Source organism: Pipra filicauda, unplaced genomic scaffold (genome assembly GCF_003945595.2).
Source record: "Pipra filicauda isolate LSUMZ 115617 unplaced genomic scaffold, ASM394559v2 scaffold1_size10287979_pilon, whole genome shotgun sequence".
Classification (NCBI taxonomy): Eukaryota; Metazoa; Chordata; class Aves; order Passeriformes; family Pipridae; genus Pipra; species Pipra filicauda.
In genome coordinates, this window is record NW_024104310.1 from 2,745,308 (window position 1) to 2,889,486 (window position 144,179).

General features: G+C 39.0%; 2 protein-coding genes and 3 long non-coding RNA genes across 11 annotated transcripts; 3 read left to right on the top strand and 2 right to left on the bottom strand.

The window, feature by feature from the left end:
• The first annotated feature begins 7,136 nt into the window (after positions 1-7,136).
• Positions 7,137-71,926, top strand: EPC1 (enhancer of polycomb homolog 1). 6 transcript variants are annotated; one of them, XM_027717414.2, is made up of 17 exons: positions 7,137-7,241; positions 7,972-8,075; positions 48,770-48,929; positions 50,546-50,691; positions 50,777-50,983; positions 51,380-51,528; positions 52,880-53,036; positions 54,355-54,531; positions 54,642-54,731; positions 54,817-54,965; positions 56,127-56,479; positions 62,080-62,163; positions 68,051-68,169; positions 68,251-68,337; positions 68,977-69,118; positions 69,234-69,600; positions 70,586-70,902. In XM_027717414.2, the coding sequence occupies exons 3-17, from the start codon at positions 48,830-48,832 to the stop codon at positions 70,656-70,658; spliced, it is 2,400 nt and encodes a 799-aa protein (XP_027573215.1). In that variant the 5' UTR covers positions 7,137-7,241; positions 7,972-8,075; positions 48,770-48,829; the 3' UTR covers positions 70,659-70,902. The 6 variants fall into 6 exon arrangements, with proteins under 6 accessions (XP_027573215.1, XP_027573211.1, XP_039236587.1 ...); XM_027717410.2 differs by lacking the exons at positions 7,137-7,241; positions 7,972-8,075 and adding an exon at positions 23,047-23,484 and having other exon boundaries at positions 70,586-71,926; XM_027717412.2 differs by lacking the exons at positions 7,137-7,241; positions 7,972-8,075; positions 68,251-68,337 and adding an exon at positions 23,049-23,484.
• A 19,229-nt stretch (positions 71,927-91,155) lies between these two features.
• On the top strand, positions 91,156-92,623 carry LOC120323133. Of its 2 annotated transcripts, none has more exons than XR_005563318.1 (3): positions 91,156-91,218; positions 91,592-91,862; positions 92,503-92,623. It is a non-coding gene; the product is annotated as an uncharacterized LOC120323133 (long non-coding RNA). The 2 variants fall into 2 exon arrangements; XR_005563319.1 differs by having other exon boundaries at positions 92,506-92,623.
• Positions 92,624-101,688: 9,065 nt separating this feature from the next.
• Positions 101,689-104,376, bottom strand: LOC113986022. Its single transcript, XR_003540037.2, has 3 exons — positions 104,165-104,376; positions 103,028-103,143; positions 101,689-102,212 (listed from the first exon to the last, which is right to left on the bottom strand). It is a non-coding gene; the product is annotated as an uncharacterized LOC113986022 (long non-coding RNA).
• Positions 104,377-105,274: 898 nt separating this feature from the next.
• LOC113986021 lies at positions 105,275-108,531 on the bottom strand. The gene is made up of 2 exons (XR_003540036.2): positions 107,978-108,531; positions 105,275-107,885 (listed from the first exon to the last, which is right to left on the bottom strand). It is a non-coding gene; the product is annotated as an uncharacterized LOC113986021 (long non-coding RNA).
• Positions 108,532-108,682: 151 nt separating this feature from the next.
• KIF5B (kinesin family member 5B) lies at positions 108,683-143,438 on the top strand. Its single transcript, XM_027717350.2, has 26 exons — positions 108,683-109,020; positions 117,397-117,484; positions 119,027-119,100; positions 119,569-119,673; positions 120,068-120,116; positions 120,439-120,494; positions 120,614-120,701; positions 122,180-122,304; positions 123,821-123,925; positions 124,318-124,463; positions 126,251-126,399; positions 127,744-127,937; positions 128,552-128,620; positions 129,709-129,915; positions 131,246-131,389; positions 132,036-132,224; positions 133,088-133,205; positions 133,544-133,605; positions 133,717-133,826; positions 134,008-134,109; positions 135,426-135,486; positions 135,596-135,667; positions 135,837-135,941; positions 136,459-136,675; positions 138,422-138,551; positions 140,875-143,438. Exons 1-26 carry the CDS (start codon positions 108,895-108,897, stop codon positions 140,879-140,881), a joined length of 2,898 nt encoding a protein of 965 aa, XP_027573151.1. The 5' UTR covers positions 108,683-108,894; the 3' UTR covers positions 140,882-143,438.
• The last annotated feature ends 741 nt before the right edge of the window (positions 143,439-144,179 follow it).

Below are 144,179 nucleotides of genomic sequence, written 5' to 3' on the forward strand. Positions count from 1 at the left end.
CATTTCTATAAGGTTTAATGATCTATATTAGAAGTGCAGCTCATCGCTTGTAGATGTGCCACTGGGAAACATTTGCATTAAGAGCTTTGTGTAGCAGCCTTGGCCCTGGATGCTGTGTGTATTCTCCATCTTTGCTCAGACCAAAAGGGCTCTGGCAATGCTTTGTGGAAATTTACTGTGTAAATACCGTATTGTGATCCAGTTGGCAATATGTATATTAGATCTAGCCTGTAGGATGTTTCCTTTCGGTCTGATATTTTTTCTTTCTGGTAAATACAGAACATTTTTTTGACAGAAGAAAAGGCTCTTCCTGCCCCTTGCTAAGGGATGCTGCTACCGTTGGTCCCTGAGAGTTGAAGGAGCAGGGTAAGGAGCACATTTCTGACTGTACATAAGCAGCACAGGAGTAAATGTTACTGTTGTGTCTGCAGCACATTTAGGGAGGGCAAAATTGTGACCAGTGTAACATGAGATACACAAGACACTACATGAAAAGGCTGCATCCCAGCAGCACGGTATGTTCACTAATGTGTACTTTCTCTTGCTGAATGATTGCATTTCTAATCAACTAGCAAATTAAGTTTGGTCAACAATTAAGTTTTTTCTAACATTAATAAAAAGACTAATCATAAACACATTGTTTAAACTTAAAAATAGGGAAACTGCCAATAAATATATACTGTAAGTCAGAATCTTTAGAGAATCAACAAGGATCTTAAAAATCAAAGAATATTTGATCAGCAAAATTAAGGACACAAGAAGGAATTTAAGATTAATTAGGTTAAAAATAGGTCGCAAGTATTGTATTTGTCCCCTAGTGATTTGAAATATTACAGCTGATAATAATAATGCAGAAGAGCAGACCTGTCAGATAGGCAATTTCATATTTGAGAATATGATGGATGCTCTAATAATACCAGAGGGTGTATTGGAACTACTTTGTTTTCTAACAGCAATTAATAATGGTCTGAGAAAACAGCCACTCTATTCTAGTATCTTAAAATAATTAATGTGTTATCATTTGCATCCTGAAGTTTCAGATAAGATGACCAATTAATGCCTTGAGCCTGCCGACCAGAGTTTATGTTGCTTGATTCTAGTTCCTCAGTGAAAGGTGCACAGTGAAATAGATTTATCTATAAAAAGGCTAAACTTAATGAAAAACTAGGAAGATAAATTAAAGCTTTTATGACTGCAGTTCATAGTCTTGCTGAATCTGGAATTGTAAAGAACTTTGGTTCAGACATATCAGACCTACATATCCTCAAATCTGTATGCAAATGTAGGCTTTTCTTAAGTTCCCCTTGATATCCTCTTCCTATGCTTATCAAGCTTTTGCTGATTAAACTTTAATTCCATTCAGTATGTCACCAGCATCAGAACATTTCAGAGAAGAAAACCGACTTGTCACAGCACTGCCTTTGCCACACAGATGGTGCATTTGTTTGCAGCAGCAGTAGAAGTGAACAGCAAGGGTGACTCTGAGCAGTTCTGAGATGTTTTCAACAGTGGCCCTTTATTCTAAATGACAAATGCGAATTCAGAAAAAAACAGATAAAATCTGCTGAACACATAAACCAGTCAACAGGCAAGTCAGCGGAACACAGATGGACTGCAGCCATTTTTTACCTTATCTGAATCCATGGCGTTTCAGCTGAAATTTCCTATGTATAATAAATCAGATGGGAAAATGGCCTCCAATACTAGCTCATCTAATAAAATCCATAAGAGACCCCCTTAATTATCAGCAGATGAAAGTATGAGAAAACAACAGAATGTATTTAGTAAAGTAGAAGCACCGATTGCACGATCCCTTGTTTTGGCACAGCACATTGTAAACGATTCAGCAGCAGTAGCAACAGGTGTATCTTACAATCAGGAACTATGCTCACACAAGAACCATTGTGGGCCTAGAAGAGGAACGCAGGCAAGTGAAAAAGATGCTTTAGCAGTTACTTGTGCTTGCAAACATACCTGTGAGTATTTCTTCATGGTCAATTTTAATACATGGATGAGGATCCAGTGCTCGGATTTAAAGGCACTGAATAACCTTCCACCTGAGATTCCAAGACCTGGACCAAAGCTGGCGTGTTTCTCTTTCGAGTATCAGCACATGATGCGGACAGCACGCAGAACAGGCCCAGTCAAGTAGTTGCCTAAGTTAAAAGACAAGTTTCACTGTGGGCTTTTCTTTTTTTTCCAGACTTTTTTCTGACTTTATTCTGAAATAACACCCAGTATTTCTTCATCAGCTTTAACCAAACAAACATATACAACTAAAAGATCAGATTTTTTTTAATCCGTCTGTACCAACACGGTGGGGCTAAAGTTTTCTTTTAATAAGTATATGACCATATTGGACTTTTCATGAGGATACAGATTTAATTCTGAAAGGACAGCACATTTTGAGTCTTACAACCATTCAACAGAAGATACTTTCCAAAACTGAAGAAGATTGTTAATGCATTAAAAGACGTAGGTTATGAGCTGATCAGTCTGTGCAGGGGATCTGAGTAAGTACTTTCGTCTAGACCATCATACAAAGAGACAACAGAAATAAGGGAAGGGGGAAAAAGTTATCCTCTAAGATGTGTGGCATACCTTGGCTGCCAACAGCAACAGATGTTTTGGAGGCTTATTTCTGGTTTTTATTTACAAAAGACTCACAACTTCCATACATTTTTGTAACAAATTGTTTTTTCCCCTATATTGACTTAGTTCTTTTTCCACAGCTTTTGTCACTGAAAATCATCCCCAAACCACCAGAACTGTCACTGGCAGGACTTCTGAGGTGAAAAGGGTAACTTAACTGTAACTTAAATCTACTTGGCCTAGTCATAAATTATTTGAAGATGGGGTTGCACCACAAGGAAACAAAGTCAGCAGGACAACTTCAGTGCCTGAAGCAAAGAAAAACACTGTTTAAAGCAAGATTAATGAGAAAAGGAATCCTTACTGATGCTCACGGTGCTGCAGACTTTGAGTGAGAGGACAATAGTGGTGAATGGGTTATTGGTAAAAGGCAACTTAGATCAGCTTATTGAGGTGGGCCCAAGCAGAGCAGCAGGGATATCAGTGCTCGGGCAAAAGTTAAATCCTGAGAGCAATGCTGAGTCCTACTGAGAGAAGCAGTGAGAAGATATGACCAAAAAGAGGTTACTGCAAACAATACAGAAATTAAAGGGATGGTATGCTGAACAGGGGTACCTGTAATGGTAATACAGCAAGAAAGCAAATGAGATTTTGAGATATACTTAAAAAATACAGGGAGTTGCTTTACTTTAGTATGTGACAAGTAGTGAAACTGCTGTTGGCATATTTTGCCTATTTCTGATATCCATGGTACGTGGAGAACAAAGATTGCTGATAAACTGGAGAAGCACTACAATCGCATAACACCCCTAACAAATAATAACATTTTGTGAGTCTTATATACTCAAACAAAACCAGGACTTGGACAGAGAGACGGAAATAAGAGGTTTAAGAAGTTACAAAATCTGTGATTTAAAGTTAAATTTCAAATAATCACTGTAATAATTTAGTGAAGATTTTGTGGATTTTTTTTACTACTATACGTTTTCAGTCCAGACTGCATGCTTTTAAAAATATTTGACCTGGGTCAAACAAGAATTAAGCTAGAGAAGTCTGTGTCCTCCTTTATAGTACAGTCAGGCATCAATGATCTATTGTTATATTATAATTTATGAATTTTCCAAATTACAGGAAATCATTCTTTTTGATTCTTCAATAGAAATCATGCAGCTATGTGAACATTATCTATTGAATAAAAATGCAAACTATTTATGCATTTGGTGATCTTTCAACCAAAAAGCGTTCAATGCCATTTTAATGCAAGAAAACAAATTATCATTTACATATGAGTTGTAAAAGCACTTTGATATCCTTCAGCTCTTGCTATCTACCTAATGATTTACTGACTTAACAGGACTGGTAATTCACTTTCTAAAGACATCAAGAAAACATTGTCAAAAGAAGATCAGTGTAATTTTTTTATTACAAGTGTAGAGGCAGAGAGTTACTTGGAAAATATGGCAATAGAGTTATATCTTTACAGGCAAGAAAAAGATTAATGAAAATGAAAGATAAAGGATGATAAAAGCAATTATAATGCAAGCTAAATGTAAAAAGTGGTTTCACTAATTTCAGTAAGAAGCTGTTATTTGAATGTTATCAGGTTTAGCCACTTTTTTTTGTATTAGTCTAAATCCTAAAATATAGCTCATTTGTTTCCTTGTTCCTATACAGATATTCTATTTCCCTGTTTTTGAACAAAGTCTCAAGACAGACATTCACACCAAACATTGGATAAATCTTCTAAAAAAAAAAAAAGAGTACAGAATGGATGATGGTGCTCTTTGGCATTACTCTGAACTGTAAGAAATTTGGGGAATTTTGACATCAAGTCAAGTGAGGGTTATTCTTAAAGTATGAGAACATATTGTTCGGCTTTCCTTGGAACACTTATTCAGCTTTTAAAAAAAAGTCACAATGTGTATTTCAATCCCAATCTCAATTCTTAACATTTACCATTTGATATACACTATTTTCAGTTAAAACTGATCAAATATTACCGTGGTTTAAACAGTTACCATACATCAGCTTATCTACAGAACTAGCAAGCCTCAAATCTGAAGGACGTTTCATTCAGTTTAGTTTAGCCTGCAACAAAAGAATCCAGTCAAATTCTTTCACATTTGCCACACCACAATAATTCCACAAGCGTTCACCAAGGCTTAGCTCATCTGAGGTTATTTACTGTGCAGTGTTTAGTCCCAAGGTATAGCATGGTCAGCCAACATACTTAAGATCCTTGTAGTGAATACAAAGGTACCTAAGGTATTTTGTGCGAAAAAGAACTTGAAAATATGTGCCTGCTGTTGCTGTAATGCCACTACAGAACGTGGAAAATGAAGAAAAAAGTCTTTAAAAACCTACAGCAACATATTAATGCCCTGAGAGGGCTATGAACTATGAGACCATATTCTTCCAAAGCATGGTTTGCTCTCCTGGATGTAGCTGTGCCCTAAAGTGGAGCCCTTTCTGCCTCCTCCTCCAAATATCGGAGGGTTCTGGCACACCTGTGCTAGCGTAAGACACACAGTAAGCCGTGGAATACTGCAGGTAGATGAAGGTTTCTCCAAAACCAGGTGATAGGAGGAGGAACTTTCCCAGTGTGTGTGGTTATTCTGACCCCAATTTTCCTGTGTGCTTATCCACTCACATTAACAACTTTGAGGCGACGCTTTAGTAATAAGGTGTTCATATAATAAACACTACCACCAGGAGTAGTCCTTATGAATTCACTAAATGCAAGTTAGGACGGAGGTGCAGATACTCTACACGTACCCCCCAAAGTCATGGTTAAGAACAACACTTTTAAAAAGCATGCTACATCTCTTTAGGCCCACATAATGTGAACTACTGTCCGCTTTTTTTTCCTAGGGCTTGTTAACTGCTAGCAGGCCTGCTTATGATCTTTCTACCATGCCTTTTGGATCCTTTCATTGCCTCTCTTGTATCAAACATGAGCTTTGCATCTGTATTTTCAATGCTCTCAATAGCCTACTTCCTCCTTATCTATTTTCTGTCACTACAAAAAAAAAAATTAATGACAATTTGATTAGGCTTCTGTAGTTCACCTGCTGCTTTTTCAAATATCTTTGTGCTTTCTTCCATGCTGTCCTTCTTGCTGGAGTTTTCTTTCAACAGCCACAAAACCGATTAATTTTTTTCATCAAATCCAACCTTATGTCTTCTTTGCCATGAAGTACACACAGAAACAAGAGTTCTGCTGATGGTGTGTCACAAACTGTGCCTTACTGGCTGATCAATACAGTCTCATTGTTTCCCTCATCTGTCTGTAGCCATCTGCTGTCTTTTGTCTTACACTTTTGAGCTCTTCAGGGCAGGAATTATCTTTTTGCCCTATATTTCTATACAATATATCACCATAATCATAGTCCAGGATTAAGGTTGCTAGATAACATGATAATACAAATAAATTATAACAATGGCAAAATTTGCCATTCAAAGTTCTTCGCAGTTTTTTTTTTTTAATCTAAGTCTTAGAAATATGAGGTGGTTCAGCAAAAACATCACCAATTTCACTGTTTTTTCAGCGGCTCTGAAAAAGGTTTAAACAGCAGTAGATGGGAATATTATTTCTTTTAATATGGGGCTAGATCAGGCTCAGCAGGTCTGACAGCCTGTCTCCTTTGTAACTCCTCCTAAAGGCAGGAAAAGGACTCTCACGGGAAATGAATCAGGCCCTTCGGAGCCCATGAGGCAGCAGCCAAGAGGAGCTGTGCTATTGCCTGGCAAGACTGGTGGATCAGATAGAGGACCACATATCAACATTTTTGTCATAACCTCTAACATAAATACGCTATATTTTCCTGTTTATTTTCATTTTAAGGTAAACATCAAAAAAGTTAAAGGTATGAAACAGGGTCATAATAAGAGAAAACCCAAGATAATTTCCACAGAAATCATGGTTAAGGCAGACTACAGTGAACCACAGATGCAAAATTATAAATATTACAAATTGTGTATTTATTTGCAAGAGGCCTAAATTTCAGTTACCGCTGAGAATCCTCACTCCAGGGGCCTCTCTGTGCCTACATGCTCACTTATGAGACTGTGATATGTTGGGGGGGGGGTAATTTTATCTTGTGCTGAACAGCGAAGGTGTTAGAATTTACCCGTGTTTTCAGAGCCCAGCTACAGCAGTGACTACCTGACTCAGCTCGCAAACTAGAGCCACAGCATCAAATTTCCCAACCCACTTAATTTGAAAGCCTGCCAAGATAGGTGAAAGACCTTATAAATATGTAAAGCAGGAAGTTCAAATTACACAGTGATGTAAATTCCCAGTGATTGATGCCCTTTTAAAAACAATAAAAATCCTCGAGAAAGTACAATGTTGGTAAATGTGCTTCCCTCCCGCTGCTGTCTGACGGTACCGTGAGGAGTTTGGCTGATGTATTGTACTTTTCGTGCGGATTTTATTTTGGATTTCTACCACTTCCTGGAGGCCAGGGGGAGGCACAGTGGGAGGAACCAAAAAACTCGGTGCCACAGCCATTTTGTTTGTGGGCAGCATGGTAGAATTCTGTCAGTCAGTATAAGGAGGGGTTTTTAAAACAGTATTTATGGAAAAACTATTCCTGCCGTAACGGATGTATCTGTTGAATTTAGTGTTAATTTAGTTCTTTCACAAGGTAGGTATTTATAATTGTACGTAAATTGAGTATTTGTTGGGATTCCAGCCTCCCCACTTTCCAGGAATCATGGATTTTGTTCCAGGCATGACTGGCTCTTTCGGATGCTGCGAGGCTGCCGGAGTGCGGCGGGCGGGGGTGCGGGGGTGCCGCGGGGGGGGCCGAGGGATGCGCCGGGCGGCACAAACTTGCTGCGGGGTTCGGAGTGGGGGCGGGGGCGGGGGGAGGGACGGAGGGAAAACGACGAAGTCTCGGAATTATTTTCTCCAGCTGTCTTTCTTTATTAATTCTCAAGAGGCGGCTGCTCTCTCTCTCTCTTCGAGGGGGAGGATGAGGCGGGGGGTTGCGCGGGGAGAGCCGTAGTTTTGCAGTGTCACCGAAAACCAGCGCTAGACTTTGGTCCTGTGTGTTCCAGAGGCGGGTGTAAAATGGCACACTGCATTTTTCCAGGCGGCGGCGGAGGGGGGGGAGCGGGCGGGGGCTCCGCTGCCCGCGGAGCCCATCGAGGCGCCGCCGGCCCCGGCAAAGTTGTGACCCCGGAGGCACCGGGTCCCCCGCCCCGGCTGCGGCCGCCGCCGGCATCGCCCGCCGACCCTCGGGAAGCCGCCTCCTTCCTCACCCGGCGATCCTGGCGGGGTGACGGGGAGGGGAAGAAAAAAAAAAAGAGAGAGAAGAAAAAAAAAAAAAAGAAAGAAAAGTCTCACTTTCTGCGTTTGCGAAATATTTTAAGGATGTTCGGGGAGCCCTTTGCAGCATGGAGATGGCTGGTTGTAGGAGAGCGAGTATGCAGTCCATATTGTTACAGCCCTTTTGCAAGGGCTGCCTTCTCCCAAGGTAAGTTTGTGGTTTTAACCAAAAATATTCGTTTCTGCGGGTTTTTGGCTTGTGCTGGTGCTGGGGGGGGGGGTTTCGTTGTGTTGATGAACAAAACGTAGCCTTGTATTTTTCATAGCTTTGATCTCGTGTATCCCACCCAACGGTGTCTCCTTAATAGCGACAATTACTGAAGTCGGTTTTTTTTCCTCTTTAAAATTTTATACACGCGAAGCTTAACAACAATTTAACTTCAGTTTAAGAGTATAAGAACTTAAATATTTTCCAGATGGACTTGGTTTGGTTTTGGGTTTTTTTGGGGTTCCAGCTTTTTGTTGGGGGGGGGGGGGCGGGGAATTCTTTACCGAGTAATAAACGGATCCGGGACCAAATATGTGACTGTCTTTATAAATATAATGCAGCTCTCGTGTGTAAGGAAGAACATTATGTTGCTACAGTATGGTCTGGTGGTGGCTAAAAGAGTTTACAATGCCATTTGTGATGGCTCTTGATGGATTACTTTGGTCTAAAGTAGGAGGGAAAACTGCCCTTGGTATGGTGAAGGTGGAGATGGACATAACAGGGTTTATATTAAGTTGTGTCTCTTACTAAACAGTGACCTTTTTATTTACAAATTAGCGCTCTTCTGGTAATTAGCTTAAAGCATTAGTTATATAAAGGTTCTTATTTCCCCACACTTCATTTAGATGTCTTGGTGTGGGGTTGTTTGCTCTTTTTTGGCGGTGTGTGTGAGTGGTTTGTTTGTTTGTTCTTTTTCCTCCAAGAAGGTACATTTGGGAGACATTTTGTAATTTTTGGCATTTTTCTAGGCTCTTTCCTTTTTTTTTCCTTTTCTTTTTTTTTTTTGTCACCCGGTGGGAGATCTTTTTTGTTTTGCATTGCTCTGTGCTGGTGGCGCTGTGGGGCTCCGAAACAATTCGTGTCCCTGGCTCTAAAGGGGGAGGGGGCTGGAGGGGGGGGGAGAAAGGTGGGGCACGTTTTAATCTATTGTATCTTTTTATTTTCTCTGTATCAAAAGTAACCTCCGATTAGTTAGGAAGACGATGAAATTGTATCTCTGGAAAATTGTAGTGTCGCATGAACTATGGCCCGGCACAGGCATGACCTCACCCTTTCGCTGGTTTGTGTAATGAAGCTGATGCTTAATTTTTTTTTTTTTTCAATCCTGTACGTAGAGTCGTTTTCCTCAGTGATGAGATTTTCGGCCCCACCCCCAAAATGATTTTACAGTGGCTGCAGATGAAAGGGTTTTAAGTGATTTTTTTTGCAGCCAATATGGAAGGCTTTGGCACACACTTATTGTGCAACTAGTCCATTGTTTGCTCGTTGTGAAGTTAAAGGTTCCGTTCACCGGTGGTTAATCAAGCCCAGAGGTCTCCCTTGCTCCTGTGCTTGCATATGCAAATCTGCTCTTGAGGTCTGTAGGAGTTTGGATTGTGTTTGAAGGTGGGATTGTAAAGAAGGGAAAACCTAAGGTAGTCCTTCGGATTGAAAGAGGATTCACCTGAGGTGGGTGGGTTTTTTCTTTCCTATTGCTAAGTGGAGCATGCGTTTTACATGTATTTATAAATAGATATATGTTAATGTGTGTTGTTTTCTTTCATCAGAACCTACAGATCACCCCGGTTCTAAGTGCAAAAGGATTAGGAAGCTTTCTGCTAACATCCATATTAGGTGTAAGAAAACAGAAGTGATTAATGTTCTAAGATGGGTGGGAAGACATAGTCAAGCCTATGATCAGAGCATATATTGGAAACTCAACAGGTTCAGGAATAAATTTAACATTAAATTTAACACATTTTTAAGTAATCCATGTGCCTGTTATTTTTGAGTGATAAAAGCTGACAATTTTTGGGGCTTTTGCATCTATTTTACATTTCAGTATCTTCATTATTTTAAAAGAATAAATTTGACAAATAACAGACAGTTCGAAACAGTCTCTAAACTTCTCATGAATGTTTAAATCTTCAAAAATGCATTTAGATTTTTAAAGAAAGTTTGCTCATAAAAATAATTAGTTTTATGGAAACTGACATATCTTATGCAGATCCCTGCAATGGTTTCTTACTTGTTATCTTTCTTTAAAGGAAGATAAATTTTACTTTTGTCTTAGGTAAAATACATCTTGCAACCTTCTTCCAGTAACTAACATCTATATCAGTCAGCTTTTATCATCTGCTCTATCAGACAATATCTGCTTTTATGGTTTCTTGGCTGGAGCAGAAAGTCCTGGTGGCCTGTGACAGTGCAACGTGACCATCACATCTTCGGTGTCCTCGCACAAATCTTAGGTCTTGAGGACAAGTATCAAGATATGAACTCTTCAAAAGTGTGGATTTTGGCCATCTTCCATCTCTGAGACCTGATCACTAGGTCAAAGGTTGGCATTTTGGGCATGGTTTATTCCAATGGAAGTAGTGCTAGTTGTTGTTGAATCTATGAGGATAATTATCAATCTTAGAGAATCACTGGTTTATTTAATTCTGATACAACTTTTCTTTTTTTACATCATGTAGACCAATGTTCAGTTTGCTCATCCATGGACAACAGTACTGAGCAAATGATAAACTGAGGTACTTACTGAAGGTAATTTCATGCTTCTGCTCCTCTTGTCATCCTGGACCATGAAAGTGATGATTTCTTGTGACTGCAGCCTGTGCATGTAGGCCATGAATGAATTGCTGCTCAGAGTCAGTTCTAGCTCAGTGATGTCAGCAAGAACATGAATGCTGACTAGCAACTTGCTTCACACTTGCTCTTCTTTCTCCCCTTTAGTTGGGGCTACTCTTAACTTTGGTTATGGTTTTGCAACTTTGAAGCTGCATCTGATCGAAGTGTCTGTTCTCACTCCTATCAAGAAGTCACAAGGTGAGAAGAGTGAAGTGCCGATCTTTTGCAATTCGGCAGTTTCCTCACATCTCTCCTCCTTCCTTTTTGAGCCATTGTTGAATAAGAAATAGTTCCCAGCAGATATGTTGCCAATAAGATTAAATTGATTAAGATTTTGTATCCTCTCAAAGCTAAATAGCAACTCATTTACCTCCTGCATCTTCTGCAGAAATGCCTGGAAGAGTCATTACTGAGGGATGGCTCTGTATTTATTGTGTGATTTCCCCACCCTGCTCCTTCTGAAATGTGGAATGCCAGGACCTAAAGCAGAAGAACTTTTACTTTTTTTTTTTTCTATGGGTTTCTTAATTTTCTCCCTTATATATCTCTCCCTTTCAAAGATGGCAAAAGTAAAGTATTTTTCTCCTAATACCATTTTCCTTTTATCCAGAAACTCTATATAGACTCCAGACCCCTTTCAAAGATATTTGGCTCTCTTGGCTTAAAACTAATTGAAATACAGCATCCTACTGTAAACCAATCTTTTCCAAGAGCTTAACTCAACCTGACCGACCGAAATGTTCTTTGTGCCTTCATGACATTCCTCTTACCAATATTACTAGTGTTATGTACTCAGCTAACAGTCACAGTAGAAACAGTCACAATCTAAAACAGTCACAGCAGAGCAGATGTGTAGATCTGAGGCAGATATAAACAGCTTCCAAAGTTAAATGATAATAATGTGAAGACAGTTCCCCAGAAGCGTGCTGGTGGTGTAGAAGAGCACTGTTTGGGACTCAGTTCACTCATAGATCGTTGTGTTCTCTGGTTTCCTATGCTGATTACACACCCTGGTGCCTGGGACTCCTGTCTGTTCCCTTTTGAGGGTTCTAAAGTATTCATTGTCTTTGATTCAACAGGGTTTCAGGGGAGGGGGAGGTTATCTTTACATTTGACACCTTATGACATAGTCTTGTTTCTCACCTTTCTTACTTCATGACTTTGCTAGCTGTAGTTCTCCACATCAAACTTGTCAGTGTCAATTTATAGCAATGAATAATTATTTTAAAACTTACGTCAACTATCACCTGTTTCACACCTGTGAACAAAGGACAATATATTACGTGCCTGCTTCATACTCTCATCTTCTAGGAAGTTAGGTCCCTCCACACCTCTTCCAGAGTGATATTTGTATGACTTGCCAGTGTTATGAAATAATGTGCTCTACCTCCTATATGCCAGAGGAACTGCTATGACTAGCACATCCATCCACCTTTTAGCATTCTTCATATTTTTCCTCTCTTATCAAATAGCTCAAGAAGTTAATTCATGTTGTAGTGAAGAGACAATCCTAGATTTTAAATGCTTTAGTAAATATACAGGGTGGGGAATGTCAGTGCTTTGAAACAGAATTTCTGTCTTGCTGTTGTGAGCAACAGAATATGTCTTGGGACACATGTGACCATGTACCAATGGCTTCAGGTCCCATGGGCTCTTTAAACTCTTTGCTAAGTCACATTTCCAGTATATCATGTTACCACTGGACTGTCCAGGAGCAAGATAATACCAGTACTACAAATTTCCTTAATAGGAAAGTTTGTTCATCAATTCTCTACTGATAATAGCCAGAGTCTAAAATTGGTGGTGAGAAGAGTGCTTAGAAAGTGAGTATGTTTGCTAAAAATTATTCTTTCTGCTTATCTCCCAGTATAAACAACAGAGAGATGGAAACTGCCAAATAACAAGTGAGTCCCAGTCTAAACTAGTTGTGTGGGGAGTTGGGATGCTGTTCTGAAGCTCCTGGATGGTACATGCTCAGAGCCATACAATACTATACAACAGAAAACAACAGTTACAGATGCAATGTGTATTGTTTTGAGTACCATTAAAAACAGCAAGAGCTCTAAACGTAGTCCATGGGAATTCAGACTTGGAGCAGATGATTGAAAATGGTGGGACACTGACTTAACACCCTCTGTTGAAGACAACCTGGATCACTTTTGCTGGGGAAAGGAAAAAGGAGGAGTTAGTTTTTACAATGCTTTGAGCACTGGGATTCCCAGAGGAAAAGGGAAAGGAGAGAGCTGGATCTCATCCCTGCTTCCAAGACTGCCTCATGGATTTTACTCAGTAATGTTTAAATGTAAAATGTAAGAAGCCTGAGGAACAGTGAGCAGACTTGCTCCTCCCAGAACAGTCTTTTTTTTTGGTCAGGTTCCATTTTGGATTAATCTGGGACCTGTGCTTACAGTGCATGGTTAGATGTGTATGCAATGGGCCTGTGTTCAGGTGGTGTTAACTCCCACTTCACTGCATTAACAGTCAGCTGTGCTGCTGAGTGGATTGGAATCCCTGTATCATAAACACTTCATGTAGAACCTCTTTCACCTGCCTTTAGATGAGCATTGTTAAAACTGTAATTGTAGCCATTGAAAAGAACCAGGTCAAGTAAATCACAGCTTTAAAAAAACAACAAAAGGACACCAACCAATTAAACAACAAAAGAACCAAAAAACTAAATTTTGGATTTCTGCAGTGATATAAATCTTATTTTAAAATTCACTGAGTATCCTGATCAAGTGTCCATCTTCCTCTTATGACTAGTTCAGATGTCAATGTCCTCATCTAATCAGATAAATCACATGCCCCTGAGTTTGCTAATACTGACCTGTGCATCATTTAGGTGATGAAAAATTAGCTCTTAATCCTCACTTCTCTTCAGAGCTTTAAGAAACTTGCTAAATGGAAGCAAGACCTCCCTGGCTTCACAAGGGTGTGTGTCTTGGATATTCACTAACATAAGTAAGAGTGAGCTTTCCCTGTTTGTTCAAACAGGCTAAAAAACCAGGTGGCTCAGATCTGGGCCTTTCGGCATTACAGGCATCCCTTAGGTCCTGTATCTGTTTACTAAAGAATCTTGGTGCTGCCATAACCTGATGACTAAAAGGATAACTTCTTGAAAGGGTCCTTTTATCTGACAGATTTTCATCTGTGATGCCAGGCATAGACAGGGCATGTTACCTGGATATATTTGTTCAGAGTTTTTTCCTCAGGAAGGCTTAACATTTAATTAAAAGTGCTCTGCATTCCAACATTTTAGTTATTTCTTATGGTCTCAAAGATATCCATACAATACAGAATATCTTGATGTCTTTAGACAATGCAACTGTATATTCACAATTCAGTAAAAGTGCCACAATCAGCATTTTTAAAGAAGAAGACATGCTGGATAACAGCTGGAAAAAATACATCTAATGACTCCGCATATACACATTCTGTTTAGCCCATATCCATTTATAATCACATAATGAATGAAGATTCTGTAAGAAAGTATTCTGGTTTCTTTTGTAATCTCTGGATGTATTTCCAAACTAAAAATTGGATATTGCAGGAATCTGTGGGATGAAAGCTCTAGTCAAGCAGACTTCCAGATGAGCTACTTTAATGTGAGAAACTGTTTTCCTTCCCATCTTACATGCTCTCCCTTTTTTTTTTTTTTTTTTTTTTTTTTTTTTTTTTTTTTTTTTTTAATTAGGTCATATCCTTTTGTGTTCTTGAGTTGCTTATAAATCAGATGAAGTTCAGTGGACCTGGCACTTGTGACCAGTACCAGGCTTGTGCACAGAGCCCTGTGTCAATGACAGGGCTCTGTCACCTTCTCTTGCTCAGACAGGCAGAATGTGGAACGGCTGTAAAACTGACACACTGCTCAATAAGAGAGTGAGAGTGGAGTGTCTTTATCAGGCAGGGGCGAGGGGCTGGAAGTCTTACCTGCTTCTACTCTTAAGTGATTTGAGAAAACCACTTTCCATTTGGCTGTGTTTCTCAGGTTGCCCTTACGGAAGATTTGGGGATTTCACTGGGTGGGGTGAGAAGAAAATGCCAATTATATCACAGCAGCCTTGGTTTCCCACCTGCATTATGACAGAGAAAATAACCTAATGTGATGTCTCTATTTTTCTTCTCAGGGTGACTTCAAGTTTTCGTCTAAACAAAAACACTTTTCCTCTCAACATCTGCCCAACTCCCACAAGTTTTTTGCATTCTCTAAATGTTCAAAAACCTCAGAAAATATATTTTCTTCAGATTAACCCTATCAGAGTTTTACATATTTTATGCCTCCGATGCTATCATTTAAATATATATATACATCAGAAGAGTCTTATCAGATTTGTGTTCAGATCTAGCCTCCTCTGCTGGATATTTATAGTCAAACTCAATTCATTAGGGTTTTTTTCACTAATACAGCATTATTAATTTATGCTTTCTGAAGTGCATATATAAATGTTTGGTTATAAATATTATCATGATTAGTTTGTATCCTAGAAGTCAAACAATATCTCTAGAACATTCACTTATGCTTAATTTAGAAGTATAAATCAAACTACACTGTGTAAAAAAAAAAAAACCAAACGCTTCTAAAATTGAAAGAATATTTGTGTTCTTGCAAACTTTTGAAATCCAAAAGCTGAGTTATTTGTATTTTTTTCATTTCTTTGGAGAAATGTATTTACCTTAAGTAAAGATGGTATAGCCTGTATTAGGTATTTAATGACACAACTGTATTAATTTGATCTGAAATTCAGAGTTCACTCATGCTAGGTATGTAGGGAGGTCTCACTAACATTAAAAAAAAAAAATCTAAACATATGCCTTGGGAAATGCCTCTTTATTCCAAGATGCAAGTATACTTTCCTGCACCAAGAGACTTCTGAAGCCTGGCTGATTCCTGTTTAGGTATAAGTCAGTGTTTTCCACAGTTGTCTGAGGCAAGCAGATACACTACTTTCATTCTGATTCAGGAACTGCAATTTAAAACGATTGGCTTTATATAGTAACGTTATTTAACAGTTATTTAACATCAGCAACGTAGTTCTGAAGTTCTGAAAATACTTGATCATACTAACCAGAAGCTCTGGAGCACTTGAAATGATTTTTCATAGACTGACTTGGAAGACAGGATTTCTGTCTTGGGAGTGTAAGGTAAAAAATTAGGACATTAGAGCATATGTCTTTCCCTGAATTGAATTTGCTGTGTATTTGCATTTACATAGGGCAGTGCAACTAACAGCATAGAAGTAAACTTTCTAAAGTCATGCTAAGGCATGTAGCTTGTCCCCAGTTTACCCCTTTATCCAGGGTTGGGGTGTGAGCACTGTGGCAGCTTAAAGTTTATTTAGTGGTGTGGTGTGTGTTTGTGGTGGGGTTTTTTTGTTTTTAACTTAGCGGTCAATTGAAAGACTCAGGACAGTCTTCAACCTGTGTACAACTACGATTTCTGTACTTCTGTTTTCCTTTTTTAGCCTTTCACCTTATCCTATGCAGAATATCAAAGTAATCTATCCTTAGCTCTTGAATTAGAGTTGTGTTCACAAGAGAAAGTGGGGCTTTTTTTTTTTTTTTGGTTGTGGGTTTGCTTGCTTTTTTGTTTTGTTTGTTTGCTTAGTTGTGAGGTTTTTTGCAAGAAAAGCATAAGGTTTTTTGCCCTTCTGTCGGCTTTTCTACTGGAAATAATACAGAATCATATGACTAAATTCACTTGACTCAGAAATCATTCATGTATTATAATCTGATATTTGCAGAAGTCCATACCTAAGTAAGAGGTGTCTAGCCAGTCTGTCCAGCTCAAATTGTGTTTACCTAATAAATTGTGATTTTAATATTATTATTGTTTTGTATGTCAGAACACAAAATGTTTTGGATTAAGATTTAAAAAAAAAAAAAAAAACAGAGCATAAAGTCAGACACTTTTGGATTTTTTTTTTGGTCCCCTTTGTCTTACTACTTAATCCTAAAAGATTATTTTGTGAAATGAGTTGCTGGTGAAAATGACTAAATTAAGAATTCAAGGTGTGTCTAGCACAGTATTTTAGAGGGATTACACATTTTAACATAAAACCGTAAAGGAGAAACTCATAAATCACTTTTAACCCTTGCAATTCTTAGGATAACTTTTCTGAATCCGTTAAAATTTAAACAGGGAAAAATAAATTTCAATACAGAAGAGTCTCTGCATAATTTGTGTCATTACCACTGCTGTATCTAAGAGAATAACTGCTTCCACTGTAATGTGTTTTCCCTAGACACATAAGAACTTGAATCTCTGGAACAAGCCATATGAAGGAAGCTCATTCCTTTCTGACAGTACAAAACAACCTCCCTCAAACCCTCTGTGCTTTCAGATACATTTTAGGCAAGAGAATGGTAAAATGGGCTCTGTCTGTCCAGGTGATGATGTTGGGACAAATGTTGAGTTCTGTAAAATAATAATCCTAAGTCATTCATTCCTCTTGCACTTTCTGGTCCTCCTATATAGGCAAGTGCCTCCACTATCTCTAAGAGCTTAGCTATAGTTGGAAAAGTAGGAATCTGGCTATAGCTTTTGCTCTCTTTACTTCGTGTCTTCTCTGTAAGAGAATTGCTGGCTAGTGATTTTCCTTCTCTTTTAGATATGGCTCAGTGGCATATCCAAAAAGTTGAGGTTCAGCTTAGTTTCCCTGAGGATGCTGGACTTGACTTTTGAGTATGTATAACTGAAGAGACATCCCCAGAGAAGATTACACCATTAAATTGGCATCTAGATCCTTTCACTTGTGGAAAAAAACATTGCCTGTTATATATATACTTGAAATTATAACACCCCACCCATACACAGTGATATGTAATCAGTCTGAAAGCAAATAAGAACTCCTTCATTTATAGCCTAGTTCAGGCACTAGTCTTGTAGGCAAAAGTTTTAAAATATAGCATATGACAGTTTTACTATTTTGGGTGAGTATTAAATTGCATATATAGTTGTATCATTTTCAAATCCTTTTTGCACAGCTTTTATTGTTCAGACTGTTGTATTCTGCAGCTTTCACAAACTAGATCACATGAAGAAAGAGGGCAGTGGCCGTAAACTGCAGATAGTGGAGACATATAAATTCCAACACGGATCTTTCTGGGTGGCTTTTCTTCTGCTATGTGCAGTTAGGCTTTTGTCAGAGTTGTTAATGTATCTGATGGCATTCCCACCTGGTACTCAGGGCAGCTCCATAAGCAGTGGTGCCGATACCAGTGAGGGGGCAGTGCAGCTACAGAGGAGAAAGAGCGGGTGGCAGAGCAGGGAGAGGGACCAGTGTCTTAAACCAACATTGTTACCAAAGGCAGCACAGCACAAAGTGAGAGCCTGAGAAATGACAGAACTACTGTTCATTTCAGCCTGTCTTGGTTCTGTTGACATTACCTGCTGCAAAATACTGTTGCCTTGTGATTTCCTGTGTGTAGTTTTAAAATGTGAAACCCATTGATCACATGGCAATTCCTTATCCAGTTTTAGGTACAGTCACTTGTGACAAAGCATTAAAACTTTGGACTGTGTTGCAAGAAGGCCGACTTCAGTGCCTCTGTTCTGAATGCTGAGGATACAGCTGGTTCTGTAATGCTGCACTACTGGTCATTTCTAGTAAGATACTGCTCATGAGAATAGCAGTTGTTGGGCTTGTAGTGGAAAAGTTACATGCTCATTTTTAGCACGAGCTTCTTGTCTTACCAGGCTGTTGTATCTCCAAATTTAATTTTTTTTTTTTTGGCAGTTTTGGAATCTAAAGGATTATGCTTACTTACATTCTGTTGAATAGTAACAGGAACACGATATTAAATGCAGTAGTATCTCATCTCTTGGTATTCTGCAGCGTAAACTGAAAGTGCCTACAAAAAATAAAAGGTAACTGAAAGATTTGACCATGCAGTACATGTACCAGAAACAAAAATTTAATTTGTTTAACATATATATAATCTCCCTTCATTAAGTCAAGAATTGAGGAAGAGATTTACTTGGTCACTACTTCAAATTATGATTCAGAGAACTCCAAATAAGCTTTGTACCTACTGCATCTCAACCATGAACACCTGAAATAACTAAATGAATATATTGTACCATTCTTTTGAGATACCAAAGCTGTGAAACACTAAATTATGTTTCAAAAAAGTCGCAGAGGTTATCACAAAGTCATTCTACACCAGTTTTGTAGTGTGGTGTCTGAACTGTTTATGTGTGACAGTTCCATTATCTCTTTTAACACAGACAGTTGACACAAGTAAATAAGGTGAAATTCACTGTGCGTTACATTATGGTTGAAATCTTCCAGCTATTAAGATAATTTCTGTATGCATCTACTTACTATTGTAATGTGACATTTTATAAAATAATGAGGAACCTCTAGTGTCATATTTGCCTACATTTATCTCATTTAAATTCAAACTCCAAGTATGAGATGATTTAAAAGAATATAGCTATCTAGTGTCGTAAAACATATACAAGAAAGGTAGCTGAGAAGTAAATTTGAACAGTAGCATCACCACCAAATGTAGAACAGGAATATACATGAAAAATCCATTAAAGCTTATCCAGATATGGTAATTTCAGAATGTGCCTTTTTTAATACTTGAGTATTGAATGTGTGTGCGTGGAGATATCAGTGACGTTTTTCTTATCAGTTCAGAATAGTTAGCATTTATGGAGATAAAAAAAACCCAGATCAACAAAATTTATGTATAGATAAATGATGAGTTAGTAGAAGGGTATGAAGTAGTCAGAATGACAAAAATTAAAAATTGCAAGTATTTATGAATATGAAAGTCAGTGTATAGTTTAGCATAATACAAAATACAAATAAATTGTAATACAAAAAAGGAGAATAAAAATGTTTTAAAAAAATTTTTTTAGATGTTGAACAACTGTCTCCTAGAATTTTATATCCTTATAATATGAAATTGCTTGATTCCAGAAAGCACCAAAAATGATATGGGATTTAACCTGCATGGACTTTATGTGCAGCTCTTTTGTGATGATGATTGGTGTTAAAATGTGAGACAATATTAAACTCATGTTCAAAAAACTACAATTCATGCTTAAATAAATGACTGGAAGTCTTTCTTTAACTCAGATAGGCCTTAAGCTGCAAAACTAAATAAATACTAAAATTTGTAAAAACTTGTCAAATGGTACAGAAAACCTGCAAACCAAAATAGCAAGTTAAGTTTTTGGGCATCACGAACACGAGTTAGATGAGAGGAAAAGAGACCTCTGTCTGTAGCTGCATGGAGCAAGTTGTTGTAAATTTGCCCCTAATGCTCAGTCTGAATTTAGGACTTCTGAATGTATATTTAAATGGTTATATTTACCAGCTACATAGCTGATATATAAAGTGCTTTCATTTAGTTCTTTCAATTGGTTTCATATCATAAAAAATGAAGTCATAAAGAAATGCCCCAAATGTTAAAGATCTAATTTCAGCAGTTTGCAAAAAAAAAAAAACAAAACCCACCAAAACAAAACACAAACAACCAAAAACCAACAAAAAACGCCAAAACACACACACACACACAAAAAAACCTCCCAAAATGAAAAAACATAAAACCATCAGTTCAAAATGTTATATTCATTATATTTCAGTTACTTTACCTTACAGTTAAATTGTTAAAATAGATAACACAGCACTTTGGTTCACCAAATTAGTTTACGCTTACTGATCTTTTACTGACAGCCTGCAAAGAGTATTTTGGTCATTATGCAAAACATACCAATTCTACATTAACTGCTGTCATAGTGCAGCACTGATGTCTACAGATGTAATGTGTTCATTTTGGTAAAAGCTACAAAATGGAAAAAGCTAAATACTCCTGAATATTGTAACTGAAAGGAAAGTAAAATGGAAACATCAGTCTGTTTATGTTCTATGCCTTTTCCTGTCACCACCTTTTACAGAACAGACATTATGGCTGATGTTGCATTGTTTTCAAATATCACACTTTTCATCTTACTAGCAATTGAATTTAGTTAATTTTGAGGACTAATCATCTTCTGGTACAAAATATTTAAACACAATCTATTTTATTAGCAAAACATTAAAAGCTGATGAGTCCAAGAGTTTCAGGCCAACACTCCTTCTTAATGCATACTGTCCTCTTTGTATCCAAATGTTATTGTCTGTTCTGCTTGCTCTGCACTTTTCTCAAGCCTGTGGCAGGGTTAGAAATGCAAAGGTCACTTAAGGATAAGTTTGTACTTGATTATTCTTTCTTTACAGTTCAGGGTATTTCCAATACTTTGCTTTTAATTATGTTCATTATGTATTGTTTTCCTTTCATCAGCAAAAGTGAAGAGTTATGTTTAATGGCCTTATTTTTTGCTTAGCTGCCAGGTGTTTCATTTTCATTTAATGTTTCAAGTCAAAGTCAATCTATGATGGCATATTGCTTTGAGGTGTTTTATTTTTTTTGTCTGCTAATTGGATAAACTAAATTATTTAGTATTTCCGGGAAAACTGTAGATGTTTTATGGGAAATTTATTTTAAGATTACATTTTCTAGTTAGTGTGCGTTTTAAGCTTTAAAGTTAGAGTATAAAGTGATATAATGTTTAAATATTTGGTTCTGATGTAACTACTGACATACAAATGAATACAATGATATTCCTTAGTTCATGCCACTCTCTTTAAAAAAAAAACCAAAACCAACAACAAACAAAACCCAAACCTTCCTAAAAAAACCAAGTCTCATTCTCCTTAGCAGCTGTCTTCCACTGCATTACCCATTTGCAAAACAGAGAGAATTTCTGGTCCCAGAGAGGTTATGAAGCCAAGCTGCTTGCAAGTTAAACAGTTTGGGAGACCTGCACGGAAGACACATGCAAATAGTTGGCTTGAAACTGCTGCTAACAACTGCATGTAGTAATATTTCATCCAGTGTCTAGTAGTTGCTCAAGGTTCAGGATGGTATTATTATTATTATTATTAAAGAGGTGATGAGATTAAAAAATGGCTTTTGTTTCTATTACAGAGATCAGATTTCCAAAATTGCTAAGCAAACTTAGGTTTCCCTAAATTTTTTTTGTTATATCTATGTCCTATTTCTTAAAGTTCTATTTCCCAGGAGTAGTATGGGATAAAGAACAAGTTCTGTCTACCAATTCTCATATATCAGTACAAAACTACAGTATGTTGCTTTAAAAGTGGAGGGGCACTTGAATTCAATCAAAACACAACTTTCTCACATTTTAAAATGGAAATAAGCATAACTTCAAGAAGGTGGGGTTTACTTTAGAACTGGAATTATCTAGTGCAAGAACATAACATAGATGAGCAGGTGGATTGTTCCTTAACTCGGCGGCTCCAGCCCCGGCCTGGCGGGAGCGGAGTTTGACGTTCCCGGGGCTGCGCTGGGATGCCCTGGGGCGGCACGTGCAGGCAGCGCTTGGACCAGGGAGACTCTGCCTTCCTATCCCCTGCATATCGCCGGGTAACGCATCAATTTAATCGACTCACTGGGATGTAAACGAGCTTCCCTAATGAGACATGCTCAGATGAGTTCTACCCTTTGCCTAGGGTGAGCTCGCTTGAGCGGGTCACTGGTAATAAATGCACGCAAGGGTTAAACCAGTTCGCGTGTCTGCGCTGCGCTACCGGACCAAGTTTCTGAAAGCCTCAAAGAAAAGCGTTGGGGATGCGGTTGTGGGGGCGCCCGGTTCTTACGGTTCTTCCTCGTTTTCGGGGAGCTGCTCGTGTTTCTCTTACATGTAGCGCGAATGCGAACTCGGTTCGGCGGTGGGGGGACGGAGCGAGCCCGGGTGCGGGTGAGGGGCCGCGGGTGCGGGGCCGGTCCCTGGGGCGGGGGCGCTCCCCGGGCGGCCCCGCGCTCGGATCCCGCCTCAGCGCGACCGGGTCGGGGCGAGTTCAGCGCCCGGCGCCGCTGTCCTGCGGTCCGGCCCCCGAGCGGCCGGAAAGGTCGAGGTCGGCAATTCCCCGCCTCTCTCGCCCAGGTTTCCCGGAGCTGTCAGGGTCAGGCGCGGCTGTCGGGGACGCTGCCCCCAGTGTGGAGGATTTGGGGCCGCCCAAACCTCCTCGCCGCGGCAGGAGCGGAGCGCGGCTCCCCGGCACGGCTCGGCGAGCGGAGCGGTGCCGCACGCTGATTAAAGCCCCGCTTTACTCCCGGCTGCGCCCCCGATCCCGTTGCCCCGCTGCCGCTCCGATCCCCGCCGCGTTCCTGCTCCCGTTCCGGCCGCTCGGAGCCCGCCGCGCTCCCGCGCCGCCGTGCCCGCGCGGCGCGCGCTCCCCCCGGGCGGCGCCGTGCCCGCGCCTTGCGCGATGCAGTGTGGGAATGGCTGTGGCGCTGGGGTTGGCTGAAAGAGGCGGCCAGTCGAGGTTTAATGTCCGCCATGTTGGCCGTGGCGTATTGAGCGGAACCGGAGCGGCGGAGGAGCGGAGCCAGCGCCCAGCCCAGCCGCGCCAGCCGGCGCCGCCGGGCCCCGTGTCGGAGTGCGCCCCGCCCCGCCGGGGGAGCCCCGGTCCCTCCATGAGATCGCTCGGCGGGGTCCGGCTCTCAGCTCGGAGCGCTCTTGCTGTCGCCCCCCCCTTCCCAGCCGGAGCCGCCATCGCCGCCTAACATGAGCAAACTGTCGTTCCGGGCCCGGGCGCTGGACGCGTCCAAGCCGCTGCCCGTCTTCCGCTGCGAGGACCTGCCTGACTTGGCCGAATATGCCTCCATTAACCGGGCCGTGCCGCAGATGCCCACGGGCATGGAGAAGGAAGAGGAGTCGGTACGTGAGACCCCCCCCCCCTCGGCCGGGTCCCACCATCCCCCCCGCACCCGGGCCCCCACCTTCGCCTCTGCGCAAGCACAAAATGGCCGCCATCTTCTCCCCACTCTCCCCGCCCGCCGGGAGGGGGGGGGACACCCTGGGCGGGAAGGCGCCGATCCCGGGGGCCCCTCACCGCGTCCTCCCCCGGGGCTCCCTCACAGCCCCCTCGCCCGCCACGCGCGACCCGCGGCCGCCGGCGGCCCCTCGGCGGGGGCCCGAAAGGCACAAAGGGGGTCACGTGACCGCGCGGGGCGGCCGCCATTTTGTGTGTCGGTCCCTGGGCCGGGCCTGGTGCGGCAGCCGCGAGGCGCAGACGGGGCCCGGCGGCGGCGCCGTGCCCGCGCGGCCCCGCCGGGGGGCGCTGCCGAGCCGGACGGGGCCGCGGGGGGCGCGCGGCGGCGGGAGCGCGCGCGGGCCCGGCCGGCCTCAGGGGAGCGGGACCTTCCTCCCCTGCCCAGAGATGGGGAGCGGATGGGGTTCCGCTTGGGTTTACTTGAAAACCCTAGAAGCACCTTCAGACGTACTTAGAGGTCTGTAAGGTGTAAGTAAAATTGTGATGGTTCCTCCGAAAGTCGGTTCTGAAGCACGACTGAGAGTGAGGAAATCCGTGTTGGGAGGCTAAAAGTCTGTCGTTTCCCGCTCGATTTTGCTGTCTCAGTGGAGGGTGAAACTTAAACCTTTTTGAACTTCGGGATCGTTTAATCATTTGCTCAGCACTTTCCAAGATAGGTGAAACAATCACTAGCTGTTACTGCTGAAGATAAAACACTCGGTAGCGGTTGTTGTTGAAGACCCCGGCTCTGAAGTGTGTTGTTACTTTCAGTGTTTATAAATCTTTAGTTATTTCCTTAGTATAATCAGTTTTCCCCGTCTGTGTATTAAGCACAGCAAATAGGGGAGAACTGTAGAAATAGTTACATAAGCAGGTTTTGAAATTTGGTGCTAAGAACAAAGGTGATAGTTTCATAGTCCTGAGTTTTTCTAGTTGTCTGACTTTCCTTGTCTGTTAAAGGTGGCAGCTCTGAAGTTTCTGTTTGAGTTACCTTTATTTTAAGAGAGGTATCATCTTTAAGTGGAGTTTTCTGTCTGTGGCAGTACTACTGTAAGTTAACTGAGTCTGAGTTTTTGTGAAATGTCTTCAGGCAGAGTGATTTCTAGAGAGTAATACTCTTCATGCTGTTGTCCATTCAGTAACTGCTCTCTGAGGCTTTTTGAACATAATTCAGTATTTCCAAGTCTTGTGCAAGTCATAAGTTGCTTTAAACATCCACTAAAATGTACATTGTGAAGTGTGGTGATTTTGTTTTTTGTGTTTTCGTATTTGTTTTTAATTGGTAGGTTGGTGTTTTTTATGGTTTTGTTTTGATGGTGTTTATTTTTGTAGAGGTGCTCAAAACTTTAGCATTGTATCCATTGAGGAATAGGTAGCAGTGCTTAGAATGCTTGTATTTCTTTTTGACACAATAGATATGTTCTGAATTGAAACCCGAAGATTCTGAATATAAGAGAAAGCACCCTTAGTTTCCTCTTGTACCAGAATTTTAAGTTTTGTTGTTTGCTGTGATGCTTGCTGAGTTTATTTCTCAGTTCAAGTGAGCGAGTGGGCATTTATTTATGTAGAAATGTCAGATTGCTGTCTTTTACTGCTTGCCTGGCAGTTACAAGTTTTCAGACTAGAAAATTACATGGGCTGTCTGTATAGTCTCCCTAAACCTAGAGAGATATGTCCTAGCTAAGGAAAAGTAGTAATGGGAAAGGGAAAGATATTAAACATTATTATAAGGTTTGTTTTTGTGGTTAATGCGATGCTTTTGTTTCCTAAATCTAGCTTCGAGGGTTAAATTTCAGAGCAGTAGGCGTAAGTAGACACTTTCCTTAGTTAAAGTTTGCTCATGCCTGTATTTGAATATGCACACAAGCACACACCCCCAAGAGAAATTAGTTTGCCATCAGTAGACACGGGTGTCTTTCTGAATCCCTTTCGAATCTTATGTGAAATAGTTGATATTAAACTCTTCCTCCTTCGTGTTTCTGCAAACTTGCTAAATTTCCTTCCTTCCCTCTTGTTGCCCTAAAAAGCTTTCTCTTCAGTTTTATGTTGGTGTTGACAAAAGAGAGACACAATTTTATGACTTAAGTCACGGCAAACCTCACAGGTTTAATACTCTTGTGTTCTGTTTCCCAAACTTTATGCCATGCAGGATTTAGGAAGGTTAGTAGTTGTTTGTGTTATGTAGCAGCTGAAAACCTGAGTTGGAGGATTTTTTTTCCTAATACGAAAATGATAGATGTTTTGTATTACAAACAGATGGCAAAGTATCCGTAAGAGTCTGGAGGAGAGGGCGGCTTCCACTAGTGTGAACAAGCATTTATAACTTTTTATAAATAGAATTCTAGCAGTGCTTTGAGTTTTGCATAAATGTAATTTTAAATGAACACATATTTGGAGCTAAGAGCTCTCCTCTTGACTAAATAACTTTCCCTAGGGAAAAATGCAATCAAAGAGATTTAATATTCAAGCATCAAGTCACAAGATATTTAAATGACTAATTACTGTTTTGATGCACAAAAAAGAATCTTATTTTGCTTCCCTTTCATCTTATCTTTCTCCCATCCTGTTCCTACAAAGAATAAATAGGGAGAATAGCGCATCTTCACTGTTACAATTGAAAACTTCAGTTGAGCGGTGATGTTCTGTAAGAGTCTTCTGAAGGAAAAACAATGTTGCTAAGTTGACTTGAGTTCTGAAATACCCAGCTGATACGAGGGATATAATAACTCTTAAAGAAGTGACAACTAAGGGCCTTAAAGTGATTAACAAGTAGACTGTGCTTTGCTTCAACCATGGCTTCAGGTAATGATTTTGTGTGGAGGTAGAAGACTAGTAAAAAGCTCTTTGGCAACACACACAGTGGTACTGGAAGTTACCGTCTGATCCTGTGTTCTTACAGTTGGTTTAGCTCTCAGGTTTTTGAGGTAAACACGTTTGTGGCTGTTGCTAAGTCTGTTGCTAAATCTAAGAAACTAAAAAGTATCAGGAGACATATGCATGTCAAAAAACCCAAATCCTTCAAAATGTAATGACATTTGTTATGTAACACTGAACATCTCCTGTATTGTCTAAAAATCCTGGTTTTGAGCAAAACGCATCTTAAAAGCTGTAATTTTGAGAACCAGACAATAGACCGCTGTTAATAGTAATTTAATGCTAGGAAGTCAATTTAATTGATAACTGCCTGAATAAACAAGTAGGTGGATTGGATTTGTTTATCCTTTATAAAGGACTTTTTAAAAGGTGTTAATCTGTGTAGCCTGTGGTTTTCTGTTTTTGAGGGGGATGTTGCTTTTTCTTTAACTGGAAATTCAGATTCTAGACTGAAAGGAGAACAGCTGGAAAAGCAGAGCAGAGGTAAATTTAGTTAAGTGGGATAAAAACTGAAAAAATAAGACAGTCTGAAGCTTTTTGAATGTGCTCATTAACTTATGTTTTGGATACAAAGTGTGCATAGGCATCCTAGATTTGACGGCCTCCAACCAAACTAAGGGAAACTACGTTTGTTTTCCTTGCATCCTTTTGAAAGGAAAGGAGATAAGACACACTCTGCATCCTCAGCCTCTAGATTTGTATACAAAGAAATAAAAATGTAGGAGAGGGTTGAGACTTCGTAGATAAGTAAAAATGGAAAATAACTGAATATAGTTGGGTGGGTTTTTTGTTGGGGCTTTTTTTTCAGGTTTTGTTTTTTTTTTAAGAGAGTTAAAGGAACAAAGCCATTTGTTTGAAGCACCTCATGTCAGCATTATAAGGCATATTTAAAATGTTGGGAAGTTAGAACTTCTCAGTTGAAGCAGTGCCTCAGCAAAGGTTAGTGTGTGAGCAGAGATACTTTTAATTAAGTCCCATAGTATGTATCAGAGGTATTAATTATCTAATAGGAAAATATGTCTGTGTTGATGACATTTCCACAGTTATGTGGGTATGGGAATTATCATGACTTTGAGGAGTTTTTTGGTTTTTTCTAGAGTGAGTTTGTTATCCTGATGTAGATGCCGATGGTACCATGGTCTGCTAAGGTTTTGGATGTTAGTTTGGGTTTTTGTCTTGTGCATGTTCAAGTTTGTATAGGTTAGATGCATTTTTCCCCTCGGGTAAACTTTTTAAAATCCCATTGTCTCTGACCTTGGTGTTGAGGCAGGGGAGAGAGTCCTGTCGTTTTATTGAATTATTCTTAACTCCCTCTTCTGACTAAGATCCTGGTCTGATGGTGAATCGTTGCCCTCACCTTAACACTGAAGTGGCTGCTTGCTTGTCCTATTACATTTCTGCCAGAGTGATTTCAGAGTTTAAAATTCGAGCTTACTTTCTATTTTTAGGTAGTGTTGCTGGTCACAGAAAGAAGGATTAAGCACCCAAAGTTCAAAATTATAATTGCACAGAATGAATCTGTTCATTCAGTTCTTACTGTTTTTCTTTGTAAATGTGTCATGGTGTAACTGGCAGGTTGCACAGCAGGTGGAATTAAGTCTATCTGTGTAATTATCGTCTGGTTACTGTCATACTCTGTTACCTGGTGTTTGAGCAAACCCTTGAAATAGTTTAAACTGTGCTTTTGATCTCTTTAAATCTGCAGTTGTATTATCTTCCCTGCCCTGCCTTTGGGGATGCTTAAGAAAAACGTACTTGATAAAATTTCATTATTAGACATAATTTTTTTCCCCCTTCAGTATGACCTGTCAATATTTCCTAATGCTATAGAAAATCTGGTGAAGATAAGCTAATGTTCGTTCAAATGCTTCAGAAGACTTTAAACACATTCTCTAATAGGATGTGTCTTAATTTAGTGAAGCACTACTTGGTAAATTTTCATTTACCCAGTTTGGGCAGCCTCAAGGATCACATCTCTCCATAGAACTGCCTTGGGCACTGCTGCCAGAGATCCCTTCCAAGCAATATCTGCCCAGAAAAATATGCCTTTCTCCTCCCAAATCCATATTGGAGGTGTTGGCAGGCTACCATATCCAGGTTCTCTTGCTGCTGAAACAGCTGCTTTTAACCCATCAAGGGAAAAAGCTGGTAAGAAATGTACAAAAAGGCACCCATGTTACCATCTAAGCTCTGATGAATTTAAAAATGTATAAAATGTGTAGCTGAGGTGTAGCGAGTCAGTGTATGAACAGTCTTAACTTACATATGAAAATTTAACTAAAGGTTCTATAGGTTTTTTTTATTACATTCTTGCCAGCATAAGAAACTGCATTCTGTGAGTGCTTCCATAAAAGTGTGTGTTTCTAATTCAACAACTGTGTATGTGGTGTCTTAAATACTCTTAAAATAACCACTCCCTTGCTGATGCATGATTCACAGTTATTGGGTATTCTGGAATCTTGTAGGGGCAATCGGAATCACATGAATGTAAAATCATAGCAGGGACTGTAACTGAATCAGTAGTTTCAAGTCTGGATTTTATTTTTTTTCTTTTATGTAGTATCAGAAAACTCGCTATGAAGTTTTTTGCTTACTAACAGAAGAGAATCTTTGCCCCCTTCCCCAATTGTAGTAGTCCTGAAATCCTACAATAGAGCAACTGAATTCCTTTAGTGGTCTCTTCTTAGAAGTCAACAACTGAAACACTAAAATATTTTGAAGCAAATGGGGAGAGTAGAGACACCCCTTTTCACATATTCTTTGATTCAGGAGTCCTATAAACTGGAAGAGTATTGCTTCCTGTCTGTGTCGTGTCCCCCTTTGTCCAGCTTTTCTGCTCACTCATAGCAGGAAGCATTAATTTTATATACCAGTCTAATCTTTTTTTTTTGTGCTCAACTTTAAATACACTTCACTTGTAGATTAGATTTCCAAGAACCTACGTGTTTGATAATTTGATAGGTGGGGAACAGGGAAACAAGGGCTTGTTGCTATTTTGTCTAAAGCAACAGTCTACAGACACCTCAGTTCATAATTGGAAGAGATTTTTCTGTGAGCTGATATAATGACCTGAACTTTACCTTTTAGTATGGTGTTGAGCTTAGTTGCTTACCTCAGATATCCCTGTGGGGAAAATACTTAGAGAATTTTGAGAGAAAAAGTGTGACAGCTTATGACGACTGGGGCCAAATTGCAAGTGTAAGAAAACTCTCATACCATGTCAAAATATTCAAGTGATGAAAAGTGTTTGCTTCATTTTCCCTTTCTCTCTCTCTGTGCCCAGGTCCCAACTATTTAGTGATAGTGACAGCTTCCTGGATATTCCATCTTCAGTTACACTAAAGCTTTCTGTTCTGCTCTCTTTAGTGTTGGAAGTTACTCTGTGCACACGAACATTCATGCAAGTTAGGAAATCTGGCTGATGGGAAGGAGTAGCTTCTGTGGTGAACAATTTATGCACCACCTTCAGCTACCTGAAGAAGTTGTTAATTCTGTGATGTGAAACCCACCTGTGCCAGCAGTGTTTTCCTTTAAAGTGAGAGGGATGATGGTGGCACAGAATTCTGTTACAGATCAGTGCCATTTATTTGAGGCTGGAATGAGATTGCCTGTTCCAGTTAGAAATCAGAAGCAGCAAAATCTGCTGGTTCATCTGGGAACAAGAAGTATAGATTATGCCTTTGGGATTTGACAATGTCCTAGAAGATAGCAGTTCTGTGTAGAAGTTTAGGAATTATGATAGATGTCCTGTTGTTATGCTGTAGAGAAGGTGGGCACTAATTTGTGAGCAGGGGACTGCTATTAAAGTGGTTTGATAAGGTGATGTTAGTGTTCTGTACATGCTGTCAGTTGACCATGTAATAGTGATGAAGATCTGTACACCATGCTCTAAAGTAATGCTGAAACTACTGAAGCTCTCAGAAAATAGCAGGAGTTGGTTAGCTATGTCAGAGGCTTCTCCAGGAGGTTCAAATTCTGTTTTGAAATTGTGGAGGATATGAATTAGCAAACTTTAGTTTGTTTATTGTCTATAACATTTAATATTGAAAGAGATTTTTCTATTTGAAAGCAGAATAATTAGGACACTTTAAGTAATCTTAGTGGCATGAAACTGTGTCAGGGAATGTTTAAGCTGACTAGCAAAGAGAGTGGTTGGGCACTGGAACAGGGTCCCCACAGAAGTGGTCACAGCTCCAAGCCTGTCTTGAGTTAAGGAAGCCTTTGGACAACGCTCTCAGGCACATGGTGTGATTCTTGGGGTTGTCCTGTGCAGAGCTACTAGTTGGACTTGCTGATCCCTTCCAACTCAGAACATTCTGTGATTCTGTTCTCTAAGTTATAATGTATACAGCAGCAATTTATTCCATCAAAGAAAGCTATATGTGGACTGCTCTTAAGGAATCATTTGAGCATACATACTCAAATTATTTTTGTCCTGTTCTTGACTTCCCAATAATTGCACATGGGGAAGATATGGAACAGCAGTGGCTTTCTGCATAGCAGAGTTCACTGGAGACCAATTGTCCATGTTCAGACTTGAGGTGAAAAAGATTAGACTTACTTAGTACTCATTTACTTAAAAATCTGTCTCAAATTGTTTACACTAAGCTGGGGAAAGGGGGAAAGACACCCACAAATACAACTTTGTTAGCAGTATTCTTAATAGCACAAGAAGTAATGGAACTGGCAGGGGTTTGGAGTTGAAGCAGAGGAGCTGTAAGTCATTTTAGAGCCAGACTTGTATGGAAAGGCTTTACCTCCTGGGAATTTTCACAGCTGGTCTTAAGGAGGATCCCCATAAAGTTGTCTTCCTGACTGCTTTGCAGCTTTGATATATAATGTATTTCAGCAAATGATTGGGTATTAATTGTATGCAGAAGAATATTAGTAACATTATTAATGGGAAGGGGCAATAGTTCATAACCTTACTGTTCAAGAATCATGGTGATATGTCCTTGGTTTTCTTCCAATTTTAATAGCTAACATTCTGTATTTATTCCAGTAAGGTTTTAGTTGTTCGTAGGAACCTGACTAATATTAATTTGTCTCAGGTAGGAAAAATGTGCATCGTAGCAAGCCCTTAAATCTGCCAATGCTTTCGCTAAGTAGACCACTTTGATTGTAGCTCACCACAGGTGATTGTGCCCTGATTATATGATCATATCCCTCAAAAATACATATGCAGTTATTTATCAATTTGTAGAGAGTATTTGGTCTGAGTTTTGAATACCTGTAAGTTAATACATTATTTTTTCAAGTTTTTGTTTTAAAGGAACAAGTACCTGTATATGTGCAGGAATCTACTCTGCTAGAGCAGAACATTCCAATTTGCAGGCCATATAGGTATATGTAATAAGTTACTTGTTCTTTTTACACATTGCACTTGTAAGAGGGAAAACCAGCTTTAATGTCAAGGAACACATCAAATGGCATCAGGCAGAAAATGCTGGCTGCTGCTCTTGTGTCTGTGTATATACTCTTCCTGTTTAGTGAGTACGCTCTGCTCTCCCTTCCACCAGTCCATGTGTATTTCTGTGTATTTAGCTTTATGTGCTGTTCTGGGAGGATCTTTCCGGTTAATCAGATATGTGAAGGTGAATTGAATGAATTGAGGATGCAATAAAACTTTGAAAACTTTCTGGTCTGTCATTTTCTTCAAGCACAGGTAGGTAGCTCGAGTGAGAGAGGAAACGATCCTCTTAAAGCTTAAGTACCACTCTTAAAGATTTGTTTCCTTTATATTTAATCAGGAATTACAAAATTATTGCTTTTTGAATTGGAAGCTTTCAAGAGGGTGTTGTTGGAAAGGATTGCTTTCCAATATCCGTTTGAGTTCATACCTTTATATCAATTTCAAGACTTCAAGGTTGTTCCAAGTCATAAATAGAAATCAGTTAGAGATCTTGAAGCCTTCCTGGAACACTTACAAAGCTTACATTCGAGGAGAGAGATTTGTAGTAAAGGCTACCCTATGCACACATTTAATGCTACTGTCTGTTTTTTGTTATGATTTGAAGCACTGTAGTGTTCAGGATTTTCATTGGTCAGATGTTCAATGCAAAGCGTGACTGCTGGGAAGGTGTTAGCATGCAAAGAGGAATTCTGCATCGGCTTTTTTTTTTTTTCCCCAGATTTCCCTTTTCAAAACTCAAGGATTTTGTGTCAGGCTGTGTTGTTATGAAAGTGTAATGATTGTGCATTAATGATGCAGAACTTCTTTAGGAAGGTGAAGAAGGGTGCATGTTGCTTTTCTAAACTCTTGATCTGCAGTTAGGCTCACTGAAAATGCTTTTCTTGGCATAGGCGTGGAAGCACTTTATATGACTTGATTTTTTTTTTTTTAACTCTTTTTTCTATTATCATTCCTCATGTTAATCTGTCTACATAGTATGGAACATATTTCCTTCCAGGCGTTTTGCAGGATTTAATTATTTGAAATGTCCCATTTTTGCGTGTTTCTAAATTCTCTAATTTTGTTCTTCTTCTTAAGTTTCTTTGATCACTGGTGATAAAATTGGATTCCTGACTTCCCTTGTGCTTTTATGTTTTTCCTTGAGAAATGCAGCTTTTAAATGCGTGGTAAAGTCTCCACCCCTCCACCCCCAGTTCTGTATTAGTATTTCAGCAGGATATGTCCTGTGTGCCTTTTTGATATTTGATTTTTCTCATTACTTAAAATACAAGAAAGAGAATTCTGAAAAGAGTGGCAGAAAATGGTTTCAGGGAGAAGATTGTGCAGTGTTGTGATATGACAAGATTGACAATTCACTAACCTAGATATGATACATCTCATAAAAGAGCTGAATTTAAGACAACAGGGGGGTTTTATTGGGAAGTTTAGGAGTAAGGCTACAGGTAAGAGCCAGCATGGGTTTGGGTCCTGCGGAATGTTTTGTGTTTTGTACGGACTCCTTTAAGCAGGTTACTTGTACAAAAGTGTTGCAGCATTTGGATACTTAGGGATGCATTTATGCACTCTAGTGTGTTTCTCGACGAGTTTTTTTTTTACTGTCATGTTTTCTTTGCCAAACATGATGACCTTGTTTGCCCTTCTCTTGCTATTTATCTTGTCTAGTTAGAAGAAAGTTGTTATTAATATTAGTGCACTTGCTCTGTTTTCTGATGATGATGCTGTGGTCTCAAAGTAGGCCAAATAGTAAATGAGACTGCTCAAATATTAGGATTAAAGGTAGTTTAATACTCACAGTCCCTCTTGGGGACTAACTTCATAGTTAGAACTTTAGGTCAATAGGCAAGACTTTATTTTCTTAGTGTATGTGTGAGGGGAAGGAACTTGAGCTACCAAACCTGGAGGAAAACAGGTTCCCTTTTTTTGTCAGTAATATAAGGTGTATTTTGTGAGAAGGAAATGTGAGTGGGAAATCTGTGAAAGATGCGTATTTACAAAGCACTTCTGCCTAACAAATCCTTAACAGGGCTGTAGGATAAGAGTGATTAACAGAACTTTGTTGCATGCTCATGCTTTCAACCTTCCTCTGAAAGAGAGGTATTTCCTCTGAGGTATTTTATCCTGCATAGGTGTTTAGAAATGAGCTTAATGGTAGCTAAATATTGAAAACAAATTTTACATGTCTTGGACTGGAACCAAAAGCAGTGAGGTTTGTTGTAGTTAAACCCTTACATCCGGCCTGTTTTTCCATGGCATCTGTACTTCACTACAGAAGGACCTTGTGCTGGTAGATGGTAGTTGTGAAATGTTTTCTTTGAGGGCTTCAGGTGGTTGGAACATGGGCTACAGAATGTCCTAGAAATAAAGACAAAACTTAGCATTAAGTACTGGAAGAAAGTACTGGTGAGTAAAGAGAAGCTCTAAAGGGCTTCAATTACGTTTCTATTGCTGAGGAAAGAAACATCTACTAGCTATAATTTTTTAAGTGTTGATGACATGGGTATGTTGTGGAACAAGTCCCATCAGAAAGTAACAGTTTTGTTATTGTATGGCAGGATAGCATGAAGTTCCAAAGACATCCAGAAGCAATTCATTGATATTTCTATTGGTAAACAAGAGCCTATAAAAAACTCAAACTTATGAAACCAAGTCCTCAATCTCTTCATTAGTGATTCATTTCAGCCAGTAAAAAAGGTCCGGGTGCGTGATTTAGTAACCTGATTATTTTTAAATGCTGAATTCAGAGGTTTGCTTAACTCAGTAATTGGAAAAATTAAAGTAGTGAGGTATATGAAATTTAAATTGTAATTTCCCTGGTATAATTTTCTGGAAAATGATAGTTTGAATGTTTTCCAGTGTTAATGTTCTCATGAATATTATTGTCCTGTCTCTCAGTAGAGGAAGTTTGACCTCTTACTTGACCGGTACTCTAGAGAACACTGTATAAGAAGCGGTTTTTTAGTTAATAGAGAGAAGGGGAAGATTTAGCAATAATTTTGCTGTAGAGTGTCTTAGCCCAGATTGTTTTGCACTGTGGTCAGGTGTGTATGTAGAGTTCCCTCCCAGGTGTGTATGTAGAGTTTATACTGGCTGGATGTTTGTTTTGGTTTTGTGGTTTATTCCCACCATTAACAGGGAGAGTGAGCGTGCACAGTTAGGCTGTGATGTAATTTCTCATCAGATGATCGTAGGGCTAAGTGCTGGCTGAGAAGTTAACTCTGGGTTGTTTCAATTCTTTGCTCTTTCACACTTGTTAAATATGAATCATGTATGCACATTACCTGAGAATGTTAGGGTTTGTTGCTGAGAGTTTGAAGGAAGTAAGACCAGCACTTTAGCAGATGGCACTCTGTACAGGTGGATCTGGAATTTGAGGTCCTGAGCCAGCTTTTGGCAACAGTATCATGACGAGGGATGGAGAGAACATCATGTTACTTTGGCTTGCAGTTACTGTAAGCCAAATCAAGCCATTAAATGTGGTAAGTGGTATAAGTGGTAGTTGGTAATTTAATAGTATAATACCTTAGGGAGCTCTGAATTCTGCTCTCCAAGAATGTATGCAGTGTCAAGTTGATATTTTTCAAGATGCAATGTGCTAATAATCTTTTATGAATATGCTTGTTAATGGTAGTGTAGCCAGAAGAGTCCTTGCACAGAAGGGACTTATGAATTAATGAAAAGTACAAATATCTGAAAGCCTCTGGTAGTTTACATGGCTCTGGGTGGTGAGAGGGACAGGTGGAATGTCTGGCATAAGAGGATGCTTTCTGAAGTCCTGTAAATGTGAATTGCTGCTGATAGTTGGGCTGTATCCTTGGACTCAGTATTTGAGAAAGGCACAAAGCAGTCTCTGAAATGTCTGTTGCACTTAATATATTTATATATGTTACGTAGACACATGAAATCATGGATATTCATACCCCTGTAACTTTATTCCCCTGTAACTGGGAATTGCCCATTAAGAATCAGTAGCCGTGTGCAACTGCACATGTGGAAAAGCATCAGGTCTGTGTTGTGACCAGCAGGATGGGGCTCAGCTGACTCTCCTTGGATGTGACATTCAGTAGTCCTGTTTTGTCCCAGTCAAACACTTAACTCTGACTGTGTGCATAGAGAGAATAACAATGGAACTTAAAATACCCTGAGCTTACAAACATTAAGGAAATACTTGTTCTTGTAGGGAACATTTCCCATTCACCCCTGTTCTTCTGTTCTTCCTTCTTTCCTCCCCTCTTCCATATGACTTTACTGTCTTTGTTGCTCAGTGTTTGCACCAGTCTTAAAAGCAGGTTTGGTCATAATTGCACGTAGAAGGTCATGAATTTGAAATGCTAGGTCTATCTTGTGTTTTTAAAGGCAATTTAAGTAAACCTGAAGATTACAAGTCACCATAAATAGCTGAGCTATGAAGAGTAATGATTTGGTGTTTGACTGGTAGTTTATCCTTCAAAACATATTTTTACTGATCAGGAAACTTTTAAATTGGTACATTGTCTAAGCTTTTCAGCCTAATACAGGCTTCTACTCTAAGTAGCATCCTTATTCATGCAGATGTAGCAATGTTCATTCTAAGCCGAGGAAAGTGTCTAAACATGTAGATTTACCACCTTAAGACTTATATGAGTAGCAGGAAATACATAGATAACCTCACCACAGTGGTGCAATCTTTGGAAAATCTATTTTAGGTTATTCAGTATTGCACCTGTCACTGTCACTATTGAAGAAGCACTTTTCCACCTTTGTGGCATCAGACCTGAAACTCTGATCTGTTGGTGGTGTGAATGCAGAAGCTAGGAGTGTTTACATGAAAAGCATTGGTAGGTTTTACTTGCATTTTCATGAATGTACTTTGACAAAATTTAGTTGACTAGAGCAATTGTAAGTAATTGCTAAGCAGGTTTCTTCTTTACCAGATGCCTTATGTAGTGTAACTCTTGAGTATGTCTCTTCTAGCATTTGTACTTGCGGGGTGTTACTTTAGTTTTCCCAAATGTCTCGTCAGTTCTCTTGGTATCTTGCTGTCTTAGTACATGAAAAAGCTCCTTTTACTAAGAGTTACGAACTCCAGTACTTTTTTTCTTTTTTTTTTTCTTTGACAAAAGTTGTAACTTGGGGGAATATGAGATGGGAACTTTGATACCATTGGCACTGCACTGACAGTTATTCAAGGACAGGGTCAGGTATACTCTGCCATCCTCTGCGTGCGTGTGCAGGTCATGTTTCTGCTCATCGCTGTATAACACAATGGAAATAAATTGTTATACAGAAGAATAAAGTGCTTAAATTTTGGGAGTCCCTGAAATTGTGCTTGTTTAGCAGACTAGCTAATAGCTATGGCTTTGATGCACTGAATGCTTTTTCTGCAGACTTGGAAGTGGTTAATGTGAAGAAGTTTTTTTGTTTGTTCATTTTTGAAATCAGATAAGCTTGATAGTTTAAGACAGTGCTCTGGAAGCTTCTTTAGTGTGTGATTTTTATTTTTTTTTTTTTAACTCAACTGTAACATATGGGCTTTCTATGAGGAATGCACATGTAGCTTCCTAAAAGGTGCTTAGACTGTTTAGGTTGTTATGGCAAACTTATTTTTTGTTGTCTGATGTGAGATGCTGAGCCTCAACTCGCGAATGAATGAACTTTAGGCGAATGTTGATACGTGGTTTTCTTTTTAATAGTTTTGATATTTTTCTGTTCCCACATAACTTGAATATTGTATAATGTTCTGTATAAGTATCAAGTTCTGTTAGTTTTTTTAAGGGAATGACTGCTTGAGGTAATGAAACTATACTTTACAGAAGAAGTAGTTAAACCTGACAAGATGTTGTAAATGAAGCCATCTTAGGGGAAGGTACAGCTGGTTTAGTTCTGTGTGTTATAGACGCTGTGTAAACCCCATTCACTCACTGATTTATCTTTTTTTATTATTATTTTTGGTTGGGGGGAAAGGCAAATGAAAACAATAAAGTTGCATATGTGTTGAGTGTCTCTCAAGCCTCTTTAACATTAAAGTTGCATAGTTTGGACTGGCCTACAAAGTTTGTAGAGGAAAGAAATTATTGGACTACTAAACATAAAGACTTCTGCTCCCAGTTTCTGATATACTGTGGTTCATAGAGAACTGCTGTGCAAGTATGGTTGTATTTTTTGTGCTTTCTTACTGTCCTCAGTAGGGATGCCCGTGGGCTCCTTTTTGAGATGATGTTAGGCAAAATGTACGCTTGTCTTGCAGTTAGTGTCCAAAAATGTTTCTGCATTCTTTGAGGAGTTTGGTTACTAGTAATGCCTGGCATTTAGGGTAGCCCAGTCAATCACATTGGGCATTTGTTTATTTAAAGTCCTTGAGTAGTTGCGCAATTTGGTGTTCAGAGATCCAGTGGTCAAGCTCTAGTTAATGTTGAGTTTTGGAGTCTTACTGCAAATTCTGAGGGAAAAAGCAGTAGATCTAGGTAATGTTTTCAAGATCTGTTTTTAATACTTTAAAAAAAGCCTCCAAACCAGCTAAATCCTGTTCTTGGGCTTGTTTTCTTCAGAAGTGTTGATCATATGTAGATCGGGGAAGCTGTTGATCTCTGCAGTTTGTGCAGTGTGGCCTGTGAAAGGGAATGGGTTTGAGCCTTTGGTAGACTAATCCTGGGAGATAGAGGTGCTGCTCAGACTGTGTGTTATTGGCTTTGTTCCTTTTCCCTTTGCCTAGTGTTTTTTGTTGCCTTACCTCTCTTGATTGTGTACTGCTGTCAAGTTGATTAATGGATCCAGATTGAGATGTATCTTACCTGCAAAGAAAGAGGGTTGGTTTACTGAGGATCATTTGAAAACCTGGTCTGAGGAACAAGCCCTATGGAAGGAGTGAGAGACTTACTATTCTTCCATAGTTGATACAAAAAAATTGAGAGAAATGTAAAAAATAATTCACTGAAGTTGGCTTCTTTTTAATTCTGCTATCAAAATTTATAGATTTATAATTTTTAGATATAATTTTTAGATTTATAATTTAGCCTTTAATTTCACCTGGTGTTGTGTATAGTGTCTTATGATGATTTGTAAGTGGAATAGTTGAGACTCCTGTCTGTTGGAACACACAACCCTGTGTGCATCTGCATATTAGTATTGTTCAGAAGAGAGTGAAAAAGAATAGAAATTTGTTAGCTGCAGAGTCGGGCTACCACGTTGCTTGTTAGTCAAGTGACACTGCTTTTTTATCAGTGCTAAATACTGTTCACAGTAGTATCAAGTCCCTGTAACTAATAAAAACGCTGGAATCCAAGTGTAATCTTTTGCCATCCAAAATTACTTGAGTTACAAAGTATTGCTAATGCACAGTACTGTTTTAATCAAGCAGCAAGATATCACTGCATCTATCTTTTAATTTGGGAACTTGATACAGTTTTATTATGAGTCAGCTAATGAAGTTATTTTGAAGTTCTACTTCCATATTCCACATACAAGGGAGAAATAATTTTGCTGTAAAGACTTACTTGGGCTCTCCTAAATGGCTTTATAGTTGAAAACTGATAAGGAAAGGCTGAATTCTAAGAGCTGTTCTCGTTCAGTTGTAGTCTGTATCCTGAAAGCTGTATTCTTGTAAACTGTGTAAAATTTTACTTCACTTTGTGTTAGTCTGATTTCATTGTGGAGGTCATGCCCTGGACTGCCTACATAATACATTAAAAGCATCTTAATATGTTCTTTAGAATCCTTATTTAGGGGGAAATTGTTAAATTATTAGACTGCATTCTGTTTACTGTAGATAACTGAAACAGTTTTCATGCATTGAAGTCTCACAGATGACAATACAGCTGGAATAGCAGGCTGAGGTAAGGAAGGGGCACTGGGACAGGTTTGCAGTGAAGTCTGATGCAGCAAAGGTAGTGAGACAGGCTGAGCTGGTTTAACTGTGTTGGTAATGAGATGAGGCAGTTCCAGTGTTCTCCTAGAGTGTGTCCTGGTCTTTGCATTACCTGTTCATGAACTGATTTAGTTCACAGCAGGAAGAGTCACCCAAGAGTAACTCCCCTTGGGGCTGCCTAGGCTGAGGAGTTCCATGAGAGCCAAAGTGATTACAGAGGAGAGATGGGCAATCTTTGTGGCCATTATAAACACTGAGGAGATGGTTTAGATCCTTCTAGTTTTGATCTTAAATGATGGTTTCCAAACTAAACATTTCAAACTTTTACTGAGTCCTGTGATTCTGAATAAATGTTGTGCAGTGGCAATTGGGCAGGCAGACAAAGCTTTTTAGGTAGTCTGAACAGGACCTGAGTGTAGAAAGACAGAGGTGCTAAATTATGTTTGTGAACTATTCTGCGTAATTAATGTATGTGTTAAATACTAGAGTTTTTCTGATTCCTAGGGTTCCTAGGTTGGATACATTATCTTCTGGCATGTCTTAAGCTGGTCTCATTCATTTCTTTGTCTCTGCCTGTTATGTAAAACATGAAACTGATTTCAGTCTTCTGATAACAGGATAAGCAAATCACTCTCCATTTCTCCTGGTGCTGTCATGGTCTCGGGTACTAATGTTAGATTCTGGGTCAAATGCCCTGTGTGTCCTCCACCTGTCCTCCACCATTCACCAAACAAGGCTGGCAGGTGAAAATTCCATAGAAGTTGTAATTTGCTGATGGAAGTCCGTAAATATAGAAGAAAGATTTTTTTTTTTTTCTTTTCCAGGAAGAGGACAGACTCCTTGTGTACTCTTAGAAGTGTCTGATGTGAGCATGGGGAAAATAGTCTACTACTACAATGCTCAAAACAGTGTGGCTGACCCCATTTCTAACCAGTGTTCCAGATAAAAAGTCTAATAATTAGTGAGGGTTTTTTGATACTTTGTTAATTACAAAACTATGCATTTTTAAAAGTAAATTAGATCACATTTTCACCGAGCAATTGCTGTTTAATCCTGTGTAGCTATTTTAAGTTGGCATTTGTAGCAGAGTTTTAATTATTATAGTGATTACAGTGGAATCCTTCTTAATTGACTACTCATGAGACCGACATCAGTTGATTAACAGAACCAACCTCCATAGTTTTCCTCCACGTTTGGAATATGAAGGGATAGTTTTAGGGTCTGCTGTAAAAACAAGGAAACATGTTTCTCTACTGTGTAGCATGATTCAGGCACTGAGAGGTCTTGGCAGCTTCCGAAGGGAAGATCTACAGCCATGTGGTTTGGGTGAACCTTCAGGCAGCTTCACTTGATACAAGAAGGTGTTCACCCTGTGTCCATATATACTAATAAGGATGGCTACAATTGTTTGTGGGCCAGATGAAGAGCAAGGAAGTGATCTGCTGTCTTCTTCAGGACCCGTCATAGGGAAGAGAGTAAGGAATGCTGCTTTGTTGACCCACCATCTCTGTCCTGTTTGGATCATGCGTGCTTCTTATGACCAGATTTAAACAATTGCTACCACATTATATGATATGCATGTACTCGAGTTCCAGAGGGTTGAAGCTGCATTTATGCTTATCAACAAAACTATTGCCTTGCCATTATCAAAGGCCAAATCTATAAGCTGGTATTCAGGAGTTGGGTTCTGTGTCTCAGTCAAGGATCAGTGTAACTTGGGGATTTATTTTGTGCTAGAATACCAGTTGAAGACTTCTGTGCTTTGCAAGGCAGAATCAGACTGCCTTCATTAGTATGACTTCAGTCAGGGCAACTTTTCAGTGGCAGTTTGGAAACAAATGCTGTAACAAACTTGTCAGAATGTCTTTGTTGTTCGCATGTGTGACTGGATGTGCATGTGAGGCAGGAAAAGCAACAGTGTGGTATGTTTCTGTGATAAGTGCTTCTGTAACAACCTGGGAATCTGCTATTCAGGAACAACTGAAGGTTTTTGCTTTCAGTCATACTGGAAGACACTAGAGCCACTCTGCCCTAAAAAGAAGAGTAATGCAAAGGAAGTATCTCTGAACAGTTTACACTGATCTATGATGGGCTTCTGTGTTCTGGCTGTGTATTCTGTACCTTTGCTTCAGCATTGCTGGTGCTTCCCTGTCCCTAGGTGAGCCCTTTTGATTGGGATGGCAGGTAACTGCCCCTGGAGAGTCCCACAGAAACATTTCCAGTGCCTGAATTGATTCTAGGAAGGGAGAAGGAATTTTGTGAAGGAGAAATAAGGGATGGCATTAAAAAACCCCAACAAAACAACAAAAAACCCCCTTCCTTGTTCTGCATGTAATTCTCTGAAGTTGCTATCCATGCTCTTCCTAATCTTGGATATAAATAGTGTTTGATAAGTTACAGGACAGCTAAGATCTGATGATAGAAGGAGAAAGTGAAGAGCGTGAGCCAGTTTGGTTGTTTTATTCCTTTCTGTCTTCTCTGTGCACAGATTTGTTGGATTGAATCTGGGGACAGATTTTCTCTAGTGTAACTTGACCATCACTCTTGCAAGAGGCCATCTTCCCTGATCATACAGGCTACTGAGATCCTCATATGGCTGAGAGACAGGATATGTATCCTGTAGGTCACTGAGCCAAAGAAAGGTGGAGGTTGGGAAGTGATTTCTGTGCAGTGGGTCACAGAAGTACTGCAGGAGTCCCTTCTGTATGTTATGGAGTGAGTTAGTCTGAAAGGTCTTGATCTGCAACAGGGTCTCATAGCAGCTTGGCTTTATAAAGTCTAGAATCAGGTTGCTCTTGCACTGTTTCACCGCCTCTGGGTGACATAAATAACAACTTCTGATTTTTCCAGTTTCTAAAGTTTTCTTATTTCATCTTATAGAGTAATGTGTTTGTGCTTCAGATGAGCTGCAGTTTTGTTGGATTCTTCATGTTTAGTTTTTTTTTCCCAAAGATTCAGATCATAAGCTGCTAAAAGGTAAAATGTGTATTAAAAAAGACAGATGTGTGTTTGTATACTTGTATGTCCTTGATTGTGTGTCAACTGTGATCTGTTTTAGCGTAGCCATTGTGAACCTACTGCTTCTTGCTAACTACCTGTTGAAACTGGTGTCCCTTTTAAACTGTGAGGTGGTAGCCTTGGAAAGCAGTTCTGTCGGGCAGGGGGTGTATGTGAGAGGAATTGCCCTGGTCATACTGATGTAGATCAGCAGTTCTGCAGAGACCAGTAGATGGACAGTTTTACTTGGTTCCCAGTAATGACACAATCAATTGCAGTGTACTTTTGTATAGTTTTTGTATTTCAGAGGCAAAGATGGGATTCTGACGTGCACAGATTTGAACTCAGTAGTGTACTTTTTATAGATACCACTATCTTTAAAAACTCTTTCTACTTGTGGTGTGCGGCTTCCTCCACCACCCCACCTTTTGCTTCCCCCAGCAAAGACACTACTGCCTTGCTTAGGGTAGGCTTGGAGTATTGGGAGACTTTCTGCTCTGTTCTACACACTGGACTTGATAGCTGGCTGTTTGGGTCATTTGCATAAGCAAATGTGCCTTAAATGATTACTTCTAAGAGCTCTGAAGTAATTGGAGAAACTATTTGAGGAAGGAAGCAATCAAATTACAAAACAGCGAATTGCTTCTTGAGGATGCACCCATTGCAACTGCAGTAACATTTTTTCAGTTGTCTTTCAAAAATGATAATATACGTTCTGTCCTTTTGGTTTGTTCAACTGTAATGACAGGGTTATGTCACTTAGTCTTTTAAGGCCTTGTACTGTGGTTATCTTACTTTGCATATGTTCTCCTGGGTGTGCTGCAGAGTAGATACTTTGTCAAAGAAACCTCTGTGCTCTGTATGTGCCAGTTTTCTTTCAGAAACTGTAACTAACTAACAATCCCACAGTCACATTGCCAAAAACTTACCAAGTGTTACCAAAATGTGAAAGAACGCAAATAACTGCTTGTTTTCAGTTGCTATGCTTCTGCTTTTTTCTGCTTGCAGGCAGGAGCCTACTGGTAGTCAGGTTGAACCACAATTACAGTATCTTTTCTTTTTTACGCTAATTGTTGTAATTCAGGTTTTTTTAATGTAGTGTTCCAGAAGTGCAACAAGCTTGCAAGTACTAAACTTGTTACCAAGAATAATACCTATATCCTTGCATTATCATTTGAGAGAGATCCTGCTGCCCCTCAATGCAGAACTGACCAGAAGTTCCAATTCCTTCAGGCTGTAATGAGAACTGCTCTGCTCTGTTCTGCTTTCCCGTGTGCTTTTGTTGCTGCCAACTTGCTTTAAATTGTCCTTTCACTCTTTGATGTTTTGGAATGTGTTTGGTGATACTGGTGTACAGTAAGAATGGACACAAGGGACAAACTTGCTATCCTAAAATTGAATAGAAAAGAAGACTCCAGAATGACTGATGGTATCAATACATATCTTTGCTTAGGAAATGTCTCGGTATGTCATGCTTTGCTACATTCTGGGTAGTCAGAAGGGTGACTGTTTCAGTGGGCTTTTCCTATAGGCTCTTGGGTTAGAGGAAAACTTCTAAAGGACAAAGGTGGTTGTCAAGCTTTTGTTTGTTTAAACAACTAGCAGTGTAATCTGGTAAGTGTTGGTATTTTAACTGTCTAGATAATTTTCTGGACAGGAATATAGTGTGATGAATAAGGTGCAGTTCATAGAATTGCAGAATATCTAGGGTTGGAAGGGGCCCACATGGATCATTGAGTCCGACTCCTGGCCCTGCACAGGACATACCCAAGAATCCCACCACTTGTCTGAGAGCATTGTCCAAACGCTTCTTGAACTTGGACAAGCTTGGTGCTGTGACCACTTCTCTGGGGAGGCTGTTCCAGTGCCCAACCACCCTCTGGGTGAAGAACCTTTTCCTAATATCCAACCTAGGCCTCCCCTGACACAGCTTCATGCTGTTATCTCAGGTCCTGTCACTGGTCACCAGAGAAAACAAATCAGTGCCTGTCCCTCAGTTCACGTTTCTGGCTGAGTGTTGCAAAAATGATGAAGCTGCTCCTTTCCTGAGACATCATCTGTCTCTGGCTGACTTCTCCCACTGCATCCCTTTGCTGGGATTGTCAGACCACATGATGAGCCAGGATAGGTAGCTAAACCTGATGGACAACTTAACTTGGGGGCTGGGAAGAGTGAGCGGGTTTTTAGGATTTTCTTGATGAACTCATTGAAGAGCTTTAAACACAAAGTTGGCTGACCATTAGTGCAGTCTAAAGGGAATGAAGTTTGAGGAACAGTATCGTTGTTCTGAAAGGACTTGATCAAATTACATCACAGAACAAACGACTCCTGAAGCTGCAATTCCGATAGCATTTTATGTCAGGCAGAGAGAGCAACTGAAGATTAAAGGTTTTCTGGATATAAGCCTAACTAATAGATTGAAGACAGTTAAACGTGAAAGCAGAAGGCAGTTTCAGCGGGGATAAACTACCTTCAATAAGTACATGTTGTGAAACAGGATATGTATGAAAAATCCAAGGGAAGCAAGTTGGGATAGAAAGGGAAGAAACTGTGAAGCTGCTGTGACATTAATCAGTTCAGGCTGAGTTTTTTGTAAGATAAATGCAGCTATGTCAATGTTGTTTCAATAAGGATACATTAACAAAGAAATCTGAGTACACTGAAAGTGGAAACTGATAAATAGGAACAACTAATATGTGAACAATTAATATTTACATGAAAAGTTTGTCTTGAAAGAGGGAACAAGGTGAGACCTATCTAGCAATGAATGTGCAGAATAAGATGAGAAAACTCTGTAAATATTTGTACTAAGAGGAAACTTTCTTGATTTTATTTGATACTAAAATGGTCGAAATATTTCATGCATCTTAGTGGGTTTTTTTTGTCCTTGGTGTTCATTTTAAAAAGATTTCTTTAATTTAGTGAAGCAGCTAAGCCAGTTTAATGGCTAAGCCAGTTTAATGGCTAACTGCTGCCAAAGGGAGTTGTCTTTCTTCTCAGTTTCCCTACTGCTTTCCACACACACACACCCTGGCACTTCAGGGATCCACTCTGTCAGAAGACTAATTGTTTCTAATTGTTATCAGGGGAAATTGCAGGAGAGAGATGGCTTTTTGTGGATTTGATTCCCTAAGCTGTCGTCATAGATTCAATCTGACAGAAAGCTGTGGTAGTATGGAGAATGACAGCGAGGGTTACAAGACTGAACCTTGTGTCAGATGAGTTTCCTTCTAACATGACAAATTACAACATTTGAGCTTGACTGACCCAGCTGAAATTCATCCCAGGAATTTAAAGAAATAGTCTGAAATAATTTTGCAGCTATTTGAGAACTTCAGAGGAGCAGATGATGTTTCAGAGAAGAGGAAAAGGCACTGCAACTGGGCTTCTTAACAAAAAAATCCACCCGAAAACATGACATCCGTTCAAAAAAATCCTGACCCAAAACCTCGTAACAGTCCATAGACTGTTGAAAAGGTAGAAACTAGAGAGTTACAGCAAGTTATCCTAACTGTGGTTCCTGGAGGAATATGGGTAGTTTAAATTATTTGGCTCGAATGATCACCTGGAAGACAATAATTTCTATAAACAGCTAATAGATTTTCAAGAACAAGCCCCAGTTAATCCAGTCAAACTTGTTTCTGTAGCAGGGCACGGAACATAATGGATAGTTGCATAAAAAAGGCTTTTTGATACTGCTCTGTTATGCAGTGAACAGAAACAGTTGTATAGTGGAAATATATCTGATCAGAAAACCGTATCTAGAAATAGACGGACAAATAAATGAAAATATTTGTTGAATTTCCTAGGATTTCAGTCTTCAAAACGCCTGTTGGTGTGTTCAGGAGTGTCTGGACTACAGTATCTACATAGTAAATAGAGATAACATGAAGGGCAGCAAGAAGGTTTGATTAGGATTTGAATTCAAAGCTCATTCTGACAAATTGAGGAAACCACCGCATTTTTCAGTGGAAAGCTATGGACTCAGATGAATGAGGTGTTGTTTTGGGTGGGAGTTACCAGCTGTACAGTCACAGTGGAGAATGAGTGCAGAATACAAACTGTAAGCTGTAGTAGGGTTGTTAACTGTAGATATTTAACATACTTTCTTGTTAAAAATTAGTGTTTCCAGAGTTAACAATTGCACCTGATTACCAGGAGAGAGAGAGATATGCTGAGCCACCAGCTGAGATACTGTAGTTGGGGCCAAAGTTAATGTTTCTGATTTGTCCAAATGAGTGAGAACCTGGTACGTGGAGGTGTAAGGAGAGGTTGCCTTTTCTGTTTCCTTTCTTCTGTTTAGTGAAGTGTCTCTTGAATTGAAACCATGATGTGTGCTTCTGTTTCAAGAATATTGTTAAAAGTTTTGTAAGTACTTGTTACTGAAACCTGTTAGTAAATAAGTATAGGCTGTGTCCATGTCCATATCAGAGGTGGATCAGAGAAATTGAAATCTTTAGTGTCTGGCTCCCTTTCCTTCCCTGAAATAAAGCATTTTTTGTGATTAGAAACACAGATTGGGGTGGATACACCAGGAACCCTTGATACTGTTATAAAAACAGTAAGCCTTTGCTGTTATTCAAAAGCCATTGACTATTACTCTGTATTTGACCTAGAATCCTACTGTGCTATATGAAGATAAATTCCTTAATTCCCTGTTCTGCAAGAGTTGTAGCTGTGGGGACAACTGAAGAGTTATTACAGTTTACACAAATTTGAGGTGTCTGAGAGCAGTGCCTCCCTAAGAGGTAGAAAAGAAATTACTTTGTCCATACTGCCGTGCCTCCTAGATGACATACGTGTATAAACTTTACAACTGCTGGAAGATCAAAATCATTGCCGTGAGTTTTACTTGCAACTGTGTGCTATGTCTTCCTCTCACAATTGGTCTCCTTTTGTGAAGAAGCCTTTTAACCAGGGGGCAGATAGAAAAGAAATCTCTGCAATTTGTTTGTAGATAAATCTTGTGAATTCTTTCAGCAGAATTAAACCTTGGAACACATTTGGGTTCCAGGCTGCAACAACTCTGGAGTTTACAAAAAAGCCTATTTTATAATTTTCTTGATTACTTATCTTTTAAAGTTTAGACAGAAGATCTTAATTGCCTTTATTATACTAGAGGAATTAAATTGAAGTCAGACAAGTAAAGATGCAATAAGATCATGTGGATGAACACTGATATGTTTTGCTTCAATGTTAAAACCAACTATCCCTGCTACCCTTTTGCTGCAGTTGCTGTTTTTAGGTATTTCAGTGATCTGGTTTATAGCATCTCATTGAGAGTTGTATTGGCACAACAACTACTTCTGCACTGGTCTACTGAGCACAGTAAAGAAACAGTATAGAAATTTAAGAAACTAGCACTGATGCTAGGGAAAAAAATAGCATGTTATGTTGTCAGTAAACCAGTTACAAACATGCACGTGTTTTGCTGTGTGGCGTTTTGCCATTAACTCTGCATGAACTCTGCAGATATTACTTACTGTCTTGAGAGAACTACAGCAAGAATGGGTTGCATTTTTGCTTTATTTGATGGATTAGGAGGAGGAGCAGGAGGATAATGGGAAGCATTACAATAAATGAGAACATCTTCAGGAATCATTCAGTGGGTAAAAGTAATTGCTGTTCATAGGCGATGATGGCAGGCCTCCTTTCTGGTTTTCTGTTATCGCTGGCAATAGATGGCCAAGGCAAATACAGAATAATACCGGAGTCAATATCTGTCTGCAGCTACTTGTTATAATCTGTGTGTCTAATCAATCCTAAGTGTCTCTCCAGATACGTTTAATCGCGGCCTCGTGTGGCTCGCTGTGCCAGCAGCGGGTCTTGGCTGGCGAGTTGAGAAGCTGAAGTGGGGGGTGTGTGAGGGGAGAGCGCCACCTGCTGGGAAACCCTCCGGCGGGGGGAGCGCACTTTGGGTCAGGAGTGCGACCACCCATTCCTCAGGTCAGGGCTCGGGGGTTTGCAATGAGAGCATTTGCAAAGGAATAGCCTTCTTTCAACTCTAGCAAGTCTTCAGTTATGGAAATATTTTCTCGGGTTTTCATCTTGTCTTTTTTGTTTGTAGGAACATCATCTCCAACGGGCTATCTCAGCACAACAAGTCTATGGAGAGAAGAGGGATAACATGGTTATACCGGTTCCAGAAGCAGAAAGTAATATTGCATACTATGAATCTATATATCCTGGAGAATTTAAAATGCCAAAGCAGCTGATTCACATACAGCGTAAGTAAAGGAACTCGTTCTTTGTACATTGAGAGCTTTATTTTGCCAGACATTACTGCTAAATGTCTGCTGAACTCCCACTAAGACATGACTTCTGAGAATTATTTTTTTCCAACATGCTGAAAAATGCATACTACTTGCTGAAGAAGTATATTTAGTTCTTGGTCAGTAGTAACAGTTTGCAGGGAAATTTAGATATTTTTTTTTTTAGCAAGGACACAAATCTACTTGAAGAGGAAAATATATAATACATAGTTAAGAAACAGAGTACCTGTCCCAGAAGGATATTCAAGATAAAATGGCAGTAAGAGTGGATTGGCAAGCCAAGCAGAAATGGTAGTAGCAGTGGTAGTATTTGCCTGTGCCTGGATGGAAGTATTCTACATCTAAAAATAGGTGGGTTTTGGCATCGCTGATGACTTGCAAATTTGTTGGGATTTTGTTTTTGTTAGAAGATAGCAGCTGTTCTGTGCTGTGTAAAAAGATCTCATGCCTAATTAACTTTGGTTAAATGCTAGACTTCTATATCAGTCAGTCTCAATAATGTCTTGAAGTATTGGAAACGTAGAATAGTTTGGGTTAGAAGGGACCTTTTAAAAATCATCTAGTCCAACACCTTGGCAATGAGCAGGGACATCTTCAACTAGGTCAGGTTGCTCAGAGCCCCGTCCAACCTGACCTTGAATGTTTCCAGGAATGAGACATCCACCACTTTTCTGGGCCACCTGTTCCAGTGTTTCAACACTCTCACTGTAAAAAATTATCTTCCTACTAGCAGTCTTGCATGTTGATATTAAGGTTATACTTTTCATTCTTCTTTTCTTTGTTTAGGCTAGATAAGGAAAAGCTTCTTTATCTAGCAGGTCTAGCAGCTGGAACTGTGATTTTTCAGCTGCATTGTATTCTACCTCTTTATTTATTAGAAGCAAGGTATGTGTTTTCAGGTGTGCACTTGAGAAGAAATTTGTCTCTTACTACTTAAAACAACTTGAGTGAGGCATGAGAACTAGGGAGATCTTGTTTTGAATGCAGAGTGCTGCGTTTTCATAGGGTATTGTGTAAAACAAACAGTTGTTTGCATTCTGCAAAACACTGCTTGTATTTGATGATGCCTTGCTACGTAGGGTAGACCATGCTGGGCCAGTTTAGTCTGACTCATCTATATCACAAAAATCATTGATGAGAGTATGTGTAAGATCATTGTAATACAATCTGCGTATAATTTCCCATGTGTGTGTTTGGGCTGTAGTCTTAACTGTTGATCATATAAGACATAAAACTAGAGAATACTCAGCAGCATTCAAAATATTCACCAATCTAAAAATTTCTTACAGAAAAGAATGAGGCAGAAAGCTGCTAGCTGGTTTGACCACTAGTAAGTTTACATTGAATAACAAAACCATAATCAAATAGATGGCAACTTTTATGTCTGATTTTTAAGTGTAATTTTTTTCCAAGATAAAAATAGATGTAACTTGAAAGTAGTATTACTGCAACATTCAAACAAATGATTTTGGTTTCGTCTCCAGAAGAGTGTGCTGCGTATTCTGAACGTTGCTATTAGAACAAAACATTTCTGTAGTAAAACTAACTTTAACTTTCACTGTATCATTTAGCTTTTAGTTTGGATGCTGAGCAGCCGGATTATGACTTGGATTCTGAAGATGAGATCTTTGTGAACAAGTTGAAGAAAAGAATGGACATCTCTCCTTTGCAGTTTGAGGAGATGATAGACAGACTAGAAAAAGGCAGCGGTCAGCAGGTACAATGGTACTTTGAATAAAGAATTTGAAATACACACTCTGTATGTTACTGTGTGAAAGTGACATGCTGGGTTTTACATTTAGCCAGTCAGCCTGCAGGAGGCCAAGCTGTTGCTGAAGGAAGACGATGAATTGATCAGAGAAGTGTATGAGTACTGGATTAAAAAGAGGAAAAACTGTCGAGGTCCCTCTCTTATCCCAGCAGTGAAACAAGAGAAACGAGATGGTTCCAGCACAAATGACCCTTATGTTGCTTTTAGAAGACGAACAGAAAAGATGCAGACACGAAAAGTACGTATATCAGAGCCTCTCTCAGCTGTTCTTTCTTTTCCTTCTCCTTTTCCCCCTTTCAAAAAGTAGATTATGTAAAGAAACAGTTCTGCTGTGTTGTATGAAACAGTAAAAATTGGCATGTTCTCTTTTCTAATTTGCAGGGGTGAAAAGCAAAACTACCTTAGAACAGCTATTAAATGAAAGTTTATATTAATTTTTTCACTAAATCTACCATTAAACCTACTTATTGTATTAGTAAGCTGTAGCTCATTGATAACATGCACATGCTTCTCCTTGGTTTGGCATATGACTTGTCTTTTTTTTGATATATGTAAATATTTAGAACTTACAGTGGTTCAGATTACTTAATTTAAATGATGAGGGGAAACACATATACTCTGTGTGTATCTGCAGAATCGGAAAAATGATGAAGCTTCTTACGAGAAGATGCTTAAGCTGCGTCGAGATCTCAGTCGTGCAGTGACCATCCTGGAGATGATAAAGAGAAGAGAAAAAAGCAAGAGAGAATTGCTGCATTTAACACTGGAAATTATGGAAAAGAGGTAATGTTCATTGAAAAGTTGCTGCAGAAAGCTTTGGAAGCTGCTTTATATTCTGATTGCTTCAAATATTTAAACAGTGGGAGATTTTTAAAATAAGTATTTAGACATGCGTTTACAGGATAACATAGTTTCGTATATGGCTATGGAGAGCAAAATATAAGGCTAGGAAGTTGCTTATTGTGGCAAGGTGATCGTCAAACTGAGCTACATTGTTTCATTAGATGTGTACATATTTTCAAGTGTGTTTATCTATTCTGTATGTTATACCAGAGGAGAGATCATAGTTTCAGGAGAAAATGCATGTTAAATGCATAGATTAAGGAAATACCAGCTATTTCTAAGGCCATTTTCAAACATTACCATTCTTTGACTTCATGATCATGATTCTTTGCTAAAAAAGCTTGATCAAACACCCTCTTGAAGAAAAGAGATAATCATTTCATACAGTGTGAAATGTGTGAGTCATCTCCAAGTTGTGCTTCTTTTGACATCCTGTTGGTCAGCTGTGCTGAGGGCCAAATGCTCAGTTGTCACTTTCCTAATTGGCTGAGATTTACAGTTGCAATGTGGAGCTGTTCTTTAAGTTCATACTTAGAATCTGAGTAGACTTCCCTAGCTCAAGTATCCATGTTTGAAAGCAAATGTTCTGAGTCAGTATCTTAAAACTCTAGAACTAACTTTTTAGTCTGGATTCTTAGGGAGGCAAGCTGAATTTTTCTACTAGGGCACTTTTTTTAAGCACTGAGCATTTTAAGCAGAACCAGAGAGGGGGGAAATCTTGAAGGTTTTCACAGTAGCTTTCTCATAAAATAAGCTGTTGAATAGAGGGAAGACACTAATACCTCCCTCAGAGTGAAGAACTGCACTTCAACCCAGCATTTGTCACAGGATTTGAAATGTAATATGTTTCATGGGTCTACTTGTTGTGAAAATATTCCCTAACACAAAAGGGGAAGGATTAATGCATAAGGCACTCTGCCTCACTGTTTAAAACCTTTCAAGTGATAAATGTATGGGTTTTAAATGGCAGCAGTCCCCAAGGGAGGGGGGAGGGTAACCCTCTCCTGTTCTTTCCTTCTAGTTTCTGCTTCTTTCCTTTATAGTATTGTGCTTTGGAGATGCTTTACAGAGTAGTTATCATTTTTTATTTGTCAGCATTAGCCATTGCAATGAATTTTCTATGTTATTAGTCAGTACCCTTTTCTGTAATAATACTTTCTGTACTTCTTGCTGATGTCCTGGATGTCCCTTTACCCCAAACTCCAAGTATTAGTTTGTGTTTCTCCATGTTTCTCAATTTTTTTACCAGATGTACATTGTAAGCACTCCAACAAATGTTTTCTGATTTCAGGTATAATTTGGGTGACTACAGTGGAGAGATCATGTCTGAAGTCATGGCGCAGCGGCAGCCACTTAAACCTACCTATGCTATTCCCATCATTCCTGTGACTAACAGCAGTTCTTTTAAACACCAAGAAGCTATGGAACTGAAAGAATATAAAGTCAAAGTGAGTAATGTCAGTAACTGAGTTACTGTTTGGCTATAAAGTACGCAAGGTACAGCATTTTAGGATAGGAGAGGGGAGGCTTTATGAAACTAGCAAAGCTGCAAGTGAAATAAAGTGCTTTGTTCTGTTGGAGTTATGAGGATAACATACAGACTCCCTGTACTTCTTAAGGCAGAAATAAAGTCTAGACAAACTACAGACAAAAGGACACGTGCAATTGTGTTCTCATTCAGGGGGATAGAAACATTTTTCTCTAATACTGCCCCTAAAGTTAGGATATCCTGAACAAAACTGTATTTATTACCTAGATGTTGTACAAAGATGGAATTACTGATGTAAAATCCATATATTGTTCTAAATTATGTAGCTATTTTAATCCAGAGGGTTGGTTTTTGTTTTGTTTTTAAGATAGGATCTACTGGTATTCCCAGCATGCTGTATATCTTTGTCTGGTTTTGTATTTAAGTAAAGTATCAAAGAACCTTATTTGATTTAGACAGCTGACCAGCACTGCTTTTCCTGCAGGCTTTAATTTTGTGTCATACAAAGCATGACTACAGTGCAAACAGCTGAGCATGTTAAATAGGTCAGGTAACACAGGAGAAATGCTGAGGTATAATTTGAATTTTAAACCAAGACTCCTTGTGAGTGAAGAGTATCCAGAGGCTGTTCTGAAACTAACAGTGTGTTTTGAATCAGTGAATTCTTCCACTGATAGTAGAGCAATGTAGTTGTGATTGCTGGCGTGTACTTGCCTCTCAGTGATGTTGGGTCAGTGCAGTGTCTCACAGCTTGAAAGAAATCTGGTTCTTGGAGACTTGGGAAAGGCACTTAAACTTTGCTTTGCATAGTATGGGGAAACGTGTTTAATTTTTAGAGTCATTTGTGAGATTATAGATATCTTTGAGAAGTCTAACTTCTATTTTTGCCTTTAAAACATTGTTTGGTACTTAATAATTCCCTAATGCTGCATAAGTGGCTATTAAGTCAAAATGCTAGAAAATGAAAAAGGTGCCTCATGGAGATCATCATATGTATTTTCGTCTGCTTCTCCAAAGTAGTTCTGTCACCTTAACTGCTAGTGAGTTATCCAGCACAGATTGAGCAAACAGTGCATGATTCCACCTTGTTTCTTAAATGTTTCCATTACTGAAAACAAAATCCAGATACTCTTGAAATGACTGCATGTTTTACTATCAAGATGGTGGAGAGATGAGTTCACATTTTAGCTTGCTTACACAGGAGTTTTCTTAAACTCCTGTTTTAATGTAATTTTCATCTGTGTGTAATTTTACACTGCTTTTTATTTTTCTTGCAGCAAGATAAGCCTGATGTTATTAGACCCAAAAGAAAGTATGAGAAGAAGCCAAAAGTCTTACCTTCGTCCGCTGCTGCTACTCCTCAACAGACAAGTCCTGCTGCACTGCCAGTCTTTAATGCTAAAGATTTGAATCAGTATGATTTTCCTAGCTCAGATGAAGAACCTCTCTCCCAGGTAGGACCTCTAGAGTTTTGTACTGCTCTTGGGGAAAGAACAGAAATAAAACTCATGAATTTGCTAATATCTCTCCTCATATACCCTACCTCCCCATCCCCTCTTTAAAGGTTTTGTCTGGTTCTTCGGAGGCTGAGGAAGAGAATGATCCCGATGGTCCTTTTGCCTTCCGTAGGAAAGCAGGCTGTCAGTACTATGCTGTAAGTGGAATTTCCTTATGTATTATAAGACAGAGTGTCACTGTTGGAAAACATTTTGTGTCTAACTGTTTAAAATTATTTCAAGCCTCATTTAGACCAACCTGGCAACTGGCCGTGGAGTAGCCCTAAAGAGGGAAGATTAGGAGACGTGCGTTACAGATACTGCTTAACCACCCTCACCGTTCCCCAGAGGTGTATTGGGTTTGCACGACGACGGGTTGGCCGTGGTGGAAGGTGAGTGCTATGGAATTGTTGTTGCTTTTAAAAATAAAATTTAAAAAAAAAAATCAGACATAAAGAGCAGCAAAGTTAAAAAAAAAAACCCAAACTGAAAAACCTCAGAATTTCGAGCACCACAGAGAGATTGACTTTTTTAATATTTATGTTTGATCCTAGTTTCCTTAGCTGGTTAATGTCTCAATTTTTTATTTTGTGCTAATAGAAACTGCTTTAGTACTGTTTTCTTAAGTAGTTCTGGGGTTTTTTATTACTTGGACTCCCAAGTTCTGAGGTGAAAATACTTGTATATTTTCAGTTGTGATAGGTGGTTTGTATTTAAATTATTTGCATAGCTGTCTTCAAATAGTAGCACTTAAAGATAGCAAAAATTATATTTGACAGAAAATGCTTTTCTGAATTTAGACCATATTTGGTGATTTTTGGGAGGGATGCTTAAAACTGACGATAACTTAAATTTCAAACATTGTCAAAAATATCAAAGAATTTAGTGACTTATTTCAGGCATTTTGCTGCTAAGAATATTTATCAAAAACATTTTATACATTGTTTGCTGTATAAATGCTCTTTCTTAAATATTGTGTTATGTCTTTAAGAAAATAGTACATTGGGATTAAATTTTGATTAAAAGTAAGAATGTGATTTGCTTTTCAGATTTGTGCTTAGCGTCTCTTCACATACTAGTAAGCTAATCAGGAAAATTGGAATGAGAGCTGAAGGCTCTTACTGGAGTTTTTGCAAGGGGATTTGGGATTTAGTGTGTGACATCCGTACTGCATTAGGATGGTTGTAGTATATATGGGAGTAAGGTTTTTGAAGAAGTTACTTCAGGAGAGTATTTCAGTCATTTTTTAATTAGTTAAGCGATGTTATTGTCTAGGTGTTTTTTAATTACATGTTGTTGCAGTCTTAATATGTACATGATGTTGTACCTCCCAGCTCTTGAAACAGTAAAAGCTAAAATATACCTAAATATAATATTTACTGTAAAATAATAGGTAGTCATGCATTGGGGGGGAGCGTGTGTTTGCTTGTTCTAGAAGAGCTTTGTGTAGCTCCTTCTATCCCTTTGTCATCCCCAAACACACATGTCAAACTGGTGACTTCCTTCGTGTTTTCTTGCCACTGTGTAATTCTGCATTGTTGTCCTGGTTTTAGGGTGCTGCTGGACAGAGCGCATTCGGACTACGATAATGCATTTCATCACCTGGATTTGGAAAGGTTTTCCTCATCACAACACTCTTCAATCAGTCAATTTGCCAATACCTCAGAAACAAATACCTCGGACAAATCTTTCTCAAAAGACCTCAGTCAGATACTAGTCAATATCAAATCATGTAGATGGCGGCATTTTAGGCCTCGGACACCATCCCTACATGACAGTGACAATGATGAACTCTCCTGTAGGAAATTATACAGGGGTTTAAATCGAACAGGCACAGCACAACCCGGGACCCAGACATGCAGTACCTCTACACAAAGTAAAAGTAGCAGTGGTTCAGCACATATTGGTATGTTTAATTTAACAAACTTGCTTCCAGAAGTTTTAAACTTGATTCAGAAAATCCAGAATATCATTAGGTCATCCATACTTTACATCGTGGTCTGTTTTGGTGGTAACAGCCCATCTTCGTGTGTATCTCTTTATTTGCTACATGGAATGTTTGTTTGCATTTATTGCTAGCAGTAGAGTACTGCATCTGAGATTTATACAAGTGCTACAGTGGTATGTAATTACAGGTTTAGAAATACAAAGCTTTAAAACCAATATTGTGTAGGGTTTCAGTTGACTGAGGATTTGGATTTTTAAAATTAAAAACATGTTAATTGAAATGTTGATGTAAATACTACATTCCAAATTTTTTTTAATACAAAGTGTGGTGGTGATGGGAATTGTTTAGTTAAAATGTGTGCATTTAAAATCCCAGCATGCTATGAATTCTTAATTGAACTTAAATGAACTTAAATGCCATTTCCCATCCAAAAAGTACCCAGCCCACTCTCACTGATGCATCTGCTCATGCTTAGCAAAACTCTTGGACTAATCACCTCTACGTCTTGTCAGCAAGTGGCAGACTACATCTTACAGAACCCAATTACAGATTTGAGGACCTGACTGAAAAAACTTGATGTGATGGTGTTTTTTAATTGGAACACTGTTGGAAAGCATCACTCTTTTTGTAGGGCTCTTCATATTGGAAGACTGGCATTTACAGTGTTAGAATGGGACTTAAATAACTCATGAATTTTGATGAGTCAGTACCATAAATGTCATCTTTTTATAGTAGGTTAAAGTGACATAGTTTTTTTTATAAAGAAATAACTTTAAAAGTTCACCTTTGTAAGGAGTTTTGTAAGGAGTCTCTAGAATCATGTTTTCCATACCATTTTGAATTATGGCTTTGGAAATCCATCAGAATACCTGGATAATGTAGGAGTGCAGTGGGGAGAGATGCATATACCTAATAAAATAATCAAATTGTGAGGTGTTTTGGTGGTTTGCTCAAAATCTGATATCCTGGTATCAGATGACTTTAATCCTCCTGTTTGCCAATATGTTTTGTACCTTTTCTCCCTGTACCACGTTTTGGGTTTTTTAACCTGAAAATTCTTTCTGCTTGCATTTGTAGAGTTAGAGAGCGCCTTTGTTCTGCTGCTTTATTTCATGCTTCCTCTCCATGCTGTCCTAGATTAGGTCCTTGCCCCTATCCCCCTTTCTTTCCTCTTTTATGATAATTCTTACTGGAAATGTACAAAGGCTACAAGTGATGGTTCTTCTGTTTTGTGATAGAAATGTGGCTTTTGGTTAAATTCTGCCCTTCAAGTGGTTCAAATAAGTAAAGCAAGTCCAGAACTGAATGAGAGCATCATCTGGATGATGACCAGTCTGAACTATGATAAAATGGTAGCCAGGTTATGAGTGTGAAAACAAAACTATTGGGTACTGAATAGATTATAAATGCAGTTTAAAGTATTAATGGCAATACTTTGCATCTGAAAATTGTGTAGATTTGAAAAATTGACTGATTGAGTTTAAAGCTTATATAATTGTGTGTGTGTATAAATAAACACACACACCCTTTTAGAGTCTTTTTTCCTGAAATAGATGGTTAGGATGTTTATCTACATCATTTAGGAATTAAATGCTATTATTATTTATGGTGATGAGTTCCATACCAGAGTTTGTGTGGCTGCATCTTGAAGCCCCTGGGGAATTAATACATGTGTGTAAGTACTTGGTATATAACACTAATTTGTGCTTGGAATTCTGTACAGATGGCTTATATCCATGTAAAATATGTAAGTTAGTATTCCAAGCTTTTCAGAATCTAAATGTTAGAGTTTAGTTTCATATTTTTGTTAGGGTTTGATACAGGAATTAAATATTCAATAAAAAATGTATCTGTCTGAATTAATAGATACACTTTTAAATCAGTTACCACAGTCTTCGGATAGTCACTTATTATTAGTATAGCTGGGCAGTTGTATCTGTATATTTATCATCTTAGTTGGAATTCTTGTGGCATTGGAGGTGTATAGAAGTTTGTGTCTATGTGATGTACTGCTGATTGTCGGTGTAGGGGTTCGAAAGGAGCACAGAGTCTAATTCTCGGTGCCAGTCTGGTTTTTAGTGGATTTTTTTTCTGTTTTTTAAAGGATTCTTTGAGATAGGTTGTCTGCACAGATCACAGGCTGTTTTTATGTCTCATGTGAGTCTGACTTCTTCAATGGTGCCAGTCAGTTGCAGCTGCTGAGTTGTCTTCTTACTTTCTGTAGCAAATACTGTAGAGGACATCAGGTATCTAACAGCTGTACTAAAGTTTTTCTAATAGTTACTACTACAGATTAACAACCCTGTACAGTGTACCTGTTACTTTTTCTTCATTGTTTTTAAAGATGGGAGTTTGTTGTGGGCATAGATTTTTTTTTTTAGGTTTCTTCCTCTTTACCTTTTAGGTTTTTGAATTGGCTGTTGGTCTTTCTACCAGAAAACACTTATTAATACCTTTTTTTTTTTTTTAAATCTTTTTGCTGCTACTCTGAGTTGTGGTCAAACCATATTGCTTGCCTTTAAGATGAAGCTCATCCTAGGATTCTGTAGTGACCAGCAGAGGTGGTCATGTTGCCATGTTTATTGTGTACCATCACATGAGTTTTGTCTGTTTCCATACTAAAGTGTAGATAAGTCTTGGACTTTTTCTGCCTTGAATGATGCAGACACGCTGCTGACATGGAACAATTGCTATGGAAAACCTTGCTTCTCAGGTCTGTTATACATGGCCAGCAGGGGCATGAAGTAGAGATTGTATCTCAGGTCCTCCGTTAAGCAGAGGACGTGTTCTAGAAGCTGTGCTGTGACATACCATTCTCTGGCTACAGGAAGCATTACTGTTCATCCTGAAGATCAGGGAGAAGTTTCCCCAAAGAACCGGGCATTTTTTAAACATTTTGAAGTGCCTTTGACCCTGAAGGAAATGCAAGTTATTCTGGTCCTGGCTTTCAGAATGCTCAGCATCAAAGATGTGTGGAAGATGTTGCATTGAGATTTTGTGTATAAACTGAGAAGGGATGCCTTAAAAAAAAGAAATCCCTTACAAAGTTACTTGAACACTTGCTGTGTGCTGAAGGCTAAACTTTGGCACCAGGATCAAGTGGCCAAGAAAAGTAGCATCACTTTGGAAGAGGGTGATTCCTTTTCATCTTGCTGAAGAATTATGGAAAACTATCCTTTGCCCTCTTGCAAAAAGACCTGATTCAGAGATCTTCACACATGTTATACAGAACACCACTAAAAAGCAGGCAAGAGCATTAAATCAAGATTATTGTGGAGAATTAACTTGTTTGGGGAGCTACTAACTGTGAACAAAATGCAGCAAAATTACTTCAGAAAATGAGCCTGTATTGCTGACAGTCTCAAGTTTCTGAATCAAAATCTTCAGAGATGGAGCTTGTAACTCTGGAGTGTACAATAGGCATAAGGTTTCATCTGAAGTGTTTCTGTCCCTTGTTAGATTGATCTGATTCTGCTGGGCAAATAGTAGTCTTTGAACTGCATCATATTATGGACAGACTGCTTTCTGCTGGAGACTTGTTAAATATGTTGCATTTGGACTTTGGAATGCTTGCATCTAGTAACAAAAGTTAGAGACTCTTAAGAGTCCTAAGACTGCACAGCATGTATCTTTCTGTTCCAGCCTTGTCTTTAGGAAGCAGAGCAGAGATACCCATCACTAGTGAAAGACTGGAGCACTGGTTCCCAGGCTCTACAGTAAGAGCAGGCAACAGTCTTGCATTCTGTTGTTTTCTGCCTTCGTCACCCAGAAGCTGGATCACTTTGAAAACAGTCTGAAAGCTGGCAAGGCTGAAGAGGCTGGCAGTTAACTGCTCACTGAATTTGTAACTTGCCCTTTGAGAAAAAGCCTTACTGAACATTGTTAGAGTTCTGATGTTTGTGATTGTAGATCTTACTGTATGAAAAGCTGCAGGAATACTGAACATAGTTAAATAATCCAACATAATTTACTTCGCATTTTCTTGTAAACCAGATATTTAGATGATGTGATGCAAGTTGTGCTTTACTATTCAGTAACTGTACTGTCCCAGTACACTTGCATGCTCTTTTTTGCATCTCTTAATCTCTTTTTAAAAGCAGTTTAGCACATTTGGGGGTCTAACAGGATAGTGAACTGTACTTCCATTTCCCAAATAAGGTAACGCTGGTTAAAGCATCTGTGCTTGTTCAGCCTGGAGAAGAGAAGGCTTTGGGGTGACCTAGTTGGGACCTTCCAGTACCTGAAAGGAGCTTACAAGAAAGATGGGGAGGGACTTTTTACAAGAGCATGTAGTGACAGGACAAGGGGAAGTGGATTCAAACTGGAAGAGAATAGGTTTAGATTTGATATTAGGAAGAAATTCTTAACTGTCTGGGTGGTGAAACACTGGAACAGGTTGCCCAGAGAAGTTGCTCCATCCCTGGAAGTGTTCAAGGCCAGGTTAGATGAGGTCTTTGAACAACCTGGTGTAGTGAAAGGTGTCCTTGCCTGTGGCAGGGAGGTTGGAACTAGATGAGCTTTAAGGTCCTTTCTGATCCAAACCATTCTATGATTCTATACTGTTATTTCATGTTCTTATTAAGGATACCTGATGCCTGATTTTAGGCAACCCTTTCCCAGAAAGAAGCAGGAGGAAGCTCCTCGATCCTTGTGGCAATTCCTTGCAGCAGAGTAGAAGAGCTTGTCCTGCCTTTTCATGGTTTTCATACCACCACTGGCTGTGTTCAGATCTTTTTATTTAACCTTTGTATCTGTAACAGTCTCAACATTGCTATCTGTGTTACTCTTTTCCCATTTTTGAAAAACTTCTTTCACATTACAGGATAAACTTGGTCATGAAAAGTACTGGAATTTGTAATGGTTATTTTCAATCGTCATTGGAATTTAACAGTCTTGGCCTTGGCCCATCTGTGGCTGAGCTGTTGGTGTCCTGGTTGAAGAAGCAATGGCCTTGAGATGTTTTAACAGATGTTTAGAGCCCACTCTAAGCTTAGTTGAAGGAGGAAATATTAAAAGGAAAAGCTTCTTTAATCTGGGAAATGTGACTGAGGATGGGATAAGAGCCATACCAAAACACTTGAGCATTTCTGGAGACTTCAAGACTTCGTAGTTGTATTAGGTTTTCTTATTCAGCTTCAGCTCAGTTGGAGTAAAACTTTGCTCCAAAGTGATGGATCTCTGAGCTTGCAGAAACTTTGCATTCTGTGCAAGGATCACCACATTTATAACTGGCCTGAGACGGTGTGGTGGAAACTCATATTAAGAATGATGGGCAGACAAATATAAATGCACAGCAAACTTTTCTAGCTTTCATTCAATGGCTAGTAAAAATCCTTATTAATTATTTTCTGTCTGTCTTCTGCTACCAAGTAGGGAGTGCATATATAGACCTTATATCTAGTTCATAATTTCTAGAGTTCTGATTGTAGGAATTTCACACTTCTGTTGGGCTGAAATAAAAGGCTGTTGTAGTAATAATCAAGGGCGTAATGATTCATGTTCTCATAGTGTCTAATAATGCCATATTTAAGTAAAACCAATCTTGAACTTCTTTTCAGAAAGTGAAACAACTTTGGGCCTGGTGCATCAAATACTAAATCACACTGATGGCTCTAAGTCTCTCCAATCTTCTGAATTCACTGGTGAGAACTTGCTATATAGTAGAAAATCTTTAACCAGGCAATGTAACCCAGATGACATCTCTCATGAGAGAGAGATTTAAAAATGTGATGTTCTGGATTACTTAGCATTGTGATTGATGTTTGCTTTGCATTCACTTTGGCATTAGTAACCACTAATTGTTCTCTTACACAGCAGGGATGTGATGCTCTCATGTGCTTCCCTTAAGAAAACATTGTAACATAATATATCATCTTTCCACACACTTTGGCAATTCTGTAGTTTATGGAATTTCTCAGTTGAAAGCTTTAGTTAGGGGATCTTTCTTCTGTTACCTGATCAAAACTGCCTCTTTAATTGTCATCCACTGAAAGGATCAGGGAATCTAGTACTGTAAATGGATTGTAGAGAGGTTCTTTGAATCCAGTATAGTATTAAGGCCTCAGTTTTCCCACTGAAATAACATTTCCACTCATGAGAACAGATACTTAACAATGTTATGAAACAACTTCTAAGTGGTTTTAAGTTACTGTAATTTAAATAGCTAATTCTTTAGATGCTAAACAGGACTGAAACTTTTGCTGAAAGGTTTAATTAAGCTGTTTGAATCTCTCAGTATTACATTTTTAAAACTTTTTACTAAAAAAAATAAAAAGAAATTATTACCTGGATAGGTCATGGTGTTCACTCCACGAAGTTTGCTCAGTTTGCCTGGCAAATCTAGCGAGCATCTTCCATTCAGGAAATGAAAGGGAATGCTAGTAGAGGGAAGGGGAGTTTACACATGCATTTTCTGCTTTCCAGGATATGCTCCCCGTTCTTTTAGGAAGCTGGTTATTGTGGTCAGTTTTTTGTAAGTCTGTATTTTCTACTGAAGGTAAACAGAGTAACAACTGGTGGGTGAGTCACCTCACGGTAAAACTTGCAGGAGGAGTTGTGAGGGGAGACTGTGGCTGTTTATCCTACAAAGACCAATCTCACACAAATGCAGCAGTCAGCCCCGCCGTCCTCCCTGGTTTTGGCCACATTTGGGAACGACTTGAGTTTTCAGAGAAGCCAAATGTAAGCTACAGCACTGTAAGGCTGGTACATGTTAAATACTGTGGTAAAACCAGTTAGCACTGTTAGCATAGTTTTATATTGCGGTATAAAACTGCTGCAAACTGTGGATCTTTGAGCTCAAAGTCCATTGACAGTATCACTGTTACTCTGTGCTCCAGAAAACACCTGTTGAGTATCAGCACCCCAGAGAACTTGGGTGATACATAAACAGAATCATCCAATTGAAAGTTGATATTCAGTGGTTTAATTTGAGGGGAAAAAAATGGACATGTAATCATCCAGGGTTTACAAATGCTCATAAAAATGATTGAAGGAAAACACGTTCATAGTACAGTGTGCAATAATTCAGTTCTTAATAAAACAGGATTTGTAGCTGTCACAAAGGAAATACTGGGCAATCATTTATCCTGTCAGTCAGTATCAGTCACGTACGATGTTTCTTTCCTTGTACTCGTAGCTGAAAATTCCTGAAGTTTTTTCTTCTACCTCCCATTGCTTTTTGCAGTCTGTAAGCTAGAAACCATTTCCTTGCTGCCAAAGTATAGCACTAATACAGTTGCACATTAGGTGTGTGTTTGTTGTCCCAAGCTGTTAAGAGAATAACAGCATAACACAATGTACTGACTTAAAATCTGAGGGTTGTCTCAACTGAAATGTGACAACTTGATACAGTATGCTGCAAGAAAACAAGAAGCATTTGTGTAGCCAAGTCTCTTGGTAAAGTTTGAGCTACCCATCTGCTGATAACCAGCTTGAGATGTGAATAACTCCAGGTAGAATTGGGCCTTAAAGGTTTCTCATGTTTAAGGTTAGAAAAGGAGTTGAACTAGGTTAAGAGTCTGGTGACTTGCATAAATTACTGCAAGTGCCTTGGAAAGTATGTAGAGGTTTTGTATAGAAGTGCAGCTGTTAGCTGTGAAAGTTGAGATACTCTGAAATTATAATGTTCTTATTTATTGTGTATTGGTAGTGGTGGTTGAGATTTCCACCTTCACCTCTCACTGTATAGTGATTCTGTGTAGTGAATGAAACTGGATGTTTCGTCACTGTTGCATTCAGTAAATTGCAAACTATTAAATAGTCATTACTGTGTGATGGAACCAGGACCACTGAGGTCCCAGCATGCTGTTTGAGGAGAGTCTGTATGCACTGCACTCTGGGGCTGCTGAAGCAAGACTGTTTTAAAATCTCATGTGTTGTCTTTAACTAGTGAATGTTTTGTCTTGTCCATGTTTTAAACTTCAAGCTGTTGTTCAGTTGTCTGTTGCTTTATGAATGTTTTTAAAGTCTTAAATGCCTCCAGTAATGTCAGGAATATGTAACTTTGTTTGGTGTTGTGTAGCAATACTCTTCTGAGTTACCAAAAATGTGGTTCCTTTTTCAGTGTTCAGGAAAGGTCTGGGCTTGCTGCTTGCCTGCTGGTTTTTTCCCAGGCAGATAAAGACCTGTGTTTGACACAAAAGAGAATGACAGTCGTTTTTACTTCTTCTACATGTACCATTTCCCCAGTTCCAGTCACAATTGTGTGCCACAGGAAATGAGTATGGAAGGTTAAATAGACAAAAGTACTTCCTTGTAAAGTACATACCTTTTTTTTTTTTTTTTTTTTTTGCGTGGGAACAATAGTTTTCAGAAGCAACTTAGATCTCACAATTCATGTGCTTATTTCTTCAATTGAAGTGTAATGTAGACTCTACCCTGAGAGCAGGAGGGGAAGAAACCCAGTGGTGGTGTTAGCAAAGTACATGGTGGCTTCTAACAGAAGATGAACAGAGTATGATGTCCTAGCTTGCAGTCTTGGGAAGAAATTTTGATTTGGGTAGTTCTCAGTAGTATTGCTTTCAATTAAACCTTCAATGTAGTGTTTCTTTAACATGGAGAGGGAAGAGCTGGCTTATATAATTACAATCTATAACCTCTTGTACATGAGCATATCTGTGTATCCTGTGGAATGGGAAAGGAATACCAATCAGATTATTTTAGGAGGCTGTAGCTTGCAGCAGTCCTTTATGAGCAGTGTTGTGTTTCTAACCTGGATGCAATTGATTCAGAATTCACAGTGGATCTCTGATAGTGTTGTAAATAGTATTTTGAAATGTCTGGTAGACTTCTACCTTCAGTAAGGGAAACAGCAAAAATGTTGCTGAATATTTAACCTAAATTGAAAAAATGCCCGAAATGTTCTTGAGTGTATTTTCCAGGCAGTATTTTTAAGTGGAAGAGAAGCAGTTGGAATATAGATGAGAGTGGTAGTCATAGTGGGGTTCTTCTGTCACTTGTTTCCTTTGACAGCTGTGTAACTGTTTGGTAGTGGTGGGAGATGTACAGCTGCAAGGGTCACAGAGTGCCTGGAGGGAGATTCGCTGATGTACAATTGGAAACATACAGTTTTTCTAAATGGCACTTCCGGAAAGAAGGGGGAGCACTTACAGCTGATCTTTAGCGTAGTCTGTCCCGAACAAACACAGACTGTGTAAGCTTCATTTGTTGTTCTTCCAAGAGAAAACAGTATTGTGGAGGTGGTTAAACCAACACAGGTGACTGCTTACCTCAACTCTGTTTTATGGTTAGAATCTTAAATATACTTAGGACTTGAAAACTGAAATGAACTATTAGTAAATTTTACTTAAATAGGCAAAAGTGAGATGATTACGATGGTGGAAATTCTAATCATAATTCAGTCAAAGATGGTGGTATAATGTACTCTTTTTGCCCATTTTCCTCTTTATCGTTCTGTGCGTTGTCTTTATTTACATCAATTATGCAATCTATTCCTAAGCTTTGTATATACTAAACATTATATTATGTGTCATACTACAGAATAAAATGCCTTGTTCTTAGAATTGTACAATATGCTGAGTTGGAAGGGACCCACTGGGATCATCAAGTCTTAACTCCTGGCCCTGCACAGGACACCCCAAGAATCACACAATAAATAAATAAATGGAACCTTCAATATCATTGGCACTATGTTGGCTAAACCATATTGATTCTAAATTTCAGGGTTTAAAAAAACAATAAATCACTACTAATGGATCAATAGAAATGACATATCTCTCAGTAACAGGACAATATATCCATTTTTCTCACTCTGCTACTGCTGGTCAGCTTTCTACGTGCTAATCTTTGTGTGCTAAAGCTTTCTCACCCTAACTTGTGTTTGGTGACAGTTTAAAAAAAATCTAAAGAACTTATAAATCTTAACTCTATATAAATTAAACAGTCAAATCCTTGAGTATTTGGTCTATGAATTCTAGTTTGTTTGGTTTTGGTTTTTTTAGTAAGGACATTTATGAGCAGTGTTACTACTACTAAGCTATTCTCCTAAGAATAGTTTAAAACATTGCTGTGAGATTTAGCTGTACCAGTATTGGGAAGGAATTTGTCATTTATGACTATATAAGTAAGTGCTACATCCTTACTTGCTGAAGGATGTTACTTACAAAAAAAAAATAACATGACTGTAGCAACTGAATCAAAATCTGTCACTTCAAGTGTTCAGACAGCAAAGTGCTGGTAATAATTTTAATGCCACTTCTAGTGCATACTAGGAGTATTTTGAACAAATTTTACACCAGAAAAGGACAAATACAATGGGAAAATGCATGCTCAGTAGTGTTTGGTCTGATGTTTCCAAATATTAGTTCTTGTTTGGGTTAGCCATTTATACTGATTTGTTGGTCAAGTTTATATGTAAGGTATAATTGGTCTTCAGAATCCTGTTGTATCCAGAAGTAGGACATTATTATAGTTTTGATAGAAATGTATTTTTTCAGGTAAGCAAGCCTGAAGGAGTAGATTAACAAAAAATTCTTAAAATTTGCAATTTGTGAACAGGATTTAAGTGTGATAGTGATTTGTTGCCAAACAGTAGTGAACTTCCCCAAAAGTGTGACTTCCACTGCATTCTTGAAGTATGAATGCCATTTACAGCACTTACTTGGGAGCATTTATACAGTCTGAGTATAAAATGGAAGGGAAAATCTGAAGGACATATCCTTTGCAAGGGCATTCACACTCCAGCCTTGATTCAGTTTGTAAATTGAAAACTGAGACTTCATTTTGTTTTGGAAATGTAAATTAAAAAAAAAAATTTAACACTGAAGTTAGTTAATGAACTGGTGACTCTGCTGCACCACTGGGCATCTCCTTGTCAATCTGTACAAGTAACACTTTATCAGTTTTATACTTGTGGGTTAACTGGACAAAATTCTGCTTGACTGAGTCACCTTTCTAAGATTTTTAGAGAGAAGGGTGTAGTTTCGTGAAATTTGTTATTGATGGAATTGCTTGTCCACGTGTGGTTACAAACAACAAAAATACAGTACTGCGATAGCCAGCCCAGTTGTGAGTGTGCCCAGCTTAGTGTTTTCAGCTGAAACATAGATCTTAATTGTAGCCCCTCCCTGCCTGCAGAGTGCTGTCAGTGAGGGCTGCGTTGCAATTACCCAACTGGGCGTATAAACCTACTCCACAAATAATGCAGATACTGTAGTTTCACAAAGTGAAAACAATGATGCCATTTCTACCTCTTCTTTCTTTTTAATCTGTTATAACTTTTTGGTGGGTTTGATGGTGTTTTGGTTCCATTCTCCCCCTCCCTTTTCAATATCTTGAGCTGAATTCAGTTATTACACTATAAAAAACAGTTATTAAAAGAGAAGGTTTAGCTTGAACAAAAAATTTCTAGGAGAGTGTCAGCTTTTTGACATAAAGGTGCATAAGTCTCTTAGGAACTTGCTGTGGTAGGTTTTTGGGGGTTTCTTTAGGTTTATAAAATAGATGTGTTTATATACACAACACCTACATATTTTGATATAGTATTTTCTCGTTTTATATTTTGTTCAGCATTTACAGCCGAACAATACCAGCAACATCAACAGCAACTGGCACTAATGCAGAAACAGCAGCTTGCACAAATTCATCAACAGCAAGCAAATAGTAATTCCTCTGCCAACACATCACAGGTGAGGGATTTGTCTGTGCTATGATTTATCCCTCATTGTTTCCCACCAGGGTTCATCTCTAATTGTCAACTGTTGCCATAGAACCTTGAAACTAACCAACAGGAAAGTGGCTTTCGCCTGAATCTACATCATAGCCATTCTGTAAAGTGTTTAGAAGGGACACTGCAGGTGAGTGTGGCAGGCGTTGCCTCTGCTCCCTCTTAACAAAAAAAAAGATGGGTCAGTCAATTAATGAAATTTTCAAAGCCTTAGCAATATGAATTGCAGAAATCTCCAGCCATGTCGTTATCCTCTTGTCAGTGGGGGATTTTAAGAGCAGAATTTCAGTTAATTAAACCTGACTCCTGAATATGTCCTCCATACAACTGTGAAAGTGTCTTAACATTCATAAACATGTAGTGCTTGCAGTGGTGCCAGACACATGAAAAGGTTCAGAAGTTGTTTGCAGTCTGAACCTCCAAGTCTCTGAGTTGGGTTTGGAATTTCATGAGAACAGATTGATCTGTGAAACAGTATTGTTACATAGAACTTTGGAAATAAGTTTCGTTGTATTTTGAATAGTTCTCGGGAAATTCTTCTGCGTTGTTTTAATGGAGCTAAAAGTGCATGGGAAAAAACCCTACAGTTCAGATTTTAACTAGTTGTACCAAATGCTGACAACTTGCTCTGAGAGTGACTGGTCCACGGTTCTGATTTACATATATCAATTTTTTGTTGTACTAGTTTTTGTACTAGCTTTAAAATGGGGAGAGTACTGACTTTCTGGAACCCTCAATCACATATATATGCCACCATTGTTCTTTCTAGGGTTTTGTTTCCAAGACACTGGATTCTGTTAGTGCTCAATTTGCTGCTTCAGCTTTGGTTACATCAGAACAGCTGATGGGATTGAAAATGAAGGATGATGTGGTGCTTGGAATTGGGGTGAATGGCATTCTTCAAGCCTCAGGTATGCAGCTGTTTGACAGATTGCATCTTGATTTTTACAGTGAAGACGTGACTATGTGGAACTGAGTGATCTTCTGAAAAATGAGCTTACTGATTTATTTTTTTTTCTGTTGCAGGAGTGTACAAGGGCTTACACCTCAGTAGTACTACACCTACAGCACTTGTCCATACAAGCTCATCATCAACAGCAGGTTCAGCCTTGTTGCAGCCTTCAAATATAACACAGACTTCAAGTTCCCACAGTGCACTGAGTCACCAAGTAACTGCTGCCAATTCTGCAACAACTCAGGTTCTGATTGGGAACAACATTCGATTAACTGTACCCTCATCAGTTGCCACTGTAAACTCTATTACCACGCTCAATGCACGGCATATACCTAGGACTTTAAGTGCTGTTCCATCATCTGCCTTAAAGCTGGCTGCAGCCACAAATTGTCAGGTGCCCAAGGTTCCAGCTTCGTCCTCTGTGGATGCAGTACCAAGGTAGGGGGATTATATCTGCTTATGTTTTCCTGGTCTTTATTTTGCGTGGTAAATACATTATGGCAAATAACAGTTGTATTAGATCCAGCTGGCTTAAATTAATGTTGTGTATAGTGGTGGTCAAAGAGGGATACTTGGGGAGAAATCCAAGAATAGACAGACTTTAGCACTGATAAGTTTTCCAGGCTGTTGTGCTAGTCACCAGCTGAAAAATAAACGTTACTTCAAAGAGGAATTTATGATCTGTTAGTACTGTGGCACATAATATTCTCTGCTGTTGAGTTCAGCTTCTGGCTCTTATATTCAATGTGAAGGCTGAACTATTCTGAAGTTTAATGTGTGTTTCTTCTTTAAAAGTAAGTCTGCCAGGAATGAACACAGGGTATAGTTGGTCCAACTGCGTTCAAAGATATTCCTGTGGTTTGAACACTGCAGAAGACTTCAGAGGATGTATTATATTTTTTTGTATCTCAAAATTTGAGAAAAGTGTCACATTCTTTAGGTATAAGAAGCATTTTTGTTTCTAAATTTCTGTTTTTAATTTCTGTTCTCATTGTTATTTTAAGATATTTGGCTAAAAGATTAATTAAAAGAGGTTAAACAAAAGTCAGTTCGTTGTTTCCTTAGGTGATTCCAGATTTTGGAACTTGTGACTTCATTAGAAACTTTTTTTATTGTGCTTTTTATATTATTTCATCACAACTTTTCATCTTTAGGACATCTTTTTTATTTCCTACATGACATGGTGGTTTATGGGGAGGTTTTACAGCATGGTGAGTGTTCACAGTAGTCATTGCTGGGAGTTAAGGACACAGCAAATAGGGAAGTATAAGAAATACACTCATCTTGTCTAGGCCTCTTCGTGTTCCCATGTAGACCTTTACTACATTTTAACAGCTCTCCAGTACTGAAGGGCAGTTGTCTTTTGAATAGTTTTTGCTGTCTTTTTCCAGTCTTGTTAATTCTTTTATTATCATTTCAACAGGGAAAACCATGAAACGGAGAAGCCAGCACTGAACAATATAGCGGACAATACAGTAGCAATGGAGGTGACGTAGTTTCCGTAGGAGTGGGACTGCAGCCTTGGGAACTTGTTTAGGTGCTATGCATCAGTAGCATTTCGAATGCAAGGGATGATGGAATGCCGCACATTGCGTTTCCATGGCAGCTGTGGGGACTTGACAGCAATGCACATCTCTCATGCTTTGGTTTTTCTTTTCTTACTATTAATAGGAAAGAATCAACATCTGTAAATTAACAATACAGCAATTATCTGTACAGTACTGCATATTTGTAATACCCTTGTATATATGTTACTTGAATACAAAACTGTTCATTTGTGATGCTTTGCACTTGGGGTGGGGGGAGGGAGGGAAACAACCTGCAACAAAGTAAGAGTGTGAGATGTGAGATTGTATAGAGATGAAAAAGTGTCATCACATCATGTGCATGGTGCGGAACCTGCTGTTTTATCTATTTATTGTGCCGTGTTTACAGTTTTTTGTACACTGTACCTTCATTGGTTCCTGTGCTGTAGTAAATGTGTTAGGTAGCTGTGGACTCCTTGGTATTTTGTAAATGGTATAACATAACTTGGTTCCCCTCTGGGTCCCTGAGTTTTCTGTGTATCATGTGAAAAATGGTGACATACATACAGAATTTTTTTAAAAAGGCATCAGTTTAAAAATGGGGAATGTACTGTTAATGGGGATCTTCCTGTTTGAGTATCGTGAGATAAGTAACAAGCTAATAATGAAGTCTGAATTTTCCCATCCTGGCTTGTCCACAGGCATGTGGACAGTTTCTGGTACTTAAAGCACTAAGGTTATGTTGCTGCTCCCCTCGTTAGTCCCATTTCCTTGCACACCAAAAAGTGTTAGTATGCAAATGGAGTCCTTACAACTGGAGTTTTTATGTTGTCTTGCCCTTTTTGAAGACATTGTATTTTTTTATTGTATTACTGTTTTTAAGACTTCATTCTTTACTTGTTCTTAAGAAAAAGGATATAAGGGAGAAGAATGCAGTAATTGCTGTACGTGTATCATCATTCCAGTTTCTAAAACAGCCAGCTTTTTTCCTTTTAAGATTCTCCAGAAGGCTGCAAGGCCAGAACCACAACTATCGGGTGCCTTCCTTTGGAAATATTTGACCTCTCTTCTGTGAAGAGAATGGTACTTAACAGACTACTATTAGTGCTTTGTCAGTACCGAAGTCTGAATGCCCACTCCAATGGCATACATTATCCTTAAGGTTTTTAATCCCACCTGGAAAAATTGTGACAGAACTCTCACAAAATAAACCCAGGGCATTACATGTTGACAAAAAACTGTGGTTGTGGTTTTTTTAATTTCAAATTCTATAATTGTTCTTGCTTTTTCCTAAGGATTTGATCTTTTGGGGTAGCCATCCCTAGAATTTCAAGAGGAAGTAATGGTTATGTGATGGCAAGTGTCAAGGCTTTTACCTATGATAACACTAAAGACAGTAAAAAAATACTTACTTTTCTTGATACTTTTGTAGAAACTGTCAGAGTTGTTAGGAGGGTGTTATGCAAGTGGAGAGACAGCTACTGGTTTGATTTTTTCCCATTTATCTCTTCACAAATGGAAATGTGATTTCCACAGTACAAGGAAATGTCTTTTCTGTACATGCATGTCCTACCTGCTACAGAAAAGTGGAAATTTTCTGATAAAGAGCATCTCATCCTCCTGATTCAGCTTACATGTCCTGACAAAAATGAGATTGCAGTTTCATGGAACTATTATTCCATAATAGCTGTTTGACAGGTTTGATACTGAGTGTCAAGCAGTAAGGGACAGTGTCTAGATGTTTGTGCCGTTGTCCTGCCTCATCCCAAAGAACTTACTTCAGCCTTTCTGATCTAACTCTTTTTCATGTGGTGTTCAGTCAGTGTAAGGGTCCACATCTGCTGTGGCCTGTTGTAACAAAGGGCTGCTAGTCCACTGCCTCTGTAATGGATATGGAATGCTCCAAGTAAGTGCCTCATCTTCTACAGCAGATGAACATATGGGAGAAGAGAGTGAGGGATAGATTAATTGTGTCTTCTTGGTTTCAAGCAAAAAACCTGTTATAAGTCATACTAAAGCTTGATCCAAAAAGGGTTTAGGAGAAGGTTGTTAGTCCTAGACCACCACTACTACTTAGCTTTCTCAGGGGTTAAAGGCCCAAATTAAGACCTAGAACAGAAGCCTTGCCATATCTGTTTAGAAATTGATTGCTTGCAGTTGCTTTTATTTCCTTACAGCCCTTTTGTTATATCAGAAAATGAGAGGCATTTTTCCCTCTTGTCTCTTCCCTGTAAAACAGAAGGAGCAGTTGCTGTTGTTCATAGTGGGACCATGCAGCTAAAGGAAGCGAAGTTACACAGGAGAGAACTCTTCCTTGAAGGAAGTATGAGGTGAAGGACAGTGCCACTGAGTTCCAGATTACTAGTCTTACCTAGTGATTAGTTGCTGTTATCTTTGGAAAATTCAGGTTAAGAATGTGGCTGTAGTCTTAGTGACTCTTTATTGCATTGCTGAAAAGAAAATAAATAAAATAATAGAAGTAAAAGAAGTCTCTAAATCTAGGAAAACTGGACTGTCACATAGCAAAAACACTACAGCCATAAAAAACCATGAACTAATAAATAATGGTGGCTGAAATGTGAAATGTGCATGAAAATGTCATGACTGGATAAACTGGACTGTTCTAAATTTGAGAGTTTTCTGAAGGCTTAACCTGTGAGGTGCCACCAGGTGGAGGTAAACAAATGGTAGAGTGAACAACTGGAGAAGTGGATTTCAGAAGTACAGGTTCTCCACAGGGTATGGCCTAATACAGGATTATCAGTCCATACAGAAACCCCACAAAATACCAGTAACAGAGGGTGAAAGATTGCTGCTTCAGGAAAAGGGTGATGGGAGCAGGCAGCCAAAACTGCAAATACACTTTTCCCTTGCTTGAGAGGAGTAAGTCCAAACTGATGAAAATGGTGCAGATTAAAATTGTGTACTTTTGGAATACTGCTGGTTACATTTTCACTGAGTATTTTATGTTAACATTGTTTGCATACGTGGCTCACTATGGGAGGTGGTTAGAACTTTACCTTTTTTTAACATGAATGTGTCCTGGGGAGCGAGTGTGCCAGGCCTACTGGCATTTGACTAGGACTAACACATCTACTGCATGTTTTATAGGAGAAGGTAGTCAAAGCAAGAGTGCTAGGATTTTTTCTTTCTTTTTTTCCAAAGGTTCCTAATATATAAATAAATCCACAAGGGGAAGAAAGGGAGAGTTAGAATCTATTTGTTAGGGAAGTAATTTACAGGAACTAATTTCTGTACCAGTAATGGGAGAAAGCCTGGACTGAGTGAGGGAGCGCGGACTGCGCTGCGTTGATCCGCATGAGAAGGACGAGGCAGGGAACAGGAACCAGCCCGCAGTGGCTCTGTGAGGTTGCTCTGTGCACTGCCACAGATAAAGCAAGTTATTTTAGAGTAAGTACTAAGCCTAAGTAATCTACGGGAATGAGGCTCTAGGATAAGAGTGTCCTAAGCAATTAGTGAGCGAGGCCTGTTGGTGCTGATCCAGGTCACGCAATTCAGTTCTGTAAGAAAATGAACTCCCAGGTAGTCCTGCTGCTGGAGGTACAGCGGTGAGGCAGGTGGAGAGCAGCTCTGTGTTAGCCTGTTGGTGTGGTGCAGCTGGAACAAGAGCTGTTCCAAGGGTCAGTGGGAAGGGGAAGGAAAGGTTTGCTCCTGGCACAAATGATGCTGAGCTGGGTGCTGAGCTCTGTGTCTGTGGCGTTCCCAGTGACAGCAGCCGGGTGAGCCCGGGCATGTGCTCACCATTAGGTGGTGGTCTAGAACAACAGGGAAAAAAACTGCAGGTTGAGATTTTCAGAGCGGCACTACAAACTCAGCTGCAACTCTTCAGCGTAATGAGGGCTATTTTTTCGATGGAGATTACTGAGAGGATATATTTTACCTTTAACTGTTTGTCTTCCCCCTCTTGTGGCACGTGCCACATCCTCGTGTGCACCATCTCTTGACACATGCAACAGCAAAACCTCCCACATCCTAAATTCTGTCAAAACTTTATAGTCTCCTTTCTTGTCCTGTTTTAACACATCTGCTGAAAGAATTATGCCCTGAAGACACTGAAGGACAGAGGTATGTGTTTTCCCAGTGTAGAGAGCTCTGCCAGGTCTGGAATTACTGCAGTGGTCTGGGACACAGGGAGCGATTTCCATTTCGGTTCATAAATTGCCTGTTAACCTGAATCTAGATATTGGCTAGAACTGGTGTTTAGGAACTGGAAGTAGTGGACAAGTTGGGAAGAAGCTAAAAATCACAGAAGTGATGCTTTGATGAAACTACCAAAGCACTATGTTGCTGATTTAAAACTAGTTTTATACACTTTTTTTTTATCTGTTTCATAGCATGAACATTTTCAAATGTTTGAATACAGAAGTCATCCCTCACAGTCATATAGCACTGATCCTGTGCCTTTCTGCCTATGGTGACAGCAAGTAGTCTCCAATCTTAATGGAGCCTGATTATAGCCACTTTTTTTAAAGGCATATCTTCAAATCTAGCCCAAGTGCAGATGAAAATGGTGTTTTCCATACTGTTTTGGAACCATGATTGCATAGGTATTTGAGGGATGTAGTTGCTTACCTTGCTGTTGTCAAGCCTGTGCTATCAGTAGCTAAAGAGCACTGTTAGTGTTACACAACATGCAGGCTGTTACTGATTTTCTGCTAATGAGATGCAATTAAAAGGAGTAGAGAAACATTCTTTTTCTCTGGATTCCGCTGTGATTTACATTTTCCTAGTGTCTGTTCAAACAATTCAGTCCTATTCAGTGCTAACAAGCCTCTGCTGATCGCAGTGCTGAGCAGTAAACATGAATTATTTCAGTACCATTCAGCCAAAGATGATGCTTAGTCTGTCAGGTGTTAATTTTAAATCCCCATCTCACTTTTTTAGACCCCTGCTGTAAAAGCAGCTATGGGCTACAGCTCATGGTTTTTATGGCAGAGTTGTCAGTGCTGTGACCAACATTTTTTGGGTTCTGTAGAAGACGGGTTTGATGAGAGATGTGAGGCGTTGACAACAATCCTTTCATTAACACTGTCTCAGGTCTTCAGGGATTATCAACCACTGGCACTGATACAGATAAAATCCTTTTCACTACAGTCTGTAGACTTCCTTTCCTTTCATTTGTGATTTTTGGTGCATTACCAGTGTAAATCAGTCTGTAGCTGTCAGTAATACTTGTCTGGTTGATATTCTCATGATGGTTTGAAGCTGGAACTGAAGCGAGGCAGACAGACCAATTATTAAGAGCAAACGTCATCCATCTGCCGATGCTGTGGCATAAAGCTGCTGTTCACTTCTCTTGTTTCTGGGAGATGCTATTTACAAGGATGTCCCAATAAGAATTTTTTCTTAAGGTACTTTAATTTCCTATGTCATATGTTTGTTGTAAATATGCTTGCAAAAAAAACAAAGCCATATTAATGCAAAATTTTATTAAAGTATCAAAACCCAAAATCCTTTTGGAAGGGCTAGACCCAAAACTAACAAAGCAGATTTTACCTGCAGCAGCTCACAGTAAGGAAAGGAGTAGATTAAAAGCCTTAAGTTAACACAGAACAAAAATATAGATCAGGTACCATGGTACAGAAAATCAATAATGTATTGAGATTCTGGCATCCCTTCCAGCAATAACCTGGAACTAACCTGATGCTCAGCCACTGTTCCTCTGAGTACTTTCTGCTTTTGGGTACCTGCTCAGCCAACAATTGCACTTCCTCAAGACAATAGTCGCCTTCAGCATCAGAGACATGGTGGAGGGGCAGCACTAACAATAGGTCCAAATAATACAAAATAAACTTCTGATGGCATAAGTGTTAGATAATGTTCCCATTTTCTTACTGCTTCCCAGGGAGCTACAGACTAATCCTGCTTCAGCAACGTGATCCTCTGCCCAATTTGCCTGCCAGGCCAGCAGGCAGACTGCCTTCAGGTTCCTGAAAAGCCCCAGCACAGTCTGTACTGAGTGTTGTGGTTTAACCCAGTCAGGCAGCTCAGCCCCACGCAGCCACTCACTCAATCACCCCCAGTGTTGGGATGGGGGAGAGAATTGAAAAAGTAAAAGTGAGAAAACTTGTGGATCAAGATAAAACATGATTTAACAGGTAAAGCAAAAGCTGTGCACACAAGCAAAGCAAAACAAAGAATTCATGGGCCGGCAGGTGTTGAGCCGTCTCCAGGACAGCAGGGCTCCATCACATGTGACTGTGGCTTGGAAAGACAAATGCCATCACTCCAAATGTCTCCCCTTCCTCCTTCTTCCTTCAGCTTTATGTATGAAGCATGACATCATATGATCTGGAATATCCCTTGGGTTGGGTGGGGTCAGTTGTCCTGGCTGTGTCCCCTCCCAGCTCCTTGTGCACCCCCAGCCTCATCGCTGGCAGGACGGTACGAGAAGCAGAAAAGGCCTTCACACTGTAAGTGCTGCTCAGCAGTGACAAAAACATCCCTTGTTCTCAACACCCTTTTCAGCACAAACCCAGAACACAGCCCTATACCCGATACTGGAAGAAGAAAATTAACTCTATCCCAGCCAAAACCAGCACACTCAGACTGTCCAAAATTTCTGTATGCCCTTGAATAATCCATTTGTTCCCCTCAGGAGTAATATGAATAGTGTGTATTGGATTACTCACAGTCAACTTTAGTCAAGTTTTAAGATAAAGCCGATAGTTGCTTAGAATCGTAGGCTTGAAAAATGGAACTAATGATGACCACAGAAGGCAGCAGCATGCATCATTGGAAGTCTATTTACAGCTCCTTGGGGGCTTTGTGTGTCTTGGCTAAGCTGGCATCATGAGCCAGTCCCACAGAAACCATCCCTGTACAGATTTGGCCTGAAATCTAAACTGGCTCTGTTTCTAAGCCTGACTGCTGGTGTTCCTCAGAACAGCCACCATGGACAGGATAGGCCTTCTCCCTTCTCACCTCCCTGCCCTTGCACTGAGACATCACTAGGTAAAACAGGTGCCTTTGGGTTTTCCCTCCTGCCTGTTGCATGTTATTTCTTAAAGCAATCATGCTCTTGATTTCAGCTTAATTTGTAGCTGGGAGGAGCTTGTATACAGCTCTATAGCTTGGCTGGCTGAACTGAATGAGGCAAGAAGAGTCAGAAAGTCTAACAAGACAGCTAAAATCTCTCCTCTGCATGGGTGTCAGGAAAGAGTTGTGAGCTCACAGTCCACAACAAACCAATTTTTGGAAAGATTTCACTCTGTGCAATCCAAACACACCATCCATCGCAGATTCCTGCCAAACCACAGTGGCAGGTACACGTCAGGAACAGCCACAGGGGTCTGACAGTGCCAAATGGCCAGCCTGGGTTGTGTTTGCAGTGATGGGACATGTGTTGTAATGGAGATATGCACTCATTTTCTGTCAGATTATTCATGAGTAACAGCCTTAATGTGCTTCTTTCACCGGTTGCCCATGGGCTCTGTGACAGGATTTGGCACTGGTTCGGTTGGTGCCAGAGCAAGCAGCACTCCAGTGGCATGCACAGTGCAGCAGGTCCTGGTGCCCAGACAGGACCAGAGGCACAAACTGAAGCATGGGAGGATCCCTGTGAACATCAGGAAACACTTTTTCGCTGCCAGGGTGACAGAGCACTGGCACAGAGTCTATTCTTATTTTATGAAGTCAGCAGCTGTACTGATTCCCAGCATACTAACACGCATAACTGAGCAGGATTTCATTTTGGATGGGTTCCAGTCCAAGTGCTGATTACCTTTCAAAAACCAGTAATTCAGTCACATGCTACTATTTATTAAGGCTTGAACATCTTCTAACTGTTGGTGAATCCAGGGCACTTTGTGGATAAGTTATTTCTTGTTAGTATTTCCCTCATGAGGGGAGGTGGGCGGGCAGACACTGATCTCTTCTCTGTGGTGACCCGGGACAGGACGCAAAGGAATGGCCTAAAGTTGTGTCAGGTTTAGGTTGGATATTAGAAAAAGGTTCTTCACCCAGAGGGTGGTTGGGCACTGGAACAAGCTCCCCAGGGAAGTGGTCACAGCAGCAAGCTTGACAGAGTTCAAGAAGCTGACAGTTGGATGATACTCTCGGACACATGGTGTGATTCTTGGGGATGGTCCTGTGCAGTGCGAGAAGTTGGACTCAATGATCCCTGTGGGTCCCTTCCAACTCAGCATAGTCTGTGATTCTGTGGAGACACAAACTGGCTGCTATTTGTCAAAGGAACAAACCCACATCCCTGGGGAAGGGATTTTACTGCATTTGAATTCACTAAAAACTGAAGCCAGGAGCAGCTTTCAGAAGCAAGAACTGATTTGTGGAAGGACCAGAGCTCCCTGGCCTTGGCCTGGGAGCTCTTGTTGGTCATGGAGACAAGGAGGGACAAACTGTGCTAGATTACAGCTCCCTGTTAACGCTGGGACTCACCTTTCAAATCACATCACTTCATGTTGGAATATCTCTGCATACAGAGGCCAAGGAACCATGGTTACTTTTGGAGAGTGTGCACACAACCTGGCTGACAGAGGTTCTTCTGAAGGCATCTCTCTTGCAGCAGTGTCCTTCCCTCTGATCCATGGAGCTTGCCACGGCCAGTTATGTTGTTTATAAACAAACAAAACAGGCATCTGTCGCCCTTTCTCCACTTTTTAATATTGTGACTGCTCTGTGCAGAACATACAGTTTGCATAAAGTAAAGAACTGGATTGAAGTGAATGAAAGCTGTGAGTGGCAGGCAGGATCTTCTGAGGTTCTGCTGAAAGTGTCACAAGATTTCACTTTGTAGTGCTAGATTAGTTCCTCACCTCTGCTGCATTTTCTCTCTCAGTGAGATGAATGCAGCAGTATTGCTCATGTGAGAAAAATAACTGATGTTAAAACCTGGAAACTGGTGTTGAAACTTAGAAAGTGCTCCAGGTTTCAAGTACTAAAGATCTTACTGATTTCACTATGTGGGTACACAGTAATGAAATCGGTTTTGATTTGCAAGATTGAATTACACTGTAAAAGTAGTGTAGTAGTGAGATAGAAGATACTTTAATTGGACCCACCCTCCCAGGAACACCAAACCCTTGGCTGTCTTTGGCAGCTGTCATCCCACTGTGTCTCAGTGCACAATCACTACATAAGCAACGGAGAAACCTCATCATTTTGAACTTGGAGATGAAAGCAATCCTTATTTACTGTTACACCCAGTGTCCATTGTGCACAGGAAGAGTGTGATTATAAAAATACAGTTAGGACAAGTCTTGCAAGTCTTCCCTACCTGACTGTAGTGGGATAAATCCTGCCCTTGTTGGATTAGCTACGCTACAGCAATGCCCCTGCAGCAGTGCAGAGCAGACCATAGCTTTGTAAAATCTGTGCAGAGTTGTCGCTCTGGGGGCAGAGTCTGGGTCTTGAGGGCTGTGATGAGACTCTTTAAATTCTCATAGAAGCTGGAATCTCAGAAAAGAATTTCCCTCTTGATCGAGGCTCTTTCCACTGGAACACAAGCAACATCTGGTTTTACACCAGAGAGTTTTGACAAACAATATCTTATAGGATTAAAAAAATGTTATTTGTTAGCAATCATCATTCTTTGAGCCACAGGGCTTGGTTTGCTCGATTGAACAGCACATCTTGTCCCCTGTGATACTCTCAAGTATTCCCAAGACAAGCCACACCAGGCTCACAGATCTGACAGAACCTATGGGAGATCTGTGCTGTTCTGGAGTGGCAGCTGGAGGCCAGGCTGGCTGCCCTGAGACTTTTCTCTTGACACTGTACTTGCACATTTGAATCTCTTCTGCTGTGTCTCCCAACACCCAGTAACCGCCCTGCTCCCCTCGCCCCTCTCGCTGGCAGAGGCAATGGATGGCTCAGGCATCACTCCACCTGCATGGCCATGGGAAGAACAGGGTCTGAGGAAAGGAGCCTACAAGTGCAAGGTGAGGTAGAAGAGGGTGTGGCCTGAGAGTCTGTAATACCTGCATCACAGGTGGATATTCAGCTACAACCTGAGTTTATGGAAAGGTGATACATCCCATGAGCAACAGCTACTGGTGAAGTAGCATTCCTTTGCTCCACTGATCAGAAGAGTCTGTCTCTGCACTAACGAGATCTTGCACCAAATTCAAACCCCTCATTTTTGAAGCCTTGAGGCTGCATTGAAGCAGGCAGCTGGAAGTTCAGAGCAAAAAGTACTCACTTCTGTATGAAAATATACCTTCAGCCAGCAAAAGGACAGTTCTGGATAAGATGAAAGTAGATCCAGCTTGGGAGGCAGGACAGTATTTCATCATCAGAACTAGAGCAGAAGACATAATTTCACAGTTTTTCAATCATCTGAGACAGACATTGAAGGAAATGGCTGCAGTGAATCCCCCATTTCTGGCCAACACTTTTATAATGCAGTCAGATTTTTCTAGTTCCTTCTGCAAAAGCAACATATAGTTTTGCAATATTTTTAAGTGGCAGCAAGGACATCGTGTTCCAGTTCCGCATCCCTGATGTATCAATTAACTTGAGTGACTTGGATCTCTTACCTTGAAGCTGTGCACATAATGTTGACATTAAAAAAAGAAAATACTGCCAACAGTTGTTGAAGTGCCAAAAAGAAAGTGCTCTGTTCAGGCTCACCCCAACCACCTCATTGTTCCCATCCTATCTTATAGGATAATCAGAAAGTGCCTGTGCAATTCCCCACCCTTTCCTCACTTTCTCTACAGGGAAGCATGAGATCAGCAGCTTTCTCCTTTTGTTCATTTTTGTCCTTTGCATGAATGCTATTTGTTTTGATTTATTAGAATTTATTTTCTTAAATAGAAAAAAAATCATGGAGTATAATGCAGGGATACCTGCAGCCTGGGGAAGCTGTCTCTGGAGACCCCCTATTGCCAAGTCTACTGTACAGAATTGTTCAGAGCACTTAAATTTTGGGTTTCTGCTCCACATTGCACTGTAGAAATTTCATCCTGACTGTAGAGGCAGCACAGGGAGATTAATCTGACTGGGCTAAAGAAAGCCTTTGTGAATACCACTGTAGTGATTAGCAGGTTTATAATTGCTAATTTGGTATTCCAGTATTTAATGATGTCTCTGGAAGGAGTGTTACTGGTATAGAAATATTTACAAATAGCTCTCAGCTAGCCAGTAAACAAAGACACAAGTCTATTAGTGCTCGGAAATAAATTTCCTGCCTGTAACATATGAATATAAGAAACAACAATAGCAACCAAAAGCAAGAAATCTGCAAGATTTAAGAGATATTTCAGCAAAATAGGAAGCACAGTTTGGATAACAACCCCATCAATTACTCACTGTATCTGGTGGGACTGTTACCTGTTTTAGAGAGTTTGGTCACCATGCCAAGTCAACTTATTTTAATCTGTTAAAGTTTTTGGCAATGTCAAACCACATATATCATGTATTTAATTCCACATCTGAAATCAGGAATTATATCTACCTTACAAAACCACAAGTACTAGCCATAAAAAAAACCAAAACAAAACAACTTTGCTTGTGCAGAATTCCTTTTGGTAAAACTTCCTGTGCTTTACTCATGCTAATTCTGAAGTCTCTGTGATCAATCCCTTCCTTTCCCAGTTGTACAGCAAATGGGCTAATGACTTAAACTAAATGGGAAAGAACTTCTGGCCACAAGCTATTTTACACTATTCAAGGCAAGACAGGCCAAAAAGAAAAGTGCCTGAAGTGAGGCCTGGGTAGCCACTGTTCTGGCAGCACAATTTGTGCTTTTAACTACTGGCAGAATAACAAACTGAACAAACTTGAGGTCAAATCAATCCCCAGCCTTAAATACCAGACACTGACTTTAACAACACTCCTTATGTACATCCAATGGCAAAATGACATAGAGAGTGATATTTCCATTATGATTCATTTCTCAGCCTCAGAGGTACCTGTCATTGCTACCCTGCATTGCCTGGTTTCATAGATTCCCATTATTTTTTATCTAATTTCAACCATTTTCTGGAGAAATATTTCTAGTATTCTGTCAAAACTGCTGAGGAATATACCCAGCATATACAGAGTAATCTGAAGAGACTACCAAAATTGACAGATTTCCAGTTGTTCAACTTTTCTGTGTTCATCTTTTCATCTGTGCTTGTCTCTGCTGTAGTAGTTGCCTTCCATTCTTCCATTTTTTACTGCTTCTTTCCCTCCCCGGGAGACAGCCAACCTCCACATGGGGATTCCAGCAGAAAGGGAAGCAAGGCAAGCTTTCCATCTTTGGCTTGCACCAAGGGTTTCTTGATGAGCAGGGAAGTTGTGTTCTCCACAGCAGTGCCCAGGACTCCGTGGGTTTAGTGGATTTCAGTTGCATGCCATGAGGGATTACCCTAATCTTCAGGTACACAGAGCAGAGGTAATTCACCTTTTAATCTATATTTAGCAAAAGCCTTTCAAGACACCTCTGTAGTGCAGCTGATTGCCTTTAGCACTTTAGCACTAAATATTATAGTGGGTAAATGATAGAAGTTTAGGAAACTCTGGGAACACTGGAGTTGAGAGCCCAGGCACTATGCATGGTACCATTTCTATCTGTATGTTACTGCCCAGAGCTGGAAATGGTTTATAAAGAGGAACTGTAAGTAAAATGATCAAGCAATATGGAGTAGAATAGTGGCCTCTAGCTAAAAGCTAATTTAGTTCTATTATGGTTGTATCAAAACAATCTGATAGCAAATAAGTCTTACTAGAGATCAGAATAAGAGACATACTTTACCTTTGTGAAAATTCTGCCCATCATATACCGGAAGAAGACAAGGTAACATGATAAAGAACAGAAGAACAGGAACAGTTGGTATACAGAAAATAAATAAATAATCAGGGCAGCAGCATCTATTGCTATATGACTACTGAATTCAGAGTGTGTTCTCCATGAATTTCTGATGCATATTTCAAGTTGCTTTAGACATTTACACTACCTGTTCTGAAACCAGTGATTAGAAGCTCTGTAACCTTTCTGGTCAGTATTTCTACCTTTGGTTATTTGCCCACATGAATGTTCATTGAATACAATGTGGGGTTGTAAGATTTAGGGAACATCCCTCAGATGCAGAGTACCTGATCGGTTTTGATACACATAAATAAGTAATTATGTCAAATTATGGCCACATTTTCAAGTTTTAGATCCAATTTATATATGGTCATCTAGAAAAGCAAATTAGGCCTTTATATATTTAAGTATCTAATCTGTAGTGTAATCAAATATTCATGGCCTTCAATACATTCTCATAATATATGGGAGAATTAATTGTTCATAGTTGAAAATTTCACCCTTCTTTTTTGTCATTTAAACACATCTAGGGCAGTTGTAGCAGAGGGGGAATGGCTTTAAACTGAGAGAGCAGGTTTACATTAGATATTAAGAAGAAATTCTTTACTGTCAGAGTGGTGAGGCACTGAAACAAGTTGTCCAGAGAAGTCGTGGATGCTCTATCCCTGGAAATGTTCAAGGGCAGGTTGGATGGGACTTTGAACATAGAATCACATAGTATCACAATAGAATCGTAGAGTGGTTTGGGCTGGAAGGGACCTTTAAAGATCATCTGGTTCCAACTCCTCTGCAGTGAACAGGGACAACTTCAATTAGATCAGGTTGCTCAGAGACCCATCCAACCTGACCTTGAATGTTTCCAGAAGTTGGGGATTCCATGACCATTCTGGGCAACCTGTGCCACTGTGTTTCACCATCCTCAATGTAAAAAATTTCTTCCTTATATCTGGTCTGAAACGACATTCTTTTAGTTTAAAACCATTCCCTCCTGTCCTGTCTCAACAGTCTCTACTCAATCTATTCTCTCCTAGGGTTTGTGGTAGTGCAAATAAAAAATTCCCTACAGCTTCTCAGGGAACAAAGTGCAGCGTACAACACCTGAATGTGACTTTGCTGACTCCCTTCACAGAAAGACTGGACAAAGCACCATGTTCTCTACTTATTTAGAGCTGTACATCAGCCCATTCTGGGCACAGACCCTGGTTGTAAATTGAACAGTTTTTTTAAAAAAGAAATGCAAATAAAAGGAGAGTGAGAAGGAACAAACAGCAAAAGGCAGGGTAGGAGCGGAAGTCTAAAAGTAAAATGAACTTAAAGCCCAAGAGTCTGAGGAGAGTCACACAGGCATTCACCTCCACCAGCCCAGCCTCAGCAGCAGGGAAAGAGGGGGCAAGATGTGGGGTTAGCAGCCATAACCCCCTCCTGCTGAGCACAGGGGATAAGCATTGGCTGCTGGCACCACCACGGGAATATCAGCCCTCACAGACGTGCAGGGAGGTGCTGAGGAGGTTCTCCCTGCTCTAAGTGGCCCACAACCAACATGGCACAAGGGATGGTGCTTCCTGCCACAGCTCTCCTGGCTTCTGCTGCACCTCCATGGCCACAGACACAATACCCTTTGGCTCTTCTGGTGCAGCCAGGACTGTGTTTCCATATCCAAAAAACAAGTGATGTGACAGGGCTCACCATGACTTTCCAGTAAAGAAGCTGCATTGTACAATAAATCAGGGTAGTTTTAAAAAATGGGCATGACTTAAATATTTCAGAGCTACACATACATAAATAATATAAATATAATAATAGTGGCACAAAAATGTTTAAATTTGGGCTATTTGCTGTTCCTGCATTCACATTCCTTCTTATAATTCTTATGAATATTTGTGGCCCACTTTGGGAAAAAATCTTTCCTAACCTACCTTACCCATTTAACTGTTGTAGTCTTCAAGCCCGCTGGAATTACCATTATTCTTAGTGCTAAAATAGCTCCATCACTGCTTTTAATTTGGCCTCATCTCTTACTGTGTTGTGCTTGAATCACAGTTGAAGAATTGATCTTATTACCAAGCATGAAAAACAGAATTTTGGGGAAACTAAATTAATGTATGCACCACTACAGGTACAGTCCACTAATGAAATTATGGACTAGAAGCTCATGTCCTTGTAGCTAACCTTGTCAGCAACATAAATGTTCATTAAGAACAGGGCATAATCCAGCTTTTTATTCAGCCGAATCTCTATCTTCAAACAAATCACTACCAGAACTAATTCCTTTGACTACTAAAGTGAGCCAGGAACAGCTCCAGTACTACCACCAGAAAGGGAAGGATTAACTCAGGGGCACGCGCAGTTTGGGTTCAGGATACGATGGATGCAGAGAAGTCAAAAGCTTCTTGGAGGCAAAAGAGAATTTCTCCATCACTGGATCAAAACTACTCTGGCCACTGTTCCTGAAGCCAATTTCCTGCACTCCTCCATGGCAATGTGGTTTTTACTGGAACTTCAGATGTGAATGCTAGAGCCTATCTATTTGAGAAGTAGACCTTTGAAACAGTTTTCATAAATAATTTTGGTATTTTGAAGTGATTTCACTGAATATATTATCTAAAAATCTTAACAATGTGGCCCTGACTGATGGAAGTGAAAAACTATTCTTAGGTAAGATTAATGCTGTGCAGGAGATGATCACAAGGTCCAGGGCCCAACAAAACTTGGTGCCCAATTAAGTGTTTAGTTCCATAAAAGGTTGAGATGATACCATATACACAAATGGGATGGGATCATGGCTTTTTTATAGCAATAGAGCAAATTGGTTCACTAGGTTACCGCTTTCTGCAGACACCAACAACCATATTGCGAAATCCCAGCCTTGTGACATAAGCTATCATGGTCCAGTTTCTTGAGTGTATGGTAGGAAGCATGCTTTGTAAACTGGCCTTCTGTTTTATTAATTTTCAAGGATAAAGCAATTTTTATCATCAAAGAATTCAAGTTGAAAACAGAGATAATTTTTTTAATGTGTTTGATTATATAATTGAAGCTGGGGATAAAATGGGATCAAATCACCTAAACAAATGCACTTCCAGGTTCAATAGCATTTTCTAAAAATAAAGATGGCATCATCTTAAGAGTAATATTAGTTTTAGAGATACGTATTTCATAAGGCTCGAAAGTTTTCATTCTGTTTATAGTTGCGCGTCTCAGTGTGATAAAGCATTCTCTTAAAGTCTGTTTATACACAGATAAAGGAAACCAGCCACATCAAAAATCTGAATGGAGATTATATAGCATAGACAAATCTGAAGTTTGGCATCTTCTAAGAGTTCAAAGCTTGTTTTATTCTTTAGATTAAGTAGTTTGTGTTCCATTGATGTCAGCAGTAGAGCAGGCATAATTTTCAGTTTCAAAAAATGCCTGATTTAAAGCTTAAAGCATTTGGGTCATTACTATGGGAATAGCTGTTGCTTAAGCACAGGAGACTGCCACACAGTTGGAATCAGTGGTGTGTTTTGGTATTTTGTCAGGAATATGATCAAAATGAAGAATTTCAGAAAGAAAACTTTCTGAGTTTCATTTGATTTAACATTTTGCTTGTGCTCTAGAGATAATCAGTATCATATGCATCTTGGAAAGCGAAGTATAAGCTAAGGCTCAGGAAGGGTAATAAAGTGAGCCCACCAAGAAATCATATATTCCATTCTTCATTTCCATAACCAGCCTCCTTATTTGCAGGAGCTGGCACCATCAGTGTTTGTGGGGGTGTGCACCAGCACAGCCTTGATGGCCACGATAACCACTGTCCCTCAGGGTCACGGCTGAGAGGCGAGTGCAGGGTCCTTTCTGCAGAAGGCTTGTGTCACTGTATGCGGGTTGGGAAGGGGGGTGGGAGGAAAAGATTGCCCAGAAAGAGAAGATGGATGTGGGTAAACATTGAACAAACCTTGAGAATGAAAATTAACAGCCTCTTTTGCAGTTTCCTTGGCGCCGGCAGTCTTCCTGCTGGAGCTCAGCCTTTGGCAAGCCGCTGGGATAAGCAGTTTGTCAGACTGTCTTGGTGCTTTGGAGAAATGCCTGACTGTGGCTGGGGACAGCAATCAGATGCCATCAGCCAATCCCACTTTCAGGCATTTTTATTTCTCATATATCAAAGTGTTTGTCCTTGTTTCCCTCCTGGTGAATGGTTCGCAGATCTGTCCTCCCAAGCTCCTCGCCAATCCCTGACTTTTTTCCTTTAGATTTGCTGTTCCTTTAGATTTGGCCACTGCCCCTGGATGTTTTTTGCCCTTCTGCTTTACCTTGTTGTTTCTCTTGATATAGACAACATTGGTATAGTTTAAGTGTCTGGTTTAGAGACTTCTGAAGACTCAAAATCATAGAATCATAGAGTCATAGAATCATAGAATCATGGAATCAGCCAGGTTGGAAGGGACCTCTGAGATCATCAAGTCCAACCCTTGATCCACTACCACCGCGGTTATTAGACTATGGCACTAAGTGCCACATCCAGTCTCATCTTAAAAACCTCCAGGGATGAAGAATCCACCACTTCCCCGGGCAGCCCATTCCAATGCCTGATTACCATTTCCATAAAGAATTTCTTCCTAATATCTAATCTAAACCTTTCCTGGCACAGCTTAAGACTGTACCCTCTTGTATTACTGATAGCTGCCTGGGAGAAGAGACCAACCCCCACCTGGCTACAACCTCCTTTCAGGTAGTTGTAGAGAGTGATGAGGTCTCCCCTGAGCCTCCTCTTCTCCAGGCTGAACAACCTCCCTCAGCCTCTCCTCATAGCACTTGTGCTCAAGTCCCTTCACCAGCCTTGTTGCTCTCCTCTGGACCTGCTCCAGCACCTCAATGTCCTTCCTGAACTGAGGGGCCCAGAACTGGACACAGCACTCCAGGTGTGGCCTCACCAGCGCTGAGTACAGGGGAAGAATCACTTCCCTGGACCTGTTGGTCACACTGTTCCTGATCCAGGCCAGGATGCCATTGGCCTTCTTGGCCACCTGGGCACACTGCTGGCTCATGTTCAACTTCCTGTCAATCCAAACTCCCAGGTCCCTCTCTGCCTGGCTGCTCTCCAGCCACTCTGTCCCCCAGCCTGTAGCACTGCATGGGGTTGTTGTGCCCAAAGTGCAGGACCCAGCACTTGGCCTTGTTGAACCTCATCCCGCTGGAATCAGCCCAACTCTCCAGCCTGTCCAGGTCCCTCTGCTGAGCCCTCCTGCCTTCCAGCTGATTGACACTCCCCCTCAACTTAGTGTCATCTGCAAATTTGCTGATGGTGGACTCAATCCCCTCATCTAAATCATCGATAAAGATATTAAACAGAATCATTGCAGTAGGGTACAGAGGCTTGCCTTGAGGGCATTTGTCTGCTTACAGCACAGGCCAGAGCTCATCAAAGGGTATCTTTTAGTTGCTTGGAAGTATAAAAATGCACATTTTGTCTCAAGTCAAATCCTGATAGATATGGATTATCATTATCATGAAACTAATCACCACAACTGCAATTAATTTGGACCTCTGTAAGTGACATTTGAGCTCTGGTGATACAATCTCAGACCTGAAAAAATAACATAAATGTGCATCAGTACTCTGCATTGAAGATTCATTTTTTGACAGAGCTAACACAGATGTAACAGCTCCCTTTCAATGGGAATTTACATTTTCATTTTCCACCTCAGATTTAGCAGTAGTAAATTAATCCTACACCTTTATATCAGGCAAGCATAGGAAACAAGAATTGTTTTATATAAGTAAAGGCACCAAAGAGATGGGTTAGATGATACACTGAATCCAGCTATGTAATTGCTTTTTTGCTGATGGTCTCAAAAAAACCCTTCCACAGAGTAAGTCAAGTGATGATAAACATGATTTCTCAGGAACATAATGCCTTCCTTCATTCCCTACAAATAAGAGTGACAAGATAATTATAAGGAATACTCCATAGAGAAGAAGTTGTGGTCTCAGCAAAGATCCACAGAAAGAGGCAAGCAACAAGCCTAAGCAGTAAGCAAAGTAACAAGCACAAAAGCTTTACCAGATATTGGTATACGAGAAAAAAAATAATCTAATTGGAATTAGGACTCATTTTGCATACGATGCTCCATGCTGAAACTGTAGCAAGAATAGAATGAATCTTTCTGACACTTGGGCGTCTGACACTGCTGCCAGTGATGATCCCAGAGCAGACCATCCTGAAAGAACTCTCTCAGTAGCAAGAACAATTTTGTTGGAGATATCTTCAGACACTGCCCTTTCTAACAAGACTTCTACATTTAACCTGGAAGTTTCAGTGAGACATCCCATCCATCTTTCTATAATACATCCAGCTCTGTCAGATCAGCTGAACAAAAAACTTTCAATTATGAAATTATTGGTATAAAAACACTATTAAAATTGCACTCACCAGTTTATGGAAACCTGTCAAGACTTTATGCTTTAGTAGATACAGACTGTTTGAATAGAAAAAAATGACACAATATATGGCTTCTCAATTGCTACAGAGCTTTGTGGATATTGGGAAGGTCTACCTTTCATTTATGCTTGGTCTAATAGACATTATGGTGAAAATATTTGACTTGGATGAGATGCAGAAGATAACCCAGCTGGTAACTTTCCATCTTGTCAGGAACATTAAGCCCATTCCCTCAAATAAATTGCTAGTTCAGTTTCATGTGTCTACTGGGGCTGAATGCCCTGGTACAGTAAGATGGAAAAAACAGATTCAGCAGCAACCACAGAGATCAGGCTCAAAATAATTTGGCAGAGATTGGGCCTTGGATTGGCACAGTGCCTGGAAGTGAATTATATCCATGCCACTGGACTTAGTGGCCTTTCTCATGTGGTCCTTACTATATATTCTTACAGTGACTTAGCATCTACCTCCATTTATGTACTTATTGCCTCAAATATCTTCAAAATACCAATATCATAACTATTAGAAGATTTCTAGTGATGATATGTTTGACACCTAACTTTAGTTTTTCCTCTTTGTTAGTAATTTTGGATTAATTTTTGCTGTTCTCTGTCCTTCTCACTCCATTTCCTGGTACAAATTTCTGTCAATTCACTGTGAATGTGGCTGTTTGGCCATCTCCCAGGCTTGAGAAGGCTTCAGTGAAAGTACAGGAAAGGGAATTGTAGTCAGAAAAGTACAGAGATTAGGGGAAAAGATACTCAGAACAAAACTCTGACTTTCTGCCAGAATATTGACTTTGCACTGGTTGGCAATGGAGCTGCACTGTCTGAGAGCAGCTGTCACTCTGTGGGAGGAAAAGGATTGGTCATCATGAAGGATGTGCAGCAGGCCTTCATGGGCCATCATTCCCTGTGTAGGCACAAGGGATATAAGGCACTTCAAAGAGGGGCTATTGCATGGGGTAGCAGCACTGAATTCTGTAACTTATACCTGTTTGGAAGACACAGTCTCACCAGTCACAGCCAGCTCTAAATTGGGTTGTTTTCAGTACTGGTGAAGCATCTTGAGTACCTTGTTTTTTTTAGTTTCATTTTGAAGGCTTTTATTCAGGATATGGCAAATGGGATCATTGTGACCTCAGCTCAGCTCCATCTGCTGATAGAGACATTATTTCGGGGCGTAATGTCACAATTGCTTTAAATAATTTAGACTGAAAACCTCCAGGATGATGCCTGCAATGGAAATCATAATGCCTCCTCTCACATCCTGCTCTGGGAAAATGTCTAGAAGGAAGATGAAAATCTGAACTCGGCTCTCCCTCCCTCCTGCAGGTAGGGAAAGGCTGTGCATGGAAACTCAGCTACTGTCTGCAATGCAGTGCAGGTTTCTGAGCTTGCTCTGGGTTAGCTGGCCAGGGCCCCACTGGAAATGGAGCTTTGGTGCCTGGTTGTCAGCAGGGAGGTTTGTCCTGCTACAGTGGCCACTCTGCTGCTGCAGTGTGAGACACGGAGCAGTTTGAAGCTCCTGAGGGTTTGTGCTCAGGGGAGAGAAAGACAGAGAGAGGAGGCAGGGCAGCACAGAGGTGCAAAGCTTATGGGAACCAGACCAAGGATCTCTAAAATTTTCCTCCTGCTTTAGTTAACTTGGAATTAACACCCTGCATTTTTGAAGGATGCATCTGACCATACACTTCTCCTTCCTTAGGTGGAACTCAAGTGTTCAAAAAAATCATGAGTGGCTGAAAACAAATAAAACACCCACAGACTGTGCCCTTTGGCTCTGAGCCAGTGGGGTGTACACTCAGCAGTTTTTTCAAAGACTTGAGACGTGCTTCTTCACAAGAAAATCCCTGAAAGTGAAAATTCCCACATAACTGTCAGGGTCCAAGGATGATGGGTTGGAGGAAAAAAACCTGGTGTTGCAAATCTTGCTGTGAAATGGGGGCAGCTGAGAACATCCAATTGCAGGAACACAGGTATGTTGTGGATTGTTTTGCTTATTAGTGCTACAGACAACGACCACTCCAGCCCATCTCCAATGTCTAGCCTATTTCCATCCATTCAAAATATAACTTGACTGATATTATAAGTCAATAATGGTGGCTTTCTGTGTTAGTTTATAGGCAGGTTTCTTGAAAGACAGCTGCTTTTGGCTTTTGAACAACAGCCAGCATTCACTGAAAGCAGTGTATAAACAGCTTCTTACTGGAATAGGTCAGGATGTTGTCCATCCTGTTCCCAGTGCACATTGCCCCTACCACTGACATCCCAACCACACTGGCAATATAACTGAGTTCCAACAGAAAAAGGCTGAAAGGCCATGGACACTAAATTCGCATCCCACCCTTGGAAATTATTTCTGCCTAGTGAAGCTGGAAATGAGAGTTGTAAAGCGCATCAACAAAGAGGACTGCCCAGCTGTACCCATATTAAACATTATGGTGGAGGAAACCTCATCTATAAAAGCCACTCATGCCCTAAGCAGTTTTTTCAATTAGGAACTCCCACTGAAATTGGAGGAGATTTAAAAACAGCCTTGGTTAAGGCAAGGGATATATTTTATTGGAAGTAATCCTAGATACACTGAAATTACTTGCAAATTTTGATTTATTTCAGCAGGATGGAACCTTGGCCACTTTTGATGGAGTGGAAATGAGCTCCATAGGATGGCAAGGCATATAGCTTTTCACATGGTTCAGTGCAGGAATTTGAAGAAGGGCATCCTCCCTAACATGTATGTAACAAAGCACAGTCATTGTTCTACTGTTCCCAGCCTCTTTACATCCTTTATACACATTAGGCTGAATTCAGCTGCTATCTGATTTCACAGATTATCTTTGATGCCAAGTCTACATGACTGAAGAATTCAATATTGTGAGCAATTATAAATTAATTAACATAGATACACACTAAGCAGTTGGAGTGTATGGCAGTCTACAAACATCTCAATGCTAAGTTTTAAAAATCCCAAGTGACTGTCCACATTAACACATCTGGAAAGCTCAGTTTTCGTTTTTACCAGTGACAGCTCACAGAGCTGGATCCTGGTCCTTTGTCCAGTCACTCTTCCTAAGCAGATATCCTCATCTACCCCATGACTTTCTGAAGTCAGCAGGCCTCTGTATGAGAATCAGCAACTCTCTTCTTATTCTCAATGGTAAAACTGAGGCAAAGGAAGTAGGAATGAAAGAAAGAAGGAAAGAAAACACTTCATTTCTGATAAATCAAATGAGCTAATCAAATATAGTGAGGAAAGTCCCTGCAGAAATGTATTTATAATACACAAACCAGTCAGTGACAGGGAGAATGACTTGAGCAAGTCTCCAAATAATCCATGAGGCTTTGAGTTGGCAAGAACGCTACAGAACCAGACGTAGGCTGTGAATCAGCAGCTCTGGAATGCCAGCACAGAAGGAATGGCAACAATGATCCAAGTGGGGACAGAGGCATGTAGAAACTGCTCCAAGACCATTTTAGCAAAGCACATGTTTCTAACATATATATATGTCCCTGTGAGGGTAAAATAATGGTTCATATGCTTTCTAGCTTATTTCCTCAAAGCATTAATTGAGGTCAAAAAGACTTCTCAATATCTTGAACAAATGAAATCTTCTGCTGACCAGACACTAAGGCAAAATTTAAAGTTAAAAAACATGCTTTAGAAAGACCTATTTGCTGGAAAGTGGAGGCAAAGTGCTGAATTACTTCTGCTTAGTTTCCAAAATCTGTATTCCATAGACTGACTTCTGCTCTGGCTGGCACTACAACAGGCTGAGGAACAAGCAGAGGGAAGTGATCCCATGCTCCTGGCAGTCTGGTGCCAAGGGCAGGATTCCTTTCATCGGGTGGGGATAAGAGACATGCTGTGGGCAAGAGCAGCATTTGTTCCCAGCTAACTTTGTCTGTTTGCTAAATAGTCCTAAGACAGATGCAGGTCCAGTGGGAGGGCTGGCGTGTATCCGTACCCTCACCCTCCTGACTGCACGCTCTCCTTGGCAATGGGGGATGCAAGATTTTTGCACTACCCAGACTTCACTGCTAAATATCTTTTGACTCTGTGAAAAGATACTTGTATAGGTCAGTGAGAGTGCTTATACCATTTTCTTCTCAGCAGTGTCACTCATTTCCTCCCCCCCATGAGAGGTGAGGGACACCAAAACAGTCTTTGGCCTCTTTGGTCCATTTGAATTCATAGTCCCTGTGCCCTACTAGAGAAAAATTAGATTGGGGTCAATAGAGAAAGCAAATGAAGCTTCTGTTTTTGGAAAGAGGAAAAGCACATGATACTGCTGGAAGAATTATCGTTATTTTCTTCAATTAAGCCATGCTTCAGGAAATTTTGCGGGGGTTAGAATATATTTATTTAAGCTTCAAATGTCACTCATTTCATGATTAGTTTTTCTTTTCTTTCCTTTTTTGTGTCGAACAGGAAAAAATAATTTATTTACAAAATTCTAACAATAACTTTTCATCCAGCTTTCCAGAAAAAAGCTTTAAAAAAATTTCTCTATCAGCTGACTGACTGTGAGTATACCCTGGTCTGCTCAGTGTACAAAGAGACCATTGTCAATAGTCAGAAAACACCTCAACACTTCAAACAGAAATCACATGAGAGGACCTTTCTGGTGACCAGATTGATCAGTTGGCAAGAGGAGGACTGATAGTGATGAGAAGCCTACTCTGTTTGTGTTTACAGTTACCACACAGGCTGCTTAGGATATTTTTATTTATTTTTTTCTTGTGACTCTGCTGTCAGCAAAGTCAAATATCTTTATAATTTCCATAATCTTCCTGAAGATGCATTTTCCTTGAAAGCCATTTCAGCATTTTGAGGGAGGAGTAATCCTGTCACCAAGGAAGAAGGAATTGTTTTCTTCTTTCAATTAAAAATTAGTTCTAGCTTTGACTAGTTCCTCAAATTACTTTGTCTAGTCCAGAATAGCAATGCCGAGTTCTTTTCAGAAAGCAGGATAGCAGCACTTTTTTTCCTATAGGAGTGACTTCTCTGGGTTTAATTTGGATGAAGATGGGAGAGGGAAAAAACAAAACAAAACAGAACCCACAATAAAACAACAAAATAAGATAAGAATTTCTAGTGTTCCGTTCTGCTTCTCAGCTGAAAGATCCCATCCAAGATGGTAATGCACTGTTCCATGGGTTGTGGTCAGGAGGAGAACATTGTTTTCAGAGGACAACTGCAAACTCCATTCCTTAGGCTGGAACTGTGCTGTGCTCTGAGGCACGGGGCTAAATGACATTCTTTTCAGTCTCACTCTGCCCAAACTGAGACTTAAGGGAAATTTTATAATAGTCTCTGTGGGCCTTCTGTGCTCATTGCATTTACAGCTGCAACTGCCTGAGTGAAGGGAGAAGCAGCAGTGTTTTTCTCCCATTTCTAATGTGTCTCAGACTTAGCTTGAAAAGAACACTGGTAGAATGAGAAATTTATGTCACTCTCATGTTCTGGCTTCACTTGCTGCTGCCCAGATTGATGCCACGTGTGATAAAAATGGTAGTTTGGGAGCTGAGGACACCTCTGTGCTGGGAACGGGCCTCTTGCTCCTTGCAGAACACCAAGCAAATACCTGGCAGCAGTATGTTGCTGCCAATGAGGGAATTGAACTGAACTACTTGTTAGAAGTATAAATTATGCCTCCCATTGCAAAGCACCTGGGCATTTAGAAATTTGGAAGGTTTTTTTGTACTGTTCAAGCATGAAAGGAAACTCCTCAAACAACTGCCAGTTTTTGTTCCAATTACTGAACCATGAACCTAATCTTGGTCTTATAAAAACAAAAGCTGGTTCCTATTCAACACCTCTCCTCCAACAGAAATCAGAATAAGGAACTACCACATGTATTTCACATGCAGGTGACCTGCTATGCCTGCTAGATTCTTACAGACAGTGTGTGATCTGATTTTGATTCATTGGTTGCTTAAGTAATACAGATGTTTTGCTCTCCAAAGTAAAAAGCAGAAAAGACAAAGTAAAACAAAATGTAAAAAACCCCAACCAATTCTATGCCTAAGCTCGTGTTTGCAGGTCAAATAAAGCAGAACTGTTTGCAATTTTTTCTGAAAAGCTTATGGGTTTGCGTATTATCTCACTGAGCAGAAAATCACTGATAAATGTAAAAATGAAGAAAGACCTCATCAGTAGAAGTATGAGACTTCAATAAATGGTTTAAAATAAGTCAATCTGCATCTTCAACTAGAGACCAGGGATATGGCTCCGAGTTCGATTCTTTGCCAGTTATGCCTCTGGGACTTTGTCTTTGCACTTGTAACCCAGGCAGAGAAATGGCATGCAAGAGAGAGAAGTGCTGGAAAAGCTCATTCATGTCTCTGCAAATAGCAGTTCTTGCCTTGTACGGGCACTGGGAATGCTTTTTTAATGAAGATTTGGTGAATACCCAAGCAGCCTCAACACTGAAGGATCCTATATTGCTTTACAAACTTCATGCAGACATACAGGGTAAGAGTAAAATGCATCTGCAAAAATAGCTCAGTTGATCTGCAGCTACACTTGTGCTATTAATTAACTTTTTGATATTGAATGGTTTCTTTACATGCATTCCAAGATAACCACTAGCTGTAAAAAGCCAATACTTGGGTCTGTGTGTACAAAACAGTGGATGCAGAGCAAACAGAACCATTATGAGTTTGGCTGAGTCTACGTGTTCTTTCCGTTACATTCCCAACCTGAACTGCAAGATAGAGATGATGATAATTTCACATTGAGAAGTTAAAATACATGCCCTAAGAAAAGAAAAGAAAACAGTTTGTGCTTTTCCAAACTGAAAGAAAAAGTTTCCTTCAGTGACTCATGGCTATTTAGTCAGGATTGCTTATAGTACATTGTCAGACGCCTGGCAATCAGCATATTGCCAAAATAATATAATACAGTCAGTTGTACAGACACAAGGTTTGTGATTTGAAATTATATATCTTGCTAGGGTAAATGTTTCAAATTTTGTCAATGATAGATTTGTTCTTCGGACAAAATAATTAATTCTGTCAAAAAGGATATTTTCTTGTGGCAAACTCAGAAATAACAAAACATTTATGATACACATCTATTGCATTCATTTGCATAGTTCTAATTCCAATCATCTGTCATCTGATTGATGATCTCTGTGACATGAAGCTCCATTAACAGTATGCAGTAATGCAGTCAGAGAGTTTGAATTTTGGCAGCATGTCATCATATGCATGTAATGTTAAGAGATGATACTTACTCTTCAATCGTCGATTTGACTCATCTAAAAACACCATATGGTAAAGCAGAAAAAATCCAAAGGAAATCCATTCAATCAAAACAATTCTTTTATATTTTGACTTCAGGATATAAAACTTCCATAGTATTATTCATCAACTTTCTTCGATTCTTTAGGAAATGACAAGCATTGCTGCAGGGTTAAAACTGGACAAAAAATTCATAGGGATGGTTTGAATGAGTACTGTTGCATATAGATGAATCAGACTGTGAGCACTTGCTTCAGGAGTCTGAAATTAGAATACTAAACAATTTCCTATCTTCAAATCCTACATCTTGAATGATGTGGAATTCATTATTTTCACTTATAAGTCAACATTGGAAACATCCTCTTACTGGGAAAAACGAACTTGAAAAGACTGAAGAAATGTTCAAAATACTGATACTGCTCTTCTATTTAAATTTGATTTTGATCGTGTGTGCTGAGAGTTTTATGATTTGATTCTAAATTATTGAAAAACTTTAAACTAAAATAAGGACTGTTGCATATGCTGGAGCTTATGAAAATGAGCTGTGTACTTAGAGGAAAAAGAAAATAGCAAAAATATCCTTTAACATAACATATCATACCTTATTTTCCATACCATTGTCTTTATTATCCCTTCCAAAAAAAGATGATCACTTTGATAACCACATAAAGCAATACATAAATTAAAAGGAAAAGTGCATGCTGTGCTCCATCAGTGGAATGTCTGATTTTGATCAATGAAAAGTGTCAATTTAGTACTTATAATACACCAGTAGATCAATCGTTGTAATGCTGTGCGGGTAGATAACTTCACTACACAGTTCTGTCCTTAGGGTTTGTTTCCACTCAATTTGGCGTGTGTTCATTGATATGGATGTTTGTGTTCCCATCTGGTAGGGAAAGCACAGACCAGTCCATCACTGCAGGCTGGTTAGTCAGCCTGTAAAGGATGCCATTCTGAAGCTGATTGTTCCTTACTTTTTTTTTCAAACGTAACACAGGCACTTGCCAAATTTGTCTCTTTGACATAAAAGTAAAAGGCTTCTTTAACACACTTTAAAACCTAGTTTCAGTTGTTTGGTTTTGCTGGCATTTTTTTGGTGGTTTTTCCTGTTGTTGTTTGTTTGTTTGGTTGGTTGGTTTGGTTTGTTTTGTTTTGTTTTTAACAGAGAAATTGCAACAATAGGACAGACAAAGCAATTAGAAGTCACCGCACGGGGAAAGAGGCAAGTGCATGGGCGCCAGAAGTGCAGTTATCACAGAACCCTGGAATAGCTGAGGCTGGAAGCGAGCTCTGGAGATCATCTAGTCCAACCCCTGCTAATGCCCTATGCCTTTCACTATGCACACTAATACCATTTGGTAGCTTCTATATGCTCATAACTCATGTCAGACTCTAATCAGCTGTTTCAGAGAGCTAATGACAAAGCTCTCACAGACAGTACTTCAGCACAAAGTTGGAATCAATAATGTTTTAATGGATTCTATTTGATCTTTGCAAAATCCAGAGAACCAATTTGATTCTACGTCATTGGAACACTTTCCTTCAAATGAGTGCCAAACACATCCTTTGCTTTAGAAAAAACTGCTCTAAAAAATGTACTATTTCACTCTGTGTGTGCAACACGTCTGAAACACTCATGTAATTAGAAATTATGTCCTGAGACTGATGCATTGATGCTATCAATATGTTGCATATTACTGCATGTCTTATTACAGTTTTCTGGAAATCTCCTTAAGGTGGATCTAAATTTACATTTAAGAGTTCCATGAGTAAATTTAAGCATCTGAATGAAACTACCCTGTTTAGGAGTCCAGCTCAGTATTCATCCTACCTAAGCTTCAGGCATCTAGGACTTGGCTGTCCAAAGCTAAGTTAGTTTACTTTGGCTCTTTTACGAAGAGTCAACAGAAGGTAAATGGTCCTCTCCAGAAGACAATTTATCTCACCTATCAATGACATAGATCACCTTCTGGGGTGTTTAAATTTTTTCATAGACGTTAAGAGGAGGCTAGGAAGACTAGCTTACATGCCAGTTTCTCAATGCTTATAGTAGATTAGTTGGAATGTACTCTAGGTGTTAACTGTTCTGGTTAAGTGTTCTGGTTGTTTGACACTCTAGGAAGCCTCTCGCCCCAGGAAGGTCAAAAAAAAAGAACGTAACACCTCTATGGCAGACTGAACTTCAGCTTTCCTCATTCAAAATGCTGAAGAGACTCTCCTGGTCACCAGCCAGACTAGAGAACATGAACACAAAGGTTCCTACATACTCTGGTACACGACGTTTTCTTAGACAATCTGTTTTTTCTTGATATTTCTCAAAAAAAAAAAAAAGTTAGCAGAAGAACAGTGTTCCCACACACAAAAGATTGCTATTTTGCCTGATTTTTTCTTTGCAGGAGTGAAGTGATCTCAAAAAATTAATAATCAATTAACCAGTTGACAGCAACTTTAAAGTCTTGTTTATGTGATTTTGCCTCTTTTAATGTTGAACCTTGAGGAGAGATCAAAGCAATGAATATTGATAATCTCATGGGAAGCCTGTTTGAAGCAAACCAAACCTTTGCTCCTTTTTCAGTGTTCTCATAAGTTACATAAATATCCTTGCTAGCAATGCAGTAAATTCTGTTGACCATGTATAAAAAGGAGCAGAATTCAGCTTATTACCTAATACATAATTAGCCTGTCTAGCTGGAATAAAAAACAAAGTTAAATTACTTTTGTCACTTGTATGTGCAGATAAAATCCTTACAGACAAAGAAATGGATTTGCTAAGTAAAAGTCTATCATGTTCAGAGATTTTTTTCTCAGAGCAGAAATGCTGTTTAAAGAATTCTACACAGCAGAATGCACTGGTGGGAGCACTTTGCTGTATTTTCATTAATATATATGATATTTTCTGAAAGGGTTTCCTCTGCAATCTTGTATATCTCATAAAACCTTCAGTAATCTTAATAAAGACCTATACCACATTGGACTTCTTAGTTAATTGTAATGTGATTTGACCAGCATGCTTGTACTTGTCTTTTTTAAAGACCAAGTCATGCTGTTGATCTGGGAAGTACAAAAAAGGGAATGCCTGTCTCCCAGGGTAGGAGCTGCACCACTTCCCACATCTACGTGCAAAGAGGAAAAATGAAAAATGTGCTTTGTACTCGGAGCAAAAAACAGCTCTTTTAACATATTCAACATTCACAAAATGCTCAGTAGGGATTTCTTGAGAAATCTTTAATTTGGCCAAGAAAGAAGAGCCCTAAGCAGGTGAGAGGCACAAACAGCAGCTTTACAAGCTTACAAGCACTGCTTCTCGTTGTCTGGGTTCAGGTCTTAGCACAGTCTAGAACACAGTAACAGAGTAAAAAGACTACTTAGGTCATTGAATGATGTCCCAGGCAATACAAGAACCACTGCAACAAATATTTGTTTTAAAAGAGCCATGCAGCTCCTCCGTGAACAAACCCGTACCTCAGCCTACACACTCCTGACGGCCCACAGACCTGAGGCACAAAGGAAAAGGACTAAAGATGTACCTCTGGGGTACCATAAGAAGAAAGCCTGAGTGGTCATTTCCCAACATCCTTACAGCAGCAAGAATTGGAAGTAAATTGACCAAAAGATCCTAAGATGTTCCAAGAGCTTTTAACGCCAGAAGCGACAGCAGTGTCTCTCACTGAGCACTGAGCCCAGCACCCTGACTCCCAGAGATAAGAAACAGAAATCCTGTAACGGGAGGCTAAAGCATTGCAAACACACAGAATCTCCTCTCCAACATGCATTTGGGAATCAGCACTACCAATAAATTGGATACAAAAGAACAGTTATCTCAAGGTTTAGTTCTAACTTCAGAGTCATTCTTATCTTGTTTTGGGATCCCTATCCATAAACTTATCAACCTCCATCTTAAAACACTTTAAGTTTCTTATAACAATGTACCATTGTTGTCTACCTTTTCCCAGGGAAATCTAGCCATGGGGAATATAACAGGAATGTAATGCATTTTTTTCTATTAAAATAGCATGAACTTGTGTTTTAACCCTTACATTGTTCTGCTAAATATTACACATCTAAAATAACAGTGACCAGTGCTGCTTTCTGTAGATCAGGTTGTACCTTCAAGCAATAGAAGTAAGGCTGATGTATCTGTAATCAGTGTAATCTGCAATCCTTACACAGAAAGGACAGCTGCTCCACATAGTCAATTCATGCATTAAACACCACTACAATTAAATTTGCAAGTCCTAGATTAAATGCATACTTTTTTCAAGGCAAACTAGGACTGGTACCCACCTGCGCCACTGAGACCTATGAGATGCTGATGATGTTAGAGAGAGAAGATTTTCAGAAATAGTGATGGGATTAATGAAGTATTTTTTCCTCTCCTGTTTTTAAAAGAATTTGGAGAATTATATCTGTTCTGGATACTTGATCACCAATTTTATTAACAGAGAGAAATTTATGTGAGATTTTAATATCACATGCAGAGTAACTATTCTGCAGAGCCATGACTGGGTAGAGGTCTGGTGGATGAGGTAAGAGGGACTAAAGGACACACAGGGCTTCAAATCTACAATGTCTTTAATAACCTTTTACGGGCTGATCTGCCAAAGTGCAATGACCAATGAATCATGTGCTTCAACTTCCTTGCTCTCAGCTCCCAACCCTCTTCTTATATCCTAAGCCTCACATACTCTTCAAGGTAGATCTTTAATCCCATATCATCGAACCACACTCAAAGGAAAGCAGTGCTCTATTACCCCTGCCTGCTGCCTGTTAAATGCTTGGCCAGCACAAGGGGCACATGGAAAATTCTGATTTTACTCACATTATGCTACGTAAGTTCCAGCTACTGCAAAGGGCGCTGTTTGCCATTTCAAAGGACATAAACCCTAATGAAAAATTTATTATATATCCTCCCCCTTCAGCTGGTGACAAGTCTAATGCTTTCTGGGAGTTCAAAAAATGGAGACTATACCAACTGAAGAACCCATTTCATTATTTTTCCACCCAAGTACAAACCCTGTCTTCACAGCTGTAATGAAGGAAGGAAGCATTCTTTGCCAGGAATGGTGATACTATGGTTTCTGAAAGAGATGAATATGGACAAATCAGAATACAATTATTCAAGAGGCGTGGGATTCACCAAAGCAATTTCAGTTCTACTATTCTATTTTTAATCTGTATTTTGGCAATATCTTATAATTTTCTACAAACCATAGGAAAACAACAAGGTTGTTGATGTCTAGTGAAGAAGACAAATTTAGAGTACCACAGTCAAAAGGATTAATAGCTTTTAAGATTAATCCATGTTTTCTAAATATAAGAAATAAACGGGGTTTCATAAATTGTTCTCACTGTTCCTTTGTCTTTGCCCATGTTATTCACCATTTTGGAAGGCACCATGACAGAGAAATCAAATTCTAGAGAATTTGATAACTGGAGAATTTGATAACAACAGAAATCATTGTGGCAACTCTGCGACAAAGAGAAAAACTGCATCCCATCATCACTACCAAAGAAAAGAGGATAAGGCATCGTGAGTGGAGGCGAGAGCAGATAAACAAAGAGAGGCAAAATCATACAAATCATGGAATGCAAAACCAATCATCTTTAAAGCTGTGAAGGTATTTAAGGAAGAATTAAATATTATGGGGCAAGAGAGGTTTTATTAGTAGCTATACTTTTCTTGAACTGCTTGAGATGCCTGCTGGACATTGGGAAAGCAACAAATGTGTCAGGAAAAACCATTACAGGGCTAGATAGACAGGGTAGAGCTATATAAAAGCTGAAAAGTGACCACCTTCGTGAATGAAATATGGATGAGATGGAAGTTTACTTAGGATGACACAAGCTCTTTAGATGTTGCCAAAAAGTGATTAGTACCTGTCTCATCTCTTACCTGATTTTCTTTTCTTTACTGAGCCACTCCTTAGTGTGCTAAATCAGCACTTTAGCACCAAAGCTTCTGAACTAAGAACTGCTGCTTTCCCACATACTAACTCCATGTTGTAAGACCTGGTAAACATCCAGATTAGAAAGAAAAAAAAAACAGAAGGAAGACTTTTACTAAACAACTAGAAAATTTGGTGAAATCTCTCTACTATATCCTGTGGCCAGCACAGTAAATAAGGTTGGTGAAAATGTGACTGAGGAGATGGAAAAAATTACGTGAATTGCAGTATGAAAATACTTGTGCGTGCACACACTCCCCCCACGTCCCCTCACTCCCTTCACCTAGGGCAGCACTTACCCATTTATGGGAAGATTAGAAGTCAGGATGGTGAGTCTGTGTGAGATGAGCAGGAACTTCACATGAAAGGTTAATTTTGAAGCACAGTTGTCCCACCCTCTCACCCATCATGAATGATGCATTTACCACTGCCAGAGGCATTTCTTCAGCATACAAAAAAAAGCACTTTCGGCCTAGCAGTTTCAGACTGAACTCTGAAAATCAGCTCTGTTCTGCCTATCTCATGTACTGTCACCAACAATAAATATCAGAACTGAGAAATTTCTGTGGATAAAAGAACTAGAAAAAGGGTTGGATTCCTCTCCTCCAGCATTATTTCTGCAGAGCTTATAAAGTAGAGAGAAACAAAATATAATTTTGCCAACAGACTTCAGACATGAATTTGAGTATAAGCATATGTCAAATTTGTTGATTAAAAAGCTGTGTATGGTCATCTTTCTAAACAGAATGAACCTAAAAAATAAATATGAATTTTATAATCACTTCGTGTGTGTGTGTGTGTATGTGTAGTGACTGTGAAAAAAACACAGTTTACTTCAACAGTCAAAACCTCCAATGATTTTTGATGCATGAACTGGACAAAAAGATATAACCAAGAGTAATTTTTCAGAACAATAGTGGGAGGCAACCCCATCTTAAACTGATTCTGTCTTTAATTTTCACTGGTTGATAAAAGTATGACAAGCTTGGCTAGTTAGCTGCAAGAATTAATAAACAAGAAGAAAGGCAAGATGGCAGCTCTGTTGAACTAGAGTAGAGTGGTAGCTATAGAGTGGTGTCCCTCACCTGCTTGTTCCACATTTGTTTCCTGACATTAAGAAGTGAGGGATCTTACTTCTGATTCTTGATTCTGAAAGAGTTCCTGCAGAAATCACAGCCTTTTCTGCCTGGTTCTACTATGTTCCCAAAATTATCTCTTCCACTTTGCCACTTCTTTCCTGACTACTTTTCTCGTTTCCTTCCGTGAATAAAGCATCTTCTTCTTGAATTGAAGACAGTCACACTTCTTGCCTTCAGCTCTGGCTCCCACATCAAACAGATTGGCTGCAAAAGGAAAGTCTGCTAAAAATCCATTGTCTAGACGTAGAAACTAAGATACAATCCAGTGGCAAGTTTAATAAGGGTTATAAATGATGAAAAGCAACTGAGAATAGAGATTTATGATAGGATGTTTCAGACAATGTATGCTGGATGATTTTAATAGTTAAAAATATAAATAAGGTCCAAAAGTGTATTCTGTCTTCAAGGAGAATTGGATGCTTTAGGTAGTGAGCAGACAAATTTTTTTGCATGAATTTGCACAAATTAGCTGAAATAAACATCTAAAACGTGACATTATTCCCAGAGCTTGTTTTTGCTTTTAATTAATCTATCACTATCAGAAATAATTAAATATGATCTTGGTGATTGGGAACAAACAAGAAGGTTTTCAGGTTTTATGCATTTCCAGTTAAAAAGTAAAACAAAATTGATCTTTGGAATTCTATTTTTGCCAAGAAGTTAATATGTATCAGAAACAGAAGCAGAAATATCCTTAACATACATTTCATCTGTCTAGTTCATATAAAATCCTAAACTTGATTGAGACAAGAGATACATTCCACATCATATTTTTTCCTGCAATGAAAAGAAACTTTTGAATTTTGTAACTGGATGAGAGCTTCAAATAATCTAGTTGGACTCCAACGGTATCTTAGGGCACTGAGGTCCATCCACTAACCTTCAATCAGTTACTGAGTTCCTCAAGCTGAGCTGACTCGACACAGTCTGTTGGTAGAGACTTAAAAGGTATTTGTATTATTTAAAATATAATTGTATAAGCTGTTTGAACCATACAATTTTTTTAATTTTAATTACACTTCTATAGTGTCAAGCAATGTTTCTGGACTTCATAAGTCATCTTAATAGCCTTTATTTACAGAGTGTGTTACAAGGCATAAAGAACTTTGTTTGAGGTACATATATCTGACAGATTAATCACTCTTTTGTCCTACAAATTGACTTGCAAATTTGGAATAAAATTGACCTGGAATGCACTTAAATTCTCAGAAGTCATGCGCTATATTTTCCCAGCACATTGCAAATTAAAATGAGAAGAGCACTTGTGTTTGCCTTAGGCACACTGAATGTCAACAAGTGCTGTCAACTGATGAATCTCAGAATTTAATTCTTTAAAGGGCAGGAGGAAGCAGTTTTAATTCACTTCTCCACAAACACCTGGCTTAAAGATTTATTCAAATATGTAATGTTCTTTTACGACCAAATCAAGATCACTTTTGCTCTGCTAGAGCAATTTTGATGGTTAATTACATCATTATCCAGATATAGTTTCCCTGTAAGGCTCAGGTTTGCCGATTCCTTTTGCTTAACATGCTTTTATTCCTGGGAAAGACTGGAGATCTAAAGGAGTTGTAAATCACAAAAGAATTTGTAGAGGTTTATTGCACAGATCATAAAGGGAAAGAAACATGGTTAGTGAACTAACAAACACAAATTCCTTATATAAATTACTTTAAAAAATATGCTGGTCCTTACTGAGGAACTTTACCAAACTTATTTGTTAGATAAAGAAAATGTATTTGATTTACATGAGCATACTAGGCATAAGCATCAAACAGAAGGATTCACTTTTTATGATAACTGAGACACCATTTTTTCTCATTACAATATATTACTTTTAAACAGAGTCTTTTATCCTAAGTGTCAAAAAATGTATGTTGCAGACATTACATAACAACAGAGAAGACAGCAAATATATTCCCAATTAGCAAAGAAAGAACATTCTGTAATTATGACAAAATGGGAAATTCACCAGGATGTTTGGTCTCTGCCCTGGTCTCACGAGACCGCATCTTTAAACACAAATCCTCAAGACTGCTGTTTTGACACATCTTGGCGCCAGCAGAGATAACACACTGCCCTCTTTGAGCACACTGCTTCGTTGTGTCAGACCTTAAGTAGGTCATGTCAAGGAACGGTTGCTATTTTGAACAGCAGATCAGAGAAGAGAAACTTCATGACAGAGTCCCTGAAAGGGATCTGAGAGGATGCAGTTCAGCAAAGGCTCCCACAGCCAGGATGGGACACCATCAGCCAGTTCTCCCAGGAGCTTGCACAGACCCAACAGCTTCACAGTGGGCAGTCCTTTCTACAGGGTTCACATGCTGACATTTTCTGTTTCAACATAATTACAATGAGTAATTTCCTACGCATGTGTCTGCCTTGTCTTTGTGTCTGCTATGTAAAATTGAAAAGGTAAGCAAGCCCAATCATCTGTTTTCTTGAGAATCATATCATTATGAGGTTTCTTCCTTAACAAAATGTTAAAATAGCACTCAACAGAAATAGACTTTCTGACACGATTATGTTTAAAACATCTTATTGAAAACACAAACAAACAGAACTGTAGATATATATCTATATATACCTCATATGCTAGATCATGTGGAGCAGCACTGCACCTTCTACAGACTGAGCCTACATCTTGGCTTTTCCAGACAACTATTTCCACATTTGCTGGTAGGTAAGGATGTGTAATTGTTGCTGCCCTGCATAAGACAGCACAGTCCTGCAGCATTTTTAATCACAGCGGAAAAATAAACTTGTTACAACATGACCTCAATTTAGAAGACTTAGATTACCTCATAAGAATAACTAGGCATAGAAATATTTTTCGTATTACTGTGTGAAAAGAACCTATAGATGAAACTAGATTATTAGGTAATTCTTCTGTCATGTGGAGCAGTTTTGAAGCTGTGTTTGCCTTGCACATCTATCCTAAGTGAAAACACAGCATTGAAATCCCTGAACTGAGAAGTCTTGAAAATGGGGGATGCTTGATTACAGATGGTCCCTGTTAAAATTCATAATATTTCCCCCTTTTTTTAATGAAAAAAGAAGACTTTTAAGGGAAGGACACTGCTATTTTGAGTCATTCTGCCCTACTAAAATTTACTAATTTAAGAGAAAGGCTCCTCAATTTTTTTTCTATTTTTTTTTTAATTAACTTCAAGGCTATTTGAAAAATTTCCAGTACAAGTCATGATTTCTGTTAGGAAACTGACTGACTTTAGCCAAGCTGCAAGTCTGTACTTTGTTCCAATCTGAAAGTTCATGCCTGGATGTAAGAGGCACAGTTATAAAGTCATGAGACTCTTGGAAATCTCTATCAGAATGGTTCACCTGATGATTTTTGTCTAGACACAGTCAGTAAGTTTTGACTGATTAAAATTAGATCCACTGTAATAAATTAGTAAAACTTGTAATAAACTAAGCCTAAAAAAACTACTGTGCAGACTTTGTTTTTGTAAATTGGGATGAAGAGGTTGTGAGAGACTCCATCCCTGGGGATGACACCAAAAGCCGTGGGCTGCCATGTGCTCTGATCCCACTCGTCGGCTTCCAGCTCCAAGAGACAAGCAGGCAATAAGGATCACGGGAACTTTAGCAAACACCGGCAGCTCCCTGACGTCTCTGAACACCTCACAGATGTGGATTTTTTCTTTTTCTGAGTCGGAAAAAGAAACAAAAACAAAAAAAATCTCCAAATATCATAGGTTTCTCTCAACTGCCCACTTGAAGCTTTTACTTCACGCTCACCCTCTCGGTTTTCTGTCGCTCATACAGAGCTTGGCTCTCCCCAGCACTGCCCTGCTCAGAGTTCTGCTGGTGGCAGAGCCATGTTGCAATATCTCTCCAAAGACCAGACATGGCGCTTCCTGCCATGACATGGTGACATAGTTGACATGGCGGTGTGGTTGGTCGGAGCTTGGACTCAGTAATCTCAGAGGTCTTTTCCAACCTAGTTGATTTTGTGATTCAGTAATTCTGTGTGGCTGCTCTATGTGGAGGGAACTGGTGCGGCGCCAGGTTGCCCAGGGAAGTGGTGGAATCACCATCCCTGGAGGTGTTTAAGAGGCGTCTGGATCTGGCGCCGGGTGATGCGGTTCGGTGTTTAGTCGTTAGTGGGTGGACGGCTGGACTGGACGATCTTAAAGATCTCTTCCAACCTTGACGGTTCTACAATTCTGTGATTCTCTAATTCTATGGTTCTATAATGCTATAATTCCACGGTTCTACGATACCAGCTGCAGCCGCACACGGAAAGAGGCCGCGGGCGGCACCGCCGCAGCCCCGCCCGCCTGAGGGAGCCCCGCCCCTGTCGCCCGCCCCCGGCGGCCCCGTGGGCAGCGCCCCCACCAGCCCGGGGGCAGTGCCGCGCCTGCGCACAAGGCGGGGCGGGCGCTGCGGAGGGTGACGTCACCTTGACACACACCCCCGGCGGGGCGGGGCGGGAACCGCGGCTGCACCGCCATGGCCGGGGCCATGTTGGGGAGGAAGTGAGCGCGGGAGGCGGCGGCGGCGGCCAGGAAGGAGCCCTTCCCTTTTCCCTCCTGCCGGGGCGGGCGCGGGCTTCCCGGCCACGGCGGCTTGCGAGACCCCCCCGGCGCGGCGGTTCGGCTGCAAGCAGCGGGCGGCGGCGGAGCTGAGCGCCCCGGAGGCGGCGGTGGCCTAAGATGGCGGACCCGGCGGAGTGTAACATCAAAGTGATGTGTCGCTTCAGGCCCCTCAACGAGTCCGAAGTGGCCCGCGGCGACAAGTACATCGCCAAGTTCCAGGGCGAGGATACCGTCGTCATTGCGGTGAGGGGCCGGCCCGGACTGGAGCGGCGGGAGGCGCCGCGGGCGAGAGAGGGAGGGAAGGAGGGAGGGGGTGTCAGGGGTCGGCGGGGTCAGACGCCGCGGGGATGGGCGCGGTGCGAGGCGGGAGGGCCCCCGGGCGGGGACGCCTCGGGAAGGGGGACGGGCTTTTCGGGGTCTGTGGGGGAAGGGGAGGAAGGCAGGCAGAGCTGCGGGCGGGATGGGCTGGTCGGGATGTGGGCACGGCCGGGCGAGGCGCGGCGCGGGCTGAGGGCCGTGGGGCTGCCGGGACACGGAGGGGGGGCGAGTCGGGAGACCTTTGACAAAGGCTCCGGCGAGACGCCGAGGGACGAGGTGCGGAGTGAAGGCGGGTCCCGCAGTGAGTCCGCCAGCCGGGCTGTCCGGGGATATGTGACCGCTAAATCCCGCTCCAAATGCATGCGTGGGAGCTGCCGACGGGTAATGGTCTGCGGAGAGTTTTGGGGAAGAAATGCAGCACAACAGTGCAGGCTCCAGCGCGTTGCTGCTTGCGATCTGTATCCGTCAGCTAACAACTTCTTGTTGTTGTTAAATCAGAATAAACAGACTATTTGCCTTACTGCAGGGTTGTAAATGTGTTTTAACTGAACTCTCCTTGCAAGGTACGAGACCTGTTATAAAACAATCTGGATGTTGCAGGGAAAAAGATAATCCTGCTTTTTGTTCACTGGGTCATATTTAGCTACGAAGTGGAACTGGAATATAAAAATAAAGTACAGTAGTTTATTGTCTCGTTTGGTTGGTGTTGTATAAACACACAGTACTCCTAATGCTTGTTTTATTTTTGTTAACTTTTTTGTTTTCATGTAAATATTTTTTCTTGAGAGAGACAGTGCTGGTTCTGCATTGCTGAAAGTAATTTAAATGCCAGTTATCTGTCTTCAAATTTTGGTGTTTTTTCTGTTTTTTTGAGACTGTCAATAATAACTTTTTTGCAAACTATCTGAAATTGCAGGAGGTGATCTAATAAAATACTTTTTTTTTTTAATGAGTTAGTAAATACTAGTGCTTTAGTCTGTTAATATTCAGATGAATTTGTCAATAAAATATGGAATTCCTTAAGTCTGGAGCAACAAGAACGATAGCATGCTTTTGAAATGAGGTAATTTGGGCTTATTTCAGCTGGCAAGTTACTATCTTGGAGTATATCTCTTCTTCCTGAGGTTGTACAGGTAAACTCAGAGTAAGGAACGAATCCTGGAAAATGGAAAATTTAACTAGAACAAATGATCTCATTCTATCAGTGAATGCCCATTCATTGTGACACTGCATAATCTGTTTAAAACCCACGGTTTAGTTTAGAAACCTTGATGTTTTCTAACTTAAAAAATAAATTTTCCACATTTCCTTTCATTAGTCCTAGTATGAATAAAAGCTTATATTTTCAAAATACTCTTTAAGTACACTTTAAAGTTATCTGAAATGTAAATTGTGCCGAGGTGGTACTATGTCTGAATAGAACAGTCTGATGGTGTGCTCCTGAGGGATCACATGGGGCTTTCTGCTCAGGGTTAATGTTTATTGTTGCCAGCTCTACTTTGGTGATTTCTGCATGGGTAAAAATCACAGCAAAAGATTCCCCAATGGTCCTGGGTCCAGTACGTGCTCTGTCTGACTTAGGGGAAAAAATGCCCCGAAGTTATTAGGTTGGGTAGCAGTGACAGTATTTGTGTCCTGTTTCACAAAATCTTAATGAAGTATTGATAATCTGTGATTTTGTTTTTATAGTGGTGGTTATAGGACAAGGTCAATGTTCTCAGAATCATGACTTAATTCTCCAAAACTGTTGAGACAGTTAGTTTAACGTGGGTTTGTTTGGTTTGGGTTTTTTTTTAGCAAGCTAACTTTTTACAAATTTAGGGACCTTCTAACCTGAGCCTGTAGCCAGCCAGGCTTGTGTTTCTGTGTTGCAGAATTGCCCAAGGGAGGATAGTAACAGAAACAGTCCTCATGAAAGAGTTTCTAAAAACGTTCCCTGATAAGCTTTGTTTGGTTACTTCAGCTGTTTCATTTCTGCCCTTATTGGCTGCCTGTTGAACAGTAATTAAGTCACTTCTGGGTTTTTTTATGGCTGCTTTCCTCAGCTTCCTGGAGGACTTGCACCTTCTGTGTTGTCTGGGTCTGGAACAGTGAAGGCTGCTTTAATAATACTTGGGAGTTGCCTGTAATGGTAGATGGGAGGTGAAATCTGGGAGGCAGCGGAAGCAGGGCTTATCCCAGACTGCAGATTTGATTCCTCTGGAGGAGGGTGTGGAGGAAAATCAGTGACTATAACCAAACCCTCCTCCTTTCTGTCATCTCTGAGCTAGCTATCCTCCCTTCTATTCCTAGCTTCTATGTAATTAGTGTCATTGTTATCTTTCTGGACAAGTGAGTAATTTTGATTTGTGTTAGATAAAATACTTGTTTAATTGTAACTAGTGTGTAACAGCAATTTGAGGGGACATATGGTGTTGGTCTGTTTTAAAGAGCAGACTCTGAAACAAAGTATTGGTTTTCCATAGGATGAAACTTTTTTCACCAGTAAAGAACTTTTAAATTATTAATTCAAGGTGGCTTTTTTCCATATTAATGGAAAAGTCTATTAAATACTTTTTCCTGGTGTCTCTTCCTGTTAATGAAATATAAGGATTTTGTTAAAATAGATAGTAGAGTGACTCATAATGAGTATATGACTTTGATGTTAAACATTAGAAATGTACCTGTATACAAAAATTGATAGCAGTTTGCTCATGGGTTTCAGGCTTTTGAGTAAGATGTAACAAGAGAGGAATAGCAATCTGATATAGGATTATGTACTTTATTTTTTCAAATATAAAACTACTTGCAACTGAGTAGCTTTATAGTTTTGCATAGCACCTCTATAAATCTTTAAAAACATCTATACCTAGTCTTGCTCATCTTAAAACTGCCCCAAAGGTAGACTACTGAATACTCAGGGATTTCTGACTGAAGTCTAAACCAAAACCAGTACTATCCAGTGGCTGAAGTGGCGAGGTGCTATGGGTGTTCACAAAAATGGGCAGTATGCCTCTGTTGTCCAAATGTGTTTAGTAGTGATCACAGTATATTCCTTATTTCTATGACTTTTAAGAAAGAATCGTGGCTACCTGTCTGTATTTTCATATTTGTTTAGAGTGCTGATTTTTTTTTTTTTAATGTAAAATGTAACCCCTGTGATCCTGGAAAGAGCTTGAGATATTTAGATTTCTTTTTCATGGTCTTTAAAACTAGTGTTGGATCATAAATGAGAGCAAGGCCAGGTTTAAGTTCTGTGAAGCAGGTAATGAAGATCACTTGCCACTACTGCAGCTTTTGGCAGCAGATTTTTCAAAAGGGAAACATAAACTATGTGTTGCTGAAGGCTGTGCTGGACTGTATAAATACAAGAAGCAAGATGCCTTCTTAAAGCAGCTTTTTAGTTACTATTTGCTGGCATGAAGGAAAGCACTGTTTTGTTAGAGACACACAGATAAAAATTCTTCATGTCTACAGTGCAACCTTAATCATGAAGGAGAAATTGCAGTCTGTAGCTGAAATAATACTGTTCTTCCAGAGTTATTCTCTAATTTTTTTCTAACTTTATTCTGTTAAGTGGTGAATAACAAAGATGCTTTTCAGATGATACTGGTATTATGATTTAACAGAAAGCAAATATTCTATGTTACATTAATCTGTAAAGGGAGAGCTCTTCTCCCTGACTGCTGTGCCACTTGCTTAGAAACACCTCACTCATACTTGTTTGTTTTTTGGTTTGGTTTTTTTCATTGTTCTGAAATTCAATGACCATTTTTATGCCAGGAGTGCTTGCTTTTCTCTTTAGAAAAAAACTTTTTACTAAGGCAAAGTTTGGCTGAAACTCTTGTTCCAGAATTATTCCCTATATTGATGCTGGAAATTGAGTTTCTAGTCACAATATTTTAAATAAAATCACATTTTAGTCATTCTGTAACAGTAAATAACTGCTGTAAAAGTTGATATTTGAGTTGCAGTATTTGCACAGAAATAAGGAAAATAGGACAAAGAGAGCTGAGATCCACTAACTCTTCTATATCAGCTGCACTTTTGTGTGCATGGAGCTAGGACAAGAAGAAAATCCTCCTTTCCATGCACTTCTGTGTGCATGGAGGTAGGACAAGAAGAAAATCCTCTTTCCTTATCCTAAAAATAAAACACTAATTTGTAACTGTGCCTTTTCCCCCATTTGCTGTGTCGGACTCAGGTATGTCAAAGCAGCAATACCTTAGCTTAGTAACGGGAAGAACTGAGTCAGGTATTTGGCATCATACTTTCCAGAAACTATTCTGTGTGGGATTATTCTTTTAACTTATTTTGTGCTGACAGGGAGAACATTCTTTGATAAAGATACAGAACTTAAAGGGAAAGTAGGCCCATTATGTGCTACTTCAGCCTTTCACTGAGAATAAGCTGACATGGGTTTAACTGTCCATTCCAGCAAGATGCAGTGAAGGGCTGCAGATATATTGTGGTAGAAAAATATGCTACTGATTTTTTTCAAGTAAATTTTCACTGCTGACTTACTTTTTATGCATTAATATCTGAAGCTAAGGTGAACTCAGGTATTCTTAGAAATAACCAGTTCTGTAGTTTATGGGAAGTTGCAATAGCAATATGAAGGTTTTTTACAATTTCTTCTTTGGAAATAAGTTTAAGTATTTCTCTGACTTTTGAGGTAAGATTTCAGTGTAGTTGTGATTGCAGATTTTTCCATGGTGCTCATTGAAGGTATTGACTTAAAAACTTTTCCAAAGAAACTCATGCATGCTTCAAATTTTGTATAATTTAGGTGGGTTAAGCATCCTTTTATGAGTATAATGGGTAACTAGTCTTCGAGATAATTGTGGAACTGTGTACTTCTGCATAAGCCCTTTATTAAGATTCAGTTTAACTCCTGCTAAATCCTGTTGGCAAATGTACTTTTTTGAGGGCTGTTAAAACACTTGCAAAGTTTTTACTGTGAGACCACACCCCTTCAGTACAGGCAGCTGTAGGAGCTGAAATTGTCTTGTGGTTGACTATTGACAGAAGAAATGCTAGGCAAGGAGCTAACTTATTTGCAGAGAGAGGAAGTCAGAAGCTCTGCTTGTTTGCTTGGTATTTTATGTGTTGCTTATAGGTCATATGTGTTAAATTGGTAATAGAATTTGAGCAACACCTGCTGAAAAATTCTGGAGTATGTCAAAGCAGCCTCATACCATGGTAGTGACGCTGCTACTGTGCCTGTTGTGGACTCCATGTGGTAATGTTGCTTGGACCTTTTGTGTCTTCAGGTCATCATTAGATTTGATTGTTTACTGCTTGGGGAAGAAAAGGCATCTGGTATAGAAAAAATATCTGGCACTTTAATCTTTCTTGATTAATCTCTTAAAGGTAATGAGGAGGCTTTCTAGGGCATGGTAATCTGTGTAATACTGTTTTGGCTTTGTTTACAGCAGAAAGTAGACTGTAAAGAGAAGTGATAAGACATAGCATTGCAGATGTCAAAGATGTGAAATCATGCTGAGTGAGTGTAATTTGTATTCTTAGAACAAAATCACCCTGGAACCTGTTTATCTAAACCTACTTGGTTAGATACTGATTCGGTGATGATGGAACAGAGACGTGTCTAGTATGGATTTTCATAGGTGTGATAAAAGTACTGTGACCTGGGAGGGAAATATGTAAAGGCATTTTTGAGTGCTATGAGGTTGTATTGTGGCTTCATCTAGGAACCTGTAATACTGAGGGCACATAAACATACACTTTCCACCTGCAAGGGATGGAGAAGTGACAAGTGAAAACAGTACTCCTCGTGAGGATGCTTTTGGCCAGAATTATTAAATTTTGTGGCTATTTTTGTAGCAGTTGTTAACTTGAGGGAAATTGGAGTTTGCCATGTGCCTAACAGCTTTCACTGTATAAATAAACTAGATCAATTAAAGGCATTACTGCCTGAGCAAAGTTCTTGCAGCTTGATTTCCTGTACTTACTAGTCCATGGCATTCATCATATGTTCTATTGTTTATATTAACATTCTGTAAAACAAAAGAGATGTGATTGTATGAGATACTGTAATTGGACTCTGTTCTCTTATGAAAGCATTTTAGTGGCAATTGGAGAGTAGATAGTCTAAAAGTATTCTGTGTCTTCAGATTGCTCTCAGATTAGTGACATTTTTCTTTAACACAGAAAAAGAATAGTTCAATTCAGTCAACCTTTGCTTGGCAGAAGAATTAAAAGCAAAACAAACCCCTCTAAATGTTGTTTAAAAATGTAGAGAAGGGAAGCTTTTTTTAGAACCTGCTGCAAATACCTGTAGATTGCAGGATGGTTGCAGATTAGTGCAGGTTATGCCTACAGTTCCTTCTTCCTGCTCTTTGGCATCAGAAATATTCCGTAGTAATATATAAATACACAATGATGTGTATACATTCAAATACATACTATGCAAAATAATGTTTACATTTTAATGTACTTTTCCATTCCCATTGTTGTCATGCTTTGCTGGCAACAGAAAAGATCAGATATGTTAGGATCTATGATAAATAGTGAGTGTTGTTAACTGTTGCTCCATAGACTGTCAGAGATTGTATCCAGGAACTTTCCCTAATTCTTCTAAAATCAATGTAATTGAAATAATTTTCATCTATATACTTTCTGGAGCAATAATTTGAAGGAGGGTTTAAATCTGGCAAGCACAAACACACAAATTTCTAATGCCATGTGGATTGTTTATAGTGACATTGGACACTATCGCTTTTCTCACTATATTTTTCCAATGTGCAGTGGTAAATATGATGCTCCAAAATGGAATTATTTCAGTGCATATAAATATGCCCACTTGAGCATGAAACAGATCTGATTAATGTTTTGTGATGTAGCTGATTGATATCTGTGAAACTGGAGGTTTTTTGAAGCTACAGCTTCTAGTGAGAAAGAAAATGTGTAGCTGGTGTCATCCTTTCTACAGTGACTTCCTTTTTGTGTAATGTGTTCTCAGTCTTCATTTTCTTACCTCAGGGTTACTAGAAATTGTTAGTTGTTTGTTTCCTGGTGTATGTGATGGCCTCAATTCTACCTGTAGAACAGAGGAATTTGAGATGCATTTGAAGCTGAAATGAGTAATTGAGTTTTGTGCTTTCCCTGCTGTGAAACAAGTGTTCTGACAAACTTCAGCACCTTAGGGATAGTTTCTGCCTACCGAGTCTTGTGGTTTCTTGAACTTATTTATACAGTGAACACTTAATTGTTATTTTCCAAGAGGGAGCTCCTCCATCTGAATTCAAGGCCTCTGCACAGATAAATATGTGTTGAATTTAAAAAAGCTTTGTTTGGTGTAGTGCTAGACATTATTAAAGACAAATGGAAGGTCAGGCTGGGCAAGGGAAATGTGGTGGGCGGATGAAAGATGGAAACTATACTTGTTCCTTTGCCAGAGAGTCAGTTCCAGAATATCCTTGGGGGAGGATGATAATGAATTAAATTTAGGCAAAATGGAACGCTTCACTGTTGCAGGGAGTTTAACAATGGTAACTGACCTAGGTCCTTTGTAAACTTTGCCCGTCTGCTTGTCTACCTACAAAGTCAAGCTCTGAAAGTGCTACAAAAAATTGAACTTCGTAAGGCATAATAGTCTTTTTAAGAGCATGATAGTTTGTATCCTAATGGACTGTCGGCTGCTTAGAACTGTTATGAAAATCTCTTTTTTTAAAAAAAAGCAATATCCGACATTCCTCTCAAAATTCTGTCAGAGCTTCCTGACTACATAGCCTTTTCCAAAAGGAGTCTTTGTGAAAGGTTCCCGTCCTCCAACATGGACTTTTCTTCTGTTTGGGGAGCTTTATTTTAAGGATGTAGTGTATAGCAAAATAGTTCTTGTGCTAAACGTTTCTTTTTGGTGTGAGTTTTTTTAACAAATATTACCAAGATAGATGCTCTGTGTCATGGGGTATAAGCTGTTTTTAATAGTTTGGGTTTACCATAATAAACCTGCCACCAGAGTAGAAGAGAATAAGGGGTTCTTGGATGTACAGACCAGGCATTGGCTAACCTTGTAAATCAAGTATCTTGAGGTCATGTGGCAGAGTAGTTTTGGAGAACTATTTAGGTAACACTTTGAAACCAAATGTATTTAATTCAAGGCCTTACTTGTAAGCAAGTGCATGAAGATTTAGGCAACACTGTATAAGCTGATTTCCTTGTTACAGTCTTCATGTGCTTAAAATAGCAGATTGGGCTGAGACAGTATAGGATGTTTCTAAACTATATGAACAAACACCTTCCAGTTCCACTTACAGCATTTTAATGACTCTTCTATCTCTTTTTATTTTTTTTTTGCAGTCCAAGCCATATATATTTGACCGTGTATTCCAGTCAAACACATCACAGGAACAAGTATACAATGACTGTGCTAAAAAGATTGTCAAAGGTGAGGTGGAAGAGCAGCTTTACCATAAGAAAATGTCTCATGTTTGTGTGGGTTTCAGTGTTGAAAACTGATACTTCTATTGCTGCCTTTTATCTTCAGCGTGTTTAATAAGTGCCAACATGGATTGTAGCAGTATAAAATTATCCTGTAGTTGAGCTAATAAATCCTGTCAATACTTAACCTACCGTTTCAGTCGATTGCAACACTTGATAATGTTTACCTGCTATGTTTTGGGTTGGGTTTTTTTTATTACAGTTCTGTGCAATAATTGTTTAAAACAATTTGTCTGAAATTAATCAAAATAACGCTTATTAATAGGTTTGAGGTGTGTTGTCCATCTGTCCCCAAAAAAATTTATTGGTGAAAAACATCCTGTATAAGATTGTTTGCAGGAATATAAGTGGAAATGAAACTTGTGAAATATGAGTTTTCGCTGTGCATGTCAGGGTGTACAGTTTCTCCAAAACTGAATTGTCAGAATTGGCCTAGTACGTTTGAAAAATCAAGACTTATCACAAAGAAGGATACACCACAGTAAGTTCCTCCAGTAAGTAACTAGCTAGTTTCTTGCAAATAAAATTGATTCATTTCCTGAGGACATCAATAATCATTGACACAACTTTCAAAATGGCTTTACAAAGTCTTGTCAGAAACACCTGAAATATCAACTGCTAGTGACAGAAGAATATGTGGTAAATGTGGGGGGGGGTTGATCATTAGAATCATGGATTGCTGTGGAAAATCCATGCTGCTACAAGTATTGAACCCTTTAATGAGTTATTGGTAATCAGAATTAGATAAAAAGTCTGTTCTTTAAAAACTGGAATTGAACTAAGAATTTTAATGCTGCCCCTTTTCTCATTGTAAAACTCTGATTTCCATGTGGCATTTCTAGGCTGTGCTACATCAAGTGGCAAATGAACTCTGGTGGGGGGACAAATCGATTTACAGTCTGATGGAATGGCAAAGACCTCCCAATTGGGAGTATTTTATACCTGTTTTTGGAAAATAAAAGTTTGCCTGCAAGATGTGATTCTACAGTAACTGGCTCATGAACAAGCAAACCCACCAGCCCAGTGGTCTGGGTTCATTCATCATTTGGAAGAGAAGCCTAAGAATAAGATGCTTGACACTTAGGGCATAGCTCGTTTTCATCACAGCTGGACAATTAAACTTTCCGGAGGGTCGAAAATACGATGGCATTCTCATGGTTTCTTCTTCCAAGATATCAAAGACTATCTGTTCAGCCTGGCAATTGTATCAATTTCCTTTTTGTCCTTGACTGTGAATTCCTGATTTTTCTGGTTGAAGAAACAGGTGCTTCTAGTAAAGGAAACTTCTAAGACAGTTGATGATGGCATAATTCATTAAAAGGGGTAGGGAGAAACATGTTCCCTCCCCCTAACTCTAGCACAGGGTTCCCAGACATTGAGTGATTTAACTTGCTGGACTTTTTAGGAACTGCCTGCTTACATTCTATTTCATTTGACTTATCTTTAGAAGAAGGAAATGATTGCTAATGAAAATACTCCTTCCCTTTAGATGTACTCGAGGGATACAATGGAACAATCTTTGCTTATGGGCAGACATCATCTGGAAAGACACACACTATGGAAGTAAGAAATACTAAAACAATTTTCTCTTAATGTCTCTGTCACATCTCTGCATTGCAAAGTCTTACCTTTCTAGAAATAAGATGTCTGCTTGTTTTCTTCTCGCTATTTTAATTTTCTTTCCCTTTCCATTACAACATTTTTATACCCCGTTATTGTTTTTAGGACTGAGAATGGCTATTAGTGTATTTTTTTCAGCCCTCAGTAGCAGGATGAGAAATGCAAGAATGATGTTAGTAATGTATTTTCACTTGTAGTAGTTTGGCAGTGTTCTGAGGCTGTTCTTTACACTTCTGGCAAATGCTGGGGCTAAATGGATGGTCAAGACTGTCCTTTATAGACAGAATAAGTGCATCATATCCACCAGCACTTTAACGTGTTAACTGGAACCAGTTGCCTTGCCTTTGTATACTGTTTGTAGTGTTGCATTCAGTATGAATGTTTAATTTTATTGTATCTTTTTCTAATAAGGGGAAGCTTCACGACCCAGATGGAATGGGCATTATTCCAAGAATAGTGCAAGATATTTTTAATTATATTTACTCCATGGATGAGAATCTTGAGTTTCATATTAAGGTAAACTTGATTTTTACTTATTCATTCTGTATTAAAACTGGAAGGTTTTTTCAGATATTCTGTATCTGTTTCAAATGCCTGTAATTTGGAAACATGATAACCTGAGTTGTTTCTGAAGTAACTAGTTCTCCTTAGAGAAGAATTATGTTAACAGTTTAATTTTGTTTCCATTGAACATTGATGGTAGCTGTCCTGATAACCTGTGGCAGTGCTGATAGTGTTTGAAGCTTTTGATCAAATGTGTTTTTTCTTTAAGGTGTGTTTAGTTCAGCCGTAAGAACTGGATGTGGTGTTATGTGGGAGGTCATAGTAATCGTACTGGATCCTTGTGATCAAAAAGCAAAGCATTTTTGCTTTCTGGTGATGTATCTCTTTTTCCTTTTCCTACTTCTAGGTGTCATATTTTGAAATATACTTGGATAAAATAAGGGACCTTTTGGATGGTAAGCCTTTCATTTGTATTGAACATAGAAAGTAAATTGTTTTGGAGAGAGCTCTTAAAAAAAAACAAACCCTTATGATACTTAAGTATGTGTCATGCTAATAGCCTATACATGGTAAGGGTACATCAAAGCACGAAAGCATGGAGCTTATCCTTATAATATTACTAAAACTGCAGTAGTGGTGGTTTCTTGTATATTAAGTTTTTATGAAGTGTTGCTGAGAGGTAACATTTATGACTCGTCCATGCATTGTACACAGTGCATTCATTCATTTTGCAATTAAATCATATGTGCCTTAGCGTTGCAACTTTTTCTCTTCCAGTTTCAAAGACCAATCTTTCTGTTCATGAGGACAAAAATAGAGTTCCCTATGTAAAGGTGAGCATCAGTCTGATACGTCTCCATCTTGCACTCCTAGTGTACATCATTTACTTTTGGATTGTTGGTGTGATGTTATTTTACAACCCCTCTTTCCCCCCCCCTTTTGTTTTCCAAAGGGTTGCACAGAGCGTTTTGTATGTAGTCCAGAAGAAGTTATGGATACTATAGATGAAGGAAAATCAAATCGACATGTAGCAGTTACAAGTAAGTATTATCTTTTGTTTCCTTTTAGTGCTTTATTGAGTTGCTTCTGGTGTGGAAGTACAAAAATAATATGGAAGTATGGAAGACAAAAGTAGTTAGCTAAACAGTTCAGGTTTCTGAAAGGGTCTGGCATAAGCAGTTTCAACGTGTCTTTCCAAAACAAGTATTTCAATTAATTTTTTGTTAGATTATTGCTTAGACTTGGATTGAAAGGAGAAAGTAAGTGGTCAGTGAGGAGCTCTGAATCACTGGAGAAAAACATGTAGTTCTGCTTTAGTAACAGTGCAAAATCCCAGTTTGGGGAATCTATTTCAATTAACCTGGAAATCTGTAAGTGAGGCACTGTGGCTCACTGACAGTTTGACCATTCTGTCACGTATTCCAAGAGCAGCTGGTCAGAATGTATATTCAGATGTGCTGCAAACTTAAGCAGCATCCCAATGTCCCAAGATTTTTGGCAGTAGCATGCAACTGAGTTGCAAGGAGCCCTGTCACGGGTCTCCAAATTCCCACCAGTACAGGATTAGGAACTGACAGAGGGGTTGAAAAAAAGGCAAGGAAAGATGAGGTGCGTGCAAAATAATACTTGAGTTCTTCGCAACCGAGGTGACTGCCAGAAATGTCTGAGAGCCAAATTGAGAGTGAGTTTTACAGTCTTCCTGTGTCTAGTTCTTTATTCAGGAAAAGAATATAGAGTCATTAAGAAAAAATAGTTTTCCTTCTCATTTCTTTGGTTAAAGATCAAAATTAGAAATATGATGTTCCTTTTAAGGAATGATTCAGTCTTGCATGTCCACTCGTTGCTCCTCCCAGGTAGTAAGGTGGGGACCACACTAAGTAAAGGAGAAGTAGCAGAAATTTGGATAGAAGGGTATTATTCTGTGTTGAGCTGCTTCTGTGGCATCAGTAAGCCAGTCCTTCTAGGTGTGTGAGGGATTTATAGTTAAAAGGAAGAAGAAGTAGACAGACATTCTCATTCAGATTGCAGTCTGCTTAAATTTTGTTACTGAATTAAAATAATTTTTTGAATTCAACAAGTCTTGTTTGGTCTGCATGTTTCATGGCAGAGGGGGCAGTACAAGAAAGGGCTGAAAGGTTATGGCCATCTAGTTCAAATTATCACAAAAGGATAAAATGTGATACACTGGAAGTCTGTGAAAAGCATTCTGATATCAAAACCTAAATATGCTTTCAGTTCTAATAAAGTAAATTGGAAGTGTGAACTCCATAGTTGACGGGCCAGCAAACCTGATCGGTGAGCTTGTGGGGTATTAATAGAAGCTCAAGGGAAACTGGATCTTTTGTTACTTAATTAGATGATGCCGTTGGTTTTGCTGCCTCTAGTTCTATTGTCATTGAGGGATTACGCTATACAGTTGCGTTAGCTTTTTCTCTCTCACTGCACTGTGGGAAGGTGCTGTTTTAAGTGAGTTTGGTTGTGCAAATCTTTTTGACCGTGTGTGTATTTTGAATTATAGATATGAATGAACACAGCTCCCGAAGCCATAGTATTTTTCTTATTAATGTAAAACAAGAGAATACTCAAACAGAACAGAAACTAAGTGGAAAACTTTACCTTGTGGACTTGGCAGGTAGTGAGAAGGTAATTATAAGTTTCTTTTTCTACTCTGAAAAGCTTTTTTTCTTTTCAATCAAGTATTTTACATTACTGTAATACTGATTATTCAATTGTCATTTCTGAGGTGTTAATTTTGACTTTAAAATGTGGTTTCTGAGTCCTAGGCTGAGTTGGCTGTTAGATACTAACACTTTAAGCTGATCTGCATTTCTGCAGTGAGAGTTTGTAAATATGGACTAGAGTGGGGAAATAGGGTAGAGTTGAATTTTGGTATCTGAGAGCACAAAAAAGGTCTACAGGTGTGTGGGTTAGTCAGGTACTGGAATAAAGAGTTCTATAGGTGTAGAATATCTGAATTTTCTCATATAGGGATACCAAGTTTCTTAACTTGAAATTCTGATTAACATTTCTTAAAATGACGGCTTGCTTTCCTATGTGAGTGGCTTAAAGCAAGGAAAGAAATATGTACTGTAATTACCCTTTCAAGACTTGGATTTTTGACATTCTTTTCATCTTTGCTTCTGGGTTTATCCCTGTCTTTGTCTTCAGTTTTTTTCATTTGTTTCTGCTGGCTGTTGTCTTTCCTTACATCACTGTTCTATGACCTTATTGTTGTCTCTGATCCTGTGTTTATTCTGAAATGTCCTTCTTTAATTATAGTCTTTTTTGCCTTTTAAGGGCTGGGTTGCAGGTCTCTTTTCTCTGTAGTTCCTTTCACTGTTTATTTCAAACTTTACTTTTGTGTGTTTCCCCAGTCTTTTTGAAATACATGAAGTTGCCAATGGCATGTCTTGAGTTGGTTTAAACACAGGGAAATAGAATTGTTTAGTTGTAGTCATGATCACAGCCTGGTGAAAATAGTAAAGGGGAGGTTATAGAACTGTTAGTCAAATTATGGCCTTGAGGCAGAAGAGCTAAGGTAAATAGAATAGTGTCAGGTTAGATTTTTTTTTTTTTTTTCACATTTCTGGTGGTATCTGCTTAAGTTCCTAGATCACTCATGTAGGTCAGATTCAGCCTCAAATCTGTTCTCATAAATTTCTGCTAATGAAGACTCTGTTACGTTTTCCAGGGGTAATGGTGGTATGTGGTTTGGGTTTTGTAGTTTGGTTTTTATGGTTTGCTTTTTTGGGGGATATAGTGGTGGTTTGGTTTTAAGGGTAACCTCATAAAGCTGTTTTACTTTTAAGGAATTCAGTCTTTTTGACAAACTTCAAACTACTTTTGAAGTTGTTCATTTGACAGGAGTTTTTAACTGTAGGTCTATCTTCTATAAAGAGACCTCCTTTGCAAGGAGAAAATTCACTTCAGTGTAAAATATCAGGAACATCTTCAAACACTGACTTTTGAATGAGAAATTGATAATGAATCAGGGAAAGAGTATGAGAAAGAGTTTGCTTATTCTAATGCAACTTACTTATGAGCATTTCTTAAAGTCAGGGAGACTGACTTAAAGCTCAAGTAATTTTTCCACTTTTATCTTAAACACAAAAGATGTTTTTTGAAGATGCATTTAATAATGTACTGAAATATTGTATAGGTTAGTAAAACTGGAGCAGAAGGTGCTGTGCTGGATGAGGCCAAGAACATCAACAAGTCTTTGTCTGCTCTTGGAAATGTCATCTCAGCACTGGCTGAAAGCAGTGTAAGTGTCCTCTTTTGTACTTTTATACTTGAAGGTTAAAAGTTTGCATCTTTGAATATGATATTACACAGAAACCAATCTCTGTGATATGCCTGGAGTCTTTTAAACTACTCCAGTTGCATCAGTGCATTGCAGATGGCCATTGGTCTTGTACTGTGTTGACAGTGAAGATTAATAAGTTACATTTAATGCTGAGGGATCCAAACATCATACTGAAAGTCTTCCTGGGCTCTAAAAGTTGCCAAACATAGAAGTACAATTTTGTCATCCTGTGCATCTTCAGTCCTACTATTTATGAATTAAAGGAGGATTTGATGTCTAATGTCTAACTCATATTTCAACAAATTGTGCCTGAGAAACCATGACTGATCATTTAACCATTTTCTTGGTAGACGTATGTTCCATATCGTGATAGCAAAATGACCAGAATCCTTCAAGATTCACTAGGGGGTAATTGCAGAACCACTATTGTTATTTGCTGTTCTCCATCTTCTTACAATGAATCTGAAACTAAATCTACTCTTCTATTTGGCCAAAGGTGAGTAAATGACTTATTAGAAATAAATGCAGAATGAGAAAGAAGCCAGTTACTCCATTAAGATTCCTCAACCAAATTAATTAGAATGTTTACTTTCTTTCTGTAATTTTTTGTTGTATTTATGGCTAAGTGTTGTGATCTGCCTTATCTCATATTATATAAAAATCCTTAAATTGGGCAGGATCCTCAAGACTGCATTTCCAGGAGGACAGCATATAGTTTGGTTCAAAATGTGGTTTAATGTATCATTTTGGAGGGTAATAAGCACCTTTTTTTTTTTTTTCCCCTAAAGTGGAAGAGGGAGGAAGGAGTTCACTCCTGTTAAGTTGAATCTTTTATTTGCCAGGGGAACCTGTCCTCATCTAGCATTCCAGTAACATTTGAGTTAATACTTGTAAATTCCTGTGTCATTTGTAACTGAATTTTTAAGTACCCATTTCACATTTGGTATTCTGTTAGGTAGCTCTTTGTCATTCTACTGTTAATGCTACCTTATTATACTCCAGTTTCTGACCACTTGATTGAATCACTGCATTTTCTGGAGCACATTACAAAAGCAGTCAGTGTTTTGCTAGTCCATCTGATCTTTGATGTTAGTGTACCTCTTCCACTGTAGTTCAAAAAGATAGTTTTGTACTGGTTTTCTCTGATAAGCTTTGTGTTTTGGAAACTAGACTAGATGAATTCAGAACTTCTTAGAAATCTGGCAGAATATGAATAGTTAGTGAGTGTGGAGTAATCACTGCATTCTGCAACAGTGAAGGTTTTTGGTCTTCTTTTAGAAGTTAGAAAGTCTTTTCCCTTTAGTATTTATTGAATGAGCTGCTGGAAAGTGTCTTCCGGCTGCAGCTGTGTAGTTTCACTGCTTTGTGCTCTTGACTTCTTCAGGAGTTAACAGAGTACACTTCTGTCTCAACCACCATAGTTACTCCAGTATAGTGATTCAACCTTCTAGGGTTTTTCAAATTTATGCTAAACCCTCAGCTGTAGTAACTGAAGGCTATGTAAATATCACATGACACAGAAAAATATCATGTGGCTTTTGCACTAAGACTTTGCAGAAAGATACTTACAGGGATTGTACTGTGGGGCTGGAGAAATGTTTGACTGCCATTAAGCTTTTTTCCTGTTCTGATCTCACGGGGTGGGGTGTTTGGTAGCAGGAGACTATACAGGAAAACTACTGATATAAGTGATGTAGGGCACTAAAGTAAAAACCAGACATTAACTTCATGGATATGTTATTTGTGCCTGTAGTTTTGTCTTCAAAACTAATTGGCTAATTGGATGGGGTTCACCCGACTCAGTGTAGATAATCCCATCTGAAATTATCTAATTGGCCTGTAACACCTTTTTGGTTAGTGGAGATCTAGTAACTGGATTTTTTTTGGTTGAAATGAGCTGTTTGTTAGGTAGGCCAGTTGGTTTGCACCCTAGAAGTATTATGCTCTCCGTTGTACAGCTAGATATGAATACTATCCTTTGTTCAAAGTTGTGCACAACTATCTTGACCTGAATTCTTTCAGGTGAAGGTATGCAGCTGAATTTTTCCAACTCAATCAGCTTGAAATTTTTCAGCTTCTCAAAGTTTGTTGTGTTGCTCTGTCCATTAACCGTTGTATCAATTGAATTGAAAGAATAGTGACTTGATGGGGAGTAGAAATAAACTTTTGGAAGAGGTGGGAATGTTTACACTTTCACCAGTGATCCGTGGAAATTTTATTTAATAACCTTTAATTCCTCTCTTTAAAAATGAAGTTTCAGAGGTTTTTGCCTTTTCTGTGTAGAGCGAAGACCATTAAGAACACAGTTTGTGTCAACGTGGAGCTCACAGCAGAACAGTGGAAGAAAAAGTACGAGAAGGAAAAGGAGAAAAACAAGACTCTGCGTAACACCATCCAGTGGCTGGAGAATGAACTCAACAGGTGGCGGAATGGTGAGAAACAATTAGATTTTTATTATGCAAACTTTGGTCAAGACAACAGACACTGAATAAGTCCTAAGGATACCAAAAATAGCTAGGGGCACTATGCAAGACAGTATTAAGAATATTAAATCTAGGATATTAAGTTGACTTTTGAACTTCATGCTTTTCACTTTATTGCAACTGAAACAACTTCCAGTAATCTCGTAATGGCAGAAAGGTCTGAAAGTGTATTCATGTTAGATTGTTCAATACTTGGTTTACTAGTAGAGCTAGAGTTACATTGTAAAATTCTTATTTTGGGAGAGAAAAAACTGCTTTTAATTGTAAGTGCAGAAACTGAGTTAAATGTTTCCTCTGGTTTGGTTTTCTAATTCAAATCAATATCACAGGATCTTACCCTCATTTAAAACTCAAACATGTTAATAGGCAAAAAAACCACCCAAAACTGCTGACAGTGCAGGATATATGCCTGTTCATTCTTCCTGACTAATTAACTTCTTATCAATTGAAGTTTCTGCAAAATGCAAGTTAATAATGAAGCCATAAATTCAGGAAAAGAGTAACATAGGTCATAATTACAGGTGTATTCTGGAGTTTGGCAACTACAGAAGATGATTTTGCAATCTTGTAGACAACTGCACCACATCCTAATATAAATCTGAAAAAAATGGGTTCACTGAAATAAGTTTAGTAGGATGTGGGGTTTTTTTTGGTTTTTGAGGTGGTTTTTTTATTCTTTCATAGAGATGGTATGAGACCACACCTGAAATGTTAAGTACAGTTCTTTCAGAATATTGACATGAGATACTGGAGTGTTGGAAAGAGCCTGTGCCTTCCAAGGACTGCATAAAATGTTTTGAACAAAGCACTAAGGAATTTAGTTTAAAGAAGTGCCTTGATTAGCATGTGATATTTTTTTCTATGTGAAGTCAGTGTTCTCATCAGAAAAAACTTTATGAACATAAAAGATAATACGGTAACTGAAAAAGTATTTTAAAGAAGCAAAGCAGTTTAAAAGTAAATATGACTACCTAGCAGAACAGACTACCAAGGGAAAGAAAGGATTTTCTGTCTTCTGGGCAACTTAGGTGACTTTCTAGAAGATAAGGTTTGATGTAGCTCATAGCAGAGTAACTGGCTGAAATATAATGTTTTGTGGTAAGCGGGAAATAGTTTGGATGGTCTAGGTCTGGTGGGGTTTTTTTTTTGTTTTTGCCAAGTAATCACATGAAGTCAATTGCTTATTTACTGTGGAGCAATACTGTTAGTAGGAAATATGTAATACTTCTCAAGGCTAACTTTGTAGAAGACACTTTATGGCTGACTGTACTAAAACTAAGTGTATTCTTTAAGGGGAGACTGTGCCAGTTGATGAACAGTTTGACAAGGAGAAGGCCAACTTGGAAGCTTTTGCAGTGGACAAGGATATTACTGTTATTAATGATAAACCAGCTACCACAATTGGAGTAACTGGCAATTTCACTGATGCTGAGAGAAGGAAATGTGAGGAAGAAATTGCCAAACTATATAAACAACTGGATGATAAGGTATGGTATTCTTATTTAATGTAAGACCTCTTGAAATTATATCTTGAACCATATTATTGTGTAATATTTAATTTGCCAGTATTCATTTGTTAGTTCAGCTTGTTTAAGTATTTGCTGAGAGTGCCTACTCTTAGTTCTGATTAAGAGAAATCAAACTTGCCTTATCTGGTACTGAGTATCGTTTCTTAGTTGGAAAATAATGAGAAAGTGGGATAAAGAGTAATTTGAAGACAGCAATTTTTTCTTTGAGTGTTATGCCTATTTTATTTGAATATAATATCAAATTTAAGCAGTAATATATTCGAAGAGAAAAAATCTTTTAATTAAATCTTAATCGTTTCTTGAAAGTTAGAACAACTTGAAGAAGAGTTGCAAAAGCACCAGGTATAAGACTTTTGTCTTTGAAGCATGGTGTATTACATGTACATGCCAGGTTAAGAGCCTACTGGATCAGGCAGTGAAATAAAAAGGATTTTTTTTTTACTTCAGTTACTTTCAGTTGTGTAATTGTCTGAGAATAGGGAAAAGTTAGATGCCAAACATCTGATGTCTCTTAGATTATTTTTTGAGTGGTATTTGTCAATTTAATGAACACAGTCTTATTTCAACTGTAGGATGAAGAAATTAATCAGCAGAGCCAACTAGTAGAAAAACTGAAGACACAGATGTTGGATCAGGAAGAGGTAAGTTTTACTCTTGCATCTTTATTTCTGTTTGTCTTTTCTTTAAAGAAACTGGAGGTGTTCTGAATGGGTCACAGTGACCAGGGAAAATGGCAGCTTAACTACTGCACAGTAGTTCTCTTTTATGCTTTATCTAAATGCTCTGCCTACTCATTCCTCCCACTTACACTCTGTAATCACTAAGCTTAAACCAGTTTGCTTGAATCTTAAGTATCCATGAACATTGAAAGAATTGAAGTATTTTATGCAAAGTATTTTATGTTGTTTTCCCCATGTAAAGTCAGCAGTTTGTCAAAACTGAAGGTAACTTGATTTACTCTAAGAAATCTGTTGTAAGGTTTACTTTTGGTCACTTGCTGTACAGAGAGAGAAGGGAGAGGAGGGAAATGAAAAAGGAAGTATCTGTGTTTATTTCAGACCATACTTTCTAGAATACTCAAAACAATTTGTATGCACATGTTGCCAGAGATGTAACTTAATTAAATGGGGACAGATGCCTATTAGTAATGAAAATGTTAATTTCATTTAGCCAAGATATTAGAAAAAATATTTCTCCACAGCACAAAGATTTAAAAAATAGTGATTCTTGTGTACATGGTAGGAAGGAAGTGGGTTGAGAACTCAGGAAGTTGAAGCTACTGTTTAATCTTATTTAAATAAATAAATTGGATTCTTTAGCAGCTGTATGCTTTGACTAGTTGTTCTTCAGCAGCTAATGGTATTAAAATACTGGAAGTTTAGTCCCTAGCCTGCTGACAATTTCATGAGTAGTGTTCAGTGGCTTTTCTGAGAACTTGCTATATTCCATGTGCATTTCCAGTTGCTGTCCCTATGTGTCTTGATTTGTAATCACTTCCATTTTGAAGATACTGTAAAAGCTAAAGAACTGTGAATATAGACGGTAAATTTAATTATTCATTCTCACTGTATCTTTCCTTGGCATCCTTATTGCATGATGCAGTACGTTAAAAATGTAGATGTAAGCTATTGTAGTAGCTAAAGGCAGGAATAAAATTCAAGTTATACATGGAATTTTGTTCATGATTATTTGTTTTTGCAATTTTATTAAATCTCTGTTAATGTTTCAGCTTCTAGCATCAACCAGACGGGACCAAGACAACCTACAAGCAGAGTTGAATCGCCTTCAGGCTGAAAATGATGCCTCTAAAGAGGAAGTGAAAGAGGTGTTACAAGCCCTTGAAGAATTAGCTGTCAATTATGATCAGAAGTCTCAGGAAGTAGAAGACAAGGCAAAGGAATATGAACTGCTTAGTGATGAACTCAATCAAAAATCGGTATGAAATTGGGATAAGAAACTACTGACAGTCTTCAATGTGACTTGACCTTGTTAGCTCTTGTCTTTTTAGTGTCTGTGGTGTTTTACTACCCGAAGAGTGTTCAGAAATATCCTAGATGTCAAAAGTTAACACTTTGACATGCTGGTGATCTGATTCAGTTTTTTTTGTCTTCCTGGTGCAGTTGGGGTAATCCTTACTTAAAAATCTGCTTCTTCCAATCTCGAAGTTGCAGTGAGCATGCTGCAGCATTTCTGGAAAAGAATGTGTATTTGCCTGCTGTATTTATGGCATGTGAAATAATTTACCTTTATGCCTTCAAAAATAAGCAGTTCTGTTTACTTTCTGAAAGGAGTAGTTAAGAACACTGAGGATATATTCCAGAGGATAGCCCTGGTTAAAATACAGATGCAGCATCAGCCCACAGGGTTAATACCATACACCTCCTTACATACCTGCAAAGTTTCTGAACTGACTGATAGTTAGTTGGCAGACTTCAGTCAGTTTTAAATAGTTAATACTCCCTTACTATCCTAAAATTCTAAGTACTGGAAAGAATCAGCATGTTTGCTAGCATTGCAGACAGTATGTGGTGGCACAACTCCCGTTCTTCTCTGTTCTTGAAGATGAAATTTGAGTGTGTCTGGGTCTTCTAGTGAATGTGTCTTTCAATTTTCAGTTAGTAAGATTTGGCTTGATATAAAACTGACTCTAAGGTTGAAGTTCACAAGATCACGAAACTTCTCTTTAAATTTCTAAGTGTTCTGAGCTGAGTAATCTGTGTTGGTAACTTCATTACCTGAAGGTTGGCTAACAGTCAGAGAATCTTTGGCCGTCTTATGAGCAGCATTTAAAATTTGGTGGAGTAGGCTTGCTCCGTGTATGTATGATACTGAAGTGCGTGTTTAGGTTTTTTGTTTGCATCTCAGACTTACTGAAAAACTGCTCTAGATTGTGTTGTGTATGAACTCTAGTGGATGCAGTTTTTTGCTTTGCAGATAGGAGAGAGTTAAGAGCTCTGCAGGCAAATAAATTGTTTTCCTTTACCAAAATATGGTGAAAAGTGTTGGACTTTCTGTCCATGTACCTTTTTTCTATAAACACAATTCTCTGCAATATTTAATTGTATAGAACTCTGAATGCTGTCTAACAATATGGACACTAATTTTATTGCAGAGTTGGAAGATTATATTTTGTGAGCTAAAGGTCTCTGTCCGCAGTACTTTTTAGTTCTTTCGGAAGAAATGCTGTCACTCTGTAAATAGTGTGAAACTAGTTCCAAAAGCAAGAGTGTGTTTTGTTTATTAAAGGGTAACTTTTTTTACTGTAGGTCACTTTAGCCAGTATAGATGCAGAGCTTCAGAAACTTAAAGAAATGACCAACCATCAGAAGAAACGAGCAACAGAAATGATGGCCTCCTTACTGAAAGATCTTGCAGAGATAGGAATTGCAGTAGGAAACAATGATGTCAAGGTAAGGATTTATCAGTGCTTTCTTTAATGCCATGTATTAAACACATGCATTGTGGATAGGTGGGGTCATTTTCTTAGTGTGGTAAAAATTACCACCATAGGAAGTCTTACGTATATTAGTAATTCGGGCATAAGCTTATCCATTCCTTATACTGTGACTTAATTGGGTCCCAGACAGAATTTGATTATGCAAAGCCAAGGAAGAGCAGGCATGATTTTTTTTCTGAAGCAGTGTTTTCCTGTTGTGAAACTGCTGTATGAAGTGGTCTTAATCAACAGCATTGTCTTAGAAATGTAATACTGACCTACAGTGACAATCAGGATGATACTTACATAAAAAATGGAATGAGGAAATGAAATGAAAGAGAAATCTAGAGGATCACTGCAGGGCCAGAATGGAAGCAGTATTAGAAATCAATAGTGAACTGTATTTCGCTCTTCAGGCGACTCATTACCTTAGTACAAACTTCTAAATAATCTATCAGAAAACTTAAACACCACAATGTTAGGGGTGTTTTCTTTTTTTTTAAGAGCTGTGATTATCTGTTGAGGTGGGAGATGTGTTCTGGGCATTAAGTTGCTCCAGTGCACGTTTAGTTTGGTTTTGTTATCTGAGCATTCTAAATGTACCATTCCGCACTTTTCAGCAGCCTGAGGGAACTGGCATGATAGATGAAGAATTCACAGTTGCAAGACTGTACATTAGCAAAATGAAATCAGAAGTAAAAACAATGGTAAAACGATGCAAACAGTTAGAAGGCACACAAGCTGAAAGCAATAAGAAAATGGAAGAAAACGAAAAGGAGTTGGCTGCCTGCCAGCTCCGGATCTCACAGGTAAATGTTCCTCTGCAGTATACTTCCTAAATGTTCTTTAAAAATTAAATTCATTAACCTATTAGGGGAAAAAAAGTTGCAGTTTCTTTTTGACTCCTAACAAAGCACATTGTGAGTGAACAGCGACAAGATTCAGCTTTTTCCTCTTTTCAATTTGGATGCTTCTGAGTAGTTCTGAGCGTGACAGGATGTCAGAATTTCTGCAATCTATCTGTAGCCTGATAATGCTTTTGCAGCACTTGTATTAAATACTAGAGTCCCTGTTTTCTTCATCACTGGATCCTTTACAAATACAAGTCTTACAGAAGCAGTGGCTAGTGAGCACTTTGCCTGCTAATGCTTCCAGTTGGAAGTGGGAGAGGTAATAATAGCACAGTAAAATTACAGGAGGCTTGTGTAGCAGGTTAAATTTACTTCTAATGCAAGCAAGGCCATTTTATTGTGATTATTAGAAAAGATCAGTAATGTGACCCCTAACACTTCTGAAAATTGTGATCCACATATGCAGTTTAACATTCCTATATTATGTTTTACATATGGATGATCATCTTTTTTTAAATCAGGAGATGCACATTTCAGTGCAATCTTTTAAATACAGTGGGCCTCTGATAGTATTTAACATTCAAAACATCTCTTCTCCCAGCCAAAAATATATTTCTTTCCAATCCAGAATAAAGATATTATTTTATAGGCTACGTTACAGATCTACTTGAGTAGTCATATTCTTCTTAGAGTTTTTAATTGGTACCATTTTTGTTTTGAGATGAGGTTACTTCTTGTTTAAAAAGAAGTATGAATCATTTATGCAGATGTAATTCCATGATACCTGGTTCCAAAGTAAATGAATCTTTTCATCCCACAAGCACGAAGCCAAGATCAAGTCCTTGACTGAATATCTTCAGAACGTGGAACAGAAGAAGAGGCAGCTGGAAGAATCTGTGGATTCCCTTAATGAAGAATTAGTTCAACTCCGAGCACAGGGTAGGACTTGCTTCCCTACACCTCACCCACCACCCTCACCATTTTAAGTATGTAGTGATAAATAGGGATTTTCTTTGTTTAGGTTGAAGGGTAGAGCTATAGAAAGGCTTTTTCCTACTCAACATGGGGAGTTAATCAATGCAAAAACGTATTTGTTGTTTGAAAGAACTGCTATGGAGAGGATTAAATTGAAGATGTTACTGATTTAATTGATCTTTGTGGTGGGAGGGGTCTTTTTCCAAATGTTAAGGTCTTGCCAAGGGAAGGGGAAATTAACTCCGTCATCCATGGGATTGCCTAGTTACCTGGCTGAAATGTGTTTTCTCTATCCCTACTAGAAAAGGTCCATGAGATGGAGAAAGAGCACTTAAATAAAGTTCAGACTGCAAATGAAGTCAAGGTAAGTTAAATTCATTGTCTAAACTAAAAAAAACAAACCAACCCAAATCCCCACAAAGTGAAGTCTGGTGGCAATTCAAAGCATTTAATACATTCTGTTTTTTTCTAATAGCAAGCTGTGGAGCAGCAAATTCAGAGCCATCGTGAGACACATCAGAAACAAATCAGTAGCCTAAGAGATGAAGTTGATGCAAAGGAGAAGCTTATCACTGAACTTCAAGAGTAAGTGATTGCCATTATTTTAGTAGTGCCAAATGCTTCTGGACTGTGTGAGTACAGAAGCAAAATACAGTGTGAAGGAAGTGGCAAGGGTTTCCTCCAGCAATGTCTTTCTGTCTTGTGTTGTTACTGAAAGTGTTGTCTGACAGTTTCATCTGATAAAATATTTACTTTCTGTGTTCAGCCAAAACCAGAAGATGATGCTTGAACAGGAACGTCTTAGAGTTGAGCATGAGAAGTTGAAAGCGACTGATCAGGAAAAAAGTAGAAAACTGCATGAACTTACGTAAGTGATGATGCATAAAACAAATGTGTGTGGCAACACTTATTCTATAAACTAGTGACCTGATATGATGAAATGGCTCTCGCTGTATGGGATGCCTATTAAGGGGAGGGGCCTTCTAGGGCCTTCTTGAACTTAACTTTTTTAAAACCTTTGCATTACCTGAATATTTAAAATTGGAAGTAACATTATAAAAGATATGAAGGCCACAACTATTTTTGTTGATATGCTAAGGATTGGAGTAATTAACTTTTCAATTTGCAGATAAGTGTTGTATGATCAAAGACTGGAAGAGGCTTGTAACAGTTCCTTTATTCTTTTTTTGTTTCTTATGCAGTTTAAGTAGTTTAGTGGTTCTAACTGGCTTATTCTTAAAATGAAACAGTTGCATGCTTCATTGATTAATTACATGGCAAATGACAGACCAGAAACAATGCAGATTTTTTTTTTTTAATTTAGAGTTATATAAGATGCCTGCAACTACTTTTCCAGAGAGGTCTCGAAAATGGATAGGATGCTGAGATATTGTTTAGAATATTTTATTACTTCAGATGTTTATTCATTTAACAGTGAGCTAGCAGTGAAACTGGCTGAGTGAGGAGATATTTTAAGAGGAAAAGAAGCTTTTTGGCTACTTAATAGAAACACTTCATTTTTGTGCAGTCCCTGGTGTTTCTATTCCAACCTTGAGTCATAAAACGAGAAATCCACATTTCTTTCCTGTATTCTGTCATCTTAGTAACTGCAGTGTCTTACAGTTCTGAGAGAGAACATGTTTACTTGTGTAGAAAATGCTTTCATGTTGCATGGGAAGACAGCAGCTCTGTACAGTGATAATCACTAGGTTATATACCTTTACACTGAGATTGTTGTTTATGATGGCTTTGCCAAGCTGGCTTTGGCAAGCATGCTGAGAGTTAAAACAAAACAAAGAAAAAATCCTTATCTGTCACATGATGCTTACCATCTCTGCTGGTCAGAGCTAAGAACATTTTTAGGATAAAATCTCCCCAAATATTCACTCTGACTCTGAGAGTCTTGTCTTTTGTTATTATAGAAACTTTTATGCATCTGAATGTACTTGTTTGTATTTCTTCAATATTAAAAGTACTTCCCTCTTTTCCTCTTGCAACTCTTGCACTCCCAATCCATCCCATACGGATTTTTGAGCGTGATACCATCCATTGGTTACATCTTTAATTTAAGACTTCAGCTGAAATATGTTGTTTGTACCAGGCAGTGTTTATTACCCTAGTTTCCTAAAACATGAAAATTTCCAGTTTTGCTGGGATGTTTAGGATGACTTTATTGTCTTTCAGGGTCATGCAGGACAGACGGGAACAAGCACGACAAGATTTAAAGGGTTTGGAAGAGACTGTGGTAAGATACTCAGAATAAATTCCAAAGCAAATATCAATACTTGCCTTTTTTTTTTTTTCTTTCAGAGTTTGTTCGGGTTGTTTTGTTAACTTCTTATCCTTAACTGTAGGCAAAAGAACTTCAGACTCTTCACAATCTTCGGAAGCTGTTTGTTCAAGATCTGGCTACTAGAGTGAAAAAGGTAATGTGATGCTGTACTGAAACTTGTTGTTTCTGAGAACGCTGCATAACTTTCAGTTTAGAGCTAAATTAGGAATTGATGTTTATGCAGTGTAATTTTCTGGCTCAATTCTAATATGCAAGTTCAGATTTATACTCAGCCTCCTTTCTTCCTCCCCATGTTACTGCAGAGTGCCGAGATTGACTCAGATGATACAGGAGGCAGTGCTGCACAAAAACAGAAGATTTCCTTCCTTGAGAATAATCTTGAACAGCTTACAAAGGTTCACAAGCAGGTACAGTGAGACTCATTTTCAAGTTTTAATTAAAAACAAACTCCTCAAGGTTCATTATTATAGAAGCAACTAGCAATTGGTCATAAAGTAACTATTTTATGATTAAATACTTCTATGTCTTTAGTGTGTCTCTTGATGTAGGAAAAATTTAGTCTATTGTTTTATAATGTAAATTAATTAGCTATTTTAAGTACATGTGTAACAAAATAACCGCATTTAAATTGAAGAAGATCCAAGTTAGCACTTTTTTCACAGTATATCGGTCTCTGGGATTCTTGCCTGTCTCTTATGGAAGAAGAATGTAGAAGTACCTATGCTGGGTAGCAGGTTCTTCCACAGTAGCTGATTTTTCAAATAACAGTCTTATTGTCACTGAAGTATAGATTTACTAAAAGCTTAAGCAAAGTTAATATGGTAGTCCTACTGCTTTGCCTGTTTAGGGGTGGGAGGGTATTTAGTTAGCTCTCCCTATGAAGAGAGGGAGGTGCCAAGAAAACAATCAATTCTGGTTTTGTAGCTGGTACGTGATAATGCTGATCTTCGCTGTGAACTTCCTAAACTGGAGAAGCGACTTAGAGCTACAGCTGAAAGAGTTAAAGCTTTGGAGTCTGCACTGAAGGAAGCCAAAGAGAACGCTTCTCGTGATCGCAAGCGGTATCAGCAAGAAGTAGATCGTATAAAGGAAGCTGTGAGATCCAAGAACATGGCCAGAAGAGGACATTCTGCGCAAATTGGTTAGTAAAGAATCCCTTGCCCCCCAAAGCTTCGTCTGTCCCCCCTTTTTTTTTTTTTTTTAACCTTTGTGCATATGTGGATCTTTGAGCCCTCATTGGAACTGCATGTGTGAACATGATGTATTTTCTACCATGAGTTACATTTCCGTTAATAGACCATAAGTGTGTGTAAGTTGTGCAGTGTGGTTGTTTGGCTTTTTATTTATTTTGAATGGCTCTGGGAAAGGCTTACCAACCTAGAATTCTAGCCTGAATGTGTGTTGCATTTCCTAGAACAAAACAATACACTGAACGTGAGTCCTAATCTGTTGGAATGGAATTGGAATGATCTAATTTCTAAGACTGAGGAGGTATTTCAAGACAAGGAGAAAGATTAACCTGTAGAAACAACAACAAAATTGTTCTTGATCTTGTGGAGGAGAGGGGCAGATGGAAACCTACAACATCCTAAGATCCCTAATTACCTTTTCAGTTCTTTTTTCCAAAATGTACAGTACTCCACCACCCTCTCTAGGGACAAATACTGGAGAAACAGAAAGGGGTAGCAAGGTGGTGGCAAGACAGTCATATTCCCTGGGTCCTCCACCTGCCATTACACTGTTAGATGCTGAGGAGCAAGAGAGTGTGTGACCTGTGGAGGACTTAACTGTGCATATTACATTTTAATTGTAAAACTGAAGGACTTCAGTAATCAATACACTTCTCTTAAATGCTAATACAACTGAAATGAGTGTTACAGTTAAATTTTGCTCGTATTCTGTAGGTCTGCAAAGAGCTGTTGCAAAATAGTTATTATTTTTTTCTTGGTCACACGAAGTGGCAGCTTGCAGACAGGTGCTTTTCTGTCTTACCTTTCTCTCAAGTGGTCTCCAAGAAAAGAAACAGAATTCTCTAGTGAGCTTACCAGAGGTACACGGCCTCTTTTGCTTAAATGTCTAGATGAACTAGTCATGTACTGTAGATCAGCTTCCTATAAGGCAGAAATCAAGAAGTGTTTCTCTGATGCAGCTGCTACCTGCAGGTGCTTTATATCCCCTCTTGCCTGCTGAAACTTTAAATGCTTCTGTTTAATATTACAGAACTTTGTAAAGTCATACCATTGTGCATGTTTTGTGAAGAGCTAAGTGCAAAACTGATTGAAAATACAGTTTATTAAGTGTATGCAGCTTGTGAATGACCTGTCAAAACTGCTGCGTTTTCACTTCAGTTATAGAGCAAATTTTATTTTTATGTGGTGGTAGGTTGACAAAGCAGTGTTATCTGTGGAGTAATTGGTATGCAGAACCACTTGCAGAGCAGAGTAGCTACTGACTTACCAATCAGACCAACTGTGGGAAGTACAGCCAGGTGTATAATGATTCCTTTCAGGAGCATAACCCTTGTGAGACCCTCTAGCATTGTGTCTTATTTGAGTTCTTATTGCCAAAAACCAGAACTTTCACAGAGTAATACATTAGATGGAGCAGATAATTCATATGAATTTTTATCAGAAGCTTTGTGAGCTTTAATTCTAGTAGGATCAACAAAAGCAAAACCTTTTCTATTTTCCAGGGCTTGTTGCAGTTGACACTAATCTGTTAGGTTCTCAGAATACCATCCCCTAAAGTTGTTTTCATATTCAAAGTGCATTCAATTGCACTTTGTGCAATTTGTGTGGATAATGTAAAATAAAATATCAGTACATTTGAATAATTCAAGGTACAATTGTGATGTACATATTTGTAAGCCATGTTTCTTTCCATGCAGCTAAGCCTATCCGTCCTGGCCAGCATCCAGCAGCTTCTCCAACTCATCCAAGTGCAATTCGTGGTGGAGGTGCGTTCACTCAGAACAGCCAGCCAGTTGTACTGCGTGGAGGGGGACGGCAAGACAAAGTGTAAGTTTGTCTTGTCGGATTTTTTTAAATGTGTGATCAAACTACTTTGTACTAGGTTTATTGCAGTTCATTTTGTGGCATAAAGTCACTTGGATAGTCAGATTAACTTTTCTTTTTTATAGAATTTTATAGTTAGTGGAACAGTATACATGTCCATCTGATGAAGGATGCTGATGCTTTTCTTATAAAACTGGTGTTTGTTGTAAAGTGGTAGTTCTGGGGTTGTTCTGCTGGAATAGAACAAAACGTGAAAACAATCAGTTGGAGATAGTTACCAGTCACAGACAATACCTATTGTTAGGGAAAGGAGTGGACATATAAATTCTTTTGGCTTGCTATTATCTTTCTAAATATGGTTTCTTCAGGAAAACATTCAGTGATGAAGTAAAAATGACCCTATTCTTATATGTTATTTATTTGATTTTCTTACTGCTTCATGTGTCAGTGATTTGGAATTATATAACAGAAGAACTCATGTCTTCATCCAGTAAACTTAAAATGTTAGCCTAGCTAAAATGCAGTTACAGTAATTGAAATTAATATATGCACTTATTAATCTCCAGAGTATCACTTATTAATGTGCAGATCTCTAATCTCCAACGTAATTACACAGTGTGGTACTTGGTATGCTGAAGTTGCTTTACAGAATCACATCTTTTTAGTTAATGTCTGCTCTATAGTTGGTCTGTTGCTCAGCTAACAGTAATGCTTTACTCTTCATTGTCATCTTCCCTTTTGAACGTGTCTATAAATGTCTTCTAGACGCTCCCTTAGTTAAGGTTATCGGCATCTTCAGTTTGAAAGTACACCTAAAATGATTGTGGGGTGCTTGAATCCTGGGTGCTCCTATTCTGAAGGGCTCCAGAACAGCTTATGTTAAACTTGTTTCTATTAGTTTCTTTTTATTAGCTGATTGACTTTCCAAAGCTTTCTCTCCAATTTAGAGAAAATTAGGCTGTAGTACTAGTCAGGGCACCTGGTTCTGTTCAGTAATGTCTCTTAATAAGTACGAGGTTGAAGTGATGGATACTTTAACTTTGAATAACACCTTGAATGACCAAGGAGCTGGCAGTTCATGGACTCTTGATCATTAACATGTTGAGAGTAATCTTTAGATAGCTACTTTGACTACAAAGGCAATCTAGCTCAACTGTCCAATGTAGAGGCATTTAAAGGTATGATTGACCCAATTTATTTTAGTTGTCCTTATTACCATGAGTTTGCACATGCTCTGATGTTGCCTAGGATGCAAACTGAAAAGAACCTATTTAGTCTCATAGTTCAAGCTTTAGAAGACCAGATATAATCAGCGATAGTTAAAATAGGAATTTGCATCTTGCTGTGAACAAGAGCTTTCACTGTTGCTCCTGGAGAATATAAATATGAGACTTGGCACTTTGACTTTTGGACTATGTGTAGGTAAATCATGAAGGAATGCAAAATGGCTAAGGCTTGTCTAGAACATGTTTTTAACAAACAAACCAAAACATTCCCGTGTAATATGCTCACATAATCAGTTGCAAAGCTTTCCTGTAATTCTGCTGATGTCATCATGTCCCCTATTGTGGTAGAGGCGAGTAGAGTTTAGCACTTAAAGACAGGAGATTTGTAATTCATTTCTACTTTCCTATCTTATTCTTAGAGGAACCTGTCTCTTATGGAAGCAAAGGAACAAAACTTTTTGAACTTATTTTACTATTAAATATAAACTTGTTCTGAGCTTGAGAATACTCTGGTGGCCAGGATCATTTTTCTCTGTAGTAATGGCTATACTTTTTTTGAGGATTAATACAGATTATAAGCACATGAACTTCTGATTAGAGAAGAACTTTGGGTAGAGTTTGAACACAACATACTGTTTAACTTTTGGAGACCACTATTTAACGAATTATTCTGGACACATTAAAGAAATACAGAGATGATAAATTAAAATCATTAATGCCGAATGATGTCTTAATTCCCATTCCATCTTTCCAAAATAGCAAAATCAAAACTTTGCAATAACTGGTGGGTGATATCCATGCAGTTGTCACTAGCCTGAAAAAGCAGCAACAGTCATGGAAAATGGAACTGGGTTATGAGTGGTTTCTCTCTCTAATGTTTACTCCATTAATGCCATCAAGATTGCACACCCAGTTGGTTTGTCGTGCTGTAAATGCTTTGTGTTGAGAGATTCCTTATTTTAAAGTAAGTGTTTTATTAGCACTTATCTGAGTAGTCTAAGAACTGGGCCCTTAAATCTATGTAAATAGTGATATGGTCTACTGCAAATATAAGTCACTTGGCATTTTTGGCCTAACACTGTGATTTTTCTCATTTACAGTTGCTGAAAAGTAAATGCGGCGTGAGAAGTATCCGATATTGTGTAGAGGGAGTCATTCCATGACAATAATCTCTCCATTTGGGGACTGTAGGATTATTTTCTGAAAATGTATAAATTATACCTGGCCTGTACAGCTCTTCCCCCTTCTACAAATTCTGCTAACTGATTCCCAAAAAAAAAAAAAACTAGAGTGCAATTTTGGCGTCTTGAAAAATGACATGTTACTTAAAGTGTAGCTCTGCTTATTACACAGTTTGTCTTTCATGTCTTAAATTTAGTCTGCACTGTGCCAAGCTGAATGTATGTTGAGAAAATCTTAGTTCCAATTTTCTAGCTTAATTTGTGTACATCTTATTGTCTTAGGGAATGTGCAACAGTGTTTAAGTATACTTTCATTTTTATCACTTCACATAACACTACATGTCCCACTGAACTAGGGCGGCACTCTACATCACAGTTTTCTTTTGGAATGCTACATAGAGCATTGGAACTAAATCTATTTGTACAGTGTAAGAATACTGAAGTGCTTACGACAACTGCCACGAGGCACTGCGATCGCTACACCACAGATCTCAAGAGTTCAATATGAACACGGCTGTATAACTGTTATCTGATTAAATGCCCGGTTATCGGGTGACTTAGAATTAAATATTGTACAGTAATAAGAGTAAACCTAAGTTTACAAAAAAGACTCTGGCAATGGATTTTCCCATCTGTCCTGTTCCTGATTCTGCACACAGTACAGTCTGGTGGAGTGAAAACATTCTGCTTCATTATGATGAGCCTGTCTGTCCATTTGTCTGTATCTGTGATGGTTCACTTTCGCTGTTTGTAATAGCGAAATGGGCGCAATCTAAAATGGAACTTTATATTCCACTACATACAGTACTGGAATTTTTGGCTAAAATTTTAATTTTCAGTTAGAAAAACCTTTTTCAGCAGCAGGCTAACGAATTCAGATACGTTAATAGAGGACACAACTTTTTAAAACTGGTGTATCTGGATATCCCAGAGACACGTGTTTAAAATAATAATAAAATAAAGTGCTACCCTGAATTGTATTTGTAATCCATTTGTAAGTAGGTATATGAAATGTCCAAAGTAGTAGTTGTTGAATATTTTTCTTCTCTTTGCAATAAAGTCCTGTAAAGTGGCTAACAAAATGAAACATGGGTTTTTTTGTTTTGTTTTGAGCTCCAGTACTCCCACTGAGCTGAATCCAGGGTTTAAAATTTTATTGTGTAATTTGCTTAACTTATTCATAGGGTTTAGCCACTATAATTTTTAGAACAGCCTTCTTCTGTATAGAAACTGGCTACCAGGTCTTTGAGAGAGAAGGAACTTAATGTTACTGGAAGAATTCGGTGAGCTTTCCTGACCTGGTTGGTACCACTTTTTGTTCTGGCTTGAATTTTTTTGCTGGGTATTCATCGGTTATTGTGGAAACAGTAGAAACTCTGTGACTGTTCAGACAGCAAATCACTTTCAACTTTTATATTTTAAATAGGCAAAATATTTATATTTTGATGGATTATAGTCAAATTTTAGACCTTAAACCACTTTTTTCTATTTCTACAGTAGTCTGAATTTTTAATAGTTTGATTTTTAAAAGTTGAGTGTATCAGTTGGAAATCTCACTGTTTTGGAGTTTTCAGCTTTTAAGACAGTTTTGTTCATTAGGGCTGCCAAACACTCCAAACTTACAGTTGTTTTAGAGCACGATTGAAGACAGCATACTGAGCAAAGAAAACTAAAGGAACAGCAAACTATTTTGAATTAAATTTCTCATAATGGAAACAGCACTGTCCATTATTTTTCTCAATGTTAACTACAGGTTTTCAGACCTTCGTTTGTCAATGTGCAATCATAAAAACAAAACAACGCACTGAAATGAAGCAGGATTTTTTTCTCATGCCTGTGAGTGGGGGTTTCATTCCTGTAGGTAATTGTCATGGGTTTTGGTGCTGAAAATTGCTGTGTTTAAAAAATTAGATTAAATAGTAACTAGTGTGTAGCTCAGTGTACATCACCTTTTTATATTTAAACTTTTTTTTTTTTATTTGAAACCTTTTATGACGTTTACCAAGAACTGCCTCTTAAAATGTAAAAAAATTAAAGAAACAAACACACAACTTTCTTTGCTTTCTGGTTTGGCTGTCATGGGTCAGCCAGACAGAACAGTTACTGTATTTTGTAAATTAAAATATTCAGTCTATATGGGGAATGTTCAACACTGCTATTTCAACTTGCAGTCTTTGAATGGTTCTTATTTTTATGTTCCTCTAGATCATATTTTTAAAAGATGGTTTAGGATAGGAACTTGGTGAAATAATATTTATTTCTGGTGAACAACTAAATTATTTGCATAACTTAAATGCTGACTCACTACTGTGTGTAACTCTAAATTTGACATGAGGACAAGTCTACCTGTGGAATATGATTTAACTTCAGTACACGTAAGATGCATTAAAACAATTGGTTTGGGGAAGACGCCATATAGTTTTAACTTACCTGCATGCTGTAAATGTATTTGTGTTTAAATAAAGAGAAGAAAAATCTTTGAACTTCTTTGTGCATTTATTCTATTTATTATCTCTACACCTGTTTTTTACATTGTCTCCATATAATACTTTTCACTTCATAGGTTTCATGACCACTTTTGTCTTTGCAAATTGTGATCACTTGATGTCTCTTAACCTCATATCTGTGTTAGTTAATACAAGTAAGCTTTCCCCCACACAAATATCAGTATTTAAATCTTAGTCATCAGAAGACTGTTCACAATAGAAAAAGACACACAAGCCAAAAAATCCCAAACCAAACAAAAGAACAGAAAAAAAAAAACCCGATTGATGCTTATGGAAGTGTTAGACATCAGTTACAGCCATGGTCTATCAAACTTTGCACCCCTCTAGTCTGGGATTACTTTGATTTTCCCAAAGATACACTTACTATGTAGTTGATTTTTTTAATGGCTTCTCTTTGTTGTGGATGTTTTGGTTTATGGTTGGTTTGGGTGGGGGTTTTTTGTTGGTTTGTTTTTTTTTTGGGGGGGGGGGGTGAGGTTTTTTGTTGTGTTTTTTTTTAATATCAACTGGTATATCCTGTTAACAGAAGATGGCTCAGTCACAGCAGTGCAGTGCTGACTTTTGAGTGGATTTGTGTCTGCTAGGAGATGACCAACTGAGATGTTTTTAATTGCAGACAATGACTAAGGGATGATCAAAAGGAAAGTAAATCTCCTTTCACGTTGAAGTTTCTGGGGAGCAATGTATGATCCAAAATGACCTCTGAAATTAAGAAAA

Excerpts from the sequence above, each read along its gene's own strand:
- EPC1 (XM_027717410.2), top strand. The coding sequence starts at position 23,332 with ATGAGCAAACTGTCGTTCCGGGCCCGGGCGCTGGACGCGTCCAAGCCG. Across the intron at positions 62,164-68,050 it reads CCAATCTTCTGAATTCACTG|CATTTACAGCCGAACAATAC; the intron begins GTGAGAACTTGC and ends TATTTTGTTCAG. Across the intron at positions 68,170-68,250 it reads CCTCTGCCAACACATCACAG|AACCTTGAAACTAACCAACA; the intron begins GTGAGGGATTTG and ends CTGTTGCCATAG.
- KIF5B (XM_027717350.2), top strand. The coding sequence starts at position 108,895 with ATGGCGGACCCGGCGGAGTGTAACATCAAAGTGATGTGTCGCTTCAGG. Across the intron at positions 132,225-133,087 it reads GCCAGCTCCGGATCTCACAG|CACGAAGCCAAGATCAAGTC; the intron begins GTAAATGTTCCT and ends TCATCCCACAAG. Across the intron at positions 134,110-135,425 it reads AGAAAACTGCATGAACTTAC|GGTCATGCAGGACAGACGGG; the intron begins GTAAGTGATGAT and ends ATTGTCTTTCAG.